The sequence below is a fragment of the Varanus komodoensis genome, unplaced genomic scaffold (assembly GCF_004798865.1).
Source record: "Varanus komodoensis strain SLA01 unplaced genomic scaffold, ASM479886v1 scaffold5, whole genome shotgun sequence".
In the NCBI taxonomy this organism is placed as follows: Eukaryota; Metazoa; Chordata; class Lepidosauria; order Squamata; family Varanidae; genus Varanus; species Varanus komodoensis.
In genome coordinates this window covers 28435909-28580087 of record NW_025336087.1, presented here as the reverse complement: position 1 = coordinate 28580087, position 144179 = coordinate 28435909, and the positions used below count along the sequence as shown (strand labels likewise).

The following is a 144179-nucleotide window of genomic DNA, read 5'->3' as shown; positions in this document are numbered from 1 at the left end:
AAAGTAATAGAATATTAAAAAGGTCATGGCTGTATGACACAGTATTTTAATTTTTAAAATATGGGATGCACTCTAAATGCCTCTTGACACCTCATTGCAATGACAAATACTGTAATAAGAGCCACAAAATGGCACAAATTATTTTATTCACTAGACAAAGATCATGATGGGAGTGCAAAATGGTGCAAAATTAATCCAAATCTTTTTTAATGTTTAAAACTTACTGTGAGACATATTGTTTAGAAATGTAAATAAAATTATTTTAAACAGCTACTTAAAATTACAAAAAAGGAAATGGGTTATATTTTCCCTTCCAGTTATTAAGAATTTTAATGTTTAAATAAAATAATAAAGAACTGGGCGACCACGCCATCATTTACCCTTTTATTTTTACATAATGTTTTCTCCTAGTATGTTATATTAATTCTCTTTTCTTTCATGAAATGCTCCACTGGAGCACAAATCCCATCACACATGAGCAGAGAAAATTGATAAAACCCATTAATAGGCTTCTTAGCAAGCCTATTAATGCAGACTATTTCTACAATCCATTAAAATACTTGAGAGAACGTATTGTTATTTCTGTACTATGGTGTTCCACTTGTGCTTTTAAAAGGTGTAGATTTCATGGTTCCTTTCTTTATTGCATATGGTACTATATTCAGTGTCTTTCAGTTTCTGTGCTTTTGACTGAGGACACAGAGGAAAACAGCTGTTACCTCTGCAATGCAATAAGGGGGCCGATATGGAAAATACCCAGGGAAAAGATCCAAACTCCAATCCCCTTGAAGAAAATCTTGGAAGCGGGCAGCGATGTGAATCAGGTGATACTTAAAGACAAGCACTCTCTTGCGCTCATTCACCATCCCTCAGAGAGTGGTCCGAGTACAGTGCCAAGCACAGGTCCAGAGCGTTAAGAATTGGTACGGTGTCATAAATGCCATCAAACAGATGCACCCAACCATAATATATAGAAGAAGGAGACAAAAGAAGGGAGGAAGGACACAAAGGAATGACGGGTGAAATAGAAAATTGCCCCACTCACAACAACAGTCGGCAAGAAGACCAGAGAAATTCGGCGGGGCAATGTACATGCAGCAGCTCAGGGCTCATTCCCATTTGAATTACCCCAGTGGGATGTACATCACTCTCTGACAGACAGTAATCCATCCGACAGAGCCTAAAACCCTAAGAGCTGGTTGGACAGTATAAGGATAGCAAGCCTGATTCAGGGCCAGTCCAAATCATCTGCTGCCTGCAGTGAATGCTCAGATGATGCTCCCTTCCCCATTCCAGGTACAGGACCTGACTCCCCAACTAGCGGTTGTTGGGACAGTGTTGTCCACGCCACCTGAGTGCAGCAGGTAGCTTAGAGGGGCTACTGCTTCTGTTCATGAATCTTTCATTTAACAACCACAAGCAGAACTATCCTGCATGTAGGGGTCCCTGACTTTTGGGGGTGGAGAACATTTTTGAAAGAGTGTGATGGGCTGCAACTTCTCAGGGTCAGGGCCTGAGTGACCCCGCAAGTGCCTGCAGAACCAGACACACCCTTGCAGGCACTTGCAGGAATAGCTGAGGAGCAAATATGCTGTACAGCTGGAAGCCTTGGAGTCCAGCATTAAATGCTTTCTGGAACTGCTGCTCTTTGCCACAACAACACAAGTTGTCTTGGTGACTCCCTGTGTTCCAGCCCCTGCATTTCTGTGCCTTGCCCCAGTGTGCACCCACCTGACCCTGGTTTGTTCCCACCTTGCTCCCATTGAATGTCTCCTCCAGCTTTGACCTTGGACTGGTAACTTGCACTTTGTCTCAGGTCCCTAACTGGTTGCAAAGCCTTGCCTTGCACAGGTACCCTGATCCCAGCATTCTGCTTGTCTTAGCCGCCGCCCACATCCTGGCCCTTACACAACTTCCCATTCATAACATGGCTGCCATGATGAGAAGCAGCAGTTACAAAACACTCATTTCCCAGAAGGCAATCTGGGAAATCACTTTTCCTAATAGCCTAAGTGCAAAGCAGTGTTGGGTTCTGCGCTCCAAAAGAGTCATTTTGGGTCAAAATAAAGATGGTCTGGAGGAGGTTTATTTGCTTTGCAGTATGCAAGTTCCCCCTTAAAAATAAGCCAACAAAACATTTCTAAAAACAAAATCAGATCAAGAGAGGCAGGGAGCCTGGTGGGTGTCCATGGACTCCAAACTGAAGTCATAGAATTAGACTAATTCCATTTCAGAGACATTTCAGCCAGTAGCCCTCACTATTTCCTAATAGCGCATTTCATAAATCCAGTTTCAGTGAATATGGACATCTTTCTGTCTATCTTGTGCTTACTGCCAATGGGACCATCTGTCACATCCATGACACTTATAACAAAGTGCAGATCTAACTATTTAATTAATTAAATTAATTAAAGCTTTTTACCCTGCCCTTCAGCTGGAAAGCCTTCCAGAACTGCTCTTGGCAATTAGCCTCAGGGCCAAACTATACATCATATTAAGCCTGCATTTTAAAGAGCCTCCTTCAAAGCTATCGCTTTCATTTTTCAGGATAAGCATCCCCATGACTAAAGGTGGACAGCTAGAATGGGACTGTGGCTCATGGGAAGAGAGAACAATTTGTGCTTCCCTTGCCAAAATGTAGCACTTCTCGTGCTTCAAATTATCCCAAAGATGTTGCTTACAGTTAATAGCGGCATACCAGTTGGGGGATCCTTTTGTATTAGTGCCTTTCCAATGTGTGATGCCTTGGATTGGGCTGCCTGTGAAAACCTCTGAGCATTTTTAAAAAAATAAGGTGCTCAAATCATGAGTTAGATTGGCTTCAGATCAGCCTTCTAATGAAGGAAAACAGGCCATGTTGCTTATCATTCAAATTTTACTATTTCCATTTCCCCTTCACCCTTTATTTTGTTTCTATTATTCCATCTTCATTGTTACTCGGTATTGATTCAGGGAAGAAAAAAATACACTCCACCTTTTCCATTTTAATTTTAATTTTTCTTTTGTTTTCCTCCATCTCCACATATCATTGTCTCTTCCTGTTTGTACCAAAGTCACTACAGTCAGCTTGGCACGACTTTTATCTTTCTGTTATTGCTGTTTCTGCAAAGAAAGCATTGGTATATTCTAGGAAGGACATTAAACAAAAATAAATCAAATTCTCACATTTTTATCACTTGGACCTTAGCAAACATATTGTATGGGAAATAGATTTATATATTATAAATATGATCTTAGGCATAGCAGTGTTTTCATGAAAAGCAGATTTTCAAAATTGCTTACAGATGATAAGCTCAGAAATGTAATCGCGGGGATCTGTTGTGTTTATATATATACACAGACACACACACTACTGAGCAATTCTACAGGAATAATAGAATGGATGGAAGGAGTAATACAAACTGTAACAAATGCTGTTCATCTTGCTCTATGTGGGAGCTTGATTAAGAGAAAGCAATCACAGCCTCATCTACATGCCTAATCTTTCAAGAACAAGCCACCCTGGGAACCCATGGCTTGTTTGAGAGTAGTTGGTTACCATGCTGGCTTGTTGTGGTATCCCAGCTTCGTAAAGCAATTTTACTGTGGGTTGCAAGGAACAACTAGAGAGCTAGTGAGTCAGAGCAGCCAAAACCCAGCCAATCTTTGTAGTGCATGCTGCTGCCATCTTCCCTCACCCCTTCTCAGCACCCCCTGCCCTGTGCCCCTGAGAGTTATGCATATCCAAATGTGACAATCAGCAATGGAGGGAGGCAACAAGCAGGAAGGGGAGTGGCCAAAATCATCTAGTGTGAAGCTGCTTTGGGAGCTGGTGCTCTTGCTTCCGTGTAAATTGAAAAGGTAAAAGGTAAAGGTTTCCCCATGACATTAAGCCCTGCTGTGCCCAACGCCCGTTCGTTAGCTGAGGGAGCCAGTGTTTTTCTGGAGAATGAAACTGGCCAGGACATTGACAAGAAAGGGATATCAGTATGTGGGGCTAAATACTGGACAGTAGGTCTTGCTTTGCTGTGCAACAGAGATATCCTCCCCACTGACCCACCCCTCAAAACAGATGGCAAACGCATTCCTGCATTCATAAGGTCTATGAAAATTAATTTCATCTGGTGATCTGATATGGATGAGGGAAGTTTCCCTGCCAGCTCCAGTGGATCAACTGCACCAAGGAAGCTGATGCACAAACGGAGGCAGTGAGGAGTTCTTCCGCTAAGGTGCCTGAGTTATGTTCTGGAGCTGGGACACCTCAGGGGGAATGGCAGAGGAACGAGCCACAGCAAACATGCTGGGAGTACTCTGGGTTATCAGTGAACCACAAAGCCTGCAAACTTAGCAGGGCGGATCAGGGTGATGTGTGAACCCATTCTCCCTCCCCACCGCTCTTTTCTTCACCATGTTGCTGCACATATTACTAAGAGTGCTGATTCCATAAAAATGAAAGTACTCATCATAGTAGTTATGCAAAAGCAGTAAAGAAAGGAAAAGCAAGAACAAACAAAAGAAAGAAAACCTGGTACTACATGAGGGGAGGGGGGATTCTATTGCAGCCAAAAATTAAGTATTACGATTGTTGTTGTTCTTACATGCCATCAGGCTGTCTCCAACTTATGAGACCCTATGAATGAAAGCTTTCCAAAACATCTCGTCCATGAGAACTCCATTCCGCTCTTCTAAGTTCAAGGCTGTGGTTTCTTTTATGGAGTCAATGCATCTCATATTTGGTCTTCCCTTTCTTCTCCTGCCTTCAACTTTCCCTAACACGACTGTCCTCTCCAGGGAGTCTTGTTTTCTCATGATGTGTCTGAAGTATGACAGCCTCAGTTTTGGCATTTTTGCTTCTAGGGAAAGCTCTGGCTTGATTTGATCTGGGACCCACTTGTCTATCTTTCTGTCAGTCCAAGGTATTTGCAAAGCTCTCCTCCAGCACCATGCATCAATTTTCTTCCTGTCAGCTTTCTTCACTGTCCAGCTTTCACACCTATACATTGTAATTGGGAATACATTGGTTTGGATGATCTTGACCTTGGTCTCCAGTCAAATGTATTATGGTTAATGGTTTCAAACATGTGTTTATAAAGTTAACATCCTGCTTTTATATTTCCTGAAAAGAAGCAAATGCTGCTTACACTGTCCTTTTCAGATTTGCCACCATAAATATGTATTGGGCCAGGAGAAGAGATTAAAAACAGTGGTTTGTTTTCCCCATTCCTGATTTCCCTCTCACCCATTTTGCCAACCTTCAAAGTGGTTTCATTTTTCAGAATGCTCTTCCTGGATGTCTCTACTTCAGGGCAGGCTGTAGCACGAACAAGCTAGAGGTAAGCTGCTGCTTGGGCTTTGGAAACTACAAAGAAAAGTTTTGACTTAAAACAACCCAGATGTCATAAGACAACAGCAAACGATGGCTCCTGTTTATAGTTCATAGATGATAAACAAAGCATGGCTTGCTAGGATTGTCGCAAACTGCATAATGGGTGGGTTTGCATATCATGGCAAACAACCCTGGATGGTTGTTACAATCTAGAATACAATAGTAGGGTCGGAATGGGCCAGAGGGCCCTCAGATCCACCCCTCGGCTCAGTGCAGGACACTAAGTTAAACTCTCCCTCTTAGATGGCTGTCCAGTTGCATCTTGAATGCCTCTAGTGTGCGAGAGCCCGCAATCTCCCTAGGTAGTTGTTTCCATTGTTGCACTATTCTAAAAGTCAGGAAGTTCTTCCTGATTTTCAGCCAGACCCAGGCTTCCTGTAACTTGTTCCATGTCCTGCACTTTGGGATGACTGGGAAGAGACCCTGGCCTTCCTATTTGTGACAACCTTTCAAGTAATTGAAGAGTGCTCTCATATCTCCATGCAGTCTTTTCTTCTCAAGGCTAAACATGCCCCATGATTTCAAACTCTGGCCAGGGCGACTTCTTTTATATTGTTATTTATTTTATATTGTTAATTTTATATTGTTATTTTTGTATTTTATTGTATTTTATTTGTGCTGTGAGCCGCCCCGAGGCTTTGGCAAGGGGCGGCATAGAAATGTTTTAATAAATAAATAAATAAAATAAACTCTCCTCACAGGACTTGGTTTCCAGTCCCTGGATGATCCTCGTTGCCCTCCTCTGAACCCTTTCCAGCTTGTCTGCATCTTGCTTAAACTGTGGTGCCCAGAACCAGAGACAGTATTCAAGATGAGGCCTCACCAATGCTGAGTAAAGGGGAACTACTACTTCATGGGATTTGGAAGGGAAACTTCTATTAATGGGGCCCAAAATAAAATTTGCCCTTTTTGCAGTCACATCCCTTGTTGACTCATATGCAGCTTATGATCTGCAACAGTCCCAAGATCCTTTCCCCTTGCAGTATTGTTCAGCCATGTTTTACCCAGATTGTAATGATGCATTTGGTTGCTTTTTCCTATCACCTGACAGATAATTAGGTGGTTTCTATGTTAACATGTTCTTCCCATTTAAACCTCCCACTGTTGGCACATATTTCATTAGCCAGCACATCTGTAATTCAGCCTAAAGATGCATCACTCCCTGCCTGCATCACCTGTCTCTTCTTGACTGGTCTGCACAGTTCCCTGGGTGTGTTCTCTGTCCCTTTTCCCCCCATGTCCCTCAGCCAAAAACTACCTTCTAATGAATAAATCTGCACATAAAAAGCACCATGCTATGCTGTGATCCTTCTCCATGGTGAAGTATCTCTCCCCCACTCGGCCTTCATGATCAGGTGCAGAAACTTGTTGGTTTCTGCCAGCCCTCCCAGCATTCCACCTTCCATGCCCAGCTTCAGCACTCTTTGTCTGCCATCATCTTGTACACTCTCTTCACATCCCTCCCCCCTCCCCACCCGTATTATTGTCCCTGCTCCAAGATGCTTCAGGAAGTACCCATGCTGACAGACACTACCCTCCAGAACTCATCCTCCCTGCTTGAAACCAATCCTCCCTTTTCCCTGCTTTCAGCTGCTTTTCTGGCAGCAAACATGTCATAGAAACATAGCAACATAGAAACAGAACAAGTCAGAAGGGGTCTTCTGGGCCATCTAGTCTGACCCCCGCCTGTAGCCAGCTCTGCTCATGGCATGCCTACCATGTGCATGTCCAGCCTATCCTGAAACACCCTCACCGATGGGGGCTCAACCACATCCAGTGGAAATTCATTCCGTATCCTCGGGGTCCTAACTGTCAGGAAGTGCTTCCTTGCATCCAAATTGAACCTTTGTTCCCTAAGCTTTGCTCCATTGGAATGCATCTTGCCCTCCTCTGAAGGAGAGAACAAGACTCTACCCATCTCCATGTGACATCCCCTTACATACCTGTATGTCGCCAACAGATCCCCTTGGAGTCTCCTCTTCTCCAGGCTGAAAAGACACAGTTCCCTCAGTCTTGCCTCATACGGCTTTACCTGCAATCCTGCCACAATCCTTGTGGCCCTACGCTGCACTGACTCTAACCTGGCTATATCCTTCCTGTAATGAGGGGCCCAAAACTGAGCACAATACTCCAGTTGCAGGTGCATCAGAGTTGTATAGAGTGGTAATAATACCTCTCACGATCCAGAAGCCATGCTTCTGGCTATGCAACCAAGGGTGGCGTTCACCCTCTTGCCCACCACATCACACTGCTGACTCATGTTTAGCCAGCAGTCAACCAGTACCCCAAGATGTCCTAGCTGCCTGTCCTCCCTTTCTCATTCCTTTCTTGTTTCACTGATATAGGAAGCTTCCCCCATCCTTTGTGCCATTCCCCACTTTGAACTTCTTCTCCAGCAACTTCATCTCCCCTCTTCTCTACCACCCACCAGCCCACATTCCAGCTTTCTGAAAGTGTTTCCACACATGCCTTCTCCCATTCCTTCTGGTCAGCATGAAGGACAGTCCTCTGTTCCCCTCCCTGGCCAGGAAATTCATTCCCATGGACCTCACCGCAAACCTGATGCTCACATACACACATCCTCTCAACTCCATACCAAACCATCCTAGTAAGGAAGATTTCTAGCCTTTATCCCACAACAGCCCATGGCTCAAAGTAGCTTTTTCCACTGATGTGCCATATAACTTTTTAAAAAGGGAAGTAGGTAGTGACATAATGGAAGTATGACATGTTCTCTTGGCCTTTAACTTTCAACAGTGACCCCAGTAGGTTTTGCTCTCAGGTGAACACTCAGCAGACATGTGCAGGATGATGGTATTCCTTCTATTAAAGAACAACAAATAGAAATATGAACTTCTCTTAGCAAAGCAGCTTGTACAGACTTCCACATGCTTCAGGATATGCCCCAAGAGAAGGCACCAATGAAGACCACCTGCAGTGGAATTAAAACATGCCAGGGCAGTAACAGGGTGGTGGAGGGGTGGCTGGTTCCATTGCAGTTCCCTTACAGGTACACTCAGTACACCATGCAGGACAAGGAGGAGAGCCGTTTTGGCTCTCCATAATTTCAGATAAGTGATCAGGTCTTAGAAGTCTCTGTTTTTCACACCCAGTACGCCAAGTCACTGAATTCATGCACCAATGCTGAGATCTGAAATGACACCACTGAAGGCAGGTGTAAAGAATCAAAATGGACAGACTGATGTCTGTACTTTCAGAATGCCTCTCTTTAGGTAAGTTCCCAACAACACCAATTACCTCCATGCACAATTTTTTCTGCCTAGGTGAACTTACGCTTTCATAATCCCCCAGGAAATCTCTACTCCTTTGTGATGTGGTTCAGCTGAACAGCTGCATCTTCTTTTTCTGTCCAGTGGGGTTTTGTCCTAATCTTCACTGGGCTGCTGGGGCTGTCGGTTGTTCCAAGTGTACATGCTGAAAATCTGGCACTTGTCGTTTCAGAGAGGTAACACAGTTGTTGTTTTCTCAAATAACAGTCTTTTTCATAAATGGATAATGATGTGACCAGGACTTATCTGGAACTCTGCTCCTGTGTCAGCTCTTTCAAAGTAAACACATGATTCAATGCGTCCATGTTCTGCAGATCAGATCTTCAAAGATAACAACCCGAAGCAGAGGCCTACGTGTCTAGATAGCAGCTATTGCGAGTGTATCTTGCTTGTAGGCTTGGCAACAGCAGGAAATGGCATGCCAGACTCCAGAGCCTGTTCCAGCTGGAATTTTCTTGTATCTCTCACAAGAGTTCTTCCGAGATTTTGAACAGGAGCCAAATGATTCAAGGCACCATTTCCCCTGGATAAACTCTGCTCTTAAATATGAAGTTTGAACTAGTATGTGGAATCTATCTCAAGTGATATGCAGTGTGAAATAAGCCACTGCAGAATCAATGTAGGCCAGCACAGAGACATAATGCCAAATATTCTTTATTTACTTACCACTTCTCTTGATGTATACATGAGCCCAACTTTCATGTAACTGTTTTATTCCTATATATTACCCTGTTTCTTTAGCCCTACACTCTGTAAATACAAGATATCATGAGGATAGAACAGGAGTAGTCGGGAGGTAAGGGAAGGGGAAAAGAAAAACAGGATTGTGGCAGTTTACTCTTTGTGTTGTACTGAGGGTGGAGGGATGAAAATGATTTAATTTGATCAAAAACCAGAAGACTGGCTTGCTCTAAAGTGAAGTGGCAGCCATCTTTATTTCCAATAATGCACCACATCTCAGCTTCACATCTCTGAGTCTTAGCAGTTTGCTTCCTGTGAAATGAGTGTTAGAAATGAAACTTTTGTTTTTTTTGGAACCTCTAATTCATTAATGGGGCAGGGGCAAGTTATGTTTGTTTTAGACTCACCTTCTGGGAAATGGGTATTTTGTGACCAGCTCCACCCACCATGACCTTCATTTTGTGAATGGGCCATGACTCCCATTTTGCAGGAGTGCCTCCAACACCTTCTCAACAGTCCAGGTGGTCCCCCGACACAAAAAGGTTGGCGATCCTTGAGTTCATTGATGACCTGATAATGTAGTACCATGGCAGGGAATACATGTAGGCAGGAACTGGTATCTGAGAGATGCAGGAAGACATTTTAAAATGTTGTTTCTAGCATGAGCATTAGATAAATGGGTAGATTTTCATGCATAGTATCATGGGGGTGGGGTGGGCAGGTAATAGGATTAACCTGTTTAAATATACCCATTTCATTCCATATCTGAGAATCTTCCTTACAAAAAGTGTTCTCTCTTTTTCTCTCTTTTCCTGGACCTTCACAAAGCAAGACGTGCATGAACTCTCTTCCAGCCAAACCATAGACTGTCATGAAGTGTAAACAGGGTGTGCATGGACTAACAAGCATGCAAGAATACCAGGTGTTGGGCATACAAGAAATGTGCTGTTTCACTTGATCTAACTGGTCTGGATTGTGTCTCTATGTTGCCTTTCTGGGTCAGACCATGTGGTGAGCAGCCTTGCAGTTTGATTAAGTTAGTGAAGCTTCCACCTTCCTCTGCTTACAGTCTACCACTCTGTTCCCCAAGAATGGAGAGCTGTCATTGTCCTTCAGACAGCAAATTAAATTTGGCTGGCACTGAAATTAGTGTGACAAGACTGCAGTACTGAAGGAAATTCCTAGGCCATGCTCAGAGACATTAACACCATTCGGGTCTCATAATGTAAAGAGATTTCTATGCACAGAAAGGCCAGTGGGCAAGCATGGCTGTATCTGTCCTTCATGTTGCACCAAAAAATCATAAATGTTGGAAGTGGGACCAAAATAAGGCCCAACGTGCCCCTTCAATTTGCTGTCTGTGCCTTGATTCTAGGTTTATGTCTTCTTCTTGCTCCACCACCCACCCAAGCCATTATTCTGCACCAGACCCCAGCAAATTCTAGCAAACAAGAACTCTGCAAATCTGGAGACCTGCCCACCTTTTACCATCTGGTATGTCATACCTGTTTGCTGAAATCTGAAAACAAATGTAGACAATATATTCCATAGTAGTGTGCATTCTATTGGTCCCACACAATGAGACATACAGAAATCTCAAGAAAGTTTAAAAACAAAAATCCTGCCACCATAATACTTCAATAAATGATTATTTCAGCCTACCCCATTATCTCTCCTTTAGAAAGTGCAGTTTCCTTTTTAGCTGACATCTTTATAGCTATATTTCCAATTCTTTCTATAGTCAGTATCAGACAGATGTTTAATTGCTCCTTCAGATCACAATGGGCCATTCTCCTACTGAGACTTCACTGCAGTTTCAAGGCTTAAATCTGAGTCTAAATTATTGTCAGTTATTTTATGTGATGAACAGTTTCAGCAAAATTCCCTTATAATATTGAGCTTAGTAGAATATATTTGAAATATGTTGCCATTAATATTATCTTATATTCCTGGATACTCATGATTTCTTTTTAAACAGAGTTTATCATTCAGATGAACACATTTAAACAAGATAATAAATTGGTATGAAAGCTATTCTACATAATTCAATTGTTTAATGCAGAAAATGGTTGAGGAAGTAGTCTGCTATTTATTTGCTTTCAAATTACACACGCACCTCAATAAAGCACCAAAGGTTTCAATCACGGTCAAGGTTTTTGTAGGCACACAAGAGGTGATTGTAGGGTTAAATGAAGGGGTTTTATCCTCCCTTCCTGCTTCCCAGAACACCTGCCCTATCACCATTTACAAGAGAAGACCGAAATACACTTCTTGTATATGCATCCAACTTTCCCTTTTCTCACAGGAGTTGGAGTCATTACTTCAATATACTTGTAAAATCATCCTATTCACCTTATTCAGTGATGATTCCATGAGCTGGATCTTGCTGGTCTCAAGCCATTACTGTGTTTATTTATCTATCAGTCTTAATAATAGCATTTTTTCTAGTTTAAAAAAACCCACATAAATAAACTGCAAACATCCCCCCCACAAAAAAAAATTATTGAACATATATGGGACAACAGCAGTGCATTCTCATGAGGCATTGCTATAATCATTGCATATACTTCCCAAAGCTCAGTTGGTCCCTTGTCTTGAAACCCCCAGATTTAATCTCTAGATGCTTCTATTTTGCCAGGCTTTTGGCCTTAACCCCACCTTCTGTCTTCTGTTTTAATGTGCTGTTCCTGTTTTTAATGTCTCTGTTCTGTGTTTTTTGCATTTCATTGCAGTGTAAATTCTACTTTTTGTCGTAAGCCCCAATTTATCCTCTTTCTTTGGGCCTTGAGGTTTTCAGGGGCAGTGGAAATAGTCAAACAGAGCTAGATGCTTTGGAGCAAGTCAAGGCAGGTCAGGTCTCAGGACCATGCAGAACCATCAGCTTTGCTGGCTGAGCTATGAAAAGATGTTGACCCAGTAATGAAGCCTTGTGTTATTGGCAAAAGCTGTACTACAGTTCCCGAATGAGCAGAATGCTCTTCCTTTTCTGCAACTCCTGGTTTCTACAATGTAGGCAGAGGTTTTTGTATTATGTGTACTATGCATCCTTATAGTCCGACAGGACTGAACAGCTCAACAGCAACAACAATGACAACAACAATGTATCCATAGCAATCATTTCCAACTTCATTCTGTGAGTACAAAAACATATCAAAAGTGGTCACACTTACTCGGAATGAAGTTTCATATTTGAATCAATGAAATATTCTTACGTTCAGGATGTCAACTGTCCATATTATGTTCTATAAGTACACATACTTATGGCTGTACCAATAATTCTTTGCACTTATGTATCTTTGAAAAGTGATACCGCTTTAGTGTTTTGCTGTCTTGTCTGCAGAAAGGACTTTCTGAGAATAGGTAGATCTTCTATGCTTTATAGATAAAGGAAAGAAGCAACATAAGGCATGCCTTAATAAGGAATCTGGGTGGACATAAACTATCTCCGAAGTATACAAGAAGATACTTTATTTTAATGAACTATTTTTTAACTAAAACTACGTAAATAACATGCTATCCCAATATGTCATGGGATCCTTTTATGAGGACCAGACGTTGTGTCAGGGAATGTACAGTGGGTCATCTACTTCATATTACTAAAAATTTCAGATGTCCTTGTTAGTCCTTTCTTTCATAATCATGAGTTACTTGGAGGCATAATTACCTTTACAGCTAAAAAGATGGATTTTCTCCAGGGGATTAATTGTAGCAATTTAAAAGACCATTGTGAGTCGTTAACATCTCATAACAATCTCTGAGAGACTCCTGTTGTAAATGTTAGCAAGGCTATTCAAAGCATGGCATAAATTCATGACCTAATCATTTAATGCAGCACCATTTTTGGAGCAGTGTACCCTTCCCTCTTCCACAGGCATCTGCTATGATAGTTCTACCATTTCAACCTTCAGAGTGGAGAATGGCCAAACGTAACACTGGCTTATACAGCAATGTTGCGATAAAGTCAGCCTCACAATCTATGCAGCAATCATGTTGCTACGAGTATACATCAGAATTTCCCACCGGGTTGGAGCCAACTGCTTCCATAAGTGGAACTAGGAAGGGTCAATTCACCTTCTCCCCACACGTCCTCAGAATGAGCTCCAGGGGACTGAGAACCCCTCCAGGACACAGAAGGCTGCAGAAAGAAGGAGGGAGAACTTCCCATTGTGCTGGTGAACCTCTCGTAACATTAGGTTGGATTTAATCTATCAGTCGTGCTTCTCGTCTTTCCTTTGGGAAACTCCTGTGCAAATCCACATGAAATACAGAAAGCTGTTGCATAAGCATTAGTGACAGAAGAGAATTTAGAACTGGGAGAGTTCAAAATATAAATGCTGCCACTTTCAAAAGTCTTAAATCATTTTGAACCAAGCCCATTCCTCTTCATATTTGGGTCTAACATGAACTATGGTTTTTCTCCTGCTTCTCACATTCCCAAGCCACAAACAAACCAACCACCCCCTTTTACCTTTTGCTAAGATAATTCTTACCCATAGTGAGGAGGATGCCCTGCAGACAAGAGAAGTAGTGTAACTTTCTCCTCAGTGATGTAAATGATGCTCATGCGTATGCTCAAGAGCAATTTCTGGCTGAGATTGAATTTGAGAGTCAAGGTTGATAAACCTTGAGCTCATCAATGATTTTTTCCTGTTGAGGAACACATAATTGAAATGTTCTCTGATTCATTCTGGGAAGCAAAATACAAATCCCATGATTCCTGGCATAAATGCCTCCCTGAAAATGCTCAAGAATCCAGTTTCTAGTCAAGGAGAGGCTGGCAAAGTCTTTCCTCTCTGTACTGAGCCCTCTGCGTTGCTTATCTGCGCCTCCCTTCCGATGCCATCTCCAAGAAACTCCTTCTGAGCAAGACCATGGTTCTGGATGCCACAGGGCAACCTTCATTGCACTGCAATTGTGTGAGGGCTGCCCCATTTGTTTGCCTGTGTTTTAGCTGCACTTCTGCATCTCTCCCTCATGAACATGTTCACATGAACATTTTGATATCTCCCTCCTCTTTTTCAGCCATCCGTTTTGCCTCCAGTGTTTTCAGTCTTCAGTCACCCATGTTTATGGCATCACATCTCTGACTCCTGCTGCTTATTGGTGATCCCTCTCAATGGTACACATTTGAAGGAAGAAAATGTACGGTTATGTTAGAAATGTAGTTCATGTAAGTGTGATGGTGAATTTGCATTATCTCTCTCTCTCTCTCTGTGTGTGTGTGTGTAAAAAACCTAATTTTTCATTCCAGTCTTTATTTGTCAAATGTAAGGTATTTAACATCAAAATATGTCTCATTTGCATACCTCCTTGACACAACGCAGGTTCAATGCATATAAACAATTGGGTATCTTCTTTTCAAATGTGATCTCCGGCATCTTAAATCTACCTATTTTGCAGTTATATTTTATGATCAAAGAAATTAGCAGTACCCTGTACTGGAAACTGGGGCAAGATGGGAGAAGCTTTCAATACACTGATATATAATAACCTATCGAACTGAAACAAGAGAATGAAATGGTTAATTTCATTAGGATTCCAATTTTGCTTTCAATTAATACATCTAAATGGCATACTGTGAGCTAAGCCTCAGAAGATACCACCTTTTGCTATAAAAGAAGGCATATTGGCCCATAATTTTATACTGTCTGTAAATGGTAAAATCTATGTGGCACTAAAGTCTTTTTAAATGTATTTTCTGGTGCATGCCCCATTTCCTTTGACTTTCAAAGCAATGACCCTCATCTCCAGTGGAATGTTTTAACAAAGGGCAGGTTGCTACAAGGACTGTTTGAGATTTGGGAAAGAGAAAGAGTAGCCACTTCGGAGCATTGTTCTTGAATTGACTAACTACACATATTAATTTGGTCCCAGGTAGATGTTGGAGATCATTATTAAGATACATCACAGTTATTTGGACAAAAAGGAAAGAAGGCAAATTTTGCATAAATAGGGGAAAGATAATACTTCATTAGACACTTCATGTCAGTGAATGGGACTCTGGAAGACATGGGTTGTACGTCAAAATATCGAAGAATTTATAAAGGAAAACTTTGTGGAGTTACACAACCAAACTGACAACATTCAAGCAATTAGAGATTGTGTTGACTTATTTTTAGAGAATGTAGAAGACACAGATATCCTAATCTAGATCATGACTGGGAGTGGGGGAAGTGAAGTTTTAATACTTTGACATAGTCTCAACCCAGATGGGGCCTCATTTGCCCTCTACTTGACTGGGTAATACATTCTGTTGGCACTAGTGCAAATATCTAGTACATGGCCCAGTACAACTCAGGAGGAACAAAAAGCTGAATTTGCCCCTCACCTGCCAGGATCCCAGTTAGGATTGGAGGGGCCACCGGCCCACAAATGGAGGCTGGACCACAAGCAATGTAAGAAGGAGGCAATTCTGTTATCTTCCCCATTCACTCTCTTCCTTTCCCCTCCCTCTTTTTCCAGTTTCAAACCTGACGTCCTGCTAATTTTGTTTAGTGTGCTGTTGAAATGGTATGAATAAGTGTGACTTTATGGCTGAATGTATGAAATGTTTGCAAGCTTCACAAGAGTGGGTTCTTCTGTGTACAGTGGGGGTTTTGCCCCCAGTAGGTTCTAATTTTATTCCATGTTTCTACTAATGGACATTAATAAAATGTATGTTTGAGAAGCAATATCACCCACCAGAAGCATGGTGTAATTACAGTCCAGATCCTTGGTTCTGCCAGCAGAAGGGCACAGCTTCCCAAAGAGGAGACAAGAGGATTTCTGTATCCTCTCCTCTCCCCTCTAGCATCTTACTCTAAATCCACTCTGGAGTATCCCTTGACATTCTAGATCAGATCTATAGGGCATGGAGGACGCCTTCTACATTCTGTCTCCTTCTGCTCATAAAACCAGGGACTTGGATCCAATCCAATATCTGGAGCAGCATATCTCCCTTGACTCAAGATCACCAAGAGAAGCTTGGATCTATGTGTCAACAAGGGAGAGAGCCTTCTCCTCTGGGATGCCCTGGAATTCCCACCCCATGGAAATCCTTTTTACACAGGCATTTTACTTCTGTTGAAATTTTCTCTGTGTTTACTATATTTATCATGATGATGTGGTGTTCATGTTTCCTTGTATCATATATTACTTGACTCATATTTGCACAGCAGGTTACTATCTGCAAAGATGCGGCACAGTTAAGGGAAACTCCTACATGCCTTTGCTCTATGAGAACCCTGGGTTTGTTTGCTTTTGACTTTTATCCATGTGAATGCATTGCTAAGTGGTTTTGGCAATGGGACTCGCTCAAGATATTTTGCTGCCTGAGACAGAGCAGCAAATAGCACCACGAGAGCCAGTGTGGTGTGGTGGTTAAGGACTGGGGCTCAGGCCATTTGGGTTCCATTCCCCACTGTCATGGAACCAACTGAGTGGCTTTGGGCCTGTCACAGCCCAACCTACCTCACAGAGTTGTTGTTGTGGGGATAAGATGGAGGGTAGGAGGAGAAGAATGATGTAAGCCATTTTGAATTCACTGTAAGAAAAAAAGTGGGATATACATCTGATAAACAAACAAACAAACAAACACACTTCCACCCCTCCAGGTCCATGGTTCCCAAGACTGGTCAATATATTTTGGAAGTTATGGAAGAAAATCCCACAAATGCTACTCCATCTACCTGGAGGTAAAAGTATTATAACTAAACTTAAATCCTATTTATTTCAGTGGACTGATCCTAAATATGAATTGCATTCAATTCATAATGCGCTCCTGACAATTCCGTTGCACAAGCAAGATGCCCTATTTGTTCAACAGTGATTTAGTCCATCATGCAACAAATGAATGAAATGAAGAAAAATGCTAGGTTCTGGATCAGGGCAAATTGGCAGAGCTCCATTATATGAGCAGTGCCAAACTGTCCTATTTTGGAATGAGTATGTCCTCTCTTTTTTGATTCCTGTATTAAATACTCAGTCCCTGTTGTGTTAGTGGCAGGTCCTACTGGTGCTTGGCCAATGCTAGATCCTACCCAGTGACTGAGTCTGGATCCAGCCCAATAATCATAATAAGTAACAATTCGCAATTCACTGTGAGGTCAAAATTATGCAGCCTGAGGCAACCACCTCACTCTGGCTAATGGTGTTGCCAGTCCTGACTGTGGATACTCTTTCTACTCCGCTTTTATCTAAAAGATGCTTCTCAGCCTTCTCACTGGGATCAACATCCTTACGTGCAGACCAAACAAATGCCAGCTAAGCTATTCATCAGTTATATTTCTTGATGCATGCACCTCTGAATAATGATATACTGGGACATTTTTGTTTAAACTTTTTTAGCTTTGAGAGGCATTTCCCAGGAGAAGTATTAATCTTTTCCCCCATGGCCATATTTTACCAACATGCTTCCAAGTACGAAGAGCTGACAGGATTATATTGCCCATGACCATCATGCCTGCATCCAAAGGAAATGAGTTTATATGCTGCTTCAGTTTTCTCAAAGACCAAGCCAATTCGAGAAGGCAACCTTTTCAGTATGTAAGCCATTGTCCACAAAAGCTCATGCCCAATTAAGCTACCACATTTAGGTAGCATAGCAGTTATACTCTGTACAGCTGGCATACTGGGAAAATGATAAATCATCATTACTGTGCGGCTGTAGCCTCCCAAACCCCTCCAATGATGTCGGAAGTTCTAAGCAACACAGGAGAAACCCAGAGCACATCTGTTTCCAACATCTGCATTGCTCTGGATCTGGTGGATGAATGAGTACATGATGGGCTACTCTTGCCTGAATGAGGTCTCCAGAGCTCTGAAGGAGGAGGTAAGGTAAATGGGGAAAGTCCTCATGCATCTGCCCCTCATCAAGTGAATCATGTTGTGTGGTCAGATTGAAGTTATTTGGAAGTCCAAGAGCTGATTCATGTAAGTGTGTGTGGAGAGTGGGTGGTGTGGGTTAGGAGTGGTGTGGACAGATTGGACTGCAGTAGCTCAAGCAGTCACATACCTATTTTATCATACAGTTACCTCGAGACCAAATGACATGTTACATGGAAATACAGGAAAAGTTTTTTTGCAGGAAAAGGAGGCATTTTTTATTGAAATAACGGGGTGCTTAACCCTTTCCTCACTCATTGCTTTTCCATTGCAACTCTGTCTACTCACTCCTCACCACAAGCATTATCACCATGGAGATACACTCATGTATCCATCAATTTATAGACCAGTCTAAAATGACATTTCAGAGCGGTTTGCAACTTAATTATTAAATAGGAGACAACTGCTGTTTTGAAAGACAGAAAATACAAAACATCTCAATTAAACTAATTTAAAATCAAATAATAAAACTTTTTCATTCTGAGAACTAACAGTCAACAAAGCACACTATGCTTTGAAAGCACACTATGTCAGCAAAGGCCACAGCGAAATGGGGAGTTTCAAATGTAATACATCCTCACGAATGTGGGGCAGGGGAAACAGCTGGGCTGGAGGCAGCTTTGCTAGCAGCCAGCAGAAAAGGAAAGAAGCACCATCTTCTTTGCTGAAAACTGCCCCCTCCCAAAGATGCTGTTCCCCACAAGAAGCAGCAATGTGCACTTGGGTATAATCTGGGCTTGGTCTGGATCTGTTCTACTTTTATGTTAACATGATCCAAAAGAGAAGACATCCAGTGAGCTTCATGATTAGGCTGGGACTAGAGCCCAGTTCTCTCGAGTCCCCATTTCATTACTCTAACCATGCCACACTGGCTCCAGTGCTGTAGTGGTACTTGTATCTGTTGCTTGACAGAATATTCTAAGATTGATTTCGAATTCATCCCTGTGCATAGGCACAGCCAGTCTACAGTGGGTGATGAGCTGAAAGAGCGCCGGACAGACATCAAACAACTTGCTTTGGTGAGAGAATTAGCAGTTCTCAGCATGAAGCACCAGCCAATGTTAAGCACCATTAACATGGAACTTCATTGGAAGAAGTTGCAAAAATAATCTATGTCAAACAAGATGGAGAAATGGAAGTAGCAGCATCTGTCACCAAGAGAAGTATGGAAACGATCAGAACTAAACAACTAAAACTAAGCAATCAGAACTATTTGCTCTTGTAAAAATGTTCTTTAAATCACTTAAGTAAATAGCATTTCACTTGAATAAATTCAGCATCAATTAGTGCTTGAAATGAGTATCTGGATGGAGGGAGATATTTAAAAGGCAAATAAGTAACCACATATATATTTACTATCAATCAATCAATATCTAACCCACCTGCCAAAAAAGCTAGCATTCTAGGTGGCTAAAATACAGACTAAATACAAATCTGTGGTTTAATGTATGTTTCATTAAAACAAAACATTCAAATAAGTAAATTCAAAATGCAATGAAAACATAATGTATGTAACTGCTTATGTACCTGGTCCAGAAATGTTTATTTTGCCAATATCTTTGGCACACTGCACAGAAAAAGTTGCATCTTCCCTGGTCCACATAATGCTTCATTACTCTGACTACTGATTAAAGGCAGTTAACATGCAAAAAGTGAACTGCTTTTTATAAAAACTCTTCTGATCATGTCTAGGAAACAAGGCAGAGCTGGGGATTAACAGGCTAACAATAAAGAATCAGCACTTATTGTGTGAATGACTTCTAAGCTGAGGATGTTGCTATACACAACAATAAACAAGTCTGTAACTTATTTAAATTAGATTATATTTCACACCAAAAATGAGGCAATAAAATGAGCACTTGTGGTTTTCTACTGCCATTACTAGTGCATCTTGTCAAGTGAAAAATCAGATGGATTCAATCAGCTATTAATCGAGATGACCACACTTAGTGTAAGCCATTTAAACAAAGAGATGTTGACATAGGCTGAGGTCTAAAGAAACAAGGTTGGACCTGTGTTTGTGTGATGGGGTTTTCTCATCCCCTCCTTCTCTTTGAAGCCCCTGCAAAGGATAGCATGAAGTGCAGTCTAGGGGCCTGTGGCAGGAGCCAGGAAATAGTGGAAATGAAGGAGGTGGGCACCTTGCACAAATGGAATATTTTTCTGTAAGGCATTCCTAGATCCAACCCCTCATTATTTCAAAGTATACATTGCATTGTAATTAATGTGTAATAGGGTTACACAAACTACTTTACTGCTCAGGTTGATTCTGTGACTTTTCAGCTCTTAAGATTTACATCACTCTTAATTCTTTCTCTCTGTGAAGGCTGCCTGCTGCAGGCCTAGTCAGTGCCTTGGGTTTCCTAATAATTTAGGCAAAGTTGCCCAAAACCTTCCCTTTAGTCAAGATCCGCAGAGCAGCTTAGCTATGCCTGGTGGGTTCATAGAGCAGACAGCCTGGTTGACCTCTAGTTCTGCCCTGCGTTGTCAGTAACTGACTTGCTCTTGACTTTGCCTGCCATGCCTTGGCCCTGTCTGACTCTTGCCTGTCCTTTGCTCTGCCTTCACTTCTGGCTTTACCACACCTTGCCAGTATCTGGCCCTTGCTTGTAACGGACCTCACTTGGCCCTGCTCCGTCTCAATAGGATCTCCATCACCCCTGGTCCTTGTGCACCAGTCACAGAGCCATGCAGCTTATGCACCAGAGCTGACATCTTTGTTAGGGAGATTAACAGATGGCTTTGGATGGATGGCCCTAACAAAATGACCAGAAATGCTTCTAGAATGGAAGAAGAAGGCATATCTTTCCGACTAGAGACATCTCTTCAGACTGCGGTGTGTGTGTGAGGGAGGGAGGGAGGGAGAATACACAAGAGAAAGTAGGGGAGAGAGGAGAGAAGAATGTGAAACAGCTATAGTCTGGAAAAAAGCAAACTGAGAAGAGACACAGAGCTCCACCACTTCTGGGATACATCTAAGGTACTTGCTGCCTCCTAGAAATCGGATGTGGAAACAGTGAACTTTGGGAGTTCACTTTGGAGTGTCCAGTCCTGTACCTTTACCTAAGCTCAGCCTGCATATTTGTATGTAAACACAAAAGTTACAAAATGCCAGTAAGTTTCCCAAGACTTTCTTCCAAAATAAACTAAACTTGGGTAAGCACCATACTCCAGAGTTTTGGAGGGTACTCGTATGTAACATTACTCTTCAGGCAAAGGAGAAAGCAAGTCTGAAGACGTTGTTTTTCTCTTTTCACTGTTTTTCTTTGCATAACATCATGAGCCTATTTTTAAAGTTGGAAAAAAGAAAAGACAAAATAACATGCACTTTAGGAACAAGCTGATTGAAGACCCCCCCTCCCTATGGTGAAAACAAATGAAATCAACTTTTTTTTGGTAGATATTCAGGTGGTTTCCTAAAATTAACTTCCACTTTTTAAAAATATAAACACAAATCAGTGTGTAACTGCCAGATGGTTAATGAAGGCGAGCCATGCAACTTCTATAATTCACAATAATGAGTATGGTAATGAGCCTGCATTATAAACTAGACTGCCAAATGATACATAGTACCTACTTCATATAACAAAGCCCTTGGAGTGGTTGATACTAAAAAGAGAAATGTTTCGTCTCCATGAAGAAATATTGGAAGTATAATTAACAGCCTTCGTTAAACACTCACTTGAATAGGACACTCAATGTTTGTTATAAACAAATGTTTGCAACTGAAAAATCTACGTACAGTAACTTGCTGTGGACATAATGGAAAGGCTCGTACATGGGAAAGGGGTTCCATACTCCTGATTTCAATAAGGACCCCCTTTCCCCCTCCAGTTTGCTTTGCTATTAGCTGAGGAAGTGTAAATGTTGATAATGTTCCCCTTACTTTTGTATACTGGTACATGTACTGATAGACTTGTATTGGTCATGAGGTTCAGCAGACTGACCCCATGGAAAACACATTGCACACTGCATGCTATATTTTGGGGGATTCTTCATAGTAAAGACTGGAGAAGAAAAAGTAAAGGTACCAGGGTAAACTAGAACTAGGACTTATTGCTAACTGCCTTAGTAAAAGTTTGTTTATGCCTGCACCGTATCTCCATAACATTGTTGGGCTAGTTTGGGCAGACATTTCTGCTTGTTAAACTGCAATCTAGAAAGCTGGGAAAGAAGTTAGTCCAGACACTCTCCTCATTGCTCCCATCCACGCCTTCCTGAGTACACAGAGCCTGATTAGTTTAAATTATACTTTCCTGTTCATCTGAAATGGGGAACTGGGATTTAATGGCTGTAGAACATAGTTTGTAATTATTTTAGATTCTGGCTAGTAAGCCAGCATTAAACCATATATGCCCTATTTCAGATGTGATAGGGAATTATAATTTACTTTTAATAAATTTAGTAAATTATAATTTACTTTTAAATGGAATCTGGGTCCTGAAGAAAAAGGATGCTGGGGACAGCTACATATCCCAGTGCTTTCTGGCTCAATAGCTAAGAGAACATGCAGTCTTTCAAATGCACTGTTCCCTGAAGCATAGCTTATTCTAAAATATATTGCATTTTTGGAGGTATTTTCATGAGGCATATATTCATGGAACTTCTTTTTAATGTATATTTTCACAATTATGGCTTTTGCCTCCTGTACTTCAACAACTTTGTCATTTCAGGCAAAAGTGGACTACAAAATCCAGAAAAAAATGTCCACATTCCTTTGAGTATGAATAATAGCTAAGAAGAAACATGATGGTTGATTTTCTGGTCCTAGTCCACCACTCCCGAATTAAATAAAACTCATTACCACATGGTCTAAAAGGGTGCAAGCCCGTGCAAGTTTAAACAGAATAAAGGTCTACAAGGCCTCAGGGTACCCAAGTTAGTTGTAGGCTGTTTCTTTCTAAATTTGCATAGAATGGAAGCTTAAATGTACATGTTTTCCATGTTAAACCATAGGACCCCATCCAACCCTCCAGATTTCAACCTACGGCTTCACCCCGCTTTTTTGTAACCACTGACTATTTGATGCCTTCGTGGCTTTTTTACCAGTGTTTTCCTTATTACTCATGGATGAAATATAAATCCTAAGGTTTAGTTTCTGGCAGTACAAACTTTCTCCTACAACATGTCTGTATGGAGTTAGTCAGTTAGTTTGTTTCTGGTACTTTTCTGCATTTTTCACTCTGCCATGTTTGTCTTCAACCTGCCCACTTCCATAACATGCCCTGAAAGTGAAAATTGAATGTGACACTTAGACTGAAAATGATTTCCCACTGTGGTTTAATAAGTCCTTCAGATATGTGCATTCTAATTCACAATGTACATTATACTTATTAAGCTGCTAAAGAACCTGCTGCTGCAATTGGCTTTTAAAAGCAGTTCTTTTGTTTCAGGCCCTCAGCTATTTTTTATTTTATTTTGAGGGGTTGTTGTGATATTGACCTTTGCCTGTGGTGTGATTGTTCAGTGCACTGTGGCTTTCAGTACCTGGTTCGTTGTCCTTTTGTTTCAAGTGGTACAGTTTCCACAGCCTTCTCCTCTTGCCATCGCACTGCTTCATTGTTTCACAGTATTTCTGCATGACTTGTTTTATTCTTAGTTTGATTTTGGCACTCTGACCATGTGGTTATTAATACATACAAAAATATTCAGAATGATGTTTTGAAATATGGACAATATAAATAAGCTGAATCTAACCACATGAACAATTTTCAGCCTTTTGATGCTTTTCTATTAAAATTTCCAAAAGACAATATATTATTGTACAATAATTACATGGTTATTGCTCAGCTGTGGTGAGCAATCCACAAGAGCACCTTTCCTTACAATTTTAATTTTATATCACAGATTACTGTGTTACCTTTCAGTTCTTCAGCTAATGTTAAAATGTTCACTCTACTGGCAGACACATGCAATTTTATATAAATGTAAAAAATCTCAATTAAAATAAGGTTTGAAAATTATTAAACAAAATATGTCTCTAAGGAGTAGTACAGAGATAAAGGATAAAAATACCAAATTCAGTACAGATCACAGCTTATTGATAGGTTTTCCAGAAAGGTCTCCATGGGCACCTTTCTGGAAAACCTATCCAGAAAGGTCTGTGCCCATGGAGACCTTTCTTGGTTCCTACAAGGCTTCCTGCACCTTCTGATTTTTATTTTATTTCTTGTTAAAATTAAATATTATTTTAACTAGGAGGCTAAAATGCTGAAAAGTGAAGAGTTGCCCTCCAATGTCAATTCCAGTAAACCTGAATTTACTGGAATTCAGGTGTCTGGTTTTGTGTTTTGCAACCCACACCCTTTAGATTTTCAAGTCTGCTGGACTCTGGCCCTTTTTGATTTATCAAACAGCACTTCCACTAGTCTCCCCTTCCCTGTATGTCCCATAGAGATGGCTGCATCCCCCTGGTCTTCACCATTCCACTAGGTTTGCATAATATTCACTAGCTCTAGGTTCTTCTTGAAAACCAGGCCCTCTGGCCCTATTTTGGCTCTGACATTTGCATAGATATGCCTATGCACAGTGTCCTTCTCCGGACATCTCTAGGTGTGTGCAACTCCTGCTTTGGCACTTCAGCCTCCTTGACTGGCCTTTTCCTTTCTCTCCTACACTCGGGCAATTAGAAACCCCGGGGATGTTTTTACTCAAACTGGCTACTCCCCTGCTCCACTCAGCATAACCCCAGGGCTCCATTTAAAAAGCTGTTCTGCCACTTTTGCGTATGTTTCATGCCAGCAGTCTTGTTCCATTTTCCAGTGGAGCCTGTCGCTCTTGCACAGACTGGCTTGTCTCAAAATGTTCTTCATTGCCTAAACAATCTGATGTGGCTCTCCCACATTAGAAACATGCAAAAAGAAACTGGATGGCCATCTGAATGGGATGGTGTAAAAACCATCTGAGTGGGATGGTTTTCTGCAACAGCAGGAGATTGGACCCAATGGCCTTCATGGCCTCTTCCAACTCTACCATTCTCTGATCCTATGAACCCCTCCTTCTTATGCCACAGTTGAGACTTCTCAGCTTTGCCTGTTTAGCTGACCCTGCTCATGCAACAGGTAGCATTTCACTCTTCCACCCAGTAACCCAAATCTGGCTTATAGGATCTCATAACTACAGAAATGTCCTGTCCTGTCCTCCAGTCTTCAAAGCCCAGACAGTGTATTAAGATCTGCACCAGCAGTGAGGCAGAGAGAGGGCTCTCCAAGGTCAAAGTCCCAGCTCTGCTTTTTTCTGAGGCTGGAGCTCGGAGTCCAACCTATCCTATTGCCCTTCAGACAATGTTAGGAGGTCATAGGATTTCACCCTAAGAGAGAAGAAGGAGGGGAGGAGAATAAAAAAGTGATTTGAGTTATTTAAAACCCATTTTCAAATATATAACTTATTTAGAACTATCACTGAAAATAAATTTTCAGTCGTCACACGCAAGCATTGACTGTAAATCTTTTTCACATTTTTTTGCTCCAATAACTATAATTTGCAGTTTGGAGTTCTGTTCGTGCTGCAGTTACTCAAATGTTATGGATTCCTGTTGGTTTATGTGCCCACATCCCTGATTATCAGTGACTCAGTCTTCTCCACCCATGAAAATGCTATTTTGACAATTTTATACAACCTGCCAGTATTTCAACTAGCCATTTTAAGGACAGTGATTTTCACCATACAACTCTCATGGTGGCATTCATACATAAAGTTTTTGATGTGGAACACATATCCAGTGAGGGAAAGGGAGATCTACACTGTATATTTAATCAAGTTTTATATCACTTTAATGGTTGCAACTCTCAGCTAAGATTCTATGAAACTCTAGGGAGTGTTGTTCAGTAAAGCATCTAGGGATCCTTAAAAAGGAATGGTCATCACCCACACATACCTTAGGGAAAGCCTTGATATTTATACAGTTCTGAACCAGACTGAAATGTGTACAGTTGATTTGTTTCAACATGTTTATCAGAAAAGAATCCCATTTACACATACCATTAAATCATTGAATAGTGCTTATAGGACTGATCCTAGAATTTGAGAGCCCCTGGCCACAAGTAGGAGATCAAAAGTATTTGCTTCCATTTTCACCTAATGACAGTTTATTCTTCCCTCTGACCCAGGATAAACTGTAACTATTGGAGACAACCTGTCCGGGAAAGGGTTGTACTCTACTTGAAGGAACGGGTCTGTAGCTTGGGAATGCTCCTGGACCTAGATCTTCAGAGCTTCAGGCAATAAGGCCCATCAGGCAGACATGAAGGAACCGTCTCCTGTGTTGCACCCATATGATTTGTCCCCATTCTCTTCATTTTCAGAATTGAAATGAAGCCACATCTTTTTAATGTCTTCCTTAACATAATGTTGTTTTTGTACTGTATGTTTTAAGTTCTGCACCTTGATGGCTTTTCGGGGAGGAAGAGGGGGAAGGGAGATATTAAAAATGTTAATAATAAATGAATGGTTTAAACCACATTTTGTCCAAATAAGCCAGGCACAAACCAGGTTTCTGATCCTGGTCTGTTTGAACATACCACTATTAAAATTAATCATGGTTTCTGATTTAGAGAAAAAAATAAACTTACATATCTGATAACAGGGACAGATATGTCTGATCTCCTGCTCATGACCATCCCATAAGAGGTCTGAAAGGGAGAAGGAAGGATTTGTGCATAACAATAAATTATAGCTTAGCAAGCCAGTGTTTACATACTTCTTGAATTCAACTCACATAAAGTGTAATAACATATGGGCACCATCTATCAAAATTTTCTGCCCAAGATTGTTAAAATCAAAGACTTGTTCTGTTCACTTTAAGAATTTCAACAGAACTGGATAGGAAAAATTCCTCATAATTTAAGAAATATTGCGGCATCTCCTTTCCCACAACCTGCTGATATTTTAGACTGTTGAAGCCTTACTAATTATTGCAGTTAAACAAACAACTAAGAAAAACCATGCATGGAAATTATAAACAGATTTGCCATATTCCAGAGCAAGACTGTTTTCTGTATGAATAAATACTCTGACCCTCTGAATATTTCTTAATAATGTTCAACATATGAAAACAACCAAGCATGATAAAATCCTCATCAAATAAAGCTACCATTTCCTCAAAGGGTGTTAAAGTATTTGTTCAGCTGAGCAATAATTTATTTCCTCAGCTATTTACTGAAGACAGTAGCCATGGGAATCAATTTGGCACAAAGCAAATAACATGAATATTCAGGAGTGTGTTGCTATATTAAAAACTCCTTGAAATGTACTGTCAAGATATTCTTGCTGACCACACATACATACCCAAGTGTTTTAGTACAAGCTTTTAGAAAAGAACAATCCAGTTGCCTTGCATATGAATTGCTGCACAACATAGTGACTTGTCAGCCATTCTTTGATTTGTATTAGTGCAAATCTAGAGTGATTAAGGGCCATTGCACTGAAATGAATAAGGTAAAGAATGGAGACTTGAGCTCAATCAGCAAGTGCAAGTACACGAAAGTGCTCTGTATGTTAAGTTCTTTGCTGTTTCATGACTTTGATCCAGCTATCTTTACCCCAAAGAGGATCCTGCATCATGTGGGCTATGTGCACATACATCAGACGCAAACAGCACTGAAGTAATGGAGGACAAGAAGGCGACCGCAGACACATAATTTGTCTTCTTTCACATGTTCAGTAATCCTGGAATGTGACTGTGAAACAAGGCACCAAAAGAAGTCAAACTATGGATTTCTTTAGTTTCGATTTAAAGCACAGAGCTTTTAGCACAGAGACCTGGCATCATGTTCTGAAATCCAGAGCTTTCTCTATATATCTGGTGTCCTGATAAACAATTAAGTAATTTTATGTAATATTAGACGTTTATTTTTGGCTGCATCTATTCCAAAGCTTACTTTCATGATCCACGGAACACTTGGCAAGCACCCAACTTCCAGGTTTGCAATAGACGTTGTCCAAATGTAAAGAATGTATGTAGAAAAGGCATACTTGCCTATATGGGTACAATAAAAATACTGAATGATTATATAGCACTTTTTTCTATATAATATATGATAGTCCATCAATAACCAGGGCCCGCAAAAGCACATGTGCATGTACTGACACACACTTGTGCATCACCCCAATAAAGGAACGCAGTCCTGAAAAAGAAGACAAAAGGGAATCCTGAGCTGCACAAATGTGTATATGCTAATACCTACAAATGCATCAGAGAAATATTGTAATTTAAATGGAATCAAATTGTACCTCACCATGGTGTGGAAGACCGAGACCAGGAGACCTGTGTGGCTTGCTTAGCCTGCTGTCCATTGCTGTTGATGGGCAGCTTCAAGGCCCAGCTCTTCCTTGTGGTGGGTCTTTCATCTTTAAAATGGACTTGGAGTGTCTTCCGCAGAAGATGGCTACTCTACAGCATGCAAAGACGCAGAGAGACACAAGTCCCCTGCTAGAGATTGCTATGGGAGCACCACTGGGCTAGGTGAGAGCTTAAAGCCCCCTCCCTTCATAGTGATTTTACCAGAAAAGACCCTCAGCAGAGGTGCCACTTCCTGCACGTCCTTTTCCTCAGCATTCCCATTAAATTAGGCCTTGTGTGCTGCATTTCCCAGCAGTTTCTCATGCACAATCTGGAACCAAGATGTGTGAGGATGACTCCCCTTACTGATCCTGTGGGGTAGCAGTGGTGGGGAGGAATTGTGAGGCCAGAGAAGCCATGACAGGCTGCCCAGTTGCATGCTGCCCGCCCTCCTTCATGCCAGTATGAAGCTAAAACGGAGAGAAAGTGGCTTGCCAAAGGCAGCTCAGCAAGACAGCTGCAAGGCAGTTCCTAACATGCGCTGCTAATTACAGTAGTATACAACCTGACCAGCCTCATCCTCCATTGAATAATAGACAGCGACATATTTGCATAATGAAAATATGAGGATTATATATAGGGGACCGCCTTGAAGATTGCTCTGAGCTTTTGGTGAATGTGTTCCCACGTTATGTTGCATATGGATTGAAGAGAGAGGATCCCCCTGCGAGCCCTACAATGTGCTCATTGTAACGTATGAATGCTCTGTCCACTTATCTTTGGTTTGCTTCTTCTTGGCAACTGTTGTAAGCACGTGAGCAACTAAGAGGGAATCTTCCTGTGTGTGTTTTCTTGGCGCTGCCATCAATTAAACAGGAGTTCAACTTTTACAGCACTGAATTGTACCTCTCTCCTCAGATGGAAGCCCTACTGAGTTTCTCCCAGAAAAGCATCTATAGAATTACTCTCTTAAATCCTACACAGCTGCTTCATACAAATGTATACTATATTTTACCCTTTTCTTTCAAAACTGTGCAGAGCTCGCTTCCACTGGGACTTGTAGCGGAATGTTTAAGTTTATCTATATACGACATTTTATTCAACTTACTGTTGAGATTCAGTGTAACATCTACATTCAATAATGTTTTTTTTCTTCTACATTGTATAATGTAGCACTGAGTCTAAGTTGTCATTTACTGCTTAGATCAAAAAGATAAAAACCAATGTCTCAAATTTAATTCTCAAGGCTTGAATCCTTTCAGAAGTATCTCTCTCCATCCGTTCTGATTCTATGCACACTACCCAGGAAGTAAACTACACTGAAAGCAGTGGGGCCACTTACTCCTGAGAAAGCATGGATAAGTATGCATAAGATTGAACTGCATATCAGTCTGTCTCTTATACCTTCCTGATTTTTATGTATCCCATTAAGTAATATTACTGCTGAAAAAGGAAGTAGAGCAATGGGAGGAGACCTCTGCAATCATATTACTCAGTAATAAATCACTGCGTATAAATATAAAAAGTTGTAAACTCTGTCACTGCACACTTTGCTACATAATTAAACACAATCTCTTTGAAAATGTGTAATCTTTCCATCTATCATAGTAACAGCTTTAGAAAGAGCCTATTGTTCATCATGTTAATTTGCTGTTGCTAAGAGAGAATGTTTACTAATCTGGTTGACTTGTAGAGTAGCCACTGACGTATCAGCATTAAAAAGAGAGAGAGAGAGAGGGAGAGGGAGAGAGATGCGAGAAAACAGGATGTGGATTTGCCTATAATTCACATATGCTATTTTATATGTATGAATGCAAATCTAGAAATAATTGCTGCAATTTAAATAGAAATACAGTTGTTTGAAATGTTATGACCAGATGATCCATATGCCTGCGTAATGTGTAGCATGGGTGCTCAATGCTGCTGGGCAGTTTCAAAGCCTCTCCCTGTTGTCTTCCTTTCTGAAGGTTCTTTATCTTTAAGCCAGATTTGGCCTAGACAGCCTTTCCCAAAGAGAGCATTTGGTCACCCTATTGGCTTACTAAAAGTACACCACTTCAAAGATTTAGTTCCACTAACCAAATCAACAACTGTATGCATATCTGCTTTTCAAGACACATTTTCCTAATATGAACAACATTATTATGAGGCAGATGAAAAGTTGGTATCCTATCCTAGAGCCAGTGATGAGTAGTGGTTAGAGTCTTTGACTGGGAGTCAGAAGTTCTGGGTTCTAATTCCCACTTAGTTCTAATCTCCATTGAGCTCACTGGATGACTTTGGACTTCTGACTGGCTCTCAGCTTAACCTCCCTCACAGGGTTGTTGTAAAGATAGAACAAAGAGGAGAAAGAGGCTTATTTAAGCCTCCTTGGGTTCTTTATAGGAACAAGAATAAATAAATGTCTGTAGCAGTAAATAAAGACCAAAGAAATAGTAGAGCAGAATATTTACTATCCACCTTGTGACTTAATAGCTCTTTTTGTCACAGGTACAATCACTTATTAGGAAATCGGCTTCTTTCCTTCTCACTCTTCTCAGGTCTTATCTCTCTCTTGCCAGCCCTTTCCCAAATGATTTTAACTGCCCTACCAACCATAGAACATAATATATTTAAGGGCTGTTTCCCTCTCAAACAGGCCATGCCACCTAAATTAGGAAGACATGACAAGCTGCTCCCAGGTGGGTAATTATGCTAATATACTCAGCACATGCCAGCATCGGTGACCAATTTAAACAAGTCATAAGGACCAATAAGCTATGGAGCTTGTTTTGAAAATTCAGACCAGATCCGTGATTGGTGCTGAGCTACATGGACAAGAGGACAATAGAACTCAGGGGTCTCCATTCCCACTGCAACAATCTGACTATGGCATGGTAGAAAGTAGAACAAAAGGGGCCTCTCACCCTTTGTATCTGTTAAGTCCCGCCCACATTGCCCCCTCCCATGTCTGCAAGTGGGGGAAAGCTCCCATTGACACCAACAGCAAGCAGGATGGGATTTTGATTGGGTCTGCAGCAGGAGCAAAGGGTTACGACCTGCCATTCCCTATCACTGACCTTAAAGGCCAACAAGCCAGTGACTCGGTTTTAGAGAATTCGCTACAAAGGGGGGCTATGTGACAGACATCACATCTAGTTTCATCTTGCTTGTGCAGAAGAGTGTGCTGGAAATGAGCAACACAGAAACCAACCCTCTGCACGTTTTCTCAGAGGTCTAGCTATGTCCAATGGGACTAATTCCAAGAAAGGGTGAGTATCGTCCTTTGGGTCAGTGAATGAATGTACTACTGTCACTGGCACATAATCTGGCTACCAGTTGAGGACAGTCAGGAAATAGGGTCTGTGAATTTCATTATGGACCCCTTCCATTTTTCTGCACAGTTCAAGCACTGCTTACCTTGCCAAAGTTCAACGTATTTCTCCTGCATTTATGAACCTTGGCTGGCCTGGGGGAATTAATTACTCCTGAAGCCCTTTTTGTAATTGGGGGAATTGTACCCTCCACAGCACAATGTTGAGCATCTAATCTCTTTATCTCCAACCTTTTAGGACTGCCATATTGCAGTTATTTTATGGTGCTAACTATTGTTACTGGCTCACTACAATTCCTAATCACTTCCTATATTCATTTAGGTTTAAATGATAGCTGCTTCTTTTTTCCTCCAGTGCAGCTTTTTGACATGATTAGTCATAATTGGTATCATTTTTGCTATAGCAGATGGGACAAACTAGCCTGTTGTCTGAATGATAACTAGATAAAGAAAGAAAAACATTTTTAAATCCCTATATTTTGACTATTTTTATGGGAACTAAAATATGGCAAATGGATGCTTGTGCTATTATAAGACACCATCTTTCCAAATATAGAACTGTATTTAATCTTACAAAGCTCATTGATTTGGTAAAATTATATGTATTTTTCTAAGAACTAATCACATCAAAAGAAACCCAGAACCTTTAGGTAATCAGCTTTTTAAAATTAGGTTCTGACATGGGATTTATAATATGATATCAACTGTGGTAAATATTTGATCAATCTTAAGCTAAGTGATATTTCTAGTAAATCCCTGTGTAAGGTAGAGACGAGGCCCAGATTTATGTAGAGTCACCAGCTCAATAAACTAGGCCTGGTGACAGGTGAGGTGGAGCTTGGGAGTGCACCCCCTTCTGGCCCCACCCCCTCATACCAGTTTGGCTGGGAAAAAGCTCCCTGTTGGAATCAAAGGCCTTTTCAAGCCAAATTACCACAGGGAGCACAATTTGGGAGCATGGGGTAAAAGATGGGAGGGAATTCTAATCACTAGAATTTTTGTTGCTCTAAGCATAATCTCATCTTCCCAACCTGTGGTCCAAAAGGCAGGGTGAAAATGTGAGCAAATGAAAAAGTACCACCACAGGTTGCTGAAGTGGGTCCAAACTCTATTGCCGTGGACCTCTTTAAAAAGGATGGGGGCACTACATGCAACAAGTAGAATTTTAGTTTTATGTTGCTTTGAATCCTTGCAAACAGCTTTAACTAAAGCTAGACACATTCTGTCCTGGATTGTTCTCTGCCACATGGCACTTTGGTCCTTAAATCTCTTGGCTCTAATACTACTGTTTCAGAAAAAGTCTGAAAGAACTGAAGAGCTAGGAATTAAGCTTGTGGGTTTTAAAATGTTTTTTATTTACAAATAGACCGCAAGGTTTTAAAATGTTTTTTATTTACAAATAGACTGCAAGGGAAAAAATAAAAAGAAGCAACAAAGAGGGGAAAAGGAGCATGATATAACATATAAGAAGAACCCTTTGCAATCGTTGTTCAGAATAACAAGAAATAAATACATTAGCAATATAGATGTTAATATAAACAGCTTAGACAGACAGAGGTGACAGCTGTCGAAAATCCATTCAAAGTTAGCAAAAGCTGCCTGATCTTCAGGTAAGGCAGTAGGTGTATAAGCCATCCCAGGCTTGAAGCACAAGTTTCTGTGCAGCTAGAAGGCCTCTTAACATCCACTTCTGCTGTCCTTCCATTAATCTCCACATCACAGGAATGTAATTTAAAAGCTCATGAACTCTACAATTATTACAAATTGTTCAAGAAGGATTATGCTTGGCAAATAGGGTCCTATCTTTGCAGGAAGCTGGATTACTAGTAGTTTTTAAGGCCTGATCAGCTGGAAGGAACAAATGAGAGCTTCTCTCTTGGAGTGCACTCATGGAACTCTGCTGGGCCTTTCCACAACATCAGCATCCTCCAGGGCCTCCCCCAAGGTTCTAGCCATTTTTATGGTGGAGGGGGGGCAGGGGGAAACAGTGAGTGAGAAAAGTCTGCTTTTTTCTTAGATGACCCCATTATTTGTTGCAGGAGCATAATGAAGTTTTGCAATTCTGTTGTGAACCACAGCACAACCTCATGTTGTGTACTGGAACTTATAGGAACACTTAGGCAGAGGACAAAAATAGCCTGGTGAGAAGGTCACTTCAATCTTCCCAGTCTTGGGAAGCCTTGGTAAGGTACCAGGTTATATGGCTCATGTAGAGAAGCCCTGAATCATACCAGTGTTAACAGTAGTTTCTGTTAAAGAGAGCAACTAATGCCATTTTCATTGGGATAATATAATTGCAGGCTGTGCTTGAACACGCATAGGCTGATATCCTCCTTAGCCATAGCTGCTTTCACAACAACTTCACTTTCCAGAAGGCTCATAGTTGCCACCTCCTGGCAAGTCGTGTTTGCTGACCAGGGAGAGGTTTGGCAGCTTCTACAGTTAGAGCAGCTGCGCCATGCGAGATGCTTCACCTCTTTTCCTTACCATCTCTGTGTCAGAAATTGTCAACTGTTGTTGTCAATTCTTCTTTGACAGTCTTTTCCAGATCTCTGCACTCTTCCAGATCTCTGCTAAGTGCACTATTATCACTGAGAACCATTGCAGCTGGTAGGATGAGGAAATGGGTGCTGAAATAAATCCCACAGAAAAGGAAGAAGGACATTTCTGAAGTTTGCAACCTGCAGATGTAGCTGAATCCCATCGTGTCAGCTACCCATAAACCCTAACGAGTCGGTAAGCCAGAAAGCTGGCAGGAGGATAAGTATGCGATGGTTTAAAGGTAGAGTTAGCATCTGGTTGCTAGGCAATGGGCTGTCAGGCTGCTGCCTCCATACTTCAAGGACCACAGTGCCACAGTGTTTTTAGGCTCTCAGGCAAAGTCATGCCTGTTTATATATTCAGAAACAGCTATAATTCAAAGTAATTTGAACACAAAACAAAAAACCCTTGCACTGTTTCTTTAAGAACCCATTAAACCTTCTCTTTGCTGAGAAAATTATTTACACTTACCCTCTTGTCAGCAGCCTGGCTTATTGCCTTCTCAACATATTGACTTCTTGCCCTTTCCACCATATGTCTGTTGACCTTCTGGACTGTTCCTTTTATAGGATTCAGCCATATGCCCAGATCTGGTGCTCGGAGCACCACTTCCAATAATGGATTAGAGCAGAGGCCTCCGAGATAAGAGCTGACATTGCTTTCTATTGTTGCTGTAACCTTTGCTAGCTCAGCAGTATAAACATGCTCTTACAGCCCCCGAATTGCCTCTTCCTGCTGGGTGACAGCTTTTCCAGGAATGACCTACTTGAGACAGAGCACAGAACATCTCCAAAATGTTCAGAGGCACAGCAAAAGCTGTTTTCATTCTAATGCATGCTACTGACATGAGATGCAAATCGGTGATATACTTCTGGCAGCAGTAATCTCTCTGTGTAATCTGCTTTATATGGTGACGTAATATAAGGTTTGTTTCATAGCCTATTTGCCTCCTCCCAAGACAAAGAAATACCCTCTTAGGAAGGTAAGTAACGAATTCAGGAATGTGACATGTTAATGAACTTTTAACCAAAGAATAGTTTTTACTGGGAGTTTAGTGATCAAACAAAGTGGATATCCCACTTCTTGATTTTCCGGAGTTTGCTGTTAAACCCTGGTACTCTAAATACTGATATGTAAACAAAGATTAGACACATTGAATACTTCAAAAAATTAACATCCAGAATCAAACCAGCTGCAAAGTGGGAAGAGTCTTTACTCTTTAATGCATTTTTATAAGTAGTTGCACAATCAGAAGGGTTATAAGGTGATCAAAGAGTGGATTTTCCCCATGCCTCCATATACAGATTATACACAGAATTTTACAAAAGTAATTGCTGAATGTGAAAGTATAACAACAAGCCATAAGGTTTGCAAACATGTCCTCAAGGTACCATTTCCAATGGTCATTGTGCTTCCCTTGCATGCATTCTTCCCCAATCTGCTGTATTCCTCCAGATGTTATCTGGCCAGGGCGACTTTTCTTTTCTTTTCTTTTCTTTTCTTTTCTTTTCTTATCATTTATATTTCTTATTTATTTTATATTATTAATTTTAATTTTATATTGTTGTTTTTGTATTGTATTTTATTGTGTTGTAAGCTGCCCCGAGGCTTCGGCAAGGGGCGGCATAGAAATGTTCTAATAATAATAATAAAAAAAGATGTTCTACACATGACCTCCCATCAGCCCCAGCCAGCATGACCAATGGGCAGGAATCCTGGCCACTGCTTATATATAACATGGAAACATTACATCTCCCAGTTAACTCTTTAATGTATCAGTTGAAGTGTGTGAGCCTTTAATATGCTTCAAGACACATTGTCCTTAGTATACTTAGGCTACAATCCTCTGCACACTTGCCTCAAGCCCACTGAATTCAGAATAATTGCCCTGTGATCATATGCAACTTTACCTGAGAGGAAGACCCATTGAATATTTTGGGACTTACTTCTATGTAAACATTTATTGGATGTAGAGATGGCTGCCAGCACGGATGACTTTAAAGGGGTGTTAGACAAATTCAAGGAGAATAAGCCTGGTTATGAGTGACAATAGCCAAGCAGTTTCTAGGATGCAAACTGAAGGGTGCTATTGCATTCATGGTGTCCTGCTTGGCCACCAAGGGAGCAGACAGCTGGATAAGATGGGATTTGGGTTTGATCCAGCATGATTGTGCTGCTGACTCCAAGTCCATGCATAACCGTATGATACATGGTATCAGGATCACAGAAAAAGGAAAACATAGAGCCTTCATATGCGGGAATTCCCTCCTGACATTGGTCATGTTCCTTCACTTCTTATGCCCTGTTAAAGTATGTTTGTAACACTGTATTTTCATCAATTAAAGAATTGTTGTGTTTTGGAACTCTACCAGAATCAAGTGATTCCTGGGTTGTGCTGCAATGCAATGAATGACTACAAATAAAGAATGGCACGTTCAACCCATCACTTCTCTTTTGGCAAAGAAAGTAGAATTTCCTTTGCTATACAAATATGCAAACATGCAGGGCTTTTTCCACATACTTTATCTGTCTCCTTAGCAGGCTACTTTGCCTTTCAAGAGGTATTTAATCATTGTTATTGCTTCTGTGAGTTCTTTGTTCATCCACAATTCATAGGAGACTGTAAGCCTCTTCTCTTTTTCAGAGAAAAACAACAGCAAGAATGTGTGATGATATTGACAACTATGCCTTAAGTTGTAACTACAGGCAACTCCCAAAGCTAAAGGACTTGGATTTTGTGAACCCTCCTCTCCATTTACCCACCCACACAACAGATGGCATATTACACCCTGCTCTACAGGCTCACAATGTCTTCATGATATCTCAACTGTCAGTTTTGCTAGTAAAGCTACTGGCAGAACGTGTTCTCTGCAATGGCTGCTCCTTCTGAATTTTTTACATATATTGGTAAACACGCGCGCACGTGCGTGTGCACAGAGGGGGAAAGAGAGAGGTGATTTTGAATATTTGCCCACCTCTCCAGTCAAATAGGTACTGTGCATCTCAGGTTCATCCATCAATTTTGCATCCATATTACCTTTCCCAAAAGACTGTTTATTGATTTCACATTTGCTTTTTTCCCATCAAGGGCATGAACGCAACCAGACCAACCTTCATGTGGAAGTTGCTTCCATTCCATTTCTGCTTCAGCAGCTTAGGAGTCTTTTGCTAGCCTTTTCCTAAATGGGACAACGACTCTCACTGCAGATCAGCTTTACAGACTCATGCAGTATGTGGTTTGATGGCATGTCTTACTTTATATAAAAAGTGGTGAGGTTTTCAAAAAGATAACAGCGCTCCATTCTGAATGGCACTATTGACTGTCAGTTTGTTCAGTTGAACTTCAAAGGCTGATAAAGAAAACAAACCACTTAAATACATTATCTGGGTTAATGAAAAGTTACACAAGAAGTGATCCTAGAGGAATTACATGATGGAATAATCATAGGCCAAATAGCTGGGCCTAGAGTGTGAGCATTAATAACCAACCATGTCTAGAAAATCAAAACACTTATGTAAGTATATATCCTGTCATTAGTCTGGTCACTCTCCAGTGTAAGACACTGAGAATTCTACTGGAATCTGGCCAAGTTGACTAACAATAAAAGGAAGGAAAATAAGATTGGGTGCAAAGAATGTTATACCTTACTGGACTGCATCATAATTCATACTTCCATCATATCAATACCCAATATTTTGTGTTCACTGAGCCCATGATAGGAAACAAGATAATGCCAACTGGCCATCCCATCCCATCCCATCCCATCTCCCTGACACAACTATACAATCAATTTTATTGAAAAGGCCTTTTATGTAAGTAGAGTGTTCCACATATATGACTCTTCCAAGTTTTCAAGAATTTCAATTGATGAGGATTCCCAAAAGCATGGAGGTACTGTGTGAAATAGATGGCTGCTTTGGTTGCACATTCTCAGGTGTTGCTGGCTACACTTTGGAAGAATAAGAAGGAGAAGGAGGAGCGAAGCAATGGGGAGCTGGGGATATGGGCCATCCAGAAGCACTGAGATGAGAGAAGTGGAGATGCTTAACTCAAGGCCAGACTCCCCAGGTGGGCAGGTGGTCTCTCTGGGAATAGCCAAGATATACAGTTGGTGGGAGGGACTCAGAGCAGGGGAGTTTCTCAGACACAGACAAGGGGTCCTGGATCTAGATCCCATGACATGTCATCAGCAGAAGAGGATGGCCCAATTAGAGGATGAGCATGCAGCAAGGAGACATGCTCATTTTCAGAAGGCTCCTCCCAAAGGAAAAGGAGGCCAGGCATGATCATAAGGAGACTCCTTGGGTTCAACAAGCTGCTCTGTGCATGTTCAGAGATTCACTCCTGAAGTTTTCTGCATTTGGTCAATAAAGAATGCTTTGCAAGGAAAATGTCTGTGGCTTTGAATGCACAAAGGAGGAAACTCAGCTCCTGGCAGCCTGGATCCATTTTTATTAGCACATTTTTCAAATGTGCACATTTTAAGTATGTTTTTCCTGGTCCATGGAATGCATCAGATGTCTGGAAATGTACAAGCTGTTCTGGTTTGAGTCCATTCATTGGTGCTGTAGATTCATGAAATCTGCATAATGTATACATAAAGAAATGAATGCATTGAGGCAAAAATCTCACATATCCCCATTTCTGGTCATCTTTGGGCACAAGCAAATACCTGGTCATGTGGACTACTGGCACATAAACATTATCTGTGGCTGCACACTGCAGGAGATAGTGGTGCCGAACATGCTCCCTTTCAGCAATTCAAGTGAAATCTCATAAGATAAGTGAGTACAACACAGAGTTCAGGGGATGGCATTGCTTCTGCAGACTTTTATATTCTTGTATGCCTGTCTTTAAATGGTGAAACTTCCAAAGTAGTGGGGAGATGAGGGAGCAACGTTCCTTTATGATTTTAGTAGGGCACAGAGTGAATCAAGCTAGCTAGAAATTAGCTGATTCATAATTAGTAGCCTGAATAGCAATTGCCATCTCAGAATAACCACCATGAAATAGCTGGTCACTATTTTCAGCATTTTTGTAATATACAGTAACTGTTTCCATTTCTTCCTTGCCCTGTATTTAAACTGAGAGATTCTCAGTACAGTAGCAGCTTCTAGCCCTGTTTGGGAAATGATATCCATGTTGGATAGGGTTGTCTCAAAAACTTTAGTTATTGGGTGTTTGGCAGTGATTTAGAAATGGCACATTCTGCAGAGCAGCATGTTGCAAAGGGCTAGAGATGAACAAATCTGTCAGTTTTCTCCTGTCCCACATCCCTTTTTTCCCCAAATGAATTTTTCTGAAGAAATTTCAATGTTTGGTATGTTGTTATCAAAAAGTAAATCCAATTAAATTCTCACCCGTATGCACCAGGAAAATTTATTTAGCACCATTTCCCAGTATACAGGAGATCATGTTGTGCCAGCCTGCCATGCATTATTTATTTTTAATATTTGTGGACTGCTTTATTTTCACAAAAGCCATCAAGCTGGTATACAAGAAATAATTGAATCTTGGGGCAATAAAAACAAGAACAGAAACAATAGGGAAAATGTTAAAAATTTACAAAAACATTAAAAATGTAGTTGTTAAAGCTGAGGCAAAAAAGACCCTTGCAACCCTAATTCAGTAATACAAACATGGCTGAAGATGCAAACCCAGACTTGAAGGAGCTAAGCAATCACATCCTTCTGCCTGGATGCATAAATCTCTTCATTTCAGTTTCTCCCACATTTCATTCAAACACACACATACACAAGTTCTGTCCATTATGTTCATGAAGAAATATGTGGCTTTTGGTAGTGCTTACTGGAAGGAACAAAAAAAGAAAAAGAATTGATCCAAATGTTCATCCATGCAAGCTGGAGGAACCCCGGACTGAACTTGGGATCAGAAATTAGAGCTTCACCCTTGAGATGAAAATAGTAGATCTGTATAATGAGAGACTTTTGGTTTTTCTCTCTCTCCTTCACATTCTTCCCCCACAGGACTTTAGTTCCTGCCTTCATCGTATCCACACAGAACAGACCAATGATGTTTTCCTATACGGTGTGGAGTTTCCTTCACCGAGATATTGGAGAGTGGTAGCTAGGCAGTCAATAGCTCATTGTGAACATTTACTTTCTTCTTTGTGGAAAAGGTTGTTTGGATTTGCCTTGACTTGAACTCCAATATTGGGTCACATCAGAATGATGTAACCTTGGCAACCACTGGTCCAGTTGTTTTGGATTCTTTTTGGTTTGTGGATCTTGAGGATATAGACAAAATATCTGGAACAGTGAAGGCTACCACCTGTGCACTCAACCTTTGTTCTTCTTTGGATGCAATCCTGTACCTTCTTAGATTTTAAAAGTCTGTTTTTATTATTTATTGGATTACATTAGCCAAAGTTAGACTGATGCCATGACACAAGGACATTATTAATGCCTCTTTGTGGGAAGAGTTGTTCTCTTTGTCTCCTTTAATAGGAGACCGAGACTGATTTGGGAGATTCCATCTGCTTCATCTGCATAATCCTGTGCTCAAAAATGGGAAGAGTTTTGCTGACCAATTTTGTGATGGTTCCTTGGTATTGCAGCAGCTTCATATCAGTGTCAGCTCTTTGGTATTAGGGAAGGGCACTGGCTCAATGGCAGAACACACGATCCTAGGCAACTTCAATCCCTGGCATTTCTGGGAAAGGATGGAAAAGACTTCTGTCTGAAACCCTGAAACCACTGGTCAGTGTAAACAATACTAATGTAATACAAAAAGGACCATTAGTCTGATTCAGTGTCTGGGTTCACACAAGCTGGCATTCCACGCTAAAAATGGGTTGAATGGGTTGAGTATGGGTTGAATGTGGCTTATTGGTGAACCATGGGTTGTGCTGTGTGAACCCAACTATGTTAATAAACTAGAGTTTGCTAACCTCAACAACCCACAGTTCACAAACCTACAACAAACCATGAGATCTCTTTGCATGTTGTTCATTGTTAACCCTAATTTGAAAGAAAACTGAGTTCACACAACAAAACAAGCCCAGGTCTAAAGGCAATTCATATTTAACCCATACTCAACCTTGAGCATTGGTTGTTGGGTTGTGTGAACCCAAGCAACATAAGGCAGCTTCCTTTGTTCTTATGCAGTTGTTGTTGTTGTTAGTTGCGAAGTCGTGTCCAAACCATTGCGACCCCATGGACAACATTGCTCCAGGCCTTTCTGTCTGCCACCATCCCCCGGAGTCCACTAAAGCTCACACCAACTGCTTCAGTGACTCCATCTAACCACCTCATTTTCTGCCGTCCCCTTCTTCTTTTGCCATCTATTGTTCCCAGCATCAGGCTCTTCTTCAGGGAGTCCTTCCTTCTCATTAGGTGGCCAAAGTATTTGAGTTCCATCTTCAGTATCTGGCCTTCTAAAGAGCAGTCAGGATTAATCTCCTCTAGGACTGACCAGTTTGATCACCTTGCGGTCCAAGGGACTCGAAGGAGTCTCCTCCAGCACCACAATTCAAAGGCCTCAATTCTTCGGTGCTCAGCCTTCCTTATGGTCCAACTTTCACAGCCATACATTGCAACTGGGAAAACCATAGCCTTGACTATACGCACTTTTGTTGGCAAGGTAATGTCTCTGCTTTTTAGTATGCTGTCTAGATTTGCCATAACTTTCCTCCCAAGGAGCAAGCGTCTTTTAATTTCTTGGCTGCAGTCCCCATCTGCGGTGATCTTGGAGCCCAGGAAAATAAAATCTGTCACTACCTCCATTTCTTCCCTATCTATTTGCCAGGAAGTGAGAGGACCAGATGCCATGATCTTCATTTTCTTAATGTTGAGTCTTATGCAGAGGGGATTGCAATGAAACCCTTATGCTTAATCAATGTAGAATTTATGGGATTGACTATCTGAGGAACAGTGGGTATGAATTATCACTGCCCTTCTAACTTGTAGTGCTTCGTGCAATGGTTTAACTGAGATTTCTGGAGTGTTTTCATTCTAACAGGACTAAAGACTGATGTAGTGAGTGGGTCTCAAATGTGCTCATTACTGAAGGAGAAATGCAGTATGATTTAGCACTCTTGTGAAAACAAACCATAATTATCAGCTTCCCTTCCAGCCATTGCTGCTGTGAGAGAACGGAAAGGGGCTTGAGGCCTCTTGCACTTACAAAAGTAGTATTTTTCACTGCTTCCACCATAGACAGAGACCTTGGGAGTCACCTCTTTCCTACCTCCCTGCATATTTAGTGTTTTCATGGGGTCAGGTCACTCCACGTGTATTTCTGGTTGTTCTATTTGTGGGGAATGTGTCCATACATGAACACTTCTTTGCTTTGCTCACACGTTCACTCTGAAGCTAGAACTTTTATGAATATTCCCTTGTTCTGCTCCAAAATACTGCTGTGTGCACCCCACTTCCTCCAGATGTAAGAAATCCCAGGGCAGCATTATGGGGGTTTAGATTTCTTTAAGACAGAGGAGCACTGGATACTTGCCATATTTGTATAATCTATTTATATACAAAAACAGAAGCAAAACCTACAGGAAGCACTCCTAAAATTACACAGCACAACAATTAATCCTGCACCAGGATTCCAAGGAGAACACCGGCACCCCAAGCATGCCTCACTTTTAATCACCTCCAGCAAAAATAGTCCTCTCAGTTCTCTGCTCTACCAGGAACACGGTTTTCTCTGTTCTGAAATTAAAATTTTTTGCAATCTTCTTTTTCTGCCCCTTGTGCTAGCCAAAGTGTGTTACCTTCCAAAGCCTGGGCAGAGAGATCCAGCAAGAATATTAATGTTATTTTCTTGTGTCCCTGGTAACCCATGCTAAATCATCCAGTAAAAGGCCCATTCACTGTAACCAAGACAGCCCAATTCATAACACTCCCTTGGTTTTCACTTCTAATTTGTGCCCAGTTCCTTTACAGTAAAGTAACAACTTCCTTGTCTTCAAAGATGTCCAGATTAATGGCAGCTGATTCCTTTCACTGATTTTGGGGGGAGGAGGTCGTGTCATAACCTTGACAAGAGATACATCCCCATTCATATCTAATATTAATTTTAGTATCTTATACCTTGTTGTTCTTTTAAATGAACACAAAGTGGCTTACATAATAAAATGTAATAATATATAAAACGTCCAATATTAAAATTGAAAATATTTTTATTTTCCTTTTTATTTAAGCGTCATTTTAATTGTTAACAATATTTGCTTATTTATCTGGCCAGGGCGACTTCTTTTATATTATTTATTTTATATTGTTAATTTTATATTGTTATTTTTGTATTTTATTGTATTTTATTTTTGTGTTGTGAGCCGCCCCGAGGCTTCGGCAAGAGGTGGCATAGAAATATTTTAATAAATAAATAAAATAAATAAAAATATAAGAAATAGAAATAGAATACCATAGAAATGCAAGTAGAAAAAAAGGTATCACTTCGGTGGGAAGGTAACAGCATTCCACGCACTTCAGTGTTTAGTCATGCCAGCCACATGACCACGGAGACTGTCTGTGGACAAACGCTGGCTCCCTCGGCTAGGAAACGGAGATGAGCACCACCCCCTAGAGTCAGGCATGACTGGACATAACGTCAAGGGGAAACCTTTACCTTTACCTTTTACCTAAACTATTTAGAATAGGGAAGAAAGAAGGTAGATTTCCAGGTGTTCTGGGGTTCAGCTCCCCTGAGTTCTTGCCAGCATGGTCAATGGTTAGGAAAGCTGGGGATTAAAAGTCCAAGGGGATCCATTTTTTGTTCACCCTGGGTTAGAGCTAGAACTATCAAATCCAATGTCTTAAACTAGTCCTGGAAAGAAACAATGAGTGTATATCAATTGGGATTCCAGTGATACATTCAGATAACTTTTATTTTATTTATTTATTTATTTAAAGTTTTTATATGCCGTCCCCATTGCTACATAGCCTCGGGACGGCTCATAACCTTGCCCTAGCAAACATCCTATGAGTAACATTTTACATTGGTCAAGGGTTTAAACCAGAGCATCAGAGCCTTAAACCTTCTTGCTTCAAGGTACAGAAACTTAATTCAACCAGTACATGTTTGACTTTACAGAGGACAGTCCTGTATTTTGAAGAGAGGACTTTGCCTCTTCCATTTGAACACATACTGAATCTGATGGGCTGCCCGGTCCAATTCAGAGAAACATAAAGAGATGAAGTAAATATTCAGGCCACTCAGCCAGACTTTGCCACTATAATGAGACATAGTTCTATTGAAGTTATAGTTATGAATTCTGAATTTGCATCTATTGGTATCAGTTAGCGTATTATCACCATCACTACATTGCATGTATACCCCACCTTTCTACCTCTGGCAGCTTACAAGTCACTCCTTCTCTCCATTATATCCCCACAGCAACAACCCTGTGAGGTAGGTTAGGCTGGGAGGCAGTGCCTGGCTCAAAGACACCCAATAGGCTTCGTGACTGAGTAAAGAGAAGAAGCCTAGTCTCCTGAAACCCAGTCCAACCATCTCACTACTCTGCCACATCGGTTCCAATCACTGCCTTCTTTTGCCCTTCTTTTGGTGATAGAATTTCATAGCCGGAGTCTCTCACAAGCACAGATATCCCAAAGTGCACATCTTCTAAATTACAAGCTGATTTCCACTTCCTTTCTGATGCTGGACTCATTGCTGCCCTCCGTCTCTGTCAAACCTCTTCAGTTCCCATATCTGTCAGGTAATTTGGCTGGTAGTGGGACTAGCTTATAATTACTAGCTTGTGATTTGGCTGCTACTGATACTAGCACATTGTTTTGCTCGCCTTCATGATGACATGAATCCAAAATTCTGATTATTGTCAGCAGGAATCTGCCTAGAAGTAGACATTTGTTCGATTTTCCCATTCCTTTTACACTTAGTTGATGGCATAGATTTCAATATTAGGCTATTGGTGGGCAATTTTCATGGCACATTTTCCACACATTCTGCATTGCTGGAAATGTTGCTGCTATGGAAACATCTCAGCACTGTTACATTTCCAAGTTATTAAAAGTTCTTTTGGAGAACATTACTCATTCCTAAATCTGCTGTACCACAAAAATATTTGCAGGAGGTTTACAGCAAATTATTGACCCCACTTTTGACATAAAGGTAGCCTAGAAGTTGGCAAGCTGTTTCTTCCTGTCGTGTGTAGCCAACCTAGTGTTCACTTTACAAAAGTTATTTCCAAATGCATGACCATTCAGCCATCTTGGCTTCTGTTTTTAGAGAAATAAAATGTTAGGGAAGTCCAAAGTTCCTTACACATAAGATCACCAGTTATGCATCAGCAAAAAAAGAGAAAATGTGTCAGCAAAAAAGGGACAAAGAAGGGAACAGATGAGCATATATTTGCCATGTGCTAGTTTATTATAATGAATGCATATTTTGAAAAAGAATTTAAACAAATGTTTTATCCTGTGTTTGATTGTAATCATATTTTTATTGTATCTTTTTGTATTTTGATTAATTCTTGTGAACCAAGAATTTATTTATAAAATAAATTAAACCGGGAAGAAAAATTTTAGCAGCCTCATCCAACTAAGTTCAGTTGCCTAAGGGCTACTGTTCAGCACAGTGCTATTGTTGTAACTTATGCATTTGCATGGCATTAGGCTGGTGTTAAAATGTTTTAAGAATCTCAGAGAAACAACAGTAAAATGACATTGTGAATGCTTCTGAAATATACACAGGACTGGCATCAACAGCAGAAAAACAGGGCTCAGCAGAAATCCCATCCTTCCATTACTGGAATTTCTGTGTGGGATGCTGAAATTATGGATTTGTCTTTCCCACACAGCCACAAATAGGATGATGCCATATAACAGCATTGGTGATGGCCAATCACTTCTTCATATTATTATTCTTATTAAATTCATTTCTATTGCTGAAGCTGTTTGAGTAGGTTACAGCAGTTGATAAAAACAGGTCAATAAAATTCAATTAAAATACCATAATATCAAAGAAACATTAAACATTTTAAACAGCCAAAACATAAAGAGTGATCCTGTAAAAAAGAGAAAAAGGAAAAGAAAGAACACACCTGGGACAGGTAATCCCCTCAAGCTCCTGAGAGCCAAGCATGTATTTAGAAGCCTCAGTGTAAAGGTTTGTCTTACCCTGATGCCCAAACCACAAGTTTGGCTCCAGGTTGGCCACAGTTGTGAAGCTGTTCCGTAGATGGGAGGCCAATGCCCTCCAAGCCTTCCTCGGCTTCACACTCAGAGGAAGGCTCCAGAGGTTGCGCATAGTGTCCAGGTAGATTGTGGTCAGGAGAAGTATTCTAAAGGGTATTGTGATCTCAAGATGTGTACGGCATTATAGGTTAAAATCTGCGCCCTGAATTGGGTGTGGCAGCATACCAGCAGCCAATGTACGCAAGCCAGAACAGGTCTTATGTGGAGCCTGCTTATTAACCTCATTGCTGCATTCTGCACCAACTGCATCTTTGAACAGAATTCAAGGGCAGGCCCACGTACGGTGCATTGCCGTAATCTAATGTAGAGATAACTTAGCGCATACTGAAAGCAGACTATCCCTGTCGAGATAGGGGTGTAACTGAGCCATCAGCCAAAGCTGGTAGATGGCATTCTGAGCCACTGAGGCCACCTGAGCCTCAAGTGACAAAGATGGAACGAGAGTAGTCCCCAGACTACAAACCTGCACCTTTAAGGGGAGGGCAACCTCCATCCAGAACAGGCTGAACACACTCCATCCAGTCAGAGGAAACATTCATCAACAACATCTCAGGTTTGTCCAGACTGGGCTTCAGTTTGTTAGCCCTCATCCAGTCCACTGCTGCACCAAACACTGCTTTAGCACATCCACAGATAAACTCTCAGACAATGGAATTCACTACGTGGGAAGTGATGATGTCTGCCAATCTGGATGGCTTTAAAAAGGGATTGCAGAGATTCATGGGGGAAGAGGCTATCAGTGGCTACTAGCCTTGCCAGTTATGTGCTGCCTCCTTTAGCAGACATGGCCTGCCTGCCTGCCAATTGCTGAAGAGCTTGGTCAGGAGGAGGTATTGCACCCCTCCTGCTTGAGTGATCCTGTGGGTAGCTGGTCTGCCACCATGTTGACTAGATGGATCTTTGGTCTGATCCAGCATGTCTTTTCTTATGTTAGAAAAGAATGATAGAGTACATCTCACCATGTTGTCGGAGATAATTAGTTTTGTGCCTTGCTCAGTCTGCTGTCCAAGTATTGTGAATGGACCATTTCAAGGTCTGGATTTTCTTTTTGATTGTCTTTTAATCCTTAAACTGGAGTTGGACTGGACAGCCATCTAGCTAATAGATGCCTTCAAACCAGAGGACAGTCCTCTATCAGCACTTCAAATAGAGGACTGACCTCTGCAAAATAGGACATGACTATGCTAGGAAGCACCTCACACCTTGTTATAGCTGTGGAAGTCAACAGAGGCAAGGTTTTGGCCAACAGTATATAATGAGCCAAAAATCTGCTGGTATTGAAGTTAAGATTAACCCAAGTTAAGACTATCACTCACTGGTCCAAACTCTGGAAACTTAGCCAGGAAATTGGAAGCTAAAGCTGCTGCTGCATGAACAGCAAAAATGTTGTGCAATATCGCAAATATTGCTTACTTCTGCAAACCCACACTTTCCCTGGGTCTGAAACCCAGCTGTGAGGTTAGGGTGCTGTGACCAGAAGAAACGCTCCTTGTTGTCCTAAGCCTGCATTGCCTTGTGAAGTGTTTGAACCTTGCCGTATTTCCAGAGAAATTCTTCTGTGAGTTGATCCATGCTTGCTGTCTTTGTTGCTTACATCAATCACTGGCAGGATGGGTTGAACAGTGATAGGGACCCTTTTTCTAGCAACCCTCACTATCTGATATTATTTTTGTGTGCCACTATGAGGTAAGGCTAAATTACATGGGAACTCAATTTTATATTTTGGATTTCATATTGAGCCACAATAAATGAGACAAAAGGGGAGGAAAATCAAGAAAATCAACATGGAGAGTTCCACCACCAGGCATGCTGCAGAATTTTAGTTGATGCTTTCAAGTACAAGAAGTATGGTTGGAAGCCAGATGGGAAATATCCATTCCTTACTACACAGCATTTTTTACCAGACTTGCATGTGGTTGTTTTGTATCCTGCGACGCTTGGTGAAGACCAATCTATTCTGCTGATACGGTAATGTAGTTACAAAGAAAGGCTATGCAGAAAGCTGAAACATGCTCTTAAGTATTCTTAATACTTCTTTTGAATTGAGGATCATTTCTATTTCCATTTCATTTTGTTACTTGAATTTGCATGCTGCACATTAGTCATACATCTTTCAGCCACAACATTTTTTAAATATTTGCTTCTTGATAAACAAAATGGTGACCATTAGAAGTGACCGCTGATGTCTACTCTAGTCATAAAATAGAGAAGAAGAAAGTAATTTCAAACACGAATATGCTCTATGTTCTATGGGTAGCGAGGAATAAAAAAGCATCCCAGAACAGTGCATTAATTGTGGTGTCTCCATTTCAAAATATAAAGCTCATTATATGACACTCTTAAGAATTTTATTGCATGGACTTGTTCAGTGGATTATTAGGAACACACAATTTCTTTAAGGTGATTCAGAGGTGTTTGTTTGGTTTTGCTTATAATGAAAGTAGGCTGCAATTTATTTTGTACTTGTAAAAGCTCTAGGAATACATCTCTAACTGCTTTCAAAAAATCTAGGGCACCTGAGAAGCCAGAGGGATTAGGACATTACAAATAATAGGAAAATAAAACTTGAAAGATAAAGATGAAAAAAAATATTTAACCTATTTTAATGTATATGACTGCCTTCTCCAACCTGATGTTCTCCAGAAGTTTTGGCCTGTATCTCCTAGCATTCCTGACTATTGGCTGATGGTGATGTGAGTTGGAGTCCAAAGGTACCAGACTGGGGAAGCCCATCAGATAGGCCCTTAAATAGCGTATGTGACTGATATAAGACATTTCAAAAATTGGAATTGCCAGATAAAACCATAATGCATATCTTATCCAAGTGCCAAATGTTTGAAAAAAGCATGCAATTACTCTGTAAGTAGCATAATAGCAAATATAGGAATACATCAAAGGTGCATAGCTTTTGATCCATTTTTGACAGAAGTTCTGCTAATATGACCAATTGCCTGCCACGCAGGTACTGCAGAATAACCTTGCAGTGCCTACATGGTAAACAACACTATACATGTTTAGACATAAAGACAACCTACTATTCCCATCGTGCCACAGCCAGCATGGCTACCTGAAGGGGATTCTAGGATTTGGGGGATCTTTTTCTGTCTATATACAGTATGCATAGGTTTGTGCCTTTAGAATGTTTTATTCAGTTTTGCTTTTGCCGCTTGTGCCATCAACTCATGTCCTTAAATTTTCTTATATTCATGTGCTGAGTTGTGTCTGTGTTAACACATTTTCTCTTGGATTGTGGTGTGGATGAGTTTTTACCTGCACTTAAATGTCTGCTCTGTGGAAGCAGAACCTAAAGAACTGAGAGTTAGGGGCCAGACATTAAATAACAAAGTACTCAGAACATAATCAGGTAGTAGGACAAATGAGACATTCTCTATCCCAACTCCAATGCAAATTTAGACATACTTAAGCTGATTGATTTCAATGGGCTTAAGCAATGGGGCTGGGTACACACACTCATGGAGGTGACAGAAGATACAGTCTTATTGACACTAATTGTCCCTTATTATGCACTGAAGGGCACAGCATAATTGACAGCATGGTCTTTTGCGGCTTCTTGCCATGGGTAGCAAGGCCTGCATAGGATTCTAGGTAGCTAGCTGAGTAGGGCAACAAGCCACCCTGACAAGCCATGCCTTGGCGGATAATCACACAATTCCCCCCTAGCATGTGACTGGCATGGCAAATGTGACCATGTGAACCAGATGTCGGTGTTGGACTTAGGTTCATGTCCCAATTATTTCATACTCCATGAAAGAACTTAACAGTGAGTTACAGGTTTGCAGAATCTTTACAGTAAGTTGTTATTTCGGGCAGAATGGCAATTAACCTGAAAGAAAAGGGTGGGCCATTTTCTAAAAGGGTGACAAAAGATAGGTGACATTTTACTTTTCTCTTTCTTCCCCAGGTTTTTCTGCCTAGTTCTCAGCAATGCCAGAATATGTTACTCAAGTCATCTATCTGGGTACAATCCTATGGTGCCCCAACACCCTCTGCGAGATCATAGGACTTTTCAGAGTCCAAACTCCCACCGTGTCCCTTGTGGCTTGAATGGGAAGAACCATGCCAGCTGTACCTCCTGATCACAACTGGCAATGGGAAATGGGCATGGGGAAGGGGAAGGGGAAGGGATGCGGGAGGAGACAGGGGACATGCCAATTCCAATCAGTGCTCCAGTCTCTTTACCTCCCTCTTGATGACTCTTAATTTAGACAGCCAAACCTGCCACCTGGAGATCATTGTTGCCATGCCTTTCATAAAATGCCCATCACCCTCTGAGTCCAGAGCCTTATAAGCAACTGTTACAAGGGTGATAGGACTGTGCCTGAAGTGCCCTTAATGCAAATCTCTCTTCATTTCTTACATGTAACTCTGCTACAGAGTCTACTCATGCAGAAATGTGCTGGGGCAGCTTTGAAGAATCAGTGTAAGCTGGTTGTCTGTGAATGAAATCTATTAAGTTCCCCATTTTGCTGTGATGATTTAATAATAATACTAACATGTTTTACAGAATAAACATCAGAATGAACTAAAGCTTTCTCTTGGTGAGCAGAGAAGTCAATTCTATTCAATAAAGGGTCAGGAGCTTAGACATTCTATATGCATGCATTATCATCATGGTAAATAATGTAACAGTCGCAATTTATCTGGGGGGAAAAGTACTATCTGATTGGGCCAACTTAGTCAACCACTTCTTTCAGCAGCTGTTTCCCTCTGTCATCCTCATTGAGGGACAAGTGGGTTCTGAGATAGAGGGGGAAATATGAGCCAGCTGAAGTAAGACTCAAGATGCGGTGTGCAGGGTGGACCCAAGATATATTGCGGCTTAAAGCAGTTGAAATGCTCCATTCTACATCCCAGAAACCTACTGGATCTGTAGCTGAATTGCATTCTCGCACTGGTGAGGAGAGCGCATGCTCCGTTGCCCTTGGGGGCAGCAAGCTCGCTTAGGGACACTGGGCAAGCCACCTTGTTCTTCTGCTAGGGCTGGTTCTCATGGTACAAAAATTAGTGATAGGCAAGATTGACCTAGGAGGGAGGATCCATGACTACCATCCTGTTGAAAAAAGAAACCACATGCACTACAACCATTAGTTCTTATTGAACAGCATCAAGAATGAAACAGTTTCTGAGAAGAACGACACATGGGTGGGGTGGATGGTTATCTTGCCCAAGAGAGCTCATGTACCTTGGAGAGTTGGTGTCCAGGTGCAAAAAAGAACAGGACACCCGTATCTTCCGTAGTTGTCTGGAAGAAGGAAATTCAGCAGGAGTGCAGGACTCATTAGCCTACAGGCATTTACAGAAAAAGTCCTTTCTCATTGTTCCTATTCCTTGTATGCCCTAACTCTGCAATCTGAGCCCAAAAAGACCAGATTCATGCTGCATGCCCTATCATCTGAATTGTGGCTACCCTCTCAAGCTTTTATTATATAAATGCTGTGATGTGCTACCGAGTTGATGATTAGAGGTCCCTAAACTTTTGGGATTGGTAGAAGTTTTGAGACTGTCATGGGTGGTTTTCCCAAAATGCCTGCCATGGAAGCACCTTATCAGTCAATCGCTCTTCTCCTCTTCCCCAGGAACTCTGGAAACTGTACCTCTTTGCATGAGAATAGGTGTCCACTAATGATGCTCAGTACCCTTGACAAACTTGACAAATAGTACCCAATATTCGTTGGGGAAGTAATTATTGTTTAAAGTAGAATAAAGGCAGGGCTTTTTTTGTCATAGAACGCACCGGACAGCATTCCGGCACCTTTTTTTCCAATGGATTTTACGAAATGATTTTGAATCGTAGCAGATCAGCAGCAAACTTCATTAACATAGTGCCTGCAGGCTGCTTTTGGGTCTGCTATCGGCGATCTGATAGTGAGATAGTGAGGGTGCTGCTCTTGCTGCTCGGGTTGGGATTGGTGTGTGTGGTCACGTGCTTACTGCCGGGACGTGAGTTCCGTTCCGGCACTTTTTTTTTTTTTTTTACAAAAAAAGCACTGAATAAAGGTGTTCTAAAGGTGTGGTGTGAATGCAGGGGGGATGGGACATAGTTTTTGGAGCAGCAAAGGTAAGCTGACAACATGCTGCTGAGGAGCAGAGGCTGACCGCAAGGGAGATTGGCACAGAAAACACATGTGCATGCCTGGCAGGCCTCTCCAGATAGGTAGTTGCCAAGAACTGCTGAGAACTGAATCAAATCAAAACAAAACAAAATATCCTGTTCTTAATCCATTAAATTCAGGACTCTGACACAGTGGCAGTTGCCAGCCACAAACCAGCAAAATTAAGTTTCTTGAGAAGCAGTGGGGGGAGGGGGAAGATACAGGGACCAGGGATCCCTGGTCACTTCAGGGATCCAGTCGCCCTGTGGGTCCCCTCTAAAATAAGTGAGGGTGCTCCAACCCCCAGGGCCCCCTCCACTACAACCCTGGCCCACTGCAGTGGAGAACACATGGCCACCCCAGCCATCATTGAGATGGGGAAGCTGTGTTAGGTTGCATTGCTCCAAACTGCAGGTGGAGACTGAATGTTCCCTATGAAAAAAGCTTCCTAGTACAGTTAGAATTTTAGCATGTTGTTGTCCGATTCCACAGTTTAGCCACCTTGATTATTTTTAGCATGAAGCTAGGTTATAGATGTCCTAATTAGTCTAGAATTCAATGAATGACAGCTCACCCAAGTGTGATTGTTTTCCTGTCTATCTGGCACAGGTTCCAAACAAGTCCTTTCAGTTCTAGCCCTAGGTCAGTGCCTCCCCTTCTACCCGCAACCCTGGTCTCATTATTCCCAGTTGTCATTCTTTTCATATCCTGTCTGCCTCATTCTCTTTCTATCCATGTTGATTTGGTTCACTCTATTTTCTCTTGCTCTAGCAGGTAAGCTACCACCAGCCAACATTTTGCCTGTTTACTTCCTTACTCATCACAATTGCCCAGCCTCTTACTAGCTTATGAAATTAAGAGTTATTACTCTGTTGTGTCTAAGAGATCTAACCATAACCCCAAGCCCTATGCTAGTTTTGAAACTAGTGAAGTCCCGAGCAGAAAGAATTCCAAGAATACCACGCTTCCTTCAGAAGAACAGCAGGGTAATAGGAGGGCTATGGTGTAGACCTGTCAAACTTGTCAGCACAATGATCTTCAGGATACATGGAGGGCATCTTGTTGAAAACCCAGAAAACACTAGACTTGTTACTTATTTTGATAGTTCTCAGATGCTATCCTGATGGCTTATAGCATTTACAAGATATCCTAATCTTATTTTATTTGCACAACTGTTTTGAGGGATAGTAATTTACCCAAGGCCTTTCAGAAGCCTAGGCCTTCATCCAGTTCCAATACTGAGCCTATACCAACAGCTAAGCACCCCCACAGTGAGCTCTATTATATGGGGAGCTTGACTGAGAATCCATATCATTCTGCTAAATTACATGGATGAGTCTTCTACATATGAGGTGCAGCTGTATAATAAAATATGAGGTTGTATGTAGTGCTGTGCTTTCACCAGCAGAACAGATGACATTGGCATTGGCAGATCAAATTTCCACATGCCCCCAAAATCAGCTCTGGAGAACTGCGAGTGGAATGCTCTGGAGCAAACCTAGGGGGCATAGGGAAAGCTACACGGGGAACGGAAGAGGATATTCCCATTGCATGAGTTGACTTCTGCTTATGCAATATTAGATTTAGCCTATCATAACAGAGTACCATATAGACTCACAGTCTGTTGGCAAAATAATACGGGCATTCCTTGGCCTGCTTGTATAGTCTTTGATTGTTATCCTTGCCTTTCCTAGCCTACCAACTTCTTTCCTTCTTTCTTCAGTTCTCTTCCTTTTCTCATTTCTTGCCTCATAAGTGCAGTGGAAGTCACTACTGATAGGTAGAGCTCAAATCAGTGCAAGTACTTAACATTTCCACCTATGCAGCACAAATGCAAATATGTACTTCCTCGCCACTATTACTGGTCTAAAATCTGGAACACAGAAGAGATTTTTTCTCTCTGTTGTAGCAGCATTGCAGCAGCACTGCAGAGATCTTTCTAGTGCTGGGTCTATCCATTGCTTACTGCCATCAAATTCCTGAAATGCTACACATGTTCTCAACCATGAAGGATTTTGTTTATAAAATGGTTAAAATATTAATATTCAGAACAGAATTGATCATTGAGAAATGTGTGTGATATCAAGGAATGGGTAACAATGATGTAATATGATTTGAACTGTAGTCTAATGTATGTCATAGGGAAAGCCAGTATTTCAGAATTCTTGATTTAACTATGAATACTGTCTGCACACACTATAAACAATCAGCACCAGTTTGGGAAAAAAAAGTAGGAAAACAGGTAACATGATGAAAGATGGAATCCACAGAGAAGCTTCTTGAGAATATTTTTCAGGGCATGGATGTCAGATATAAAGTTGTTTCACAAATCCTACTAAGAGAACATTTAACTAAGGAGCCCATGCAAACAGGACTGAATGGAGCACATCACCAAGGGTGAAATCCTACTCGGGAAGATGGGAATGGAAGAGGAGACTCAAAGCAGAGCTTGAAAGGTGTATTTCTAGGCAGGTGTTATCAGACTTAATAGTTTATCTTTGTGTTCAGTCATTTCCTGCATACAAAATTGTTAGAAATGCTGCTAATGCTTCTCTGTATGTTTTGGCAATGCCCAATGATGGTTTCCTTCTTGGGGGAGATAATAAATTTTGTGATGTGAAGTTCTTTAATATTTATGGATACACATGTACTTTTGAATTACCTAGCCATCTCTTAGAATTTAGAGCAGATTGAGCCACAGACTCTCAAACCAACCTACCTCACAGGGTTGTTGTGGGGATAAGATTGAAAGGAGGCGGAGAATGATGTAAGCTATTTTGAGTCTTTGTAAGAAAAAAGGTAGGATATAAATATAATAAATCAATGAATGAATGGCTTTTCTCTTTCTTCTTTGGTAATTTTGGTATTGCACAAACAAAAGCAAGTACAATGGGATTTACTCTCTAACAAAATTGCCACTTTAAATGGTTGCTTATTTCTCAGAGACAATGATCAGACAGAGGTCCATGTATGGCAAGCCCAGAATGTATATGGCTTTATAGGTAACCAACATGTTGTATTCAGTCCTAAAGCTGGTAAGAAGCCAGTGTAGCTGCAGAAAAACAGCAGACCTGGCTTCTGACAATACCCAAGCTGTAAATATGACAGCTGAAATGCTTGATTTAAACTATGGTGAGGGGTGGGGATCTTTGTCTATTAAGTCACAGCGCTGATGCAATAAAGTGGCAGGGAGATATTATGGTATTGTTGCAATGACATTATGGCGACAGCCCAACGAGCTAGGGCGAGTCAGTAGGACTTGCATGCAAAGGATCTGAGGTTCAGTCCCTTCTATTTCCAATAGAAAAAAATGTAGAGTAAGTAATAGTGTGAAAGACCTCTGCTGGCACTTCTAGCAGCCAGTGTAGTGGATTGGAGGGACAGATAGCCTGAACTGATATCAGGCAGTTTATATTCCCAGAGTGGTGGTGACGTAATGAGGCAATGGGTGTGCTGTTTGCTCTGTGGCTGGTTGGACTGATTCAGTCTTTCAGTCACAGCAGGCTCAAGATGTTTTGATGGCTTAAGCAAAGATGGTGGCATGCTCTCCACTGTCTACCTATTGAAACTGACTGCACCGGCAGTTGAATCTTACTTCAAACTAGCAATGAGGTAGCCTCCTTCACCACCCCTGAGGCAGCAGAATGCTATTTTAGGAGGTGCTTGTGTGGCACACACTATGCAGAGAACAGTCAGAGAGTTCATGAGAACAGCAGGGAGACAGGCCGCTGCCCTAACTCAGCACCTTTCACCTGAGCCAATCATGACACTGCCTCCTGGTAGGGCTTCTAATTCCTACTATTTTGTATTAGAGAACCCCACCACCTGGGTCCTTTGATTCAGTTCACATTTGCAAGCCAAGACTGCCTCTTCAAGATCTATTAACTGTGACGGCACATTTGGACTGTAAGAAGTGATCTGTCCTGACCTTGCTTTGTTAAGAATCAGACTAGATCTGGCAGTGGAAACCAAATGGGTCTGCCTGTGCCCCATTCATATTGAAAATGAATTAAGTACACGCCACCATTTTGGCCTACAACTCCCAGCATCATTTACTATTAGCCATGTTGTCGGGGCTGATGGGAGTCGCAGTCCTAAGCATCCCACTGAGGAAAGCTTTCCTAGTGGTTGTTCATACCCGCTTTAGCAATTATAGGGGATTGCTAATTCCAGCAGAGAGGTGCTGTGTTGCATATATCCCGTTGCTTAGCTTGCTCTGGTGGTGGGGCCGCCTGCATTTTGACAGGTTGAATTCTGCCTGCCGGGGACTGCGTCCGTCGCGCCGCACGCGTAACTTTTGGTGTGGGAGCGGTTTCCACAGCCCTGCAAGGAAGCGAGGACGGGCTGCGGCTGTGCAACGCTCTGAGGGGGGTGGAGCCGCATGGGGTGGATGCGGACTGGCTCGGATGAAACGTGCGTGGGGAGCTCGCTGACAGAGCCCGCACCCCGCACGGCACCGGGCGCGCACAGCCAGCCTCCGCCCCGGTTTTCCCGTTGACCGGCTCCTGTCTGATAGGTGAGAGGCGGGATTGGCCGGCGCCGCGAGGCCGCGGGACGGGATTGGCTGCGCTCCCTCTTCGTCCTGAGCCTGTGCGTGCCGCGGCTGCCGCTCTCCTGTCGGCCTTTGGCTTAGGGAAGCGGGTGAGTCCTGCGTCGGACCCTTGGCTGCGGAAGGCTGAGCGCGGGGTGGGCCCGGAGGCGCCCCTGCCGGCGCGGGGCGCTCAGGGGAGGCCGGGGGCGGGCCGGGAGGCCCCGCTGGCGCTGGCTCGCCCCCCCCCCCCCGCCTTGTTCTCGGAGCCGAGGCCTGTGGTGGGGGAGGGGAGCAGGCCGCGCGCACCGCCGGAGCGGCTCGCCCCTGCGTCGCGTGGGCCGCCGCGGCCCAGCTGAGGCGCCGGGGCTCTGCGGTCGACCCCTTGCTCTCCGAGGCGGTGGGATCCGCTCCAGCCGGGCTTGGATACGCAGAGTTCGGCCCCGGGGTCGGAGTAGGGCCGGGGAGCGCCCAGGCGAGAGGGCCTGATTGGGCTGTAATGCGGCTGCGGGGAGTTGTGCGGAGCCTGTTTCTTGGAGGGAGGGGACGAAGGTGGTGCGGGCGGGCAGGGAGGAGTAGCAGCTCGGTGATGCGCGGGCGGGGGCGGGACGAGTTGGGTGAGCAGCCCGTTTGCGTCTATTGGGTGGAGGAGACGCGAGTCTGTTTCTTCACGTGCGGTTCAAGTGGGTGCAGGCTGTGCAGGAGGACACGTGAGAGTGGTGCAGTGAGGTTCGTTTGTCAGCCTTTGGCAGGTGTTATTTCTTGTGGCCTGTGAGACTTGCACGGGCACTATGATCCTGTTGCTGCAAGTTTCCCCCTTCCCCCCACACCGCACATTTCATTATGTATTGGAATTTGGAATGTTTGAGATTGTAGTTAATTGATGGGTGTGCTGTTTTTCTTTTTAATTATTTTCCTTTTCCACAAATAAAGGGAAGGAACTGCAGAAGTGCTCGGCACCACATATTAAAGGCTAAAGGGTTTCGAGCTGTAGGTCATCTCGTCAGGAGTAATTGGGAACCAAATTAGATGGGTCAGACAGTTTTGCACACTTGCTCCATTCATATATAAAGGTGTTGGGGTTGTGAACATCTTAGGCTTGATAATAAAGATAAATAAAACACATCACCTGCCCCTTCTTATCTTTGCCTTGTTGCATTCTGATCCTTCCTAAGCTAGAAGCAAGCTGATCAGGAAGCAAATTGTTTAAATCAAGGAATGGATTTTATTTCCCTTTCCTACACACTCCTTTTTGTGTAAAGTATAGACCATCTACCTCATTTTATTTGTGAACAGGACAGATGTGTCTGTGGAATACACTTGGCTGCTTTTTCACATCTAGTTTGGTTTGAACCAGCATCAAGAATGAGCTAAAAACGTTCTTGTACACTCAGTTACTCAACCAGATAGCATGCAAATTTGTTTTAGCAGATCTTTGATGATACTGGTTGAGCTTTGTCCAAAAAAAGGCATATGTACAATTGCTCTGTCACATCTAGTTTGGTCCTCAGTTTCTTCTGAAGTGGTGTCTATAACATTAAATACATAGTACATTTTCAAGATCTCTTTTCTTCCATCCAAAGCTGATGCTTTCCTTCCTTCAGTTTTTTCTCATGTATTTTTGTTTGTATCTCTTTATGTTTGATAACATGTTAATCAGCTAATTTTCCTCTTTGTATCCTATCCTTTTTCCAGGAAGCTCTAGGAAGTTACATGGCTTAGTGTGGGTGGTACTCAGAGAAATCAGTACCCTTTCTTACTAAATCACAGTGACTGGGTTTTCATGGCATGCTAAGCCACCAAGGTTTTGAAGCCACAGTGGTCTAGTGCAGTCTGAACCTAATAAGGTAGCTTTTTTAGGCCTGCAAAGCCACCAAGCTGTGGTCTGCAGGTTGACCACAGTGGCAAGCAGGAGAAAGCCATGGTCTGGGGGGGTCTCTTGTAAAGGACAAATGCTACCTTTTCTTTGCAACAAAACACTCACTTTTCCCTGCATTGACTATGGTGAGCAGTGGAGGTGTATGATTGCATTCTGCTGGACTATCTCTTGAGAAGGCCTAGCTTATCTTTTCACCTTTGCTCAGTATGGAGACTGGTTTGTTGAGCAATGGAGGTGCATTCTGTTGAGCCTCCTCTGGTGGAGACTCAGCAGAATTTGGTTCATTCCCCCACTGCCTGCTGCCATGATCATGTCAACAGGCAGGGAGGCTTGTTCTTCTGGCCTTCTTTGGCGGATAGTCAGAAGAATACGCCCTGGGCTGCTGTGTCAGTAGCTGAGCTGTTAGTTTGCCAAGCAGGGACAGGATGAACTTTGTTGTACCCTTCTGGGGCTGAGCGTGATGTGATCTACCCTGTACATGCTTAATGCAGATGGCGCACTTCTGGTGTCTGCAGTGCACTGGTCACTTAAGCCCCATGATGTGATGGGGATGGTAACACTGTGTTTGGTCCCCTTGATAGGAGGCCAAGCACAGCATGCCTGCTGCTGCCAAGCAGCTTCAATGGCAGGCAGGGGACAAGCTGCTTTCTGCGCAACTTCGTTGAGAAGAGGCTGAGCAGAATGTGGCTCACCCCTTGCATTGCTGGCCTCAGGAGAGATGGAGTGCCAGCCAGACCCTTCCTGCTGGGATTAGCAGGAGGAAACATCTGACAGCTGCCTCTGAGTGCTGCTTAGGCACTTTTGGACTGCTGTCATCTCTGCCCCACTTCCATTACAGTATACCAGCCAGAGGACTGAAGGAGGAGGTGCGTCAGGGCCCCTACTGTGCCCCAGTGTTTGTTGTGCACAGTGTGGGGACTGGACTAACTTTAAGGCTTATAAACCACCCTAGGTTAAAAGTGTCATGCAAACCCACATGCTCTCAGCCTATCAAAACTAACAACTAATGTTTAGTCTAGCACTTGCTTCAAAATCAGACATGGGTACACATAAGATAAACTATCATGGTTTATAACTTAGGGATGACCTGTTGGGTTGTATGAATGTAGTAGTTTCTCTTCTCAGCCCATCATTCACTTTGTAATAAAAAAGAATTTATGTTCATGTATATTAAAGGGGTACGTCTACATGATAAGCAGAGATCTGCATGTTATTGAGAGAAAAATTTTGATATTCTCATTGCTATTTTAGATGACAAATGGCTATATTAAATGGGGGGGATGCATGCTTGTGAAAACAACAGGTATATTACTTTAATTATCATTTCTGCATGCTAGGCTCTAACCCCTCTTGGCCTTGAAGGTCATTGGGTGATTTTGGACAGGTCACTGACTGTCAATGTAACTTACCGTATTTTTTGCTCTATAAGACGCACCTGACCATAAGACGCACCTAGTTTTTAGAGGAGAGATCTATGGAAAGCTTCCTGATAATCACAGGCACATTCCCCATCACTTCCCCATGGGCTTCATTAAAAGATGGGTTGCCATTTGAAAGCACACACCGACCTGTGATTAACAGCTCTCACCTGCGCTGGCGGAGGGGGGGGGCGGAGCAGGACGCGCCGAGCGCGTGCCGGCCAGGTGTGGTGCAGCTGGGCCGGCAGCATGCTGGCGATGGTCTTCCGGGCAGTGCGGTGGCGGCGGCAGGTCTTCAGCCCACAGCTCCTTCTCCGCCGCGGCAGGTCTTCCCAGGCGGTGGGGGTGAGCAGTCCGTCTCTCCGTGTGGCCGGCGGGTTAAAGCCCACGGCTCCTCCTCCTCCGCACCACTCCCCCTGAGTGGCACAGCTCTCAACTGCGCCGGGGGGGGGGCGGAGCAGCGCGTGCCAGCCAGGTGGTGCCACGTGGTGCAGGCGGGCCGACAGCATCCCGGGCGTCGGGCACACACACATTCGCTCTATAAGACGCACAGACATTTCCCCTTACTTTTGAAGGGGAAAAAAGTGCATCTTACAGAGCGAAAAATACGGTACCTAGCAGGGCTATTGCAAGGATAAAATGGAGAGAAGAAGACAATCATGCATGCTTCTTTAGGTTCCTTGGAGGCAAGGTGGGATATGAATGAATGAATGAATGAATGCTGATTTGGGTATACTCTGAAATAAATAGCCTTCCCCAAGCTGGTTCCTTCCAAATTCATGACAGTTCTAATTAGTTTTACAGGTGATTATTCCTATCTGGTATGCTGGAGAAGTCATTGCCATTGAAATATAAATACATATCTTGGTGTGAAATAGAACTGATAAGCAGTAACATCAAAACCAAAGGTGCTTCAGCAGCCTTAGTGAAGAAAATTGAATTCTATGGCAATAGATGAATGGCTGCCAGGATATCCTTATGAGTATTACTACAACTCCCATAATTCATTGGCACACGTGTTTACTGAGGAATAGTGGGCATTGTAGTGTGATGTATCTCAATGGTGGAGAAAGTTTTGCTAGTGTATCAACACTTTTTGTTTTTTTCCTTTACATTTGTTTTTTGTTACACTCAAACAATGTAAGGGAAGTAAATGCTACTGCATTTAAATTTTACAAATATTCCAGTAACTGTTTCTACATAATGTAACATTAAATCATGGGTGGGAGGGGGAAATTCTACAACTTCCAGCATTCCCCAGCCAGTCATGCTAGGAGCTGGACCATTTTCTGAGTAAACAAGCATAGCAATGTACTCTAAATATACTTTAATGTCCCCTTTCAAATATTTTAGGTCAAATATTGGGGAAAAGAACTGGACAAAAATTAACATGTTGTACATTCTTAGAATTGCTGTTTACTAAATACAAGTAATATAAACATGCTAAATTAGATCATTCTATTGGGCTTCTGAAAATTTCCAGTGCAAAGAATGCTATGCAAACTTTATTTACATATGAAACTTTTCTGGAAAAAAAATCCAATACAACATCTTCCAGAAAGATCTCCTCACTGACCTACAAGTAGTACTCAACATGAATCAGCATTGATTTATATAAACTGGAACTAATCAGAATTTTATTTATTTGATCTGTATAAAAGCTGCCTGTTAGCATTGTGCTCCAAGATACTTAGCTATCGTAAAACAAACTAAAATATTTATTAGATATCAGGGATTATCAAATGAGTGGTTTCATGTATAATGAATAACTATTGGTAGCACTCCAGAAGTTGTTGGTCTGCAGTTCTCATCAACCCTAGCCATGCAGTCAGTGGTGGGTATAATGGGAACTGCAGTTCATTAACATCTAGAAGGGCAGCATGTTCCCCATCTCTGATGTATAACTAAAGTATTTCCTTTAAGCAGTATATGAATAGATTCACATTTGTTATGGGGTTTCCTATGCCAAGAATGTTTATTGGACTGCCTTGCATCAAGAATTTATTTGGCTAAGTGTTGCAAATTAGTTATGGAAAAGCTGCAATGAAGGGAATCCTTGTGTGTTCTCCTCTAGAGGTTCTAAGGAAGAATTAAGATGAAACTGACTTTAAAAAATAATTGCTCTAATAAAAGGCCTGCTAATGTAATATTGGATTTGGTTTTGTGGTCTGATTTTTTAAAAAGCTGAGAGTGGGTCTAGGGGATTTAATTATTCAGAGAGGTGTTAAATCCTCCAATATTAATGTGCTTGGAGAAGTTTATCTAACAGTGTTTCTGAAGTAGAGGTGGGTAGCTTGTGCAATTCTAAATGTTTTGCCTACAACTCTCATCATCCCCCATGTTTGGGTGTGCTGGGTTAGGATATTGAGAATTATCTGGAGAGCTGCAACTGTTCTTTATCATTCTACCATTTAATGCATAAAACCCAGCTAATCTCTCTCTCTCTCTCTCTCTCTCTCTCTCTCTCTCTCTCTCTCGCGCGCGCGCGCGCGCGCGCGCGCGCGCGCGGGAGGAGCACCTCTCAAAGGGCTTGCAGCATTTTATAAGATCCTTAGCAAGGAGAATTCCAGAGCTGCATCACAAGTATAGGAAGATAAGATTTCTTATATTTGTGATGTTTAAGATGGTATTGGCATATTGTTGAGGACATTCTTAGCCATGCTGAGATCATGAAATGTAGGGCCTTATGGTGAAAATTACCATCTTCACTTGTGGGGTTAGGGAAATACTTTCACCTGTATGTTACTCATGTATTCTGACATGAGAGGAGTAATAGGAATACAAAGAGGATCATAGCATTCTTCGCTCACTGTAGCTTTGAGCAGTTCTCTAGGAAATGTATACTACTTTAGCCTAAAGTTTAAATAAAGCAAATTTTGAGTATGTCAGAAGAAGGATCACAAGCTGCTGATTTTGAAAAGTGTTTCTGGGCACTGCCAGAATCATGAACCTCATCATCAGCACCATCGTACAGTTTCCCAGGAACTATCTCTAAAAGAAGGTCAGGTAGCCCTTTCCTAGTGGGAAGAAAAATGGAAGACAGAAATGGTTGTCACAAGCAGTAAACTCAGATTCTAATTTTAGAAAGGGGTGGAGCCCATCCTTGATCTATACTGTGATAAACTAGAGGAAGTCAGTGGTGGTGAGCTGGGACTGATGAGGTCAAATTGCAAAAAGTGCATGAGGAAGGATCTGTGGGGAGGGGGAGAGAGAGAAGGGTCTGTTCAGAGCAGAGAAGTTGAAAGCTCCTTCCATTGCCATATGTTTAGTATTGCATGAGTGAACTGATCCAGTATTCCTATGGATTTAAAAAACAGCAGCCAGAACCCCATTTTTGAGCAAACAAACTTGTCTTGTATCCCATCAGTTGTTTCATCAGTCCAGGTCAGCACTGTCTATACTTGCCATCAGTGACTATCCAGACTTTCATTTAGGAGTCTTTTCCAGTCCTACTTGGAGCATCCAACTGAACCAGGAACATTTTTCATACAAACATTGGATCTATCACTGAACTTTGGCATTGTTCATTAAATTTAGAAAGCCAGGATGCATAACAATAGCAGCATAATCAATCTGTATTGAGATATACACTCTTGCTTAAGAACATATATCTTGCTATATTGGATACGTATTTACGTAGTCTTAAATTTTTTGTCAGAATCCCAGTGCCAAGACATACAAGAAAATTTCCCATTACATTTCTGCAGGAAATTTTCCACTTTTAGAAATACATTGTTTCCTAAAATTAATTAGAAATAAAATAAATGCAATATTATTCAACCTGAGCAACTGAAAATTTTAAATCTAAGAATGTTTTTCGCTTGACTGAGAAAGCATATGTACTTAGGGCACAATCCTGTGTCTTTCTAAAGAAAAGTGAAAATCTCTTACAATTCCCAGCATGCGGGACTTTTTAATTTCTAAACATGCATAGGATTGTACACAGTTATTCAGACATGCTAAAAATAGTATGTAAAGAATTTTCAATGCTTTCTTTTTCATATCTCAGAGAAGTATATGCTATTGAATTTTTTTTTTTTTGCATGTTTGACTATAACACTGAAGCCAAAGCAATTGTACCAGTACAGACAGAATATCTGAAAGTATAGGAATTACCCCTTCCGAAACCCTGCTATTCTTGAAGCAGAAAGGAGGAAGGAGCAGTGCTTTTCTTTTCCCCCTTTATGGTGTTTTCCTTTAAAAGAATTATTTCCCATTTATTTTAATTGGAGGGAAATTAGCCACTGTAGCGCTAGGGCTGGTATAGTTACTCCCTTGTTCTAGGACCATGGAAGGACACTGAATCCTGCAAATCCGCAGTCTCCCCTAATATGCCCAGTAAATGTTCCTGCGACACTGCATTTTTGTAATCTTCAATGACTGAGTATCACTGGCTGAGGACCTACCACAACCACATTGTGGAGGCTTCTGCGGATACTTTTCATCTACTAAGAGCAGGCAATTCTTTATCTGCTTTATGGCTTTTGGGGGCCCCTTCCAGAGATCACAAAATTGCTGTCTAGCTGTCTTCTATTCAGGATTGTTTTTAATCAAGTATTTCCATTCAACTACTTCAAGCTATTGGAAGAACTTCACAGATAATTCTACAACATGCATAATTAACATGATACACTTTTAATTTCTTGGTGACTTAATGTAGGTCAAATAAACACATTAAATCCGAATTCCAAAATTTAAGGGCAGTGAAAAACCTCCCAAAATAGTTTTCAGTTCAGAATTTTCCAGAAAACCCACATTACTGACCAATTCACTTTAGATACTAAGTAGATATTGACCAGTGGCCTAAAGGAAGTCATACAAGTTTAACTGAATCTTGTAGGTAGACTCTCATTCAAGAAATCAGAAGGGACAATGAATTCGAGATTTATGGGAAAGATTTGTATCAGGTACATTGGGGTTGCCAGAGGCATTTTATCAGGTATTGTGGTCCCAAACTGCATAGGACTTTATCGGTTAAAGTGAGCACCTTGAATTATGCTCAGAAGGAGATAGGAAGCCAATGCAAATGTGTCAGAATGGAAGGTACATGTTCAAACCATCTGGTATCGGTTATTAGTTTGGTGACTGCAGTTTTTAAAAGCTGCAACTTCCAAACTGTCTTCAAGGGCAGCCCCACCTAGAAAAGCACATTGAACTAATCTATTTTAGAGATTACCAGAATGTGAATGACTGAAGTCAGACTACCTCTGTCCAGATCATAGTATCAGCAAAGATTTCAGCTTTCAAAAGATCACAGCCAAGCCATAGCAACAGCGACTTCTCAGTAGTTCCTCTTCCTGGGGCATCTACTTCTGAACCAGGGCAACATAAATGTGGTATGTAATCTATTCATTTACTGGATAGACCCACAATGTAAAGGAAATGATCCTGAAATACCCTCTAAGGATGGCCTTTATGTATATATTTAGTTTTTCAGAATAAAATCTCTATGACCATCAACAAATTTGCTATGCAGCGTAGTTACTTAGGGCTTAATTCATTGGCATTGCAGTAAAGATTCTACCCAGCATTTTTAAGTTATGCCTTGCCTTAGCATTTATAGATTATAGCTTCTCTTGCAAAAGCACCAAGTGCACTAACATTTCTGTTTATAACAAACATTATTGAATTGTTTTTAAAATGATGTAGTTAATGCATAGAAAATCAGTATAAACTCTAGACAGGAAAGACTGCTTTTAGGAAATCAAAATAGAAAAAAAATAGAAATAAAAAAATTAAAAGTTTGCTTTTAAGAAAATGTGGATTTGCCTTCTATAGATCTCTGGAGAAATGTATTACTATAGAAGAAAGGTATGAGCACACTTAACTATATAAGAATTATCAACTAACTTTGTTTAGAAGGTACTAATTAAAATCATGTGATTGGAATCACACAGATTTCACAGACAAGTAAAATGATAGATCAGATGGATTAAGGAAATGGTGGGAAGAAAGCTACTGGGAGAATATGAATGAAATCGTCATCTTTTCTAGCTAGTCCCTGCTGATTTGCAGTAGCTATTCTGCCATAAAAGACTTGCTTAGAATACATCTGGAAGATCAGGGGAGAAATATTTTTATATATCAGACATTTTAAAGAAATGCATTTTCATGAACAAGACCCTGTTCAGATATGATAACTAATAACTATTATAGAACATTCTGGACTTGCACATGCATTCCTCTTGTCAGGTTATTTTTTTCCAGCTACATCCTGATTTCTATCTGGTAACCATTTAAAATCAACATTTATAAACTGTCCTTAACCAAAAGATACCAGGGTGGTAACTCATAACAAGGTGGTCATGCAGCCAAAAATGTGATAAAAACAATACAGTACAGTAATAAAGCAGCAATTAAGGTAGTAAACATTAAAAAACAGACAAGCTAAGTTACCTGGTCAAAGAGATTTTGACCTGGTGCTCAAATGATTGTAATACTGATGGATAAGATGTTCCACAGAGAAACTATTAAGGTAGCTGAGTCCCTAGCTGATTAACAAGTAAGCACCAGTAATCTGAATTGGCCCTGGAAGCAAATAGGCAACGTAGCTACCTTTGAGTCAATGTTATATGATCCCATCTGGCTTCACCTGTTGTTCCGGTAGCTGTGTTCTGCACTACTTAAACTTTTGAGTCCTCTTCTAGGCCATTACAAATGGGCTGTACCAAAACATGGACAACTGTGGCTAGTCTATCCCTATCTAGAAACAGTTGTAATTGGTGAACTATGTGAAACTAAAAGAATGCATTCTGAATCACTAGAGTCACATGGGTAGCCAGTGACAAAACTGGATTAAGGAGTAATCCTAAACTGCATACTTCTTGTTTCAAGAGAAATGTGAGCTGTACACCTCATTCCTGAACATGAGAGCTACCTACACTTCTGTCCATAACCTTCCCCTCACCTTTGTCAGGATTCAGTTTATCGGCTTTCATTGCTTGCTTTCTGTGACATTTAAATCAAGCAAGCTATGGTTATCAATAAACAAATTTTGCTTCCATGCTGGAATTCAGAAATCCACCTAAAATTGTGGATTTCAGTCTTGTTTGGAGTTATAATTTAGAAATCTTGTTTAGAAATATACTTACACCAAGTCAGACTATTGATTAATCTAGCCCAGTATTGTTGATATTGACTAGCACCAGGGTTTCAGGCATTTCTTCAACCCACCCGAAGATGCCAGTGATTGAATCTTGGACCTTCTTTATGAAAAATAAATATTCTAACACAGTGCTATGGTAATGATAACCATAACACAATTAGAATGTTATAGCAAGGAAACAGGATACCATAGAGGGGATTGGTGCAATATGAAGCTGGAGCCTCAGTGTGTTCTGATGGCCATTGGGAGAGCTAGCCATTTTCCTGGTCAACTGTTCTCTTTTTCATTGATTGAAAGAAATGGATCTAGCTGTATTTCCTCAAAGTTACGTGTCTAGTTTAGACATAATCCACTTATATAGTATTCAAACTGTAATATAAGATGAATTATGTCACTCATTAGTGAGTGAGCTTTTATCAAAAGTTTACTGCAGAGAACACATCTGTCATGAATTAACAGTTCTGCATACTTACCTTGGAGTAAATCTAGTTGAACTCACTGGACTGACTTCTGATAGACATTATAGGCAGTAACACAGCTTGGCCTTCCTGCAAAAGGTAAAATGTGGTAGGGCAAATGTTAAGAGGAACATAGTTCTGTATTTAATTTTAATTAATAATGTAGATTGATAGAAGTTATGGCAACCAGGCAACATGACCTGCACGGACATAACCCACATACTTAACCTATATGTTCCTGCTTAAATGCTGATTATTCCCTTTTTTCCTAAAAAAAATTTACTATTCCAGTATATTTTCTTTTACCTCAGAAATTGATAGATGGTATCCTGCGTACAGTTCATAAGGGAAAATTCTTTCTGCAGCTTAGTCTACTGAATGCTGATAAAAGAGAAAGGAACCTCATGTTAGATACAGGAGCACCTAATGAAGGAACAGAAGATCATAAGTATTCAGGCAGGCAGGCCATGATTTTAAACTTCTTTTCAAAACCAACAATCAAAACCTGTACAGCATATAGTTGAATTTTGTGGCTTCTCAAATAAATAAATATTAAAATATAAAGTAAATATACTACTGATAATGACAAATAAACACAGATTTCATATAGTGTAATACTGTTTATTTTTATTTTGTATAATATAGCTTTAATCTATGGAGTTCATTGCAAAGGTATCATAGAATAGTAGGAGAAGGGGCCATGAAGGTCATCAATTCCAACCCCCTGCTGTTGCAGGACACCACATTACACCATCCCACTCAGATGGCCGCCCAGTTTCTTTTTGAATGTCTCCAGTATGGGGGAGCCCACCATCTCTCTAGGCATCTGGTTCCACTGTTGTATTGCTCTGAAGGCTATGTTGAAGGCTACTAGCTTAAATAGACGGATAGCTATTTAGAAGGATAACTTCATGAGGAATGGCTATGCCAGTTGGCTATTAACCATGATAGCATTACAGTCTCTGAGTCAAGAGGCAATATACCTTTGAGTACCAGATACTGAAAGGGAAACACGGGATAGAGAATACATTTGTGGCCAGTTTGTCAACTTCCAGAGACATCAGAGCAGCCTCTGTCAGGAACAGAATACAGAATTCAAATGGTATGATTCAGCAAGGCAGTGTCCGGGTTTTAACTGGTAGTATGTCACATTTGTAAGTCTGCCAAATGTCAAGTAAGAAAAAGAGATTAATGGGCTGGTTTATCAATTCTAACTTACGAAAGGAACATAGGAAGCTGTAAGCATTGCTGCGGTTAACAATAGTTTTTGTCAATGTGAGTTTTACTGTTATAATAGATATTAGAAAATTATTTTGCACTCCTGTCCAGTAACAAAAAAGCGGTGACTCATGCATACTGCTTGCTGTATGTGACATATTTGTCCTTGCTCAGGGCTTTTATGAGATAGAATTATAATATTTACGTAAGTCCAGGCCCACCAGCTAACTGTTCACATTTAATGTAAGGTATCAACTGAGAAAATGCAGCTGAGATTTGTCTTTTCTCTCTTTTGCTTATTTCAGGTAGATTTCTAATATAGAATAAACACTAAGTGCACAGTACTTAGACAAACAAAAATCGAAGATACATTTCTAGAAACACGGCTTATGAACAGTAAAACAGCATAGTAAACATGGCATCTTACCATTCTTCCCATATTTAGCAAATATGGTGAATTCTCTCATGGGAAATTGATCTTTTTGAACATTAGTCTGTCTTTTATTCATGTTAAGCATTTTCACATGTTTCTCTGCTTACATTAATTCATTTTAATGGAAATATCAAACTTTCCTAAATCTGTAAGAGCAAAACTGGTCTCAAAACTGGATTTCTAGCTACAAAAGCATCCATGTGAGACAACATCCTTGCCCATAATAATTTACAACTGATACATCAGTAACAATTTAATCAATTATCTCAAAAATATTTGTATTTTAGTTGGGAGACTCAGTGTTTTCTATTTGTTCCTGGCCTGATAACATTTGTTTATGCCTGTTAATGCTTATAACTCTAATCCCTTTATGTCTTCCCTTTATTTACACTCTCCTATTTTGCCCCTAAAGCCTCTATCAGCTATTTACCACTCTAAATCTTGGCACAGGTATTTTCCAGAATGTTAAGTATTACAAGATTTCTGTGGCACTGTACTTCGAAAACTTTACTCTTTAAGAGGCCCAGTTATGTGAGACTGGGTGCTAGAATAAAACCATGAAATCCTAATGTGAAGCATCCTTTGATGCATTTGCTAATGGAATCTTAGCCAGGGTGAGCCATCAATAGTATCAAGGGAGCTGTCACAAAATGGCTGCCATGGGATGCCAACTCCTACAGTGTCTGTTGCAATGAGTATAGAGAGTAAAGAAAAAGAACCACCCACTTCACAAAAACTGGTGAGGCTGCAAGATAACTCATCAGTATCCTGAATATCAGGCATAGTGGAATTTGAACCTCAGAACACAAATTTCCTCCTCAGAATCCAGTTTTCTGTCCCTGAGGACCATGTCATACTATTAGAACCAAAATCCACTTAAAATTCTCTCTCCCTCTCTTCCCCCTACCCACCAGGTTATGCACTACTGTTGCCCAATTTGCTTACCATTTCTCATCCTAGTTTTCCAAGCTTTACTAAGTGGGTGGCTTGCCTGTACCCTTTATTTTAAATGAGAGTTGTGACCAGTGGCTGGAAAGCATAGCACCAGTTTTCAGCAGCTCTTCCTCTTGCCTTGCTAGGGCAAGAGGCATTGTGAGGAATGAAAGCAGAAGTCTGAAGCCTGGTACTCAGCTTCTAACTACCCAAAGGTTGTATTTTTAGCCAGTGTGGTATAGTGATTAAGAGCATGGGACTGGGACTCAGGTGATCTGGGTTCTAGTCCCTACTTAGCCATGGAGCCAGCTGGGTGACTTTGGTCCAGTCACAGAGCCCAACCAGGGTGGTTGTTCTTGGGGAAAGATTGAGAGCAGCAGGAGGAGAAAGATGTAAGCTGCTTTGAGTTTTTTCAAAGAAAAATGGTGGGATATAAATCTAATAAAAATATTTTAAAAGCACATTTTTAGAAAGATAGGGACAGCAGACACCAAGGATGTGTCTGAGTGATACCTTGTTAACCCTAATTTTAATTTTAAAAGTTATGCTAGTTCGTCCTGCCTCCTTGGACTGCTGCCCCTCCATTTTTGGCTTGCTGCTACATGCAAAAGGTGTTGGGGAAGCTGCCATCTGAAGTAGTGAAAACTAGTTAGCATGCGGGTCATTGTAATTTCCCTCTAAGGTGTCAGTCCTTCAAAAAAATAAAAAGATTCATGGGGTGCTGTTATTGCTGTTTACACCTTTTTATGTTCATGTACAGTACTGGAAAGGAGTGATGTTACTCTTTGGATTGCATGGCTAAGTTATTGCAGGGTGTGGGCAACCGCAATTTCGAATATGCATACCCCAGGTTTTGTGTTAACCTGGCAAGTTGTGGTGACATGAGGGTTAAAGAGCCCGCTATATACCATGATTTTATGTAATGTGAACATTTGTCAGGTTTGCATGACACAAGAAGTAGGGGTTGCATGTATAAATTCTGTTTCTCTATAACATCAAGCATAACAGGGCCAGGATGCAGCTATGAGGGCCATCAGACTGAGAATGAATCCTCACAGGATGGAGACTATGAATGGGCGGTTCCCAGTTATGGGATTTGAGAGGTTTGCCTGTTCTAGATGGCGTTGCAGTCCCCTGGAAAGAATTGCCTCATAGTTTAGAGGTGCTCCTGAATTCATCTTTGTCATTAGAGGCCCAAATGGTTCTTGTGGCAAGGAGCACCTATTACCAACTCAGGTTGGTATGTCTGCTATGCCCTGTGCTGGACTGGGATAGCCTGGTCACTGTATACCAAGCATTGGTCAACTCAGATTTAGATTAGAGTGATATACTTTCTTCCCTTGCATTTCATCCCAAAGCTATAGCTGGTGCAGAATGCAGTAGCCAGGATACTGAACAGAGTCCCTAGCTGTATACCTATTGAAGCGGTGGTGATGCAACGGTACTGGCCAGCTATTAGGTACCAAACAAAGTACAAGGTTTTACTGTTGGTGTAATTTATGTGGCAGATTGCCTTCCCAAATATCATTAATATCATCAGAGGGGGTCTTGCTGACCTGCAGATTACCTCCTTCCAGCAACCAGGAGGCAGGTCTCTCCATGGTGGGACCCTCCCTTGTGGAATTATCTCCCCCATTAATATTCAGGAGTCTGTAAATGGATCATATTTTATGTGCTAATGAAAGACAGATTTCTTTACCCAGGCTTTCCCTGAGTGAGTGTGCTACCTAGTCTGTTTGTAATTCTATGTTCTATAATTTTAAAGGATCTAGTGTTTTTATTATATTTACACAAGTTGTTCTACCAGTTATGTGCTTCAGTTCTATTTTGATATGTATCATAATGCATCTAATGTTTTAATTTCATTGTAAACTGCATAGTAAATTTATTCAATATGGACATTTATATTTATCTGTATATATTTGATGGTACATTTGTACATTTATCTGTATCTGTTTGATGATAGATCTATTTGATACAGATAAATGTATCAAATACGTAATGAAATAAACCTGGTGCCATGGCTCATTGTGGGTGTCATTCAAACCCAGTCACAATGTAATACATCAAGGGCACAGTCCTGTTTAGGTGCCCATAAGGCCACCAACTTGGAACCTTACGAACATCCATTGCAGACAAAGAACAGCAGCAGCGTTGATCATTGCCTTCACAGTCTTCCACTCTGCATTTTTGCTAGATGACTTTTTCGCCATTCTAGGTGGGACATTGCCAGTGGAGAGGGAAGGAAATTAGAGCAGTTTTAGAATACCATGTATTCCCCAGTCTCCTCCGCTCCTCCCAAAACACCATTTTTCACCCTTCTCCGTGTTTATTTTACTGCCTAAGGACATGCTGATGCTGGGAAGTCTAGCTTGTTTGAACAAAAATGTTTTTTGCATGATCATTAATACAGCAATTCACTTTTTAAAATCCTTATATGTTTAGTATTCCATTTTTTCTCCTCTCTCTTGCAGCAATGGGTCAGGAAGCTGGAAAGCCCACATGGCCTAAACCAGCAGGAGGGTATCAGACAATTACAGGCAGAAGATATGGAAGAAGGCATGCCTATGTCAGTTTTAGACCATCTTTGACGAACCAAGAGAGAAATTCGAGCCAACACGATGGAGAATGTGAAGGATTAGAATTAGATGATGTTCAGAAAGAAAGTTCTTTGTGTGCGTGTCACATAATTGTAAATTGAAACTTTGTCTTCTTAAGAGAAAGCATTTGAAATAATAAGAGTGGGCTGGTCCAACACAGCTGCACAGAGGGAGAGTCAGTTGTACAATTAGCATAATATGGATAAAGTGTTTTTACTTTTGTATATCTCCAAGTTCCTATGAACATAATTAAAATAAGAGATAATCAAAAACTTTGATCAAAAGCTCAGCCCTGACACTAGATTTGTGTTATTATTGGCAGTTTTATATAATGTTTGATCATAGAACTAAGATATTAGTATACTAGGTCTTTCATTATACTTGCAAACAGTGGAATGCATAGAAATGAATATGTTTGGGGATTCCAAAGTACATGACTTTAGACAGGAGTTGTGATATGAAAATGGTCTTTTGTTAATGGTTCTTTGCAGTTTTGTTTCAATTGATATATCCACTAGTCTATATTCAGTCATCTTCCAGCCTGTCACTAGATTTCTTTATTTCAGAGAACAGTAATAGTGTCCATGTTTTAAGAAATGTGAGATAAAATAAATTTTAAAATCATATTATCCCAAAGGACCCCCTCATAGTAAACTATTGGCTTGGATCGGTAATATTGTAGGGACAGCCAAATCGTATTTATTTAGCACATTTTTGTCCTGCCTCTTAACGAAATGCTTGCATGGTGTCTCACACCATGTAAAATTTATATAACAATAAACAAATTAAAACTACAACAATAAAACATTTGGTAGCAGAAACCAAATATAACTGCAATATCAAGTCTTCCCAATGATTCTTTCTAAAAAAAATAATAAAAGGAAGTTTGCTGAAGAGACAGTGGAAGGGAATTCTAGAACCAAACAAAATCAGTCAGTGAAATAACTTGCCTCAGGGATGGTATCATTAAAGAAGCATTGCCTAAGACACACTCATAATCTTGTGTGATTTTTTTTAATATTCCTAATGAAAAATTGTATCTCTCTTCTGAAGATGTTATAGCGAAATAATCTTCCTTTGACTGGAAGGTTAAGTGGCTGGATAAAGCTTCTGATTTAGGCATATAATTTTTAATACTGCATGATGGATCAGAAGTACATAATAATTTTACAGCATAATTAAACACTTTCTGGGTTGTCACTGAAGTACTCAAAATGTGACATATCAACAGCTATATCAGTACAGTGTTTTAAAAGGCAAAGTAATATTAAGGCAGAACTTCAAGATATTCCATTCTAGAAATGAGTGGTTTTTATTTTCCTTTTCATAATATTGATAAACACTTCTTTCTGCATTGCTTGAATAATTAAAGTTCTGTCAGTGCATATTCATCAAAATGGCTGTTAAATATGACATCAAATTACTTGAAAGCATTTTAATGAAGAATAGCCTAGGTGGGGTTGAACATGAACAGATGCAAGTTTTACCATGTGTGCCTTGATAAATAACTTCATATCCAGTCTGATCATTCCAACATATGCTTTCTTTACACTTTTTAAATAAAGGTTCCAGTCCACCAGCCCAAGTATGTTCTACTTTGGCAGACATACCATTGTTAGCAAATGTTGGATCGAAGCACCCCATTAGTCAAGCTGAACCAAGCCAAGCAATCAACACAGATACATCTACATTTTCTCCAGCATGTTACAATTTGGGAGACAGCCAAACTGTGGGTAACAATGTAAATTCTAATAGTTGTGCAGAGTATGCTTCTGGAGAGCACACAAACCTTAATGGCCAAAATGGAATTGCTTTTGTAAACATTGACTCTTACGAGCCAGATAGCAGTGATGGAGAAGAAGAGGCTGACCAACATATTTCATTAGGTAAAGAAGAAGCAGGCATTTTTCAAGAGACACTGGACACTATGCTTTCTGAGTTGGACAAAGGAGTAGAATCCTATAGTGATATGCGACCACACCTGTCCAGTTTTGGCCATAATGCATCAAGTAAAAGTTTTGAAGACCTAAGACCAGTGCCTTTCAAGAGATGCTCTAGCATAGAATCAGATATTGCTCACCAAAATAAGTCACTTCTGAAAACATCTAGTGAAGAAGTATCTCCAATAAAAAATATCCTTTGTACCAGTTGTGACATGGATCAGCAAAAAAATGCACCTGATTCTACAATTAGGACACAGGTAGGGATTTGTAATGCATTAAGTACTAGTACCAAGACTGATCAAGAAAATTCATCTGAACTGGTAGTAAGGCCCAAAGTTAGAAAACAACATTCTGTGAGCCAGTTGGACAGGAACCACTCTATTACAAATGAAGAGGACAAAAAGAGTAGTACTACAAAGTGGAGTGAGAATGTGGATGTCCAACAGCACAATGTGGAATGTATCTGGAAACACAGCAAAGAAAAGAACAACTCTAGTATGTTTTTTGACCCAAGAGATTATGAAGGAGTTCAAAATAAAATAAAAAGTGAACTAAGGAAACAAAATGGAATCCTTCAAGACAAAAGTAAAGCAGATGATAGTGCTTTCTGGGATGAATTTGAAGACTGTGGCAGAAATCTGTCTTCCATCAAAGATGAAGATGAAGACAGGTAAGAATTTCTGCAAAGATTTCACATACTTCAATTTAAGAGCAACAATGAAAATGGATGGGTAATTTTGCAATAACATTGCTACTTGGTAGTAAAGCATGTGTTTGGATGTAGTAATCCACTTGTAAATACCTGTGTGCTACTCAGAATCTGATACTATTATGTTTTCTGCCACATATGTATAGATTGGACTGGGAGCATGAATTAGCTACCTAGTCCAATATGCCTTGACACAAGAAAAAACAAAAAATCCCCCACTTCAATTCCTCTTACAATTGCAACAGGCCCTTATTTTAAAAGTATAATCTTTTCACTGTTCTTACCTCCATGCACGGAAACATAAACTTTGAAAACTTTTATAACCCAGTATGAAAAAGGGGATTGGGCTAGTGTGCCTCCCCTTCCCACATGTCTATTTTGCTTAGTTTTGCAACACTTGAATAGGGCTAGATAGAGCCCTGAAACTGAGATAGAAACTGATTTGTTCAAATACTCTAGAAAAAAAGGGGGTACACTTTAAAAAATTGGAAAAAACTGTAGGGTACTCTGCAGTTTTCTCAGTTTTAATTTTTAATAAGTCAAGTGTCCCATAGCTTCATAACTTTAGAATATTAAAAATATTTACAGAGAATTGACAGCCTGGATCAGATTGAAAAGCAGCTGTGAAATGTACACACACACATACCCCTTCATTAAATCGTAAATGTATTTCTATAATGTTAAATGTATTTTGTGATACAAAGTTAATTGTTCAAACATTTCAGAAAAAGAAGAAATAATAACAGAGGTATCCATAAGGGTTCTCTAATTTGGCAACATTCCAACTGAGCTCTTAATCATTCCCTCAAAAGTGTTGCTGTGGTATAATTAGGAAGAGGACTTTGGATTTTGAATGTAATTAAAATGTTCCAATTTTTACAGTAGTACCATATTTCCAAATAGGACATTAACAGGGGAAAGAAAAAGAATAACTAAAAGAGTGATACAGAATGATATTTGATGAAACGTAAAGCCTTAAACTGCTTAGGAGCTGCTACACAGGAGAAACTTTATTTTCTGCAATACGAGATATAGTTGCCTTTATCAACCTAATGTTTCTGGGAGAAAAAATTATATTCACCAACTCTGAATATTCATCCAGTCTGTTCCATCAAGCTATCAGCTCCATGCACATTCATTCTTCTGGGGGTTTTGTTGTTGTTGTTTTAATTGAAGTACTCTGATGTTACAACCATGTGCTACTTTGCAAGTGGGAATAAAGAACAGATGGAAGTATTTCATCATATTTATCTCTGAACTGTTGGAACAACTGAATAAAATACAATGCCAGAAAACCTATTGGGATGCAACATATAACTTCTTAGCTAAATTATTTTGAACAAAACAGTCACAAACATATGGCTGAAGAAAACTCACCCATATTTGCCCGTTGTCCATTAACTTGGTCAGGAAAAAGCAATCTAACCATTTTAAGAGGGGTTAGGTTTTTTGCATTGGGCTTAAACATGTCTCAAGCCAAATAAGAGTTGCTTTATTAGGAAGGTTGATGTGAAAATCAGGATTTTGTAAGGATTACTATAAACCAGTGCATGAATGGCCATGCAGATGTCTCTCTTGTTCTGCTTTCAACCCATCCCTGAAATTTCAGACATTTTATGGCAACTCCCCTATGATCAAATGTATATCTCAAAAATAAATAGATATTACTTTGACCAGCTATTTGATCTACACATTATTGTCTCTCTATTTTGCTTTGGAATAGAACCTTCCTGTAACCTCTTACAAGCTCTTACTTGTAGCTTGCTTTCTTTTTCTATAAACCCAGATGTAGACCAAGCTGAGTGATTTTGGTTGTGACTACAGACTAACAGTGCAATCTTATGTCTGCTCAGATATATGGCCCAGGTAACTATAGATAGGGTTACAGAATAAGAGATTGCACAAATGTCTCAAATCAAAGCTTGTCACCTGAGGATGATTTTGTATATAGTGCATTGATCTTTCCTTTTTTCTAAAACGGTAAAGAACTATAATTGATCAGAAATCAGAATATTAAACTATTCCACGTTCACACCTGTTAAGGGCAGTTGATGATTATATATGGAAAATAAGCTGAAATAGATTAAAGTACACATGAGCAATTAAATCCAAAAGTATGCTACATATCACAGTAAAATCAGATGACAGCATATGAAGTCAAAGAGTAGACTTGGCATATCTTGATCAGGATTATGTTTTAAAACAGTGGCATCACCACAGTAAGGCTCCTGTCTCTCATATTCACTGATCTAATATTTTGGGATGGCATGGAGAACAGAAGTGCAGATTAATTTTAATGTCCATAGAGCAGTCCTAGACCATTTATTATTAAAGATCCAAACCAACAGTTGAATTGGTCTTAGTGGCTAGGCAGTGAAACTGCTAAAGGATTTGAAGTTGTGGTTTTGAGCTGCCAGTGCCTAAGTTTAGTTGCTATATTCCTGGACCAATTGAGGATTATAAACTGTTCAAAGGCAGTCCTATGTAGAGTACGTTGCAACAGTCTAACTATGAAGTAATTAAGGAAAGAATAATTGAGGCTAAGGTCATCATTAAGAGGCTGTTAAAACATTATTTAGTATTAGTAAAACCGTTCTTCACTGTGGTACATGATGAAAAATTCAATAAAAGAAAAAGTGCAGCTTTCGCATTGCTCTCTAATGGCAAGAAGTGCATGTGATAACTGTTTATCCTTCTCTCCCTTCCTCCCTCTCTCTCTGGGTGATGTGTTTGTTAATGAGAAACTGCTAACATGCAAAGAGAAATAGTAAATTTAATGGACACAATCCATCTAAACTTAAGCACATGCATATCGCATTGATTTAAATGGGAGAGTTAAATTTATGGTTAAATCTCTCCCAATATAGTCAGTGCATCTTAATGTGTCTGCATCATGGCCAATGTGCTAACTTTTTAAAAATCATCGATGTTTTAAATGCAAATGTGTGTCTCAATTTGTAGCTCTGAATGCAGTGATGGTGAATGGTCTGCCTCTCTGCCTTCCTATTTTGCCGTGACTGTGAAAGATCAGTCCTCTAGTGATGAGAGCTGGGAGACTCTTCCTGGAAAGGAGGAACCAGAACCTGAAGTGCAGAGTGACAGTAGTGCTGTGGATGAAGAACATAATGAGTATGGTTTCCAAGCAGGGTATGTTTTTATATTTCTGAGAATGAAGTATACCGTTTAGTAAAAACAAAACATATAGATTTATGTGCACTACAGTGTGATGGTTGCCATTAAACTATACCTATCCTATAGTACAGTGGTACCTCGGCTCACGAACGCCTTGGTTCGCGACCAAATCAGATCGTGAACAAAAATTTCATGAAAATTTTGATGTGGGTCGCGAACTCCGCATTGGGTGGTGACCAAGATCGCAGCCATCTCCCCACCCCCCCCCGAGTGGGAAGATGGCCATGATCGCAGTTGCGTTTGTGCGGGGAAGACACACATGATCATGGGTGCACTCCTGCAGGAAAGATAGGCGCAATCTCGGCCTTCTTCCCCCCCAATCAGCACGATAGTGGCCATCTCCCTACCCCACCCCCGAGTGGGGAGATGCCCGCGATCATGCTGGGGGCGGGGAGGGGGGAAATGACCGAGATCGCGCCCATCTCTCCCTCTCCCAGCTCGCCCCATTCTCACCCACCTTTCCATCCCCCAGTGCACCCTGTTCGCGCCTGTCTGTCTCTCCCCCAGGGTGCCCATGATCGCACCCATCTCCCCCCCCCCCCGCATGCAGGGATGACAGGCGCGTTCAGGGATGATGGGCACGTGCAGGGATGACAGGCGCGATCTTGGCTGTGCTGTGGGGGCGGGAGAGATGGCTGCGCTTGTGCTCGGGGGTGGGGACGGGGAGATGACTGTGATCTTTGTTGTTCTGTCACTTTGCTTCACATTTTTCTGATCTAAAAAAATGATTGCAGAACTGATTAACCTTATTTACATTGAACCTTATGGGGAAATTTGACTTGGCTCATGACCAGTTTGGGTCACGACCACAGTCCTGGAACAGATTAAGTTCGTGAGCCAAGGTACCACTGTATAGGGGAAATTACAATAAATGATCACTGGCTGAAGTGAATATTATAATTATCCAATTTTGAAACAGGTTTCAAGTAGAGCAGGGGTGACAATCTGTAGCCATCCAGATCTAGTTGGATGGCTGTGTTGACTGGAAGTGTTGGGAGTTGGCATCACCAGTTGTCTATCCTTGAAGTATATCCATTATATCTGCTCCTACTCACCTTTTCTCAAGTTGCCAAGGACAGGTTCTATTGGACTCCCATTTCTGCAGAGTCTTCGTTAGCAGTGCTGTATCCCCAGCACTAACAGCACCTTTGGCGCTCAGTAACGTTCAGTTCAGTATTCCATACTATGTAAAATGGCATTTATCTACAGCTTTGGTGCACTAGGATCTCCCATATTATGAAAACCTGTATCATCAGCTTGCTTTCATCCAGTTCATTTCCCAAGTTGGGCTGAGTGAATTCAATCCAGTTGTAGTAAACTTTACTGTTGTGTAATTAGGATAACACTGGCTCCTACATGCTATTATATATGATAGGAAAGCAGCAAAGCCAGTTTAGGTTTAGTTCAAGTCAAGTGAGTAGATGATGGCTTTGACACTGAAATTTTTCATAGGAAACAATTCATTGGTACTGAATGAGAATAGTTTACTTGGTGCCAGTTGCTGTTCATGGAATGGTGCACAGTGCTCTTTCCTTTGCACAATATTTTTTCCATGCACAAAACATTTCTATTAGGTCTATAAACATAGTAATCTTGTTGTGTGCCAGAGTAATTCAAAAGTACGGGACATACTCAAGAAGTAGTCAACTTTATGTGCTACAGTCAAAATGGTAGCCCTTTTTTTGACAGTATTCCACTCTGCATTTTGCTTGTTTTGTCATTTGGCTAATGTCATAAATTACAAGATAAGAAGCAAGCAACTCATTTTTTAAAGTGTATAAGCACTTAGAAATAAGCACATCAGGAGAAACTAGTACTCTCCCTATTGTTACACTGTAACAGTTACAGAGTGAAGCATTCAAATATACATTTTGTCCATCAGCATTTCAAAGTAATATCCCAGTAAAACTATCACATAGTATTCTGAATCTGTAGATTGGCTATAGATTCTGTCCTTAAATTAGCTATGATCAAGCTTTCTAATTCACATACTTGCTTTTGTTGCCCAGCTCCATGGTGAGCTGCCAAAATTAGAGCAGTAAGGCCTGCAAGCAGTAAAGGCAGATATAATGCTAGTAAATGCATTACATTCACGGTGATGCCATACACTTTAAAGTGGCCTCATTTACCTACTAATTTAGCATACTATCACCAGTATCATATCTTAACTCTTTCAACTGTTTTTTGTAGAGAAGAAAGCCTTTGGTGATGAAATCAGACAATATCTCTAATGCCCATAGAAGATGCATTATTGAAAGGCACATTCAAGATATTTGTCCTTTTAAGGTGTGGGATGGGCTGAATAACACTTACACACTTCTTTCCTTAATGTAAACATTTTTGTGCAGTTTTTACCAGGAAAATAAAAAGTTAATTTTAATCCAAAAGTACTAAACTGTAAGAAAGATTTACCATTTAACAATGCTTAATTGTTGTGTTGCAGCTTCACCATAGTACAGTGATCACATCATATTAAGAACCATGTTCTGATGTAATTTTAGTAGGCATGCTTGTTTTGTTACACATTTAGTAGAAAAATAGGAAGAAGAGTCTTGGTCATGAAATAAACTCAAAAGCCTCAAATAATGCTTTTATTGTAACAGTAAAACCTTTTCTAAGGATCTGCCCTTCTTTAGTAGCTTTTAAAAATATGTCTGAATCTGCTATATGGAATAGCAAACTACTTGGTTTATGTTTTCCTTTCTGACCCAGTTTAAGGACCTCTTGTATTCAAGATGTTTACTATCATATAGCATTAGTGTTCTGATAAAATTGTCATTGTTTCTTAACAGCGTCAGTTTGTCACGTTTGTGGAGAAACAGTTCCACAGTCCGTAAGAATTCATTGGTAGGATTCTAATGACCTTCACTGTTAAGTCAGTTGCTTTTCATGTGCTAGAGCAGTAGGGATGGCCTCTTGCTAACGGAAAGGTAGGCATTATGTAATTCATTCTGAAACATTGGAGTTTTTTGTAAATTAAAGAAAAAATTCAGTTAAGACCATTAATTTTGTCCACCTACATAATAAAGCAGTTGAAAAGGAAATTGTTTCACTTGCATTCTAATGACCTCTTTTCATGTCCCATGATTCTACACCATAACAAATCGTGACTCTTACCAGGCAATTTAGATTAAAGATTTATGTGTTCTTGAATGCATGGCACTGCAAGTTTTAAAATAGCAGCTACCTTTGAAATATTCCCTCTTACTGTCTTCACACAAAAAATCTGGAGTTCTTGTAAAAACATTTGCTATTGTTGAGTTTTGAGACAACAGACTATATGAACAGTGAGCAAAAGAAAATCCATTTTAAGCCAACCAGTTAGTCTCATTTAGAGATTTACAAAGTGTTTTATTTAGCTTTTCCAAATAAAGAATAGAACTGTTTGGGCCTCCTATTTTTGGCTAACAACTTGAGCAAATTGACTTTATAGAAAGGCAGACTGGGTCCTATAAACCCTCTATGTTTGGCTTTTCCCCCACAAAATGAATGGGAACAAAAATAGATAATTGACTTAAGAAGAACAGGTAACTGTCCTACCTTGTCCTATTCCACCAAGTCCTGAATACCTGTACAAATAGGAGAGATGCATAATCATTAATGTTATGGTTGCTAATTTTTCTCCCAGAGCTAACACTCAACCTGTATGCTGGATTAGCAGGTGAATTTTCTTAGAAGCATAGAGTTGGAAGGGACCCTGGAGGTGATAAAACCCAGCCCACTGGCTCAGTGCAGGTTCTGCAATGCTGGATTCAGTACAGTATCCATGACAGATTTCTGTCTAGCCTCTGCTTAAATATCTCCAGCAAAGATCAGCTCACTGCTTCATAAGACAGTTTATTTCATACTATCAGAAAGGTATTTTTTATGTTTAGCTAGATCTCTTTCCCTGCAAATTCTACACATTGGTTCTAATCATGTTTGCTGAAGCAACACACAAGTTTGCCCCATCATCTGTGTGATACCCCTTCAGATACTTGAAGTTTGTGATCATGTCTCCCCTTATTCTCTTTGACAAGTGAACACTTTCAGTTGTTCCTAATAGGATGTACAACTCTTGTTGCCTCCTGTGCATACATTTCCATTTATCAACGTCCTTTTTGAAATGTGGCACCAAGAACTGACTACAGTACACCAGATGCAGCTGGATCAGTGCAGAATAGAGTAGAACAATTGCTTCTCATGACACTACACTTCTGTTAATGCAGTTTTCATTAGTTTTTATAGAAGCCATATTACACTACCGGTTCATGTTTAGTTTAGGATCTACTAAGACATATTTTAACATGCAGTGCTGCCAAACAGTGTGTCCTGTACTTGTACTTGTGCCTTGAATCATTTTTTTACCAAAATGCTGGCCTTTACATGCAGAGTCATTAACAAGCACTCTCTGGTTGTAGTTGTTAAACTATTTGTGGTTCCACGTGATATGTATTTTGCCATATCATGGAAAATGTTTTACAGTTGTTGTTAATTTCATTTCTCTATACTGCCTCCCAAGCCAAAGCTCTCTGGGCAGTTTACAGTGATCAAAATATAGTCAAATGCTTCCAGAAATTAAGATATACTATGTCCATGGCATTCCCATGATCTACCAAATTAATTATTTTTTTTAAGAAGCCAAGTTTTTCTGGCATGACTTAATCTTGAGAAAGATTCCTAATGATGGTTCCTAATAATGTTTGTGTGTGTGTTGTTGTTGTTTTTGTTGTTGTTGTTTGCTGCTCCCAAACTGACCACTTAATAACTAGAATAATTCTATTCTAGAATTGTGCTCATGTTCACTGTCAAGCTGACCAGTATGTTAGCTTTCCAGATCAACTTTTTAATACCTTTTGAAAATAGGACATTTACTCATCGCTATCTTCTGGCATCTGTTCTCTAGGAATTTTTAGAGATTGTAGACAACAAATATGTGAAGTAATACACATATTTTTCTCTCTTTTCTTCATTTTGTTTTTGCAGAAGAAGGCCAAGGCAAAATATTAACTGAATCATCCTACCTTCTCTTTGTCACTGCTCCTCCATTTCCACCCATCCCTCCCTCCCCCCTCCCTCCTCTCCCCCCATCACTCTGAATATAGCCAGAGAAGCTTAAGCTTATGTTTTCTTTTTGCATTCCTCATAAGCCTAAGCTCAGTCTAGGCCTTAGTGTTCCTGACATCATCCTTGCATAGTTGGGCTGTTCTGTCATATGCATCCTTCGTTATATGTCCATCTTTCCTCTCCTCCACAAGACCTTGTTAAGTTTCAGCTCATCAGAGAGCTCCCTCTGCAGTTACAAGTACTTGGACTTCTTCATCCAGTTCCATTTTTCCTTCTTAGAAGGAATACTGATTGTGCTTCCAGTATTTCACTTTTGAAATCTCCTGTTCTTCATGGACTCTCTTTTTCATTAAACCATCAGTCTAAAAGAACACAGCACACAAAGAAAAGGGGATAATAAGGGAAAAGGAAAAAATGTTATTTTTTCAAGCAGAGCCTATCCCTCTATGTACTTACTGATTCTATCTTTAATAATACTTTCAAGCAGTTTACCCAGAACGGATGTTAAGCTAATTGGCCTGTAATTTCCTGAATCCTGCTGGATCCCTTTTTAAAAATTGGTGTTAATTGGCCGTTCTCCAATCCTCTAGCACAAGGGCTGATTTTAGGGACATGCTAAACATTTTGATAAGAAGATCTGCAATTTGATGGCTGAGTTCTTTGAGAACTCTAGGATGGATACCATCTGGATCAGTTGATTTGCTGACTTTCAGGTTGTCAGTAAGGTTGAGAATTGATTTTTTTTTCTTTTTTTGTTGTCATTACTATCTGCCCTAATTCCTCAAACTTCCTTCCAGAATACATAAACTCAGGAACAAGTATCTGCTCTTCCTCCTCTGCTGTGAAGACTGATATTTTAAAAAAAACCCATTCAATTTCTCTCCTCATGTACCCTCCTTTAATTCCATTATGATCCAATTGTTCAGAAATTTTAGGGGACTGGAGCAGTTTACCCTGATGCCATATCTTAACAATTCAGTTGTTTATATATTTAATTTTTTAAAGCTTTGTATAAATAGTTATACTTCAGCTGTTAAGTCCTTTCTGCACACTTGTTAAAATATGTTGCCAACTATGGGAAAATGACTTCTAGGTTTTATCTATTAACACCTGGACATAACATGGGCATTCAGAGTAGGTAAAGACCCCTCTCTGTACAATTGCTCACATGGAGTTTTACTTTCATTTTGTATAGCTTTTCTCATTTTTGTATAAAGGGAACCAATCTCTCTGGAGGATGGTGAGATTCCTTGGTTGCAGTATCATGAAGAAATTGAAAGTAGCAGTGATGAAGAAAATGATCAAGTGAGCCATTTTGTGCATCCGGGCTTTTTCATGTTGGATGGAAACAACAACCTCGAGGATGATTCCAGTATGAGTGAAGACTTGGATGTGGAATGGAGGTACATTAGCTTTTATTGGCATTGCTATTGTTATGTGTCAAGTCACCCCCAACTTGTGGCAACCCCATGAATGACCCCCCCACCATGGCCTGTCCATGACAGCCTTGCTCTGCTCTTGTAAACTCAAGGCTGTGGCTTCCTTTATTGGCATTGTTAGCACAATACATATGCCAGTGGTGGTCTGAAGTCTTCCCACTTTGCCATGTTTATGCATTGTGCTTGTGTCACGAACTGATAACATATTGGTTCATGGCTAAAATTAATTTTACATGTTCACTCTTTTCTTGCACAAGGAGAAATTAGTTTTAGGAAGTTTTTTTTGACAAAGCCAGATAAGAAGTGTTTTCCAGTTACTATTTGATGTCCAGGGTAAAAATCCTGTAACACCAGATTGTATTATATTGCATTTTTATCATGCTTTTTTTCTTCTTTTGAGGAATGCAAGGTGGGTTACACATAGCTATATTTTATCCTCACAACTGCAGTCCTGAGAGGTAGACTGGGCTGAGAATCTGTGACTAGCTCAAGGTCCCCCAGTGCTTTTCACGTCCAGCTGGGGACTAGAACCCAGATTGTCCAGGTCCTCAGTCCAACACTCTAATCACCTCATTACACTGTCTCGGTGTTGGCACTCTTGATTTTGAAAATAGCCAGTGCTTTAGTCCCTTTTTTACTTTATGATTGCACAGTACCATCTGATTATGCAGCAGTAGCACAGTGGTGTGGTGTGCGGGGTGTGGTGTCATTTGGTTTGAAAGATTAGAAAAATCTCATTAAAGTTTGTTGTTTGGATACTGGTAAACACTTATTCGTTTCAGGGGTAACACCACTGCTGTAGCAAAAGTCAGTACTTGTTGACTCCATGAATAAAATATTTGATTGTTTAATATATTGGGAATACAATGATTCAGCTTGTTTTGTGTTGCATTTGTTTTCCAAGATGCACAACTAAACCCCATCTAAATTTTGTATCTTCAAATTGCAGCATGTTTCTTTGTATGGAGCCTCTATTATAAATTAAATTTGGAAAAAAAGGATGGGTTCCAATAGAGGATGAGAGAATTAACATTATTCCCCCCACCCCCCACAGGCTACTTGATGAATTTGGTGATGGTCTAGGTGTTGCACAAGCCATTTCTTATGTGGATCCCCAGTTCCTTACATATATGGCCCTGGAAGAACGACTGGCACAGGCCATGGAGGTAATGGAATACTTGAGTAAGATTTTTGTTTGTTTGTTTGTTTTAAAGATAAGCTAATATCAAGGAAAACATGGTGCAGCCACATTTATATGAGATTCAGAATGTAGGTGCTACCATTTCTATTGAAACCATTTTGGTTTCGGTGTTGTTGGAATGATCTTTGTACCAGCATCATTGACTCCCGGATTTCAGCCAGTAAAACAGCTTCAGTCTAGAACATCTCAAAATTGCTTTCATGATCCTGCCTGACAGTTTAGCTCTACTTGTGAAACACTGATTCAGATTCTTCTACCGTCAGAAATACAGTTGGTGGGTATCTGAGACAGGGCCTCTTCAGCTGTGACCTCTGAGGTTCAGAACAGGCTTTTAAGGCAAATCTGCCTTACTTTTAGATGGATGGTGAAAATGGTTTTATTTTAGCAGGTGTCTGCCAAGTACTGTCTTTCAGTTGTTTAATGCTGATACTACTATTTAGTCTTTTTAGTTTGTTTTATCCATTTTAATAATCTTGCACTGGTTTGCTCTGATTGTGAGCAGTCTAGAATACTTTGCAGGAAGGTGGCATATAAATATTGAAAATGAAAAGAATAGGCATATCCCATCTAGAAGTAATCATTGTTGAAGAGGGATAGTCAGCAGCCTTTCCTTCACCCTGGTAGTGCACCAGTGACTAAGCTGTAAGCAAGATGCGGACTTCAGCACTAGTGGGCTAGTGCTGAACCCATGGTTCACCTGCTTGTACAAGTCCCCCTACTTAAGCTTCTTAGATGAGTGACAAGGGGATAAGCTTCTCTAGCCATTGTAAGACAAGAAATGAAACAGAGCTTTTATTAGGTGTCAGTTTTGGAGCAAGTTCTAGCACTATAACAAAGGAATGAGGTTTTGTAACTTTTCCTTCATACAGGACTCCTGTGCTTGAGAGAGCTTCATGACTTCATTACTTCAGGAGTAATGAGTGTGCCTTCACTCTCTGCAGTCCTGTTTTATGTCATGTGTTCTGGAAAGGCACAAGAGTTCTGAGTAGAGAAATGTGGCAGCTCCACTGGTCATTCCTGCTACTGTTGCTGTACATCTGCCTTCTGGTCAGCATGGTACTGGAGATGGGAAACATCTTTCCTTCTGTTGTCTGGTTGTCTGCAGAAAGGCAAGCAAAACCTGGAGATAGTGCTAAATCTTCTTGGAGTAGACGCTAGAACAGATGTTTCCTGCGAAGTAAGTATTCATTAGGGATTGATAGGTGCTTTTCTTGAGAGGGTGCCATTATGTAGGTGCTCTTTCATTTAAAACTGTTCCAAAAATGTCTTCCCATTTTCATAGCTCCATTTTCCAGATGTGAAAGTGGGAGGAACATTTTCTGCAATTTTTGTAGAGGGCAGGAGAAAAACAATGAGCTTCTAGAAGGTCAGAGAGATTAACAGAAACATATCAACAGAGACATTTCACTTCTTTTTAAAACCTTTCTGCCACAGCAGTGGTGCTCCTCCAGACAGGCAGTAGCCATGTGTCCTGCCCAATGCCCCCATGACTAGTGTTGATTTATGTGTGATGTGCTATCACTCCTTCTACATAGTTGGGGGTATATATTGATCTGCGACTGTTTTACACCATGCTCCCTGGTTCTGAATCTTTAAGGAAGGCTAGCGGTGGCAATAGCTAGACCAGAGTGAAATGCTTGGTGATTTTGAGTTTATGTTACACTGGACAATGTTTTTTTTTCTAACACTATATGGCAGGATCAACAAGTCAGTATTCAGCTTTTGGGATCATCGGTCTTGTTAAACCATCCTCCTTAAGTCTGTTAGGTGTGTATAACTGCAGAATCCCTGTTGCAGCTTGATATATGACTCAGAATAGATAATTTCGCTTTTCTCTCTAGTATGAGTTTTTAGAACTGTCCTCCTTGGCAGAATATGATTTTGGTTTGCAGAAACTAAATAGCTTAACTGGTGCTTTTCATTACCATGTCTGCTGTTAATAACGCCAGAATATTTGGCTACTCTTTAGGAAGAAATGGGCAGGGAGAGGCTAAATATCTCTGTGCTAATGCTGGCTTTCCTGCCCAGTTCATTCTTGTCCTGAAACATACAGTCTACTTACAGAACAGTAACCTTTCATATATCTTTTTGAGTATAAAGTTCAAGTAATTGACGGAGAATTCTTCTGAGAAATAATATAACATAGAATTGCTACTATATCACCTTAATGGTTCCCTTAGCTTTTGCTGTGCTTTAGAACATAATTACTTTGTTCAACATATGAAACACCAGTGTTTATTGTACCTCATTGCCTTAAATAGAGTGTGAAACTATTGGCAATATTGCTATGTATAGCTTCTGTGTTTCTGGATATATATAGAAAAGTAACTTTTGCTAAGCTCATTTATTCACATAGCAGAGGACCATATTTGCATATTCTTTTTATTTAAGCCAAGGCTTTAAGCAATGTTTATGTTTGAATCTCATCTGAAATAGGACTGCCAGTAACAGTCTAAGGAACTGATCAGTACCACATTTGCCCAGATCAAACCCATACCTCTCATTGAGCTCTACTTTAAGTCAGGTTAAAACAAAAGATGTTTATATCTGGTGAATATTATTTGTTATTGTTTTGACAAGAGCCACTGCCCTTCTCTGGAACCTGAAGACAGGCGAGGACTTTCTTTCACCTTTTTCTGAGCATTGGAACTGGGGAGAAAAATAAGGGATTTATCCCATAGTTGTACTGGATCTTGAAGGCAGTCAGAATAACAGTGAACCTCAGAATCATGTCATTCATGAAGCCCTTTCTTCCCTGTTGAGCGGAAGAGACAGGGCTGGTGGAAGGGAGATGGCAGTGTGGCTTACTTTTGATCTGTTTCCCATTAAAGCATAAAAGCGTAGATCCTGGCCTCAAATTTGACAATGTAATTGATATCAAGCTCTTGTATATAGATAAATTTACTTCTTGAAACATGTTGTATTTCCAGAGCTTATTTGTGAAATAACTACATTGTATCACATTAGTGAAACATTTTATCACTAATTTCAATCTAAATGTAGAGTTCACAGAGTTGTCATTGAACATTTGAAAGCATGGAGTAATACCAAATAGTACTTTTTGCACAATAGCACTAGTCCATTCTACTCCTTCAGTGACCACTGATGGCTCAAATTCTCCTAAATCGTAATTCATATCCATTCTGCTTAAGCAAAAAAAAATTGTCAACCTCCTTTTATAACAGTTATGAACATTATTTCTTCCATAATGGATTGAAAAATGTCTGGGACATATATAAATAATTCTGTCAAACTCTTGAAACAGTACATTGGTGTAAAACTAATCTGTATTCTCCATGCTTCCTGGATTCCCTATCTGTAATTTGTCACATTCTCTGGATTTCCTACATTCACATTTACATAGTATAGTACTGAGGCAACTTTGTTGACTTTTTGAAACTTTTTACCTGTTGCATTGGCTTCTCTGAATTGCTCTTCAGAATTCAAGTGAATTAGTTATTGCCTAGGTTGTACTCAGGAATGCTGAATACTCTGAGAAATAAAGCATCTTCTTGCTGAATGCTTTTTTCTCTTTCATTAGGAGCATTCACCAGAACTATGCCTGTTCCCTTGCCACCCGGTTGTTTTTTCTTAAGGGAAAACCAAAATGTTTGAGAGTAAACAAGACGATAGATAATTCCGTGGTTGTGTAGCATGCCTATGGATAAATATACACTGCTCTGATAAGTGCATAAGGAGAAAAAAAGATCTTGGCTTCTGATTACAACTTCAGAAAAGATCCAATATGTAATGAAAGCTGGGAAAAGTTACAATTCATGTAGAAAAATGAACTGAGCCTTATTTTGTCAAATGAGACATGCAGAAGTTAATTTATTGGAGTTCAAGAAATTTAAAAGTGTACTTCAGGGAACTGTAATTGTTTCTTCTGCATTTAATTTTTTGAAATATGCCTTCTTTTAAGGGATGGGAGACAGCGTTATCCTTAGAAAAGTTATGAAAATGGTTTCAAAGTTAATTTTCTCCATATCGAAACAAACTATTTCCTTGTGATTTGTGATGTGTTACTATACAAATAATAGGCTACCACTGAATCTTGGCTTCACATAGGTTATTTTCAGTGGTGGGGGAATGGGCAAACTCCCTCCCTGCTTGTCCATGCTTTTCCAGTGGCGGTACTAACTAGAGTGTACGCAGAATTCCCATTTTCATGCATCTGTGATGGGTCTACTGAAATGAAGCTGTTGGCACTAGCTCTCCTGTTTCTCTGCAGTAGTGGAGGTGACTGGAATATCAGGCTCACAAACTTGGACATTTCTAATTCTCCAGCTCAAGGGAACACTGATCAGTTTTAAAGTTGTGGGACATCTTTTTGTACAATGCTTTTTAGACAAGGCAGGGACTGCCTTAGTACTAATTTCGGTAAGCTCTTTCAGAAGCAGTCTTCTGAGTGGAAAGGAAGGTAAAAATGCTTCAAATAAATGATCCAGTGCTCTGGTCAGTGCTCCTGCTAGTCTTCTCACCACAAACACCCCCTTTCCCAATTTCAGTTGCCTAAATTGTGCATTATTAGGTAGTACAAAGTCCAATAAATCAGCAGCATGGCTAATAAACACTGTCAAACAAACAATTGCAGAAAAGAAGTTTTCCTTCAAAAAATGAAGGTCTTGCCCAAATGAGGAAAATGAAAGGGAATCCAAACTTGCCTAAAGAAGATGCAAGTAGACATGAAGAAATGCATAAAAATACTTTAAGGAACATATTGTTCACAACATCAGAGCAAACAACAGGCCTTTAAAAATAGAAGCAGGAAACCAGAGAAGCAGATGGACTACTGCAGGGGTCCTCAAACTTTTTCAGTAGGGAGCTAGTTGAAAGGCGGCGGCGACTGGTGTGAGCTGGTGAGAAGGGGGGTCCTGGGCACACGGGTCAGTGAGGCATCGTCGGGCGTGCGCGAGGTGGCGTCAGGCGCACGCCACCATGGTTTGCTCACTCAGAGATCTCCAAGTGAGCAAGCCACTGCCCCCCTGCCTCACTGCGAGGCAGCAGCAAGCATGCGCGAGGAGGGAGGTGGGTAGCAGTGGCAGCTCGCTCGCTCGGAGATCTCCCAACGAGTCCAAAATCATCTCTGAGCAAGCAAGCCACCACCTGCCTGCTCGCGCTGCAAGGCAGTGGTGAGCACGAGTGCAGGGGAGCCTGGCAGCGGCTCGCTCGCTCAGAGATCTCCCGACAAGTCCAAAACAATCTCCGAGTGAGCAAGCCACCACCTCCCGCCTGCACGGCGAGGCGGTGGCGTGCGCGCACACAGGCGGTGGCACGGGCCAGATAAATGGGCATGGCAGGCCAGATCCGTTCCGCTGGCCATAGTTTGAGGGCCCATGGACCACTGAATGAGAATGAAGTTAAAGGAGTACTAGGGGAGGATGAGGAAGTTGTGGAAAAAAGGAATGCATTCTTTTTAACTGACTCCACTGCAGAAGGGATATTTATTTATTTATTTATTTATTTATTTATATCCTGCCTTTTTCCTACAAAGGGCTCAAGGCAGCTTACATCATTCTCCTCCTCCATCTTATCCCCACAACATCCCTGTGAGGTAGGTTGGGCTGAGAGTCTGTGACTGGCCCAAAGTCACCCAGTTGGCTCCATGGCCGAGTGGGGACTAGAACCCAGGTCGTCTGAGTCCCAGTCCCATGCTCTTAGCCACTACACCACACTGGACTTACCTGTATCTGCTTAGGTAGTTTCAGGAAGGGTGTTTGAAGAACTGACAAAAATAATAATGACAAAATATATTCTCCACCTTACTGGCAAATTGAAAGTTAATAAATCACAGGTCCAGATGGTACAGTGGTACCTTGGCTCACAAACTTAATCAGTTGCAGGACTCTGGTTGTGACCAAAATTGGTTGTGAGACAAGTTAAATTTCCCTATAAGGTTCAGTGTAAATAAGGTTCTGTAACTAATTATTTTTAGTCAGAAAAATGTAAAGCAAAGTGACAAAGAACATCTAAGATTGCGGTTGTCTCCCACCCCCCACCTTGAGTACGAGCGTGGCCATCTCCCCACCCCCACCCCCAGCACGACCGTGATCGTGCCCCTCATCCCTGTACCCGCCCCTTATCCTGGCGTGCTGGGGTGGGGGGAGAGACAGGCATGAACGAGGTGTGCTGGGGGGAGAGATGGGTGCGAATGCAGGTGCTCTCGGGCGGGATGGGTGCGATCGTGCTGGGGGGGTAGATGGCTGAGATCGCAGTTGCACTCGTGCAGGAAAGATGGGCACAATCACAGGCATGCCCATGCAGGAAAGATGGGCGCGATCTCGGCCATCTTCCCCCCACCCCCAGCACGATCGCGGCCATCTCCCCACCCCCCCAAGTGGGGAGATGGCCGCGATTGTGGTTGCCACTCAATGCAGAGTTAATGACCTGAGTCAAAATTTTTATGAAATTTTTGTTCACAACCCGATTTTGTTGTGAACTGACGCATTTGTGAGCCAAGGTACCACTGTATTTGTTCTGGAATTCTTAACTCAAATAAGGTATTGCTGATCTTCTAATAAAGTGTAACGTGACCCTTAGATCAGACCCTGTACCACAGGGCTAGAGAATTTTCAGTGTAGCACCAAATTTTTAAAAAGGATCCCAGGAAAGCAAGGATCTGGGAAAGTACAGGTCAATTAGGTTAACATCTGTTTTAGTTAATAAGTTGAAAATCTGTTGAATGTCAAATTGGAAAGCATGTAGAAGGACAAGAATCAACATGGCATCCACAAAGGTTAGTCTTTTAGAGTTCTTTGAGAGCGTCAATAAACATGTGGACAGGGATAATCCAGTAGATATAGCAGTCATGGCATAAGAACACAGATCCTTTTGCAGATCAGTATCTGGTTAAAGAACAGAAAGCAGAGAGTAGGAATACATGATAAACTTTCCTAGTGGAGGGATGTAAATAGTGGGGTCCCAGAGGGTTCTGTATTGGAACCAGTACTTTATTTGCCTTATTCATATGTACTCGTATGTACTTATTCATACATATATCAGTGAAGAGTGAAGTGGCAAAGTTTGCAGATGACACCAAATTATATAGAGTAGTTAAAACAGAAAGACAATTGTTAGGAACTCCAAAAGGTTCTCTCCCAACTGTGAAAACAGGCATCAAAATGGAAAGCGAAGTTCATTCAAGAATAAGGTAAAGAAGGATGGGGCAAAACTCCCTAACTTCACATTGAAGTTAGTGGGTTCTCAGCTTGCAGTGATTGACCTCAAAAAATATCTTGGGGTCATGGCGTTGAAAATGTTAACACAGTGTGCAGCTGCTGTGAAGAAGGCAAACACTGTGTTTGGCATAGGAATTGAAAATAAAACTACCATGATCATGCTGCCCTTAACAAATCAATCAATCAGTACAACTTTATCATGGTCAAAGACCAGACCAAAGTAAAACATTAAAAGACAATACAGAAATATTGGGGAAGTGTTGGTAAATATTAGCCATTGGTTATAAGGTGTACATAGAAGTGCTAATAACTTATAATTCCCCAGAGTCTTTTCTAAATTGCATGCCATATACAGTGGTACCTTGGCTCATGAACGCCTCAGTTCACAACCAAATCAGGTCACGAACGGAAATTTCTGAAAATGTTTGCCTCAGGTCGTGAATTCCACATTGGGTGATGATCGCAATCGCGCCCGTCTCCCACCCCCCGAGCACATCCGCGATCACGCCCATCTCCCTGCCAGCACGCCTGTGAGCACATCTGTCTCCCCCACGAGCATGCCCATCTCTCCCTCCCCGAGCACATCCACAATCATGCCCGTCTATGGTCGCAATCACAGTAGCACCCCTGCAGGGATTACAGGCACGATCCTGGTCGTGCTGGTGGAGGGGAGATGGTGGCGCTCGGGGTGGGTGTGGGGAGATGGCTGCAATCTTTCTTGTTCTTTGCTTCAAATTTTTGTGATTAAAAAAATAGTTACAGAATGGATTAACCCTATTTACATTGAACCTTATAGGGAAATTTGACTTGGCTCACAACCAATTTGGGTCACGACCAGAGTTCTGGAACAGATTAAGTTCGTGAGCCAAGGTACCACCATACAGTACCTCCATTCCAAGTGATAAACACTTCAACACAATAAACCATTTTAATGCTAGTATTAGACCAGTATGAATAACAGCCATACTGGATGAATGGTATTACCCTTATAGAAATCTATGATGTGACCACACTTGGAATACTGCAAACGGTTCTGGTCAATGCACCTAAAATAGGATACTGCACGAAGTTGAGAAAAGGGCAACTAAAATGTTCTAGAAGCTGGAGCAACTCCTTAATGAAGAAAGGTTACAACAGCTGGGATTCTTTAATTTAGGAAAAAGCGAAGAGATGGTGTGTACACAATTATGCATGATGTGGAGAAAGCAGATAGGGAGATATTTTTCTTCCTCTAGAACCTGGGGATATTCCATGAAGCTGATGCAGGACAGATAGAAGGAAGTATTTCTTCAAACTCTGCAGACTTAAACTATGGAATTCACTTCCAAAAAATGTAACACCAACCACCTATTTGGATGGCTTTAAAAGGGTGCTGGACACATTTGTGGACTCCAAGACTCCTTGGCTACTAGTCTTGATAGCTATATGCTACCTCCAGGGTCGGAGGACTTATGCCTAGGGACAAAAGTCGATAGGCAACATGGGTAGGAGGATGCTCATATATCCATGTCCTGGTTGTGGGTTTTCTGTGGCCAGCAGGTTGGCCCCTGTCTGAGCAGAATGCTAGATGGCTCCCTCATCAGATCTAGCATGTCTCTTATGTTCTTGCATCTCTATTTATGTGCCTGAACTGTGAAGTAAAAGCTGATCTTTTTCAGGTAGATGCGAATGAATATAAACTTTGGTCTTACAATATATTTCATTATTTTCAGAAATGAGTTACCTGTTCATAAATTAATTCTCTATTTCAGTTAGATTTAAAACAAGCCATTTGGCCTTTTTCCAAGGACTATTGCATATTTGCTTTTTATGTTCATGTAGTTCTGCATTTCCTACTGTATTATGTAGAAAGAACAATACTTGGTGATTCTAACCACTGTTTTGAGGATTGCTGATTTTCTGTACCTTATGCTATAAAAGAAATTCAGCAGTGATTTCAATGCCTGAATCTGTGCGTCAACTTTATGTGACTTCTTTACAAATATTGAGTATTCTTGAAATATCTAGCTTAAAGATTGTTTTCAAGAAAAGATGCTATTCAATAACATACTGCTTCAGTTGAATATCCTCCCATACACACCACCTCCTTTTTGGGAATATATTTATTTCTCCTTCTATTCCATGTACTACATTTGTATAAGATGAATACATGCTTACTGCTTTTCTTTCAAAGTGACAGGCATGAAGCAAGTGTTGAACATTATAGCTAAAATAACATCTATACATCATTTGATGTATGAAAGAAAAATTGTGCTAATTCTGCCTATGAAATTAGCATATGAGACAGTATCCAGAGGGATAACCATATTCACTGTTTAAAGAACAATGAATATTGTAGCATCTTAATGTATTTATTAATGTATTGTTGTTTAAACAACAACAATATTGTAGCATATTAATGTATTTATTATTATGTATATTTGAATTTGAGTCCAATAAACCTTTCTTTTTTACTTCCCTTTTTGACTTATTAGATTAGAGCATAACAAACAGGCTGTCATTAAAATGTCGTTTCCTAATCACTTTATGTTAAATCTGAAGAGATCTTAGAATGTCAGTTTTTAAAAAGCTTCATCAAGGCAAGATCAAACCATGATGCAATTATTAGGAAAATTCCTTCCATCATGCCAGAACTCTTAATTCATGGTTTTTTTCCTCTTCTTGGTTTTCATTCACTCCTTTGCCATGGTATCTCAATTGGTGATTTTCAAGCCCAGTTCAAACCATGGTTTCACAGAATTATTTAGAAGAAACTGCAAACCATACTGACAGTTTCACATCATGAAAAATGATGCTTAGAAAAACAGAGGAAGGAATTAGAAGGCAGAAGAGAATGGGGTAGGATTGCAGTTGCCAATCCATAATTGAGCTTTATGCCTTGACTGAGCCATGCTGAAATAACCTACTTTTAAGATTTCTTCCAGATTTAACTGACCAAGAAGGAGAGAAAAGCCTCCGCATGGGATAAGGACAGTAGCCAGCTAAGCAAATGACATTATGCTTGTAGAAACTAGGTACCAGAGCAGAATTCTGACTAAGGTTACATTTATATAATCGATTGTTTAAAATGCTATGCATAATGCTTGTGCAACAACAGACTGCCTATTAGGTTTGTGTAGCTTTTTCTGCAGCCAGTTGCACAAGCATAATGCCCAACTGCTTATGCAGGATTTCACAGAGCTCTGGTAGCTCTGTTAAAGTTTGTGGAATGATCCTGCTGGATATTGCCCTATGTACATCAGTTAAGTAACATTATTTGACTTGCTAGGATGTGTTTATGGTTAAGTGTCTGCTTTCACACCACCAAAAAAAGAATAAAATAGTTCTAGAAACTGGCATTCTGGAATACTTTGAGACATAGTAAGTGAAGCTGGAACAATCTTGTTTCATAGATAAAAATATTTAAACTCTAAAATGACTTATAAACAGATAGAAAATTATTTGTTCATCTAAATGCAAGCTTTTAATATTTTTGCAGAGTTGGGGAAGAGTTACCTCACAAATCTTTTAAGTCACAGCAATTCTAAAACTAAAATGTTTTGAAATTTCACAAATGATAGAGACTCTTTAGCTACTTTACAGGGGAGTACAAATTTTTTAAAGAACGCTGTACTCCTCCTCTTCACTAACGTGAACCTTTTCAAATTCAGGTAACAAGCATGTTCATGGAAATGACTTATCAGCGTCTACAGGTACCTATAATTTCTGATTGCCTAAATTCCCTTGTTGTAGTTAATGTCCTAAATATGGGAGGTTGGCAACATTATTATTACTTTTATTTTGTGGTTTGCTGAGTCATTCCTTGCATTCAAGAGTCAGTAACCTTTCCAAGAGCTTGAGAGGAGAGATTTGGATTTATATGTTATCTAATTTCCTGAAGACACCACAATGATATCATGCCTGGTACTTGTTGGTGTGATTATCCTTGCAGTGCGTGTAAATTTATTTGGATATATCTTAGACTTTTTGAACATTCTTTTCAAGTTAAATTATATTAAATGTATTCAACCCCCATGAACAGAACCTTTATATGAATATATTTTTGGTGCAGTTCAAGAGTGTTTGTCAGAGTTAAGTAATACCTACCTTTCAAGTATTTCCTATGAAATAGTTGAAAGAAATCTGAAATAACAGTTTTAAAAAATTAGAATGTAACACAAGGTGGAACTATATTCTTGAAAGAATACAGAATTGGCACAAAAATGGTGTCCATTTGTTTATCCTGCCCTTCTGCCCGACTAGTGCTGTATTACATCATAGGACATTGGTGAGAAAACATGTATCATAATGATGTTGGAATGCAAGATAAATTTAATTGAATATTACAAAGAGAATTGGGTGAGATGGTCAAAGTATCTTCCATTTAGTCCCATTCTTATTCTTGAAAATAAATAATACAGGATCTTACAAGATAAAACCATGAGACCTGGAATTTTTCTTTCCCCTAGTTATAGCCAGTCACATTCATATTAGTACATTTTAGTAGAAGTGTTAAGCTTCTCAACTCTTTTCACTTGTTACCTTGTTCATAGAAAACATTTGTATCTTCTAATGTTTATTAGTTTCTTTCATCTGATGCAGAAGATGGAGGAATTTAACTGAAAATCAAGAGGCGTCATGTGTTAGCTACCATGGCACAGGAGATAACTTGCAAATTCCAAAATTGTTCTCCTACAGAACAATTCTCCTAATATATAAAGTTGTTCTGTATGCTGCAATATTTGAAAGTCCTCTTCTAATATCAAGCTCCAAAACTTTTGCTTATTTAGTAATCCTTTCAAATGAGGAAGGAATGCTATCAATTATATTTCTATCCTGGATTGAAGATATTTGCTTTGTGTGAATTGCCTCTAGCAATATTTTCTTAAAACATTGGTTTAAAAGTATGTCATCCATCATTTTGAAAGAGAAAATTATTTACTAGGTTATTTTCTTAGTTTTTCCTAAGCTTTCAGTTTTTTAATATCAGTCTAAGACAATGTTTCCCCATGATTTCTCCTGGATTTTCCCCAGGCCTTCGTACACACCATTTCAAAACAGGATAAGGGTGCTTTGCTCCTTGTTTTGAGCATGTTCATTGTTATGTATTGCGTGGAAACCTAATTTGGGAGCTTTTAACAGCAGAGTCCTATGCATGTCTGCACAAATACCAGTCCTACAACTCTCAGCATCTTCCGGCCATCATGGCAAGACTTTTTTTCTTTCTAAGCAGGGATAGGATTACACCCTAAATTACTACAAATCTAATAAATATATCAGGAAATAGATGGTACAGGTTGAATCAGCTTTATGATGACAACTAAATAGCAGGTCAGAAACCTGGTATGAAAATTCTGTATGTAATCCTTTAATGGTTTTACTTTGCTAACGAAAACCTGTATGCATTACTTTGCGCATGATAGCAGGACAACTATTAGCAGTAATTCTTAAAGCGACCAAAAGAGTTTGTAGAAATGCCAATTTCTGGAATATGACAGGTCAGCAGAGTTTTCAGAGCCTAGTTTCTGACCTTGCTTACAGTGATGCCAAGTCTCCACTGCTGTATGCCCTACTGGTGCAGTGCGGTGCAGTGCGACAGCAGTATTCGATAATGCCCAGAGGTTGTATTTATTTGGTTTGGAAATCACCTGTAAACCTACATGTTGGATTTCAGTGTGTTGAAATCTCTCTCATTACACATCCTTTTACTGCCATTTTGGATAGCTTTTTAATCATATTAAAATAATTTCGTTTATTCACATGAAAATGTCAAAAATTGACAGAATAGAAATTAATAATTTCGAATCACACTGTTAAGAGGTCGTGTATCCTAGTGTTTTAAAAGCAGCAGTGCTTTAGTACTGTTGAATTACAGAAGCTGAAATCCAAAGAACTTTGGTGGTGTGCGTTTATGTAGTGGTTTGTCTTACATTGCTTGTCTAATACTAAATGCTGAAGTCCACACACAATATGACAGAATAGGGAAAGGAGGCAAACGGTAGTATAATCTGAATTTGTGAAATGCTTTTTTCATTCATTATTTTAGTTTAAGGTTGTATACTTCGAATATGTTTAGAAGATTAATCTCCCAAATCTTTAAGTACATTTTCCATTGTTACCAAGTTGTCAAAACATGAATTTTCCCATGTTTGCCAAGTTGGCAAACATACTTTGCTAGCATTCCAGGTTTACTTACAAATGTTGCTTCTCAGGGCAGTTGGATGCACATCTCTTATTGTTTGCAATAGATTGTCTTCATTGTAGCCAGAAACATGTAGCCTTTTACTGTTCCTAACTCCCTTGTATAAATACTGGGGAAACACTCTTTGCAAGTTCAGGGAGGAGAATTGGAGTTAATTATGTCATAACATCTCATTGTATTTTTGCACCTGATTGAAAAATAATGGTGGCTTCTAGCTAGGGAATTGTCTGTAGTGATAGCACTAAATGTGAGGCTGAAGTTCCTCGGCCTGATTCTCCTGTTGGACTAGTGCAGGGATTCCCAGCCTTTTGAACCCAGGAGCACATTTGGGAATTTAAGATTGTAGGCACCATCCCAAACTATTCCTGATGGAAGATGTGCCTAGTCACATAATAGTTACTGTGGGAGTCAAGAGAAGGGCAGGAAGAAATAGCAAGGTGGGAGGCTGGCAGGGAGAGGGAATAGCAAAAAGGGAGAGGGAAGTGAAACAACAAGAAAAAGGAGTAAGTAGAAGAGAGACGACAAGGCTAAGAGCCAGGCAGAGATAGAAGATAGGCTGGGAGTGAGGATGGTAGAGAGTGAGGAAAGCTGGGTTTGATTGAGAGAAATAGCAAGGCTAGAGGCTGGGAGTAGAGAGGGAGAGTGCACAAAGGGGAAAGGTCTGTATGAATGAAAGAGAACTGGATAGGGCCAGGAAGCAACTCTTCCCTTCTTTTCTTGTTCACTGTATAGCTGATCAGCTGCAGGTTCAGGTAAAGGAAGCAGAACCATTTTTACGTTTTAAAAAGATGCTGATGATGATGTGATGAATACATTTTTGAAGCAGGGAAGGGAGTGAAGGGCTTCATGGACATTGTTGGAGGCCTGTGTGGACACCATGTTGGGAGCCATGTACTTGAGCATGTAGCAATGTTCCAATAGATTGGGAAAAATTAATAATTTTAAAATATACACCTTAATGGCATACTTTTTCAGTGATGGTGTGAGTACAAAGGAAGGGGATTAGGGAAGCACAGCATTGATAACTGTGTTAACTTGACGGTTTGAGTTTTTCTCATTTGTTTGCATAACTACAGGCAGAATAGATGCGACTAAGCATAGTTAACAGTGTCTAGTACATTTGGTTACAGCAGCAGGATTATTATCTCTTCTTTGCTGCTTCTAGACAAAATGGTAGTGGTTTTCAGTGCGCATGGAGATTCTTGTTCAGCAGACTGGTGCATCGAGATGCTGCTGCCCATTCCATAGGACAAGTAAAGCCAGTCAATAACAGTTGCAGGAAACCCAAAACAAAAAAAGCAGCTACACAATTAGATGTGGCACTTTTATCAAGAAATTTAATGCTTCTAGGAAAAAGCTGTGTGTAATAAGTTTTCTGTTCCACCCAAGTAGAAGTGGTTTGCTTAGCATCTGAGCTGGACACCAAGTTTATGGAAGCAGAGTTAGTTCTATTTTCACTATTGTTGTAAATCCCCCTGAGGAAAGATCATCAAAATTGTGCTTGGTGCAAATCTAAATGGTAGAGTTTTATGTTTGTATGTTCACTGTGACACTGTTGGATGCTGGTGGTAAAAGTACAAGCTGTGTGTCAAGAAGTTCCGCTTAAAATTGCAGCTCAGCCTGGTAGTCACTAAAGGGCCTTGGCAACTCACTGACATCTGAACCCTCAAAGGTACTGGCAAGATACTGGCCTGCCTTGCACAGTTGTTACAATAGACATCTATGTGAAACTTACGAGCCTTTGGAATGTGCAGTATAAATGCTAAATATTATTATTGGCTTGATCTCATTTGCTAAGTGGGTGTACTTATTTTTTATCAGGTATTTTGAACAGTGTTCCTTTTACTAAAATAAAATAAATCCATAGATGTATATATTCTTATAGTGTTTTTTACTGAAGAATTGCAAAGTGCTTTGTAAATTATACATAATAAACCATCCTAGTATCTTCCCAGGGAAGTAAAGTCAATTTACAAACCCTTTGACTACATATCCTAACCAACAATTGAAAGTGAAACTGGGCATCTGTTCACAGATGTTGGCAACCTTGTTATACTGCATACAGTTAGATTCGATAAATCAGCACCTAATTGAAAATACGCATGTTGCCTAAGCAGAATATAATTACCCCAGCTGTAGATAGGGCAAAAACATACTATCTCCTTATACTTTATGGAAAGTGGTTTCATTATGTTTACAACATATTTAGTTGGATTTGCATGCAAAGTCTTTGTACATAAAGCAGCATTAGATAATTCTAGGCATGTTCAGACGTACAAGCAGCTTCACAGCACGCTGGACTACAATGCAACTCATCACCTGATCAGCGGCATGAGGGCCTAGATTTGTTTCCAGATGAAAACATTTAGCTAGCATACTTTTTTCACATTTTTTTAAAACAGGTGTCTGCCTGGCCTTTTTTTAATGCCTTAGGAATTAAAGGGACTTGGTAGGTGACAAAAATATTTTTATATGAACTGTATGGAATATTATGCAGCTGGCTGCAATGCAATATAGCATATAGTTCAGTATGATCTAAATGCCAGTATGCTATGCATTTTAATCTGTCTCCCTACTGGGACCAGACTACATAAAGAATGGGTAATACCCTCTGTAACCACATTTAGACCCACTGAAACCATGGTGGCCACAGATGAAGCCACTGCATGGAACTGACATCCTTTCCTAAGTAATGCTCCTATGTCCATTGGTCCTGGTCACAAGTGCTGGCAAGTCTAAACTCGCTATTATGCTCTAGAGCAGGAGTGCAGGGACTCTTTCCATCTGAGGGTCAAATTATATTTCACAGAAGTTTCAGGGGCCACATTCCAGTAGCATGGGGGGGGGGGCAGCAGGGGACAAAAGGGGCAGGGCAAACTACAAAAAAGGCCAGCATATTGTATCTTGTTCCTATAAGTCATAGGCGAGGCATTTCAACCTTTTAGAATGGGGAATGGGCAGGATGGAATTGTAGAAAAGCGGGGCAACTACTCAGTGATTAGAGGCTGGAGAAAGGGGGTGGGGCCAGTAGGAGGCACTGTGGCCTTCACGGGAACCCCAGGGAGTCAGAGAGTGTTGAGGTTTTGTACCCATGCTTTAAAGTAATGCCTGCTGCACTATATCATACAACTAGCAGATTAGCAAGCCTGAGACTTATGTTCAGCAAAAGAGAGTTTGGCTTTTGGTTAAATGGGACAAAGTATGAAGAGCAGTATATCTGCCTAAAAGGATTTTATAAGTGTAACTTTTTTACAGTTACTTAGTGGTGCTTTGTTGCTCAAATAATTATTCTTACTTCAGTTTTCACTGAAAAGTATGAGTAGCTAAAATAAGACATTAATCCATGATAGTACTACACGGTTAGTAAAGCAGTCAGACTTGGACTGCTCTCCTCTGTGTTTTAGAAAGAGATGACAGGTGGTTCATCCACTTTAATAATATAGACTCCTGTTAATTAAGGAGTAAAGTTTATACTGTAATTAATTTTCAGAATTTAATTAATATTTACAGGCAGATCTTCATAAATGTCATTCATATTACTCTAGCCTTTATTTCTGCAAAAATATAGAAGCAATTTGTATGCATCTCGTTCTATAGTTGTAGAGCTTCACACAACTGTTTTAAATTAGATTTTTGAAAAATTATAGCCATCTTATGAGTAAGATCATTTATTTTTATGCATCCTTTTAGACTGCTCTGGCACATCTGGAGTCTCTTGCAATCGATGTTGAGCAAGCTCATCCACCAGCTAGTAGAGAAAGCATAGACTGTCTCCCACAAATTATTATTACCGAAGATCACAATGGTAAGGGAAAACGATACATTTACTATTCTGGTCAAATATAATTAAAATAATATGAGAGTATTAGGATCTCCCAGCTTTTCAAATTGCATACTGATATGTACCTTGTTTTCCTAAGCTGTAGGTCAGGAGCAGTGCTGTGCGATCTGCTGCAGTGAGTACATCAAAGAAGAAACTGTAACGGAGCTTCCATGCCACCACTTCTTTCATAAGCCGTGCATAACGCTATGGTTACAGAAGGTGCATACTCGCATTGCAATTTAATACGTTACTTTGCGTGTGATCCAGTGTAGCTGCCCAGAACCCTCTGAGCTCAGAGGATTATGGACATCCAGTCTCACCTGGGAGGAGTGCAGAGGCAGGGAGAGTCCCTGTGCTTCTCCCACACTGCAGAAGACATCAATAGTCAGTTTCAGTCTTCAGTGTTTGGTTGCTCTTGCTTCCAAGAAGAAGGGGCTGAGGCAGTATCCAAAGGAGTCTCACCCCACCCCACCCCAAGCTTCAAAGTCAGTCACTTTGGAATTGCCACCAGCATGAAAAGAACCATAGGACAGAGAGGGGACACTTCAAATTCAGAGTCCCAGCTCCAACTGAACCCGAACAGGGTTGTAACTGGGACTCTGGCCAGCTAGAAAGTGTCCATGACTAGTGTTCAGCACCATTTAAAACTCAGGATTTTTCAAATGCATGTGAAATATTTACACAGCCAGCTTTGAAAGTAGCCTTGGGCTTCTTACCACATGCTTCATTTGTAAATTATGGAGATAGTGAATAAAAATGCAGTAGCAGTATTTTTCATGAATTTATTCTGGCTTTGATGTAGTCCAGTTTAAATGTTTAACTCCAGTTATGCACATGTGTTTATCTGATCTTGGTAGCAGTGCCAGGTTGATTCTCTTTTGAGTGATTCATTGGCTGGCAGTATACTTTGAGAAAAGTAGTCTTGCCTTTGTTGAATGGTGGTTTGGAGGATCATCTGAACTGAGTTATTCATGCTTGGATGATTATGAATGTCATCAAATCATAGAATAGTAGAATTGGAAGAGGCTGATTATTCCCTTAGGTCCAACCCCCTGCACAGTGCAGGGTGCCAAGTTAAGTCATTCCTAACAGGTGGCTGTACAGCTACATCTTGAATGCCTCCAGTGTGGGAGAGCCCACAGCCTCCCTAGGTTAGTGGTTCCATGGTCATATTGCTCTAACAGTGAGGATGTTATTCCTGATACTCAGGAATAATCTGGCCTTCTGTAACTTGGACCCATTATTCCATGCCCCATTGCTCTGGGAAAATGAAGACGAGTTCCTGGCCCTCCTCTCTCTGACAGCCTTTCAAGTACTTGAAAAGTGCTATAATTTCTCCCCTCAGTCTTCTTTTCTCAAGGCTAAAAATGCCCAGTTCTTTTACTCTTCTCACAGGGCTTTCTTTCCATTCCCCTGATCATGATCCTTGCCCTCCATTGAACTTTTTTCCTGTGTGTCTCCATCTTTTTAAAACTATGGCACCAGTACTGGAGCCAGTGCTCAACATGAGGCCTAGACAGTGTTAAGCAGAGCAAATGATTACTTCACATGATTTGGAAGCGATACTTCTATTAATGCAATGCACAGTACCATTCCTTTTTGCAGCTATATCACATTGTTGACTCGTATTCAGCTTGTGATCTACTTAGTTGCAAGTTCCTTCTTGCTTGTAGTATTGTGGAGCCAAGTATCCTCCATCTCATTACGATGCATTTGGTTTCTTAAGTGCAAGACTTGGTATTTGTCTGTATTAAATTTCATTCTGATATTTTCAACTCAGTACTCCAATCTATGGAGATCACTTTGAATTTTGTTAACAAAGGATACTATTATTGTTATTTGTTCAAATATACTTACATTTTAAAAAACGCAATTTGATGGATTATTTAATGATACACATTGTAGTGTGGCCTGTGTTGTCATGCTGTAATAATTTTTAACAGAAGTATTTTTGTTTGTGAATTACATTGGGAAGAATATGCTATTTTCTGCCCTCAAGTCTACAAAACTGTTATTTCAACAAGCAAAGAAATTGAGTTTAGTAGCAAAAATATGTACAAATGATTTCAACAAAAACAAGGATGTTCCCAGAGAAATTGAAGTCAGGATAACCTGGACAACATTCTATTGAATGTTCCACTTTGAAGGCATTTAGTCACTTCCCACACCATACTGAAATGCTGTTTAAAATCACTAGTTAATCTGAGTTCCTTGTTGGTTGGTTTGCAAGAAACCAATGTGGACAGTCATTTATGCTGTATATTGGAGCACTGTCATCTGTGTTGTTGTCCTTGCTTCAATATCACAACTAAATTTTGGTGCTAAGAAGTACCACTCTGCCACTGAAACACTTTCAAGCAATCTCTTTAGGACCACGTGCATCCTTCACGTTTCTTTCAGACCCAAGAGCAAATTTGTCCTACTGACATTTGAGCCCATATACAAATGACAATGGGCTCAAATGTTCCCCTTACTGGGATTCACTGTTTTTCTGCCACCCCTTCTTCCAACTTTCATTACCCCTTACCATCCCAGTTTTCCTTCATCTTCTTTCTCTCCCCAGTCTTTCTGCTACATAGTACTGTTTTCTCTTTTCCTACCTCCTTTTTGGGTTTTCTACTTCCCCACTGCGGCCACTTCCATCTCTAGGTTTCCTCTAAACAAATCCTGCTGCTGCCACCACCACTCATGCCATCTCTATCCACCCATGGCCATCCAGCATGGTCAGGCGGTCACTTTCCTTTTGCCCAGGTGCTGCTTCTGTTCTCCCTGCTGGCTGCTTGCTTCTGCTTCTCATCCTACTTGCTCAGTGTCATTTCTGTTGCCTCCTGTTCCTTCTCTCTGCGTTGTGCCTGATAGAGGAAAGCACAGCAGCAAGATAGGATTGGGAGTTAGGAGCAGGAGGCAGGGATTGAGAGGAAGGACTTGTTATTAGCCTGGCATTGCCTATTATCTGTCCATTAAGTAGCAGGGTGATTTCTAATGGAAATAAGTATCTGTGTCTGTGCTTCATGTAATCACTAGAACACACACCTAGAATGAAGTGGTAGAACTGGATGTTACCTGGAAACTATGAAGCCCAGTTCACCCTAACCTGCAATTTATTACTGCTTGAACAGCATACATTCCAGTAATTGACTCTTGTTACACATTCACACAAACCTTCCTGATTGGTGTAGCATCTGAAAGAACAGAAGTAAACTAGATGTGCTGTGCCAGAGCAATTCACCTGATCGAAGGAAAAAGCTCTGACCCAAAGGTGTATGTTTTCTCCAGTGACTATATGGAGGTCTTCCTTGCCACACCTGCACCAGAGTTGTATATTTTTGACAGCCCCACAACACTAGGCTAACAGTTCAGTAAAAAGAAAAAAAATACAGTTCATAATGAAGTAAATGCTGTAAGCACATGCTACACACAAAATAACACACACACATACACAGCATAGAAGATTTGGCACATTTCACAATGGTCCTGAAAAATCGTGTTATGGGGAAGCACAAGTTAGAGGGATTGTTCTGCTTTGCAGATTTTGATTATGTTATCCTCTGCCTGTGCCTTTGATCTTGACATTCAAGAGATCCTTGCTGTGCCAATAAGTAATAAGTTAACCTGGACCCATAGAGTCACTTTAGTCCTGTATACATTGGGACAAGTGGGGAGAGTGAGTGAACTGCTGCAAACAGATTGGCTTTCTGCAGTAGTACTTTTATTTACATTCCTGACATGTACATTGCTCCATTCAGTATGTTTTAAATATATACATATACATTTACCTTCTTTAAAATCCTTCATAATGTCATGATTCTGTATTCCAGTTTTAGGAACACGTTTTGTCATAGCATGTGATTAAGGTTGATGTTCTAGTATCTCCACCAAAGACGGTTTCCTATTTTCTTATGCAAGACACATCCCTCAGAAGTCGAGGCATCCACTTTGAAGTAGGCAACATGAGGATTGCGATCTGTGTTAACTTAATTGACTTCTTCGTTCACTTGTTCCCCTCCATGCTGTTCTTCCATCTAAATTTGTTTGAAGCTCTCCCTTTTGGCGTTCTTGAGTTATTCCCTTGCATTGCAACTAATCGGAGGTGTTTTCTCTCACTAGTCAGGAACGTGCCCTGTGTGCCGTCATGTGCTTGCGCCCGTGCTTCCAGAGGCAGCCACGCCTACAGTCACCTTCTTGCCTGATCACGATTCTGCTCCTTCGGTTCACAATACTTCAGGATCACAATAAAATGAACACCTGAAAAGAATTTGGCCCGTCAAATTTATTGTAAATTTCTCCTGTTTAATTACAATGTGAAATCGGTTTATATGTAAGTATATATAAATATAAATATTAAAACACTTTAAAGTATATATTAGTTTAGAAAGAGACTGTATGAGCTTTCCAAATGTATGAGCTTTACTGTATGAATTAGAATTATCAGAATGAAAGGTGTAAAAGATTGCACTAGTTTTCTGCAGTAAAACTTATCATTGTTAACTAATGTCTAATGCTTATAATAAGTTTGTCTGAACGATGATCATTAATGTGGCACTTAACATTCAATGCAACTGCAGTGCAGTTGGAGCTTACAAAAGTTATGCGTATAACCTGTTTTACATTATATAATATTTGAGGCTTGTGTTGTTCCTTTTTGTTTTAAAATAGTGCCACTTAATTCCTTTGTACATAGCTCTTTCATATTTGCATCAAATGTGAAGATGTTCGGTGATCACAGCAGTAGTATTCTTTGGTTTCACTGGAAATAAACAGCATAAAAGAAAAATTTCCTTGTCATTTCCTAATAACCTGTGTGTTATGTATAACTGCTACTGAGACTGCAATACATTGTTGGACTGCTTGACGTAGCGCAGAAGCCTATGCAATCTGTGCTCATTGTAACAACTTGGAGAATAGCAGCTAAACCACAGAAAGCTGATATGAACAAAATGGCTTGATTCAAGAGGAATCATTAGGTATCTGTCATTAGCGTGCTGGGTATTTGAATTTGCATGGACACGCTTTTGATGAGAATTGTGGGGTGTGTAGGCTGGTCGTAAAGATGTCATGCTGTATGTAAAGCTCCTGGGATTCAGTGGCTAGAACCTGGAAGTCCTGTCAGTCGGACACCTCTGAATTTACCTGCAGTGCAATGTCTCATCTGCTATCTCCATATTTTTAATGAAACTGCATGCTCTAGAGCATGGACAGGCAACATGGCGCTCTCCAAGCTGGCAAAATGGGCATCAAAATGACAGATGCAGTTCAGTGTAAGCAAGCGTAGAGTCATACCTGTTGGGGCAAAAACTCTGCCACAGAAGAATGATGATCCTGGTGGGGTGAAAATCTAACCAGATGGCTCAGATCAAAGGGTAATTTATAGCACCCAGGAATTCACATCTTTATTTTCTTGACCGCCTGGTTCAGGTCTTGGGGGAATGTGGTCAGCTTGGAGTATTATGTAATTGGTTGCTGCTGTTCTCTTTCCCTCACCTTTCCTATTTATGTGATTTTATCCTATTTTACTCCCACATCTTTTATTTCTCTGTCCACCCCTATATTTTACTACCTGAATAAGTGGATTTTATCCCCTAAGTTGTGCTTGAGTGAACCATGTGCTACCTTCTTTGCCTTGGCTAGTGAAGTGGACAATGAGTATTTAAGGCCCAGGGAAGCAGGGGATTCCCTTCAGTGTGATGTTACATTCTCACCTTCAGGCATAGGCTGATAGGATCTGACCTTTGACTGAGAGGGATCTTGGGGTGATGGTGAACAGCCTAACCCAGTGTAGCACATACTGTTAAAAAAAAAAAGGCAAACTCTGTGTTAGGCAAAATTAGCAAATAAATTAAAAATATCAAGATCATGCTTCCCTTATACAAATCTTTAGTGCAAATGTACTTTGAATTTTGTGTACCATTTATTTATTTATTTGCAACTCCCTTCTGAGGAACATTTATAACAATTGGAAGTGTTTTACTTGGAAAATGTGAGTAAGGGGAGATAAAAAGTGGTTAAATTATGCATGGCGTGGAGAAAGTGAAGAGGGAGATGTTTTTTTCCTCTCCCACAATATTACAACCCAAGATCATTCCATGAAGCTGATTGGCAGGACGTTCAGGAGAGATAAAAACAATTGTTTCTTTGCATAGTAGATGGTTAAACTAGGAAATTCATTGCCACAGGAACCAGTGGTGGCGATCAATTTGGATGGCTCTAAAGGGGGATTGAACAAATTCATGGAGGAGAAGACTATCTGTGGTTACTAATCTTGATTGGTATCTGCTAAATCCATTATCAAAGGTGTGTTTGTGTATACCAGATCTTGAGGAGATTGGGCAGGTGGAACTCCTGTACCCATCCTGCTTGAGAGAACCTGTGGATAGCTGGCTTGCCACCATGTGAAGTGCTAGACTCCATCTGAGCAAGGGTCTGACTTAGCCTTGTTTTTCCTGTGTTCTTTTCTTGTGTGGTACTTCAAACAAAAATTAACACGTTTTGTTTCTGGCAGGTAGAATTGCTGTAAAATTGGTATCTATTGATGCTCAAAACTGTAGGCTCAAAGGAGTTGTTTAGTGTATTAGGACTTGAAATGCAATATGTGCCTGTGGGCCGAAACAGAGCCATCACTTTATCCTCTTTTAACCATTGTAAAATGTAAATCAGAACAGGTGGTTCTGAAGGCTAGGGAGATTGTAACCAAGAAATAAAGAGTAAGTTGAAGGAAGGGCTTTGTTGTTTTACTGTATAAGGCCCTGAGAACTACATTTATTGTGGTACTCAGCTGTTACTCCATTCACTGGAACACAAACTAGATTGAGCCCTTACTGATGAAAAACCTTTTAGCAACTTTTCTTTAAAAAATTGAATAGTTCCAGAATTTATTTTTCACTTGTTCTGGATGAATAGATCTTCCAGCAAGAAGTTAGTAGGGAATCATAGGGGTGGGGAGAGAATAATTCAGTGCTTTACCCACAAGACCATCTATTCACAATTTTGTAGAACAGGCGTGAAATAACAGTTGGCTTCCATTTGAAAGTGGGGTGGGGCGAATTATTAAAACTCTTATAACATTCTTGCAGTACCACTCCTTCCCTCCCACTCCTACAACCCTCCTGCACTGCTTTTGCTGCAGTCTAGCCATTTTATCAAGAAAATGAAATTATGTTCTGAAGTTGCCTAGCAACAGAAAGGTGCTTTCATTCCTCCGCTCTAATGAGACCAGGTAAAAATACCTGGACTGAGACTTTGACAAGCAAGGCATCGTGTACCATGCTGGCAACTCAGATGAATACTCTCTAGCAGACAGTTGTTTCTTGATTATTTAAATCAATGAGGCATTTATCTCAGCTACCCTTATATGTATGCCTTTACCAGAGTCTCAGTTCAGTTTAAATCACAGATTTTAAATCAGAACTGGACAAGTATCTTTCTGTCCAGGAGTGCCTTCCCTCATGGGTAATCATGCAAAGGGTCAAAGTTACCACCTTTTCAATCTTTTCATGCAGGGGGTGCCAGGAGAGGGACTGATCACTCCTGCAAGGTGCTAGAACTGATTTAATGCAGGCAACTTTGGAAAATAGGCTGACAGCCATGAAATTGGGCCAGGGGTTGCAGGTTGTCCATTCTGCCTTAAGTCCATTTCCCCATTGTGAAAGTGATTCCCACAGTAAGCAGCCATGCTACACTGGAGACATATTGGTTTGCAACTACGTAGCCATTATGCCATCCAAGAGGATAGTCAAAAACCTTGCTTATACACCTCATGCAACTTCTGCACTGCCAAATTATGTTTACAAAGGTGCATTGTGTGTTTTTTAACACTTTATCTACTCCTGTAAGGGTACTAAGCAAGATCATTCACTTGAAAGCTGGCACTGAAATTCTACGCACGCTTAGTTGGAAGAAAGCTCTATAAGGCAACATGATAAGAGAGGAAATGGCCACTGTTCAATGTAATTATTTGAAATCTGAATGAAGTACATAGAGCAGAGGGCAGATAGTTGAAAGACATAAAACAAAAAGAAAAGATAAGGCTTGGTGGCAGACCTAGGCTAGATGGAAGATGTCATCACCCGGACCCTAGTGTCTGTGGGGAATTGCTAGTCCATGACTCTTGTAAGAAATAGCCCATAATAATTGCAATCCCACTTACTGGCTGGGTTCACACACCAGGACAAGCAACCCCGCGTGGTTACTACATATGGTTTGCAGCTTTTTATCTCAGTGTGCCTGACAGGCAATCAGATCCATGGGGGTAATTCTGCATCCTTCCATTTCCTTCCCTCTTGAGTCATCCAAGTGATAACTGCAGAAAGGAATGAGGTTTCCTTCTTTGACAGCTGCACTTTCAAGCTGTGTGCAATTTGCCACTGCTGCCAAGAAATTTCTGATGTGCCAACAGGCTCAAGCCCTGAAGTGCAGCCAAGAGAACAAGGAGCTGATCAGGCACCTTTGCCTCCTGCTACAGAGATGGTGAAATCTGTTGGGCAGCACTGTAGAAAGAAGCAACACCACTCACCTGATTTCCCCCTCTTGTCTCCTCACCCACAGCTGAGAGAACCTGCTGAGCAGCTGTGCCCAGTTGGGGGTTTCACCACCCAGCTGCTTCCCTCTGCCAACTCCCTTTGCGGGTGCTAGAGGAAGATCGGTACAAGAAGGAGGAGGAAGAATCAATTGAAGGGGTGGTACCAATACATAGCAGTGCTGCTCAGCTGATTTCCCTGCTGCCCCTCTCAGCATGCTTAAGGGAAGTCTTTCACCTGCTCCAGTGCGATGGGCAAAACTCAGCTGGGGGATGGTGCCAGTAGTGGCAGTGCAGCTCAGAGTGCTGCCCCCAACCCAAGCTCACCAAGCACCTTTCCTGCAAGCAGCAGCAACATGGGATGTCAGTGCTTGCCCGTCTTCTGGCTCCTGCTTGCCAGGGAAGCACCCCCAATCCAGCACACGCCCAAGAGCTTTTCCTGCAAGTGGTAGTGAAGGAGGGCAGGCAGCACTCACCCCCTTTCTTGCAAGAGAGGTACCCCCAACCCAGTGCCCACCAGAGTGCCTTTCCTGCAAGGTGTAGCAGTGAAGTGTCCTCTCCTCTTTCCCATTCTGCTTGCCAGAGCGGTGCCTGAAGTGGGAGCTGGCTTCAGGATGTCTCCCTGGGAAAGGGGAGCAAGACTGGGGAGCAGTGGGGGAATCAGCAGCACACCCCCAACTGCGCACTGCTGTCCAGCTGATTCTTCTTCCTCCCACTCATGCAAGGGGCTGGTCTGTGGCCCGTGAGGAGGGGACAGTGGGGGAATCCACCCACCAGCACAGCTCCTTTCCCATTGCCAAGCAGCAGATTGCCCACTTCTGCCCTAAAGAAGATCTTTGGGACGGGAGGCGGGCAGAGCAGGACAGCCATCAGTGGTGTTCTCTAACTAGCCACTCAGCAGGAATGGCAGCAAGCTGCTCTTGCCCACTGCCTCTCTAGTTCTGGCCTTGATGCTAACCTTGGTTGTCCTTTCTGGGCTCATCGTGGTTCTAAAGACTGAACGTCCCACACTGAAATACCACAACGGGCTTCAGATGACACAACAGACCAACAGCGGTACAAAACAACTGTGACTTGTGTCATGCAAACCCAGCCACTGTGTCATTTATGTCAGTTATTCCATCCTGGAGTTTGCCGTATGCATCATGTGCACAACTGCAAAGCAGGGAAGGAACAGTGGCAAGGGCTACAAAGAACCTGCAGCAACACCTCTAACATCATGTTAACAGGTGCACATCCTAACAGAACTAGTGGGCTGGCAAGAGACCACAGCATTAAGAAGATGCCAATGGATACAGGTGGCCCTAAACTCCAGGGATCTCAGTTCTCTGGCAGCCCAAATACAGCAGCAGCTACAGCCAATCACTCTTTTGCCAGGAAATGCTCAGCCCGTGCAGGAGAGGAAAGATGGCTGTTCCGATTGTAACAATCACCTGCATAGAAGCACAATCACAGGGCATTGAAGGGAAGGGTTATGGTTGTGCTGCAGAAGCTCTTGCTCGTTTAGCACCTGCAGTGCTGTGAATATTGTACAACGTACGTTTCTATGAGGCAAAGAAAATGTTTTGATGGAAAATGAGTTAGGCCTATGAAGAAAGGCTATTAGGGAAGCTCAATAGGCAATATGTGAATGGGCAAAGTGGGAAAGAATGTGCGGTAAGAAATTGGTGATATGGGTTCAAGTACTGCTGATAACACATGTAAACATGGCCTTCAGTCCTGAATAAGAAGAAAGTTTCCTTTCCCCAAAATACCTGGAAGGTTCAGACCTGGACTATGGGGTTGCTGCAGTGAGAGGAGGAGATGGAACGCTTTCTTCCAGGGAGGCCTTCCTTTCATTTACCTGATGATCAAAAACAACTGGCTAAATGGAACGGTGAGGAAATCCTCAGCTCTGCATTCCTGCCAACCTCTCTTGGATGCCTTGCCCCCAGTCCTCCAAGTTCATAGGTTCACAGGCAGCCACAATGGATGGTGCCCTGACAGGCTGTTCAGAGTTTATCAGGAATGAAGAAGTAGAGCTAAAGCATAGCAGCACTTTGTCCTGTTAACAGGATGACCACAACATCCTTCTTAGTTCTTGGATGCAAGGAGCAAAGCGGTGGTGTATTTATGTCACTGGAGAGGCTACTGTCTGTAAAAATCACAGGTATCCTTGCTAATCCGTCTGAAAAAACCCACAGCCAACTTTGTTAAGACCAACTGGAGAGTCACAAAATACAGTACAGTGGTAAATAACTGGCACAAACTTTGTGCTTTCCAATTTGCTTGTTTATGTAAATGTTTTTAAATATCCCACACTTCTTATTGTAAAGATTCTAGATAGCTTATAGCAATTTAATAAAACTCATCCTCTTATATACCACATTTTCACTTTCAATAAACCAGATTCTCATAGGTATGGTTTGCACATAACAGCATCCCGGATCAGTCCAAAAACCAATGGACTGACATGGACAAGCTGGTGTGCTACACTCATCTCTCCTCTCTTCCTACACAACCCACAATCAGGTTTTTCACAGAGGGTGTTGCATGAGCTTTGAACACAAACTGCTGGGCTGTTAAGGAGCTAAACAACCCAGCAAGTTGTTCTTGCCAAAATCGCTAAGTTGTTTAGTCTTTAAACCAGTGGTCTGGGTTCACACAGCAAACCCTGAAACCTGAAAAAGCCAGTTGTGAGTTGTGGGATAAAAGGAGAAGAGGTGAGCATACTTCAGGCAGTGCACCTGCTCATTACCGCTCACAGACAATACTTTGATCTTTAATTTGATGGGTTGTCATTATAGGTGGGCTGTGCATATTGTCCTTTGAAAGCCTTGGGAGTGCGGGGAGAGCTACCAGTGAACAGGCCTTGTTCCACACAATAACTGGGTTTATTTCATGCATTCACGATCTCTAAACTCTTCTAGTTGACCTAATTTGAAAGTGAACATTCCAGTGCAATCCCATACATGTCTACTGAAAAATAAGTCCCACTGAGTTCAGTAGAGCTTTCTTCCAAGTAAGTGGTTATTGGACTGCAGGCTGGATGATGATGATGATGAACAAGCTGAGGTTAAGCACAGTCAAGATGGAGATGCTGTTGGTCAGCAGCAAGCTGGATTTAGGCTTAAAAGTCAACCTGTTCTGGAAAGATCAGGTCTGTAAAGTGAGAATATTCCTTGATTCTATGCCATCCCTTGATCTTCAAGTAACAGTAACGGGAAGTAATGTATTTGCATATATATTTATGTATTTTATTTGTATACTGTCCAATTGCTGAGGCTCTCTGGGTGACTAATATTGTTTTAAATAAAAATAAATACAAGGAAAACAGCAATTGCATTGATTCAGAGTTGTAAAGTTTAAAACTGTTTTCTCTCACAGAAGCCACCTGAGCATCCAAAGTAAGGGCCTGATCAGCACCTCCAACCTCGATCCTTACATGGAATGGAATCCCATCCAGAACCAATGAAAAAAACATTTTCTGCTCAAGCAAACTATCTACCAACAGCACCACAACTAAATATAGCATAGCCTACTAATCACATCGTCCAAAAACCACATCATCTATTAAGTACATTGAAATCCAGGATCGCATTTTACCTGATATACAGAAAATGATTTTTCCATAAGTTACTCTTCTGTCATGCCTGGTCATCTAAACTAAACAACTTGGATTGTCTTTCTCCCAGTTAGGAAGATGTGTTTTCCTTTTAACTTTTTGACCCCACTGGCTTATACTGAGAGAAGAAGACTTCTTCTCAAATAGGAAGTCTATAACTCATATATTTTCATGACAAATTGCATGCAGATACGAAACTAAAAGCAATAAACTTTCATTTATTTAATAAACTTAATTAGATTTCATGCACCAGCTGCAACCCTTCCTGAGTCAGTGAAACCAAGTTATCCATGCCTTAGATGCATCATGTTTAGTCCTCTGCAAGATGCTGTACATGGGGCTGCGGAAGCTTCAATGAGTGCAAAATGAGTTCAGGAGCGAGTTGCTTTCCCAAGACAATTTGACGTACTGAGCTTACTTTCAGACCCCTAAATGGCTTGGTGCCTAGAGATCTAAGAGAGCATCTGTCTTGCTATGAACCTGCCCCAACTCCTGAGCTCTGCAGGAGAGGCCCTTCTGAGGGCATCGGGACCCACAAAAGCCCATCAATAAGGCACACATCCAAGGTGTTCCACCAGAGTGACCCCACATAAGGAATGCACTCCCTCAAGAACCACAACTGCTCCCACCCCTTGGCTTTTGAAGGGCTGTAGCAACACAACAGGACAACTTTCCAGTGTTACTTCTTTAAAACACTTTTGCCTTTTAAACCTTTTAAGCCTTGTCCTGTTTTTACTGTCCTTGTTTTTATTGTTTTAAGATGCTGTTGTTTAAAATGTTTTGCACTGCTTAATGGCTTTTTAGTGGACAAGATGGAGAGGAGGGACTGAGAGAACTGGGCATGCTCAGCCTTGAGAAGAGAAGACTGAGTGGAGGGACATGATATTTGTTTGTTTGTTTGTTTGGAACACTTATATGCCGCCCCATTCGCAAAAGCCTCAGGGCAGCTTCCAATACAAATAAATAACTATACAGGTACATACAAATCTGGAGACATCCCAGCATAAATATAAAATCAATAAATAAATTCAACAATTAAAATAACATTTAAATAAAAAGGTCTTGGCCTGGCGCCGAAAAACAAATAACGATGGCGCCAGGTGGACCTCGCTGGGGAGCGCATTCCATAAGTGGGAATATTCACTTAAATATCCCTCTATAAGTACCTCACAGGCTGTCACAAAGAGGAAGGACAAGATCTTGCTGATGCCAGAGTGTAGCACACGGAATAATCAGTTTGAGTTGCAACAACCCAGATTCAGGCTGGACATCAGGAAAAGCTTCCTAACTGTCAGAGCAATACAAGAGTGGAACCAACTGCCTAGAGAGGTGGTGGGCTCGCCCACACTAGAGACGTTCAAAAAGAAACTGGGCAGCCATCTGAGTGGGATAGTGTAACGTGGTGTCCTGCAACAGCAGAGGATTGGCTCGATGGCCTTCATGGGCCCTTCCAACTCTATGATTGTATGATTCTAAGATGGGATAGCAAGGTTAATAATAAAGGTAATGGTTTTTCCAGTCTCCAGATTTAGGAACTCGATGGCAATTGTTTCCACACTCCTCCACTGAAGTGAATGGGGACAGCAATGTGCGCAAGGAGTCTGTGTGCTTGCTGAAGCAGGCTCAGCCCTCGGGGCCGGGCACATGAGCTGTGATCTGCGCTGAAGTGAAACCGCCTGCCAGTCTTTCATTTCCCTTGGGCTTACGCACTGCATAGCAGGGTACAGCAGCCTTCCTCAAGCCGCTATCTCCCAGTAGATCGGATTACAGCTTCCAGCATCCACCAGGCAGCAAGTTTTCTTTGGAAAGCCTTTTCACTGTAAATCTTGTGCAGCTGTATTAATGCCCACCCCTTGTTTATGTGACAAGACTGCTCTTGGGCCCTGAAGTATGATTTCACTCTATGGCTGCAAATTATGCCAAACTTAAGTTTTGCTCTTTACATTTACTTAAGGTTACGTGTTTAGTGCCAAGTGCTTTATTAAAAGAAAATAGATAGAGTTCATAGTTTCTTACAGTGACAACGCTGATTAATAATGCCTAGAAGCTGGTGGCTGCTAGATGTTTCTGAAATTGGAAAACCTGCTGAGTTAAAAAAATTCCAGTGCATGAGCATTTTATCTTGTAAACTGAAGAACAGTAGTCGACTGTGACCTGTTAATGTCGAGATGATCTCTATAAAAGAGAAGATAAGCTTCATTGCTCAGGAGCAGAATTTTTCTTCTAATAAAAAAGTACTCAGGAATCCCAGGACTGGATGAAGCAAAACTTGCAATTTAAACTGGAAGGTACATTTTAATTCATTTCTACTAAAAACATACTCTTCGGACTGGTAGTCTGATAACCTCAGCTGTTATGGATATATGTTGTGGATGATACACTCATGTGCTGGATCAGAGCACATGAATATAGTCCATTCTGTCCTCTATTCCTGTGCGCTCCATCAGTGGAGAATGAGATGCTCCTGGAAAGATTGCAAGATGGAGATCGGAAAGGTGCTGATCACAGCAGCAACAGGACAAGGCTGTATCTGCCTTGTTAAACCATTTCTGTCAGTATGCAACCGAGTGCTTGCTCTGATGCAAGAGCAAAGCATTCTGCACACATTTCAATATGCATCTTGTAATATAACCTTGTTCATTATTCCTTAATTATTATTCCATTTATATCTTGCATTTTTTCTCATGCAAGAAAACCAGGGCAGCTTGTACGCTCCTCCTCAGCTCCATTTTATCATCCCAAGAACTATGTTAGACTGAGAGCCTCTGCCTGGCCCAAAGCTCTAGTGTGGAAGAAAACCATCCCATGAAAATATAAAAATAGAAATAGAATAGATGATTGCGATTCAGACATCAGTCTTTATTGGAAAGTGCCTGCCAGCACCATGGGAGACATCTCCTGTGGGGTCGCCAACGGGAAGATGTCTCCCCTCCCACACAAACTTTTTAAGATTGAGAATACAGAGTAAAACTTAGAGATATACAAGCTTACTTGTGAGCATGGAAAAGTTATTCTTATAAAATGGGGAGGCTAATTTAACATTCAGTCCCTAGGTCTTCCCTACTGGTAAGAATTAAGTCAAGGATAGCAGTTCCTCTAGTTGCTTCCTCCACCTTCTGTTGGAGGAATTATCAGCAACACATGTCAGGAATCTCCTGGAGGGGCTGCATTTGGTGGAACCTTTGCCATTATGACCAATTTTTCTACAAACCTGCAGTTAACTGATTAGAAGATGCACATAAGGAAAGCTTTCCCCTCTAAGGGAGGATCATGGGGAAGGCATGGGCTTCCAAGTGCTGTTGCACTATAACTCTCACTTCCTTCACTGTGGGCCTATGTTTACTAGGCCTGATGGGAGTTGCAGACATCTGTACACCCCACTCCCCATCTCCACTCCAAGAAAATGAACTGGGACTTGGAGGTGAACGTGAAGACCAAAGAGCAAACATTTCCTGTAGAATTTCAAAGTAAAGCTGACTTTGTCCTTCCAGCCTCCTTGGCAGGTTCTGCAACATCTCTGTTAATCAGTTAAAAGCAAGAGAGTTAATTAACTGAACAACTTTTAATTGATTAGCATCCTTATTGAAAACATCAATTCTTTAAAATCACGATAGTTTTGGTAACTAGAATTAAATAATCATCATAGCCAAGACTCTTCAGCACTAGTTACATGCAATTTGTAGCACAGAGCACACTGCAAATCAAGAGAGATATTGCCAAGGAGGGGGAAATAAATAGTCCCAGAAATAACAAACAGAACACAAGTCAACTTTGTTTTCCCCAGCACAAAAAACTAGTGCTGTGTTAGGTTGTTGTTAATAGCAAAAGTCTATTATGTATAGAGCTGAGGCAAAAATTAGGGCAGTTCAAATATCAGAAATCAAGGAACTGCAAAATTTACACCTTTCTCACCTTCAGTTGCTGGCATGCTAACCATGCTTGGATTGTGGGGAGGGGTAAATAGGGGGCACAAGCTACAGACAGACTACTTCCCCTCTTAGCCAAGACTTGCCCCAAAGCAGTAGCTAAGAACCTATCACTAAAGGGTCCTCTGCCCCTCCCTGTAATTCAAATGATGTCTGTCTGTTTTGCAGCTTTTACACAGCTCTTAAGCATAGTAAAATCCCTCAGGGCATAAGTCTATTGTTTCAAGGCACTGTTTAGATGACCACAGGAAAAATTGGAGCATCAGCTCTGTCCTTAGAAAAGTGCTCTGAGCTTTGAGCTGGGACTGTGAAGTGCACAGAGCACAATGCTTTCCACACCAGCTGCAGTGCCCAAGTCACAAGGACAGGGTTCGCTTATGCACAGCTGGATGACCTCTCCCAGCAGTTTCATGTAGCTGTTAAACAGTATAGGGGTTGAAATGGAACCTGTGGTACTCCATGGCATAATTTACATGGCTCAGAGCCATAACCCCCAGCACCGCCTTCTGGAATTGAACAGTCAAGCAGTGCAAAGCAGTGCTTCAGCTCCCAAATTAACAACCCTATCCAGAAGGATACCATGGTTGATGGTATCAAAAGCCACTGAGAGGTGGCTTGAAAGACTGGCCCTGACTTTCTCCCAGCAAATGTCATCCCACAGGGTGACCAAGGAGGTTTCTGTTCCAAAACCAAGTAGAAGACAGACTGAAATAGATCCAGATGGTAAGTTTCATCCAAGAGCGTCTGGAGTTGTCCCATCACCACTCACTTGAGCACCTTGTCCAAGAAAGGGATGGCAGCCACTGATCTGTAATTGGTGACATCTTCTGGGTCCAGGCTCACCTTCTTCAAAAGAAGTCTGACCACTGCATCCTTCAATGGGGCAGGGACCAATCTCTCTCAGAGATGCGCTCACAATTTCCTAGCCCCAGGTATGTATCCCATTCTTGGCTTTGGTGATTAGCCATGAAGAGCAAGGGTCAAGTATGCAGGTGGTGGACTGAACTTGTCCAAGAACCTTGCCCATGTCCTCAGGTCGCAACAACTGAAACTTATCCAACAAAGTCGGACAAGGTGGTGCTGTGGACATCTCTGCTACAGGAACACTACTAATTGTGGAGCCCAACTCATGGTGAATCTGAGTAACTTCATCCTTGAAGTGCTGCACAAGTTCATCACAGCAGGCCACCAAGGGTTCAGCAGGGTCTATCCTGGACTCAGATTGCAAAAGGCTCTGACCTACTCAGAAAAGCTCTACTGGATGACACTGCAAGGACAGGATGCTGGCAGAGAATTTCTTCTTAGATGCCTTCAACAGTACAGCGTAGGTTCAGTAGTGAGCTCTAACTTATGATCGGTCAGATTCAGCATGAGTTTTCTTCCACCTGCACTCTAGCCATGCTCAACCACTGAGTGTGGGCTATTATGCTGTCTGAATGCAACCACAGTCTGGTATACGACAAGATCCAGGAAATCAGTGCAAAATACTACCATTTTATTTCTAGAACATCCCACATGTATTTCTGTCAAAACATCATTCGGCCTGAAGGTAGTTATTTCATTGTTGTCATCAGCATTAGAGGGTGGTGGCAGCTCTCATTAAAGACCTGACCTTAATTCTGGAAGAAAGTGTGCAGATGCTCCAGCTTCACAGCTGACAAATGTTCATTATCAGAAAACTCAATTAACAATCATAACTCTGAGACAATCATTTCCCTCTCTTCTGCTCCATGGCAGAATTGGCTCATGACTGTACATTTTCACCTTCTGTGCTCAGCTTTTGCATAAAATTGTATATGAATGTTTATAGGAAGTGTTATTAGTCATGTGACTTCAGGCATCCAGCTCAGATTCTTAGACTTTGGATAATACTGTTGAAAGCTTACACAAGGAAGGGTCAATGGAGTCAGAGGGTTAATGGCCCTAGCAAACTTGACAAGTACCTTTATTAGCAAAACTGCAAGTAAAGGACTCTAAATGACTAGGAAACAACTGGAGACACTTCTGGAAAATGAGAGCTACAATGGGTCATTTTTGAAATGTGGGTTATTATTGAAATGTGACCATTTTATCTAAACCGAGCCAAGATAACAAAACCGGGTGAACACCCAACAAGAAACTGGGTTCTCTTCATGGGTTGTTCGTGGTTGACAAGCCATGGCTTGTTAGTATGGCTGGGTTCGAACAGGTATGAGGGTGAGTTACCATGTTGCTTGAACCTAGTACAAGGATCACTTAATAGTGATCGTGGCTCTCCAAGCCACCTAATTAGCATTGTTACCATCACTGGGTGCAGGTGTGACATCAAAGCCAGGGAGGGTGGGGGCTGGGCTGGTTTCCAAATCACCTTGAAACCCCACATCAAGCTTGTTATGCTAATTAGGCAATTTGCAACTGGCACATGTGAGAAGGAAAAGTGAATCATGGTAGCTTATTTTCCCTCATGATCAGGCAAAGACTACTTTTTCAAAAGCCATATTGCAGCAATTCCTTTATTAAGGCAATTCATAAGCAACAAAACAGTGCACAAATCTGCAAATTCATCAGGCATTTTACTGGCTAAATGGTAAATAAAACAAGAAGAAGCAGAACCAGGAAACCAAGCTGGCTGAAACCATGAGCAGCATAGCAGCCAACTGGAATGGAGTGGGAAGTCAGAAGACATGGCCTTCTGAGAGCTGAGGGCTGCCAGGGAGGGTAGCCATGCACCCGAGGCCTTTTGCTCCTCAGCAGGCTCCCTGGGAGGATAATCCTGCCTATGTATCCTTGGGAACCAATTTTTCCAACTGGAAAAGTTTGGTGTCCTTCAAAGCCACCTTGTCTGCCCTTGACCACCTCCCATTGGAACAAAGCTGCAGAATGGGCAAAGCTACAGCTCCCCCAGCACCACCGTCATCTCTGACGTGCTATCTCCCATTGGGTGGGGAGCAATATGCAGGACAATCCCCTTGTTACTTCTGATCACAGTTCAAAGAGTAGACTGGATGCCTCTCTATGCCTCCTAACAAAGCCTACAGTGGGCAGTGCTTGGGAAGAGAGAAGGGGTGAGGAAGGGGTGTACTGATGGAGCCCAAGCCTCTGTGGGTCAGATGGGCAACTGGAGTGGGCCGGATTAGGCCCACAGACTGAGCCTGGTCCTCCCCTTCTTTAGAGACTGTACTCAGAGCTAAAATAAAACCTGGAAATTGGTCACAGACATCCAGATTAGTTTCTGTAAAGTGCCAACTTCATGGCTTCAACATCAGCTGGCTTTTTCCTCCCCATCTGCTATGTTCTTTGGGTTGCTAATAATCACCCGAATGCTCCAATGTAGGAACAAAGTCATAGCTAGTTATATGACAGCAGCTACCTGTTCAGTTGGACAAGGCCAGTGGGCACACACAGCCTTTCATTCAAAAATGGAAATCTCACTCCAGCTCAACTCTTCCTATTGCAGCAGGAGGCCATGAAAAGGAGAGCAAGCTGATTACATGCATATTTTTGCATTTCCAATGCTACACGCAGCCACAAGAATCTTATATCCTTCCCATGGGAGAATGCATAATCATCACTTTGACACCATTTTTGACAATGTCATCGCCTGGCTGGGCTATCATGCATACTCTTTTCTACATAAGGGATTTTTTGTGCATTCATCATTTCCTTTTCATAGTTGTTCATGGGTTTAGACGATGCAATGAACTTCCAGAGCACAAGAGCAGAGTAATGCAGTAAAAGAAACTACTTTTCTCACTTGTGTATTTGTGCCATTCTGCTCTACTGCAGCGCCACCTGGAAATTAAGTATGGAAAAGCTCCTCATGCAGTGTTCAGATCCCAATTCTGCAAAGTAGAGAGAGCCGATTAAGAGACAATTAACAACCTCATACAGAAAGACTTGCAGTTACACTCGCGTTGTTCTTGTTATGTGCTGTCAAGTTGCCTCTGCCTTTTGATGACCCTGTGGATGAACGCCCTCCAAAATGTTCGTCCATAACAGCTCAGCTCCTGTAAACTCAAGGCTGTGGCTTCCTGTATGGAATTGAGCCATCTCATAGTTGCTCTTCCTCTTCTTCTGCCTTCGACTTGCCCTAACATTATTGTCCTTTCCAGTAAGCCTTGCCTTCTTCTGATGTGCCTCAGTTTTGTCATTTTTTTCTTCCAGGCAAGGTTATGCCCTGATTTGATCTAGCACCACTTGTTCATCTGTCGGTCCAAGGTATTTATGAAGATCTCCTCAAGCACCATGTTTTGATAACATCCATTTTCTTCCTGTCAGCTTTCTTTACTGTCCAGCTTTTGCACCCATACATGGTGATCGGGAATACAATAGCATGGATGATCTTGGCCTTGTTTTCCAGTGAAGCTTCAGTATGCTTGATGATCTTTTCAAGTTCCACTAGAAGCACAAAAAGAAACCTGGTTTCATTCCTATGATCAATGGGGCAGTCTTAACAGTTGTTTACCTCAAAATCAATCCCACTAATTCTGTGAGATCTACTCTTTTGAAAGTATGCATAGCTTTGCAACTTCAATTCTGGCACTTCTTTCACTGTGCTAAAAATCTATCTTTTTAGTTTTAATTAAGCTTTTGAATCCATTTTGTATTGCAAATAAAAGATTTCTGATTTCAAAGGGGAAAGTTAACTCGTATCAGCACTGCCGTAATAGAAATGTAGTTGTGTGTTTGAGCAGAGCAACTGTGCAAATCCAAAACAGTCAAAGACAGCAAGAAATGACACAATTTTTTAAACAACCAAAAGATGGTGGACTATTAATTGACCATCATTCAGGCTAGAATGAAGATTTCTCCTGACCATGGCAAAAAAAAATCCTCAGGTTGGGATCGAGATGAGATAACCCACTATTTTATGATCAGAGGCATATTCTGAAGGTGTCAATACTGAAGATGTTAATTCAAAATTCCAGAGGAGGTCCAGTTGGGTACCTGCCAAGGATGGACCCCTTGACAAGAGGTCCCTGGAGGGGCTTCAGTATTGTTTGCTTACCTGTACTTGCTTTGGCCCAGACAGTGGTGAAGGGGAGGCAGTAGGTGCCAACGCCTCCTTGCCCCCTGACTCTCAGCCTGCCAAGCGAACATGTGGTAGCAACAGTGCATGAGAGGCTGAAGAACAAAGCGGCTGGTGACAAGGGTGGGGAGAAGGCAGACTCAATGAAAGTGGGAGCCCACTGAGGGTGTCTTGCTCAAGACCTCTCAAAAACCTGGATCCGGTAATCTGCAGCAGCTTCAGCAATGGCTTGCAAAAGAAATAGGGCTGTGCAAGGGCATGAAGGAGCACAGACATTTACATATTATGTTCCATGTAATCACATTTTGATTTGAGCGGTTTCCAGAATTAGTGATTTATAGACCCACACTAGCACATTTATGTTAAAAACATATTTCTCCGCAAGCACTGCCACCACTACAGAGAGTTAAATATAGTAGAAAAGGCTGCCAAGCACACTAACGATGGTGTGGTGGCAACTAGCCAATATTTGAAAACTAAATAGAATGAGTCGGTGTTCATTCAAGTAAAACATCCACTGAATGCAATGAACTGAAGATTATATAAAAAATATTTTTCTAAAAGAGGCATTGTTCAGTATTCCTCATATTAGCATAATTTAATTTTAAAACTTCAGCCATTTAATAAATGTGGTACAATTGCATTTGGCATCTCCCCCATTTACTATATTCCTTCTAGCAGCAATTATTCTTACTCAAAGGAGAAAAGAAAAGAAAGAAACCCTACTGTTGCTGGGCCCTTGCTCAAGAAACCAACTCTTCATGTTGATTCACCAGCTGTTTCTCATTCCAGTTTCAATTATCCCTCATTAGACAGCAGGTAGATGCCACTCAGCTTTAGGAATACCTGAGTATGATATTGAGACCTTGTGAATAACCACACAAAACAAACTGCTTCAGGAAATCAACAGTCGAAATCAGAGCTTGTGAATTTTCTCGGATCATTGGATGGCCTTTGGTCTTGTTGAGAACTGGCAGCAGGATCCAGAAAGTGTACCTGGCAAGAAAGCACGGAAGGTGGTGATGGCTGATCGCCCATGAACGGCATGAACTCTTTCTTCAGTGCAACAAAGGGTTCCATATTGTTGCTCCGCTTTTTCAGTGTGGATGTGAAGTGAGAGTCAACAGCAGGGGTGCAGAACTTCAGACTTGTGGGCCGAATCTGTTCAGACTTCCAAGGGTCCCCAGAGGGCCATGTCCCCTTCTTTTGATGCCATCTACTCTCCCTGGACAGTTGATCATTCAGTGATTTCCTTAGATTTCTGTTGTGGCTCCCTGCTGTGGGGGAAAAATAGAAAGTGATTGAAAGAGAAAGCCACAAGGGTTACATAGAATGCCTAGAGGACTTGAAGAGGTGTACATGCGTAAGACAGAAGTTTTAGATAACTGTCCACATCAGGTATCAGTTTAGGAGATGTACTCAGAAGTAGAATTTGAGAAGTTTCTGTAATTATAATATATAGATACACCTTTGCATTCATTAGGATCAAATGTATGCATTTGTGATTGGTTAGACTATAGTCATCCTAGATGACACTATTGGGACTATAAATTCCTTGTTCAAGTCTTTGTTAGGGGTGTCTGTGTTCTTCCTTAGCAGATTACTTGCTCTGAAGAATGATAAATAAATTGCTATATTGGTCTTCAAGTCAACAGACCAGGGATAATTACTTGCAAAATCTCTCACCTTCTGGTTTTGAGGTGAGAATGAGGCCTTTATGATTTCTCCAACACTGCTTCCTGCTAAGGTTTAGAATAAGAGATATAAGCTAAAATTGGCTAGGGTTTTTTTGGTGGGGGGGTGACTCCACCCCATATTCTTCAGCTCAACCAGCCACTGGAATTGGGGCCCCAAGAATGTCTCACAAATATATTTCAGTCCGCAAGGCTGCAATCTGGGATGGAATCTTGGAGAACTGGAATGAAGTGGCATCGGTGGCATGAAGTGACCCAAGCACTGTCTGCCGGATCCAGATGTCTGATCCATGGTTGGAAACTTGATGGGAGATGGGGAACCCTGCCTATGTACAAAAAGAGCAATCGCTATCCCAGTATGAGCACTGGAGGAGTAAAGGCCTCATGCACGTGTAACACCACCAAACTTAGCGAATGTTTTGCCCCTGCCAGTTGACAGCATGCAGAGAGGTAAGGGCCGTGCCACAGTAAGCACCAAGTAAGTGCTTGAGCAAAAGCATCAGATTACTAGATTAATTCTTTGTGGCGATGGCAAACATTGCCTCATATTTTAAGCCAGTGAAGCATATCTAAATCTAAGCATAGAATCGTGGAACAGTAGAGTTGGAAGGGGCCAGAAGGCCACTAGATCCAACCCCCTGCTGTTGCAGGACACCAATTTACACCATCCCATTCAAGAGACTCCCCAGACACTTTTTGAATGTCTCCACTGAGGGAGAGCCCAGAACTTCCCCAGGTAACAGGTTCCATTGTTGCACTACTCTGACAATGAGGAAATCCTTCCTGGTGTCTAGTCTAAATCTGGTATCTTTGAACTTAAGTCCATTATTGCATGTCCTGAACTCTGTAATGAACAAGAAGAGATCTTGCATTCCTCTTGCTGGTGGGATGCAATCTTATCTCCCCGGTCTTCCCTTTTTGAGGTTGAACATGACCAGTTCTCTCACTCTTTCCTCACAGGGCTTTACCTCCAGTCCCTGGATTATCCTTGCTGCCCTCCAGTTTGCCCTCCAGTTTCTGAATCATTCTTGTTGCTGTGGCTTGGCTGGCAGGCAGCAGGCATATCTCTGGTTGCAGTCTTGCCTTGGGGTGGGACATGCATAATTTTGTTTACTAGCAGAAGTCACAGGCCAAACAGCTAAAGCTGTCTTTGCCTCAAGGTTAGAGATGTACACTTTCCAGAAATATTGAAGTCATGGAATGGGGGTCTATTTTTCTGGGGGGGTAAGAAAGTTGGGAAGCAAGGATGGAAAAATATGTAATACTTAATCTTTCAGTACTCTTTAAGGATCAAAAGTCACTTTGTGACTTTAGGAACATAAAGTGTTTTGTGTTTTGCTCATAAAGTTATCATTAAAATTAAAACATGTAAAAGTTAACTCACTAAATTTGTTCATTATTGTCTGAACAAACTATACTTTTAAACTTCATATGCCAAACTGAGTAATTTTATGAGCAAACCACATTATACATAATGCATTTTAAGTTCCTATTTTATTTCTGAGCAAAGGAAATTGCAGCAAACAGTTCCTGAAACATCTGAATCATGCAAGAAGGCAGAAGAAGGTGGGAGAGGTGGAGGCAGAGGACAGCTAGTGCATATCCCCTGCTCCTGCTTGTGAGGAGTTGGTTGGGGTGGTGGAGTTTAGGGAAATCCGATCTGAAGGACTCCATTGGCAGCTTGTTTAGCAGAAGAAGACTCTCTTACCTGCTCAGAATGGTAATGAAGCAGATTTAATTTAAGAGCATTTAAGTAATCTCAACCTATTATTTGAAGAGTGACATGGTATTCCTTTGGTAGGTGTTTCTCGTTAATAAATGTCTTACTTTTGATTCACCTTGGAAGATGGTCTCTAACAGTGGTGTCAATCCAATGCCTCTGCAGGCTGGGCTTCTATTCGGCGCGGAGGTTTTCTTTTGGTGCCTTTAGTTAAAGTTGTATAGCTGAGGCAACATTCCCTAACCATTAAGTCTAATAGGGGGTTTTATTTGAAAGAACAAGAATAAAAGAATCTCTTGTTACAGGTTGGAAAACAGAGTGTGACTTGGAATACCCCTGAACAGCTACCAGTGAAAGATACTTTAGGGCGAGGGTCCGCGCCCTCCAGGTGTGGTGGACTGCAACTGCCAGCATGGGCCAGGTGGCCATAATGTTGCTGTCCAACACACCTGGAAGGCCCAGGCCAGGGGAGCCTGAGTTCCATCAAATATTTTAATAAGGATTGAGAGAAAGCACTATGCTGCGTGGAGATCTCAGGAGGAGGGTTACGAGCCCATTTTCTCCTATTTTGGTATTTTACATCCCAAGTCTTCCTGTTAAGAAATTCTTAGAAATTGTTTTGGAAGAGCAAAGGCTGGGTTTAAAAAAAAGGAATGCCTTGTCTAAACACTGTATTGATCGTTTTAAAAATATTTCATAACTTGACATTTTTAAAGAAATCAGTCCTGGGAAAGGGAAAAAAGAATCCCTTTCCCCCTTGATTTTTCCAGTCTTTTTTCTGGGTCTTCTCATCTCTGCCCAAGACTTCCTATGATTTAGTCCCTCTTTTGATAAAGTACTGTAGCAGCAGCCCATGTCAAAGACAAATGGTTATACATTTGAGGTGCACAACTATTATGCTAAGTAGGTGTGTTTACCATAAATCTTGAGGAACATAGTTAGGTGCATAATGGGTAGGAGACCATCCATCATCCTTCTGCAACACCAGTTTGTAATGAAATGCTGGGGGTTAAGCAGCCTACGTGGGACCTTTTTGGCCGTCTGCTTTGCAATACATTAGAGGGCTTTTCTGGGCAGTAGCCACCCTTCCATGGTGTGGTAGCAGCGAGTTGTGTTTGTGCTATGATTTTACAGGCATTGAACTTTGATGTATACCTCTCTCTCTCTCTCTCTCTCTCTCTCTCTCTCTCTCTCTCTCTCAGACTATCCAGTTTGTAGCTGATAACATGAAAGAAAACCATTTTAAGAGTTCTAACCTTATTGAAGTGATGATACTCTAGAATGATAGTTTACATCCTGTATATTGGACATTTAAATATCTGGTTAATACAATCTCTTTTCTATGGCACACCGCTTTATAAATATCTATTCATTAGCTTTAACATTATTTAATTCATTCATTCAATCCATGAATTTAACTAATTTATTAAATCATTATAGCTTTGCATAGTGATGAATGTAGTATTAACAACCTTGATCTTAAATGACAAGTGTTTTTAAGTCAAGGCATGATTTCACCTATCAGGGTAATCCTATAATGATAGTTCCAAAGAATATCACTATCTTGGAATAGCTGGATGTGATCTGATGCATTTTTATACATTCAGCTGAAGTCAGAGCATCTGCTCGTGCTGCTGCCCATTAGGGTCCCATGTGCAGCCATGCATGCAGACGTATGAGAAAACAGTGAAATGACAACACTGAAGAGAAGGCAACTGAAACAGATGGTGTTGCGAACACTCAAAACATGTTCTCTCCCTTGTCAAGCTTGGTAGAAGAAATGCTGTTGATATGTTTAATTTGTTAAACTAGTTTGATGCAATTGTATGGAAAGCATCCAAAAATGAAGAGGAAGAATATAGGAAAAATTCTCTTCACAGACAAACCACACTTCTTGCAGGACATATATGTATGAACTGGGCCTTCATAAATCTGGGCCTTTCTAAATCTGCACCAATAACGATTAAGAAAAGGACCAATGGGTTGCAGAATTTAAGCAGTTCCAGAATAAGGAAATCACAGGATGAGTGTGACTTGTCTATTTGTGGCCTGTTCTAGAATATGCTGTGCTTATAAAAATTAACTACATAAAGATAAAATATAAAGGGCATTTCCAAGTGGGAAATAAACAGTTGACCATATGAGTAGCCAGGGCTGATAGGCAGCGTGAAAACTGCATGTAAACTTCAGAACATTCCCCAGCTATTAAGTTACGTACAGTAGGGCTCCTTCTACTGAGCCTTGCCATTGCTCAGCCAAGCCCAGCATTCTCCGCAGTGCTTGGCAGCAGCTCTCCAGGCTTGCCGCTAGAGGTTTTCCAGCCCTCCCTGATGATAACAAGGGGAGACCCTGGGACCACCGGCTTCCCATGTGTGTGCCCTGCCACCAAGTGGTGGTCCTTCTCTCAGTGACACAGCGGGCTTTCCTCCTGGAGGAACTCTGGCCACGATAACCTAAACATTGATGCTATTATATGCAAGGCAACATAAATGCTCAACTGCAGAGTTATACAAAATGTCAGCTATAATAGCTGCGCTAGTTAGCTATAGCATTCAGGAGAAAAGAATGTCTCCACACAAGCCAAACTGTGCCTGACTCAGCTTGCATCAGAGCTCAGTGCCTCCCCCGAGGTCAATTTGCATTCAGTCTTGGTGAAATGTGCTCCCCAAGATCTACTTAGCATTTTCCTGCCTGCTGCAGGCACAAGGTCACTCTTCATCTGCTGGGCTGTTTCTTCAAGTAGAATCCTATCAAATAACCCTAGAAGGGGCATTCTAGTGTTTCTGCATGTGTTACTGTCCTTTTAAGGGGTAATTAGTTCATCACTTACTTTGAGGAAGTCAGATGTGTTGTGATCTTGGTATGATAACTATTCCAACCCTCATTTTTATATCACATCATGGGGGAAGTGAGGAGAGGGAGGTACACAAAGCAGGGGGCAAAAAATAAGCATGCACCACATGCCTATGCCCAGGCAGCTGTTCACATATACACAGACAGGGTCAGAAAGCGGAGCCTCCTTGTTGTTGCAGACGCCACACAGGGCCCCTGCAACTTCTGCTCTAGCAGGGGCTAGAGATGCTCCACTCTGAGGACAGAAATGGCAGCAAGCAGGCGCCTGTACAGTTCCCAGGGGAGCCATGTGCTTCAGAGCCATGCATTTCCAGCAAATGTGAACCAGTCCAAAGTTTCCTTCCGGGCAAGCAGAAGGTGTTATTGAAGGCTGTGATCCAATGCATACTTGTGGAATAGGTCTCATTGAACTGAGTGGCATTAACTTCTGACTGAATGAACCTGCATTTTAACAAAATGAGCATAACTGACTTCTGAACAAATGTTTCTTGAAGAATAATTATGAAACATAGAGAGGTTTTAGTATGGAAGAAAGTTTAATATATGAAAGAGAAATGGCTTGTTCAGAATTATATTTTGCCTTTCCTATATATTTGTTTTCCCCCTTGCTATTACTGCAACATTCCTTGTGACAGAGAAAAATAAATAATTGCTTTGGTTAAGTATCTGCACAATGCATTTCTCTCTGTTTGAGATGCAAGATTGGATACTGCTGAGCAATATGTTCTCTGAAGGGGGAACAATGAACTGCTACAGTACATTGGTTAAAAGCATGAGCTATGAACTGGTGCGGCTCTCAGTTCAGCTGCAATTGTAATTGCGTCTGTGAAGTACATTTAGGGGTTAGGAAAGTGCTTTATGTCTCTAAGTTCTGATGGAAGCAGGCAAAGTACATTGGCTTCTCCTTTCACTATTCGCCATTCCCCAATTCAGGGAGAAATATTCTATTTTCCAAGTTTTTATTGTACTATACTGGGAGTCCCCAAATCTTTTGGGTCAATGGAACTTTGAGAGAGGGTCATAAGTACTTTCACAAAATGGCTGCCAAATGGAGGATCTTCCATTCATAAAAATGCTACTTTAGTGGGCATGGCCATTTGCAAAGTACTCATTTCGCAGAAGTCAAACAGGTAGCAATAAAAAGAGCATAACTTGCCCAAGAACCAAACCATAAGGCAGAGGTAGAGTCTGAGCAGCAAAATAAAAGACAACTCTTTTGATCCCAAAGATGTTGCAGGAAGGCAACTTTCACATTGTTACTCAGCTGAGGTTACAAAGCTTGGTGAACAACCCAGGGTGCACAATCCAACAAACTATAGGGTGTCTTCATCAGTTGTTTGTGGTTGGCAACCATGGATTGTTAGCCATGAATGAATTCAGTCAACAGCAACCATGGTTCATGCTATTTGAACCCAATCAATATAACCCTTAGCATAAGTATTACTGTATTGTGAGGCTGACTTGCTAGGAATCACACAGAGAATCACAGCTATGTTGCTCAATCCATGGTTGGTCTTGAGGCAACTACTTCAGGATATCTCAGAGGAACAAATTGCCAGTTATTTACTTTGTTATTACTGGTTTTTATTTTTATTGCCAGTGATGGAGAGAGGTGTTTATGAGATGTTCTGCTTCATATATCAAAATAACTTGGCATGCTTTGGGTGGTAGACACCTTCACTCAAGCACTCTCTATTGCTCCACCTGGGGCATCAAGTTATCTTTTGCTCAAACCTTTGATGTTTATTCAAAAGTAAACATACTGTTTTCAGTGGGACTTACTCCCCAGTAAGTATGCATCAGATCTGGAGACAATGCTATGCACTGAGAGTAAGCTCCACTGGCTTAATTTTGAGCAAACACATAGAGAATCTGGCTATCGGCTTGCAATCTTAAGCATACTTAAGGAATTAAATCTTGTTCAATTTAGACAGGGTGACTTCTTATTAAATCTGCATAAGACTGTTCTATAAGGCTGGATTCTAAACACAGATACTAGGGAATAGTTCACATTCAGTTCAGGAAAACTTACTTCTGAGTAAGAATACATTTATTTCTGAGGAAGCCCCATTCAATTTAGTGACACTTTCCTCTTCCTCGGGCTATTAAAGGCTTTCTAAAGTAGGGCACTAATGCAATGTAATGGTGTCGTCTGTCTGATATCATTGTTGGAAAAGCAACTCCCTTTAGCAGATGGCATTAAGGAAAGTTCATCCTTATATACAGACATTCAAGAGAATATATACTTAGAAGTTCCCAGACTTTATAACAAAGGGAGAAATGAGGGAATTTTATATCTAGAACCAGAGCAGTTCCTTTAACAGCAGCTGTGGAACATTATAACAAACCACTCTTAACTTGGAACTGGCTTAGAGGAGCTGTTAACATTGTTCCAATTGATTTCCATTATGTTTTAAAGCCTTTCCCAGATAAGAGAGGTGCTGCAATAACTCGTTTTCTTCAAAAAAAAAGGGGGGGGTGAAAAAACCCTTCAAGCATTACTGCTCCAGCTCCAGGAGGACTTCCTCCCATCCTGCAGTGATATACAGTAAGCAAAAAGAAGGATGGGTTGGGAAGACATCTCTATCTGGGCCCTGCTTAAAATTCTATGGAAGAGGTAGGGTGGCGGCAGGATCAAGGCCTCACCTGGAAGCAGAGGCATTCATTGGGCATGCTTACCCCTTTGATCTTCTCTTGGTTAAGTAAAGATGGTAACTATTAAAGGGAACTGCTACAAATTACTGACACAATGGCAGGTTGCACTTACAATTCTCCAAGGTTTCCACATTCAGACCTCCTCAGTGCTTGAAAGTCTGGGGTGGAGCTAGTGATAATGTGGCAACTGGAAGATCATAATACACTGGATAGTTTCACACATAGCATAGTCAAAGTGCATTGGTGGGAAAATCTCCTGGCCGGTCCCCATTCCAATAAGTGATAGCCATATGAGGTCACATTGATGATCCTGTGCGGATTCTGTCTCCAGCATCATCAGGCTTAATCTCTTTTTTTCTAAATAAAATACAATTAAAATAACAAGAGTGGGCACAGATTTCAGTTTAATTTGGAGACAGCCAGGCCCATGAGCAAAATCAAAAACCGGAAAGGCAACAGACCTTCAGACAACCGATGACGGCAGCAGTCTTCCCCAACCTGGTGCCCTTGAGATGCATTGGCTGCAGTTGTAGTCCAGCTACAACTATTTTCCTAATATAGAAAGCCTGAGAGAGAGATTGAGAGAGAGTTCAAACACTCCATTTGTCTTCTGGTCAGGCCAGTAGCCCTTATCACCTCTCCATCCCACAGTCTGATCCTTAGAAAGGTGCAAAAAGAAGGAAAAGCAAAAGAGAGGGAAAGTGTTTGCTAGGAGCAAAATGTCAAGAGGGGGGGAAAACGCACACCTCACAGAAGCAACAACACAATTTCTTCCTAATCTGAGGCAATTTGGCAGCACTTTTATGGCATTTTAGAAAAGATGATTGGGTACAAGTACAGCCCACTCATCCTCGCACAGTGGGAGAGATCAAGGCATAAATAATGCATCCATCTTCCACAAAGTATGAAATCTAATTGTATTGCTCTTACCAAACGCACACTTCCACTTTTATTATCATTACCTCTTATAATGAGGATCACATCACATTCCTATAGCCCAAACGCTACATTTTTTGCATGACTTAAAACTAAATAATATTGCCAGAAGAACTTGTACAAATTTAAAACAAAGACATTGCTTTTTATCGCTTGAGCACTCAGCAATATCTGTTGGGTGTCTGGTGATTTCTCCTGCTTATTATTAAACATGTAGTCAGACTAATAAATTGTGTTTGCATTTTTAATACACATTCCTATAATCGAGGCTTCCCTAGCCTGGAGCCCTCCTTCTGTCTGGGGATGATGGCAATGTCCCCCATCACATCTGGAGGGCCCCAGGTTGGTGACTGGGTAAATTCATCATGTGGGAACAGTAAGGGAATGTTGCTGGAGACGACTCAAACTGGCAAAGGAAACATGTTGTTATGGCATTCCATTAAGATCCTGCTCTTTTTTTCTTACAAGGAACCTAAGGCATCTTATATGGTCCTTCTCTCCATGTTGTCCTCATAGCAACAACAATCCATTTCTTATAAGCTACAAGCTTTCTATTTATTTGTTTTTTATGTGTTTCTTATATTTATGTCCTGCCTTTTTCCCCTATTATGTTATCTCATGTAACATAATAATCTATAATCTTCCTTCTCCTCATTTCCATTTTATCCTCCAAACAACCCTTTAAGTTGGTTTGGCTGCCTCAGTGACTCACCCAAAGCCACCTGGTGAGCTTCACAGCTGAACGGGGACTAGAACCTGGATCTCCCAAGTTCTGTGCAACAGCCTGATTACTACTCCACCCCAGCTCCCTATGATGCAATCTTAGTGATTTCAAAAACAAACAAATAAAATGCATCATAAAAAAATAGAGGGCACAGATTTGCATAGCATTCATGTGCGCTAATTACTATGCATGCATGTTCAGAAATAATCATGCGGATGTACAAACTTTTCTGCTACTCTCAGTCCATTTAGAGTGCATGTGGGAATTCCTAGGCCCCAGGAACCTTCAGTCTGGCCCATCAGCTGCCCAATCCATGCACTGGTGACCAGCACAGAGGTGACTAGGGAGGGCCCTTTCTTTCTCCCTCTCCCAACTTTGCTCCAGTTCACCCATTGAGAAGCTGTTTGGAAGACTGTCTGGCAAGCAATTCAGCTGCAGACATCAGTGCACAAGGAGTTAATCCTCCCTGTTTGTGACCTCTCCATAAGGATGCATGGGCACACGTGTGTGTGTGTGTGTGTGTGTTGTGTGTGCACATGAGAGAGAAAGTTTGAGTGCAAGGGTGGATGAGGGGGGCCTGGCCCCTGGCCCCATCGACTAACCTAAATGCAACTCACCATGACTTCTAGTCCTGGCATGTAGTCCCTGCCCAACTCCACAGGTGGCCCCGATGGGCAAAAAGCCTGCCCACCCCTGCTTTAGAAGTTATTTTGGGAGATCCCACCCCCCTCCACTCTCACCCTCACAATCCTAAGATGAGATAGAAAGCCCCGGTACTTCAGGTGTGACCCAAGGCCGTCAGCCTGCTGTGTTGAATTCATGCTCTGCCTTCGCAGAAATGCGGACCAAGGGGGGATTTAGGTGGTTTTCAGAGCAATACCTTAAACTTTCTTGGAAATAAGAGCCCTCCAAAATGGAATGGTCAGATCTGCACTGCTCATGGAAATTATTACTGTTTGTGGAATTTTATCCTATTCTAAATTACTTTAAAAGGCAACATAGACGACATAATAGCAATACAATCAGATCATTAAAAAGTACAGAAGCTTACTGTATATAACTCTTAGCATATTATGGATATACTTTAGGACAGTGAAAATAAAACTGCTAATGGACAAGTTCATGATTTAATGAAAATCACCTGAGTCATTATATAATATGTATACATTGTGCACGCGCGCGTGTGTGTGTGGGTGTGAGAGAGAGAGCTGTTGATCAGATCTTTGAAGGGCTTCCACATAGAAAATATCTTAACATAAATTAGTCATATTTGCAATATCCTAACAAAAGTACTTAAAAATAGTATTCTTCGGTTGCTGCTGCAATTGCTAAGTTTGCACATATTCATAGTTATAAAATTTTATCAATCCTGGTTAGTTGGCTGCCTCAGAGACATCCAATCCCCTGCTACACCTGTACTATTTGGATGTATTTTGGGGCCATATTTTTGGCACCTAAAAATACTCTTAGTTGGAAAAGTAGAACCAAATGGGCAATCTCCTATAAAGGAAGACTACTACAACTGGGACTGTTTAGCTTACGAAAAAGAGAAGTACAGAGAGAGATGATGAAGTATACAAATTATGTATGGTGTAGAAAAAGAGGCCAAGTTTTTCTTCTTCATCCATAATACAAGATTCTCGGGTCATCCCATGAAGCTGAATGTTAAATGCTACAGGACAGGAAAAATTCCATCTTCATGCTGTGCATTGTTAAACTGTGGGATTCTTTACTGCAAGATGTAGTGATCGCCACAATCTTGGATGGCCTTAAAAGGAAGTTATACAAACTGGAGGTTAAGGCTATCCATGGCTACTAGCTATTACCTTCTGCATCGAAGGCAGTATGCCTCTGAATGCCATTCATTGGAGTGCATGAACACTGCTTTTGGCCCCATTTCCTGTTTGTGAACTTCCTACAGACAGCTGGTTAGCCACTGTGTGAAGAGGAACTAACAATGGTCTGATTTAGTATCATCATATATTTTTCTACAATGGCTCAGCCATTGTTGAACGGCCTAAGGCAAAACACTGTCTGCGCAAATGGGATTAATGTTGAATGAGAAAAGGGGAATTAATTCATGCAGCTGAAGTTATAAATAATAATCCTGCATTTTTAGCACCATTTCCCCATTGTCTCAGATAACAGTATTTTGCATTTCACTGGCCAAGCAAGAGGATTATAATAATGAAATGTGTCGTTATATATTTAAAAATGTTTACTGGTTCAAGTTCATCTTAGTGTTCTTTCTTCTTTTTCTGCCAGGTAGGTATCATCATCATTTCAGTTTCATCTTCCTCATTTTAGTTGTATCCATTAGCATACATGAAGTATGAACTATTTTGAGCTAATTTTCTATTTTTTTTCCATCCGTAAAAACTGAATTCTTCTTATCGTTCCTGTTATTTTCAGAAGAATTGAGAGAGCAAAACTGCTTCAAGTGTTCCATTCAGCTGTCATTTCCCAGAACATGCCTTCCAAGGCTATATTTCACTTGATAGGGGGGAAAAGGTTACCACAAAAAGGTCAAGAAGAATACTGCTAGGTTTTGTATTTCATCGATAAATCACTCCATGTCCTCTTTGACCTTCCTTCTTCTTGTCAGTTAGACTTAAAATGAAATGAATTTCTAACCCTAAAGGTATAACTAATACCTGGAAATACTTAAGCAAATTATTTTCAAGGACCACCATGTTTATTTGAACTGATATAAGTGAGTGTGTGTGTGTGTGTGCGCCTAGAAACTAATGTATCAGACCCAGCAAACTTTTCTCTCTCTGTGCACAATTTCACAATGACATGTCTTGCTATAATTTGCTCCTATGGTTATCTAGAAAGAAACAGTAAAACTACCTCTGGCAAAACATTTTGATCGAGTGGAGAGTATGCTCTAAAATGACTGTAGGCTTTAAACGAAAAAATGCCGAGGTGCAGAGTTTGATCAAAGATGTATGTCAACACATTGTAAGAGACCAAGCTTGTGATTAAAGGGTATTTAATTGCTTCTGCATTTGTTAAAGATAGTGAGCCAGACACTGACTGACAGAAAGAGGGAGTCAATGCCTTGATTAGCCAAGAGCTCTCTGCATCAATAATCTAATTGCTGCTTTCAAGTACTAGTTTTCACCTTGGAGGTTATATAAAGTTTTATCTAATGCTTTAGAAAAGGGACACGTACCTGAAAGCCCAGAGCCAGATCCAACTCTCTGGTAACCCAAAGGGCACCGCCTTTTCTACTGGCCCCACACTTTTTTCCACAACTACTGATCATTTTGTGGTTTCCCAACTTCTGATCATTTTTCCGTATTCTAACAGATTGAAATACATCTCCTAAGGCTTTGCACCAGGTTCTAAGAGGTTTAAGATAAAAATTTGTGAGCATTTTTGGCACTTTGGTCCTACGTTCTTTTGCTCACCCCTGGAAGGTGCTCCTGAGAGCTTTCTTGGGCTGAAAGGTTCTGATTTGGAGTATCCAAGAAGTGAATGAAATAGCTGATACTTGCCTTCCCTCTTTTAATAACGTTTGAAAATGTGGAGGCACCTACTGGTGGATGTCATCTAGGTGGTCTTCCTGTAAAGTTGGGAGGAATTAATTGTCTTGATTTGTAGAAACCACCATTGTAAGCATCTTTGATTAATGTTCCAATTATGCATTTCAAAATGGGCCAAAGGCCTGATTGTTCAGATGCTGCTTGCTCTGATCCTGGAAAGCAAATTCTACAGTGGCTCATTCTGTGAGTAGACCCACCTGGGATGAGGAACAAAAGCCATTTCAGAGCTGGACTGCCATCTGATGAATTTATGAAGACTGGAACTCGTCTACATAAAAACTGTGAGGGGTTTTTTTAAGCACCTGCTCCGCAGATGAATACAAGAAATCTTGGTACAGTTATGCTGGGTGCTGCCAAGCAGTCTCTGGAATCCAACTTAAAATAACTATCACGTGCAAGAGGCAATTTTGCTTCTCGGGTGTCCCAATCAGAATCAGACCTATGATCCATTCATTGATACCATGATTGAAGATAAACTGCCCCAGACACTGAAATGCTGTTAGTCACTCCAGATTGCCTTGAGATGATTGAGGGCATCTTTGCAGCTGAATATCTTCTGTTTAGCAGGCTAGCAGGACAATCCTTCATTTCAACAGATCATTGGTTCTGATTAATGACAAAATCAGCCACATCTTAGGATAAGCTGACAAAGGCAATTTTATAAGCACAGCGAGGAAACAAGCAATTGAGTCATTTGAGGCAGCAAGTTCCTGAACTGCTGTAGTAAACAGTTGCGCTCAAAGAAGGAGCACAAGTTCAATTTAACATCTGAGACACAAGTTAGTGTGTGTGTGTTATGTGCATGCAGTAAAGAAGACTCTCACTATTCTACAGCAATGTAGCATCCATGTCAAATAGCAGCTGAGGACATTCATCATGCGTCAAAAAAACTAACAGCTCTTCATTAGAAGAAATAAAGCACAGCGATATCTCCTATCAACGGTTGTGCTTGTCATGATTGCTACTAGGGAGGAAAGGACTAGCACAGAAGAACAACTATTTCCTGTAATGAAAAATACAGCACAGAGAAATTTCTTTGGAAGGGCCAACCGGCTACTTACAAACCACATGCAAGCTTTCAAACTTCTCCATCAGGCATAAGCATTCTCTTGAAGCAAAAGCAGTGTGTGTGTGCGCGTGTGTATAATGGTTAAATTTAGAACAAAGCTAACCTGGCTAGAACATAGGAGCAGACTGAGGGTTACAAATAAGCTTTGCTCATCTTTTTTTCATAATTCAACTCTCTGAGAAGATATTGGAGGCAACATACCTCTCACAGCTGCTCATGAAAATCCAACCTGGTGATATTGCACAAGTTACAACTGCTCCTTTGATCTATAACAGTGGTGGTGAATGTATGGCACGTGTGTCACAGTGGGCACACACAGCCCTCTCTGTTGGCACGTGAGCCAAGTCGCCCCAGCATCACCCCAGCAGCTGAGCATTGGATAACTGCGCACACAGGGGCCATGGGCATGCTCAGAAAGGAGTAATGGTGCCAGGCGATGACGTCACAAGCCGCGACTCATTAGCGGCAACTCGTCTGAGCTTTCTCATGGCCAGTCAGTGCACTGCCAAGGAGATGTGTGTGTGTGTGTGTGTGTGTGTGCGCATGCGCGCGTGCTTGGACTGACTGTGAGTTGTTTTTTCTAACTAAAACCTCAGTTTTCAGGTTTTATTGCAGTGTTGGCACTTTGCGATAAACAAGTGGGTTTTGGGTTGCAGTTTGGGCACTCAGTCTCTACAAGGTTCACCATCACTGATCTATAATATTGAACATAATCTCAAAGCCAATGGTCTGGTCACGATAATATCACTGATCATGAATTACTGAAGATAACCTGCCTCCACAAGGATGGGTTCAGATTATGCCCCCACTTATGAACCTCCTAATGCATCCTGGTAGCTAATTTAGTTGTAGAAGAAACAGCAGACAAGATGTCCTTTGGCCCAATCTAGTAAAATATATGTAGTCTTGTAGTCTCATCTGAAATTGAGGTGCCTATACTATGACAGTTTTTCAAAGTTATACAGATAATCTCCTGAAAAGCAAACATACAAAATGAAGCAGTGCATAATATTCAGCATGCCCCATTCATTTCAAGGGGCCTATTCTCACTGAGAGTAATACTGGATCCATCCCAGTGAGTAGAGCTGTACAGCTTGTTACAGGATATCTTTTGGGTATCATCCGAAACAGATTAGAAAGCACTTTGGAAAGTCACCAGATCAGAAGAAAATGCACAGCTTCTTTCTATCCCTTGCAAAGAACATGTTCAGGTAAGACCATTATTATTCCTACTTTGCCAGTGGCCATGACAGTGGGGAAAAAGTCTGTGGAAGCCGAAAGATTTGAATCAAGAGCAACTCCTTTCTCAGTGGAGCACACATTCAGCATTCTTATTCTGCAGCCACCTGAAGCATGTTAATTAGTTACGTGCAAATTAAAATATTTTCTTGAAATGTGTCAGCCAGCACTCAAAACTGATCATATAGCTTCAGAATATATTGAGGGATTAGAGAGCAGCATGAAAACGCCCTTCTCTCTGGTGTGCCAAAAGAGCGCACCGTTACCAATTAAGTGGATTGCAGCAGCTCTTCTAGTTGCTAGAAGAATTACCTTGAGGACATGTAAGTCCGAGACTTCCCTTCCATAATCAGACCAAGTTCAGAAAGGTATCATTGCATTAGAAGAGAAAAAAGACTCGATCAAATACAGATGCCTGTTTTGAAGAGAAAGCGGGGGAGAAATCTAATTGCTTATTCAAGTGCTACAGACTGCAGTACTTCAGTTCCAGTTATTTCTTGAGCTGGTTCAAGAAATCTCCCCCCATTTGATTACACAACCCTTCATGTTTCTCAGCACAGCATATGCACTGTCTAAACAGAAACATACTGTGCGTTGAGTGGACAGGGGGAGATTTTAAAAAGAAAAATGGCTGAGCAGGTGGAGGTTAATCTGTGATGGCACATTCACAGATTTAAAAGTTCATCACTTCTTACTGCATCAATTAGCATATGTGGGTGAACAGGTAACTTGGCTGCAGTTGTTCTCTTCCAATTAGTAGCAATGGGGAGGAACCCTAGCTCAGTGGAAGACCTACTTTGCATGAAGAATCTTGGCATCTGTAGTTAAAAAGATCAGACAACAGGTCATAGCTTTCGATGCCCTACCTACATTAACTTACATGGTTTCAGGTTTTGTCCGCTTGCCTTTGAAAGAGAATTCTATTTTGCAATGATACCTATTTTTATAAAGAACATTGAGATACTTATCATCTCTTTTCTACAAAGGACTTATTAAAATAGAAATTTGAAAATCTAACTAGAGCATTAGGATACTCAGCAGAAGATTGAGAGCTTGAGTACAAGAATTTGGAAAAAAGATATGACATTCATATCGGTCTGCGCTAATGAAACAGAAACAGATAGAAAATGAATGATTAAAAATTGAAAAGAAATTTCCAGCATAACTCATTCTGCGGTTTAAGCAACATATGCAAATTTTTGTGCCTGAAGAAATTAATTATAAAAACACCCTGACAATTGAATCTGACTTGTTTCTTCATTAAGATTTGATAAGATGTAGGTGATGGACAGGAATTTTAAATTTCTTCAAGACTTAAGATTGTGTAAAAATTCACAAAGGAAATCTACTATGGATAAGAACAGTCTGTTCCACTTGCAAACATATTTCCTTACAGTCCTGCTCCTAATTTCACTGCTCTGTGGCCCATGCTTCGAACAAGCCATGCAAGCTTGTTTAAACTGTAGTGTGTACTGGACACCATTTGTTAATTATCCTCCCAGGACAGCTTGTTATATCATCCAAACATGGATTGTTGGAGGGGAAAACAAGTCTTAAAGAATCTAACCACAGGGCATGGAATTTTTGAGTACTGTTTCGCACCGCAGCAAGCCATGCCACCTTGGTTCTGACAGCACAACAAAACAGGCCTAGGTGGCTAATTAGGCAAATGGTGCCCAGCACATGCCATGCTTTAAATAAGCCACTGCGGCTTGTTTAAGTTGACCCATTCTGGATGTGAGTTGCTCTTCTCTCTGAATGCAGCAAAGGCTGGCAGACTTCCAAGCCACCCTTAAAATCCTAGAATACAGGTTTGTGGAATGGTTTGGAAGTGTCCCTGACACTCACCTTGCCAGGTTCTGAGGACATGGCGACCCACACCCAGAGAGAATAATTATTAGGTAGCACAGAGCTGGCACAAACTCAGCCATTGTCCTAAGAAAAGCAACCTGGAAAATATCTTTTAAACAAGCCTGGGGAAAAGAACACTGCAATTGTTGTGAAATACAGATTCAATAGACCAGGGCTGGCTCAAGAAATTTTGCCACTAGAGGGTGACCAAGGCAGGATCCCAGGATGCCACTTGCTCCACCTCTCCCAATCATGGTGAAGCTGTGGAGCAACGAGATGAAATGTCCCCAGAGAGCAATGGGAGTGCCACCAGCACTTTGCCATCATGGCAAAGCAGCAGTTTTTGACACCACCAGCAGCTGTGGCAGCTTCCACAGCTGAATCGCAGAGAAAGCCAGACACCTGCAGCTGCTGGCCAGGCACCAAACGGGTCTGGTTCTCACTTTGAAGGGCAAGTGAGCCCAGTAAAGGGAGCAGAGGAGGCAGTCACGCCACGACCTTTCCAATCCGCCTCCTGATTCAGGAGACTCAAATTGCCACTTGATTAGGCTGGTCCTGAAAACTGATGCATAGGAACTTGGGTGCATTAATCCATGGTATGGATATGCAAACATCAAGACTCTCAAGGGTGGACATCCAGCTCAACAGCAGCATCCTCCTCAGCAGGGAGATGTAGATAAGATGGGGACTCCGCTGGTTAAGGGATGCCTCTGCCAATGAAATGAGTTTTAATGAGGAACCTAAAGGATAAAGAGGATTGATGTTTTTAAAAAGTGACAGATTGCTTAGGGCAAAGGGAGAAGCAGGGCACAAAGCACAGAGAATCAAAAAGGGACTGTTAACGCAGGAACTTATATGAAAAGCAGAAACTGAGAAGGAAAACAAGGGGAAAGCAGAATGGGCTACATTTATGGAAGGTCTGGGGA

General features: G+C 41.1%; 1 protein-coding gene across 7 annotated transcripts; it reads left to right on the top strand.

Moving 5' to 3' along the window:
- Nucleotides 1-57054: 57054 nt before the first annotated feature.
- Nucleotides 57055-123006, top strand: PJA2 (praja ring finger ubiquitin ligase 2). 7 transcript variants are annotated; one of them, XR_006416271.1, is made up of 12 exons: nt 57056-57143; nt 73074-73274; nt 74765-75812; nt 78813-78998; nt 85307-85492; nt 86583-86694; nt 97558-97599; nt 103779-103893; nt 104009-104130; nt 108019-108229; nt 117612-117615; nt 122996-123006. XR_006416271.1 is itself a non-coding variant. In XM_044446185.1 (10 exons), exons 2-10 carry the CDS (start codon nt 73076-73078, stop codon nt 108145-108147), a joined length of 2139 nt encoding a protein of 712 aa, XP_044302120.1. In that variant the 5' UTR covers nt 57056-57143; nt 73074-73075; the 3' UTR covers nt 108148-108685. The 7 variants fall into 7 exon arrangements, 4 of the variants coding, with proteins under 4 accessions (XP_044302120.1, XP_044302123.1, XP_044302121.1 ...); XR_006416272.1 differs by lacking the exons at nt 117612-117615; nt 122996-123006 and adding an exon at nt 115790-115811; XM_044446185.1 differs by lacking the exons at nt 117612-117615; nt 122996-123006 and having other exon boundaries at nt 108019-108685.
- The last annotated feature ends 21173 nt before the right edge of the window (nt 123007-144179 follow it).

Excerpts from the sequence above, each read along its gene's own strand:
- PJA2 (XM_044446185.1), top strand. The coding sequence starts at position 73,076 with ATGGGTCAGGAAGCTGGAAAGCCCACATGGCCTAAACCAGCAGGAGGG. Across the intron at positions 78,999-85,306 it reads GAGTATGGTTTCCAAGCAGG|GGAACCAATCTCTCTGGAGG; the intron begins GTATGTTTTTAT and ends TTTTGTATAAAG. Across the intron at positions 103,894-104,008 it reads TATTACCGAAGATCACAATG|CTGTAGGTCAGGAGCAGTGC; the intron begins GTAAGGGAAAAC and ends TGTTTTCCTAAG.